At 39.6% G+C, this 121,896-nt stretch overlaps 3 protein-coding genes and 1 pseudogene across 5 annotated transcripts; 1 reads left to right on the top strand and 3 right to left on the bottom strand.

Annotated features, from left to right (window-relative positions):
* Positions 1 to 23,538: 23,538 nt before the first annotated feature.
* On the bottom strand, positions 23,539 to 50,095 carry THSD1 (thrombospondin type 1 domain containing 1). Of its 2 annotated transcripts, XM_047079130.1 has the most exons (4): positions 48,963 to 50,095; positions 43,705 to 44,670; positions 32,360 to 32,518; positions 23,539 to 25,165 (listed from the first exon to the last, which is right to left on the bottom strand). In XM_047079130.1, exons 1-4 carry the CDS (start codon positions 49,018 to 49,020, stop codon positions 23,796 to 23,798), a joined length of 2,553 nt encoding a protein of 850 aa, XP_046935086.1. In that variant the 5' UTR covers positions 49,021 to 50,095; the 3' UTR covers positions 23,539 to 23,795. The 2 variants fall into 2 exon arrangements, with proteins under 2 accessions (XP_046935086.1, XP_046935092.1); XM_047079136.1 differs by lacking the exon at positions 32,360 to 32,518.
* On the bottom strand, positions 25,686 to 25,786 carry LOC124523288 (uncharacterized; annotated as a pseudogene).
* A 4,831-nt stretch (positions 50,096 to 54,926) lies between the features above and the next one.
* Positions 54,927 to 85,793, bottom strand: VPS36 (vacuolar protein sorting 36 homolog). Its single transcript, XM_047079146.1, has 14 exons — positions 85,678 to 85,793; positions 79,185 to 79,253; positions 77,036 to 77,106; positions 74,197 to 74,311; positions 73,040 to 73,129; positions 72,233 to 72,319; positions 64,431 to 64,463; positions 64,232 to 64,309; positions 63,467 to 63,601; positions 61,791 to 61,856; positions 60,334 to 60,398; positions 59,635 to 59,719; positions 58,409 to 58,485; positions 54,927 to 58,325 (listed from the first exon to the last, which is right to left on the bottom strand). The coding sequence occupies exons 1-14, from the start codon at positions 85,771 to 85,773 to the stop codon at positions 58,232 to 58,234; spliced, it is 1,161 nt and encodes a 386-aa protein (XP_046935102.1). The 5' UTR covers positions 85,774 to 85,793; the 3' UTR covers positions 54,927 to 58,231.
* A 17,664-nt stretch (positions 85,794 to 103,457) lies between these two features.
* On the top strand, positions 103,458 to 120,818 carry CKAP2 (cytoskeleton associated protein 2). Of its 2 annotated transcripts, none has more exons than XM_047079157.1 (9): positions 103,458 to 103,554; positions 104,498 to 104,579; positions 111,348 to 111,426; positions 111,538 to 112,400; positions 112,851 to 113,055; positions 114,325 to 114,495; positions 116,943 to 117,012; positions 118,526 to 118,778; positions 119,272 to 120,818. In XM_047079157.1, exons 1-9 carry the CDS (start codon positions 103,485 to 103,487, stop codon positions 119,525 to 119,527), a joined length of 2,049 nt encoding a protein of 682 aa, XP_046935113.1. In that variant the 5' UTR covers positions 103,458 to 103,484; the 3' UTR covers positions 119,528 to 120,818. The 2 variants fall into 2 exon arrangements, with proteins under 2 accessions (XP_046935113.1, XP_046935122.1); XM_047079166.1 differs by having other exon boundaries at positions 111,351 to 111,426; positions 119,272 to 120,817.
* Positions 120,819 to 121,896: the final 1,078 nt, after the last annotated feature.

Below are 121,896 nucleotides of genomic sequence, written 5' to 3' on the forward strand. Positions count from 1 at the left end.
AGCTTGGAGCAGAATACAGCTTGAGGAGACAAAATTGGTAGGTAGGGCAGGATTAATTAATACTTGGGTAGTTATGGCAAAGGCATAGCACACTCAGGCTATCTGACATCCATAAAATCCACTTTGTCTGTTTGTTTAATTGAGGTAAAATTGACATATTAGTTTCAGGTATACAACATAATAATTTGATATTTGTATAAACTACAAGGTGATCACCACAATAAGTCTGGTTATCATTCACCACCATAAGACTGACCCCTTCACACCTTTTGTCCACATTCCAACCCCTTTCCCTTCTGATAACCACCAATCTGTTCTCTGTATCTGTGAGTTTTGTCTTGTTTGTTCTTTTATTTTGTTTTTTAGGTTACACATGTAAGTGAAATCATAAAGTATTTGTCTTTATCTGTTTAACTTATTTTACTTAGCACAGTACCCTTTAGGCCATCCATGTTGTCACAAATGATAAGATTTCTTCTTTTTTGTGGCTGAGTAGTATTCTGTGTGTATATATGCCACACCTTTATCCATTCATCCATCGATGAGCACTTAGATTGTGTCTATGGCTTTGCTATTATAAATAATGTTGCAGTGAACATATGGAGTGCATATATCTTTTCAAATTAGTGTGTTCCTATTCTGCAGATAAATACCCAGAATTGGAATTGTTGGATCATATGGTATTTCCATGTTTAATTTTTTGAGGACCCTCCATGTGGCTTTACATTCTGGCTGCACTAATTCACAATCCCACCAACAATGTAGGAGGGTTCTCTCCTCTCCACAACCTCTCCAACACTTGTTATTTCTTGTCTTTTTGTTAATAGCTATTCTGACAGGTATGAAATGATATCTCATTGTGGTTTTGATCTGCATTTCCCTGATGATTAGTGACGTTGAGCATCTTTTCATGTGCCTCTTATCCATTTATATGTCTTCTTTGAAAAAAATCTATTCAGATCATCTTCCCACTTTTTCATCAGATTGTTTTGTTATTAATTTGCATAAATTCTTCATATATTTTGGATATTAGCTCTTTGTCAGATATATTTTCTCCCATTCAGTAGGTTCTCTTTTTATTTATTTATTTATTTATTTATTTATTTATTTATTTATTTTTTAATGATATCCCTCACTGTGTAGAAGCTTTTTAGTTTGATGTAGTCACACTTATTTATTTTTGTTTTTGTTGCCACTGCCTTTGGAGTCAGATGCAAAAAAAAAAAATGTTGCCAAGACCAATGTCAAAGAGCTTAATGTCTTTGTTTTCTTCAAGGAGTTTTGTAGTTTATGTTCTTATTTTAAGTCTTTAATCAATTTTGAGTTAATTTTTATGTGTAATGTGAGATAGCCATTTAGTTTCATTCTTTTGCATGTAGCTGTCCAGTTTTCCCAACACCATTAAATTGAAGAAATTGCCCTTTCTCCATTGCATATTCTTGCCTTTTTTGCCATAAATTAATTGACCATATACGCATGGGTTTATTTCTGGGTTGTATTCCATTCTAATGGTCTATGTGTCTGTTTTCATGCCAATACTATATCGTTTTGAACACTACAGCTTTGTAGTATAGTTTGAAATCAGGGAGCATGATATGTCCAGCTTTATTCTTATTTCCCAAGATTGTTTTGGCTATTGAGGTCCCATGCAAATTTTAGACTTATTTGTTCTACTTCTGTAAAAAAAAATGCCATTGGAATTTTTACAGGGTTTGCATTGGGTAGTATGGACCTTTTAACAGTATTAATTCTTTCAACCTATGAGCATGGAATATCTTTCCATTTATTTGTGCCTTCTTCAATTTCTTTCATCGACGTCTTAGAGTTTTCAGTGTACAGGTCTTTTACTTCTCTGTCTAATTGTATCTAAGTGCTTATTCTTTCTGATGCTACTGGAAGCAAGATTGTTTTCTTAACTTCTCTTCCTGATAGTTTATTATTAGTGTATAGAAACAACCAATTTTTGTATATTTATTTTGTGTCCTGCAACTTCTACTGAATTCATTTATTATTCTAACAAATTTTTGGTGAAGTTTTTAGAATTTGTCATCTGCAAACAGTGGCAGTTTTACTTCTTCCTTTCCTATTTGGATGCCTTTTATTTCTTCTTGCCTAATTCTCTGGCTAGGATTTCCAAAGCTATGTTGAATAAAAGTGGTGAGAATGAGCATCCATGTCTTCTTCCTCATCTTAGAGGAAAAACTTTCAGCTTTTCACTGTTGGGTATGACGTTTGCTGTGGGTTTGTCATATACGACCTCTATTATGCTGAGGTATGTTCCCTCTATATTCACCTTGTTGAGAGTTTTTATTATAATGTTAAATTTTGTCAAAAAAATTTTTGCATACATTGAGATGATCATATGCTTTTTATCCTTCATTTTGTTAATGTAGTGTATCACATTGATTGATTTGCAAATGGTGAACCATCTCTGCATTCCTAGAGTAAATCTCACTTGACCATGATGTATGATTCTTTTAATGTATTGGGGAATTAGGTATGCTAATAGTTTGTTGAGGATGTTTACATCTATATTCATCAGGAATATTGAACTGTAATTTTATTTTCTTGTAGTGTCCTTGTTTGGGTATCATGGTAATGCTGGTCTCATAAAATGAGTATAGAACCATTCCATCCTCTTCAATTTTTTGGAAAATTTTGAAGATAGCTATTAAATGTTTCTGAATGTTTGATAGTATTCATCAGTGAAGCTATCTATTCCTGAGCTGTTGTTTGTTGGGAGGTTTTTGTTTATTGATTCAATCCCTTTACTAGTAATTAGCCTATTCATATTTTTTATTTCTTCATGATTCAGTCTTGGAAGATTGTATGTTTCTAGGCATTTATTCAGTTCTTCTAAGTTGTCCAGTTTGTTGGCATATAACTGTTCAAGTAGTGTCTCATTATCTGTTGTATTTCTGTGGTATCAATTGTAACTCCTCTTTATTCTCTGACTTATTTGAGCCTTTATTTTCTTCTGAGATTTTATTTAAATTCAAATTGGTTAATATATAGTGTAGTATTGGTTTCAGGAGTAGAACCTAGTGATTCATTGCTTACATATAACACCCAGTGCTCATCCCAACAAGTGCCCTCCTCAATGTCCATCACCCATTTTCCCCGCCCTCCCAGCCCCCCACCTCCATCAACCCTCAGTTTGTTCTCTGTATTTAAGAGTCTCTTATGGTTTGCCTCCCTCTCTGTTTGTATCTTGTTTTATCTTTCCTTCCCTTCCCCTATGTTCATTTGTTTTGTTTCTTAAATTCCACATATGAGTGAAATCACATGCTATTTTTCTTTCTCTAAATGACTTATGGCTTCCCAGGGGAATTCTACAAATGTTTAAAGAAGAATTAATACCTATTCTGAAACTGTTCCAAAAAAATAGAAATGGAAGGAAAACTTCCAAATTCATTCTATGAGGCCAGCACTACCTTGATTCCAAAACCAGACAAAGACCCCACTAAAAAGGAGAATTACTGACCAATACCTCTGATGAACATTGATGCAAAAATTCTCAACAAGATACTAGCAAATTGAATCCAACAGTACATTAAAAGAAGTATTCGCCACGATCAAGTGAGATTCATTCCTGTGCTATACAGGTGGTTCAATATCCACAAATCAATCAATGTGATATACCACATTAATAAAAGAAAGGATAAGAACCATATGCTTCTCTCAATAGATGCAGAAAAGGCATTTAACAAAATACGGCATCCTTTCTTGATAAAAACCCTTAAGAAAGTAGAGATGGAAGGAACATATCTCAATATCATAAAGGCCATGTATGAAAGACCCACAGCTAATATCATCCTCAATGGGGAAAAACTGAGAGCTTTTCCCCAAAGGTTAGGAACAACAGGGATGTCCACTGTCATCACTGTTGTTCAACATAGTACTGGAAGTCCTGACCTTGGCAATCAGACAAAAACAAAAAATAAAAAATAAAAGACATCCAAATCGGCAAGGAAGAAGTCAAACTTTCATTCTTCATGGATGATACTCTACATGGAAAACCTTGAAGGCTCCACCAAAAATGTGCTAGAACTGATACATGAATTCAGCAAAGTTGCAAGATGTAAAATCAACATACAGACATCTGTTGCATTTCTATATGCTAATAATGAAGCAGCAGAAAGAGAATCAAGGAATCAATCCTATTTACAATTGCACCAAAAACACATCTAGGAATAAACCTAACCAAAGAGGTAAAAGATCTGTACTCCAAAAACTATAAATACTTATGAAAGAAATTGAAGAAGACACAAAGAAATGGTAAAACATTCCATGCTCATGGATTGGAAGAACAAACATTGTTAAACTGTCTATACTACCCAAAGCAATCTACACATTCAATGCAATCCCTATTAAAATACTACCAGAATTTTTTCACAGAGATAGAACAAATACTCCCAAAATGTGTATGGAACCAGAAAAGACCCCAAATAGCCAAAGTAATGTTGAAAACGAAAAACAAAGTGGAAGGCATCACAACTGCACACTTTGAGCTGTATTAGGAAGCTATAATAATCAAGACAAGATGGTACTACCACAGAAACAGACACAGAGATCAATAGAACAGAATAGAGAACCCAGAAATGGACCCACAACTGTATGGTGAACTCAATTTTGACAAAGCATGAAAGACTATCCAATGGAAAAAAGACAGTTTCTTCAACAAATGGTGTTGGGAAAACTGGACAGTGACATGCAGAAGAATGAAACCAGACCCCTTTCGTACACCATACACAAAAATAAATTCAAAATGGATGAAAGACCTAAATGTGAGACAGGAAAGCTTCAAAGTCCTAGAGAACAACACAGGCAGCAACCTCTTTGAGCGCAGCCACACTAACCTCTTACTAGACACATCTCCAGATGCAAGGGAAATAAAAGCAAAAATGAACTATTGGGACCTCATCAAGATAAAAAGCTTCTCCACAGCAAAGGAAACAATCAACAAAACTAAAAGGTAGCCTACAGAATGAAAGAAGATATTTACAAATGGCATATCTGATAAAAGGCTAGTATCCAAAATCTATAAAACACTCATGAAACTCAACACCCAAAAAATAAACAATCCAGTTAAGAAATGGGCAGAAGACATGAATAGATACTTTTCCAAAGAAGACATCCAGATGGCAAACAGATTCATGAAAAGATGCTCAACATCACTCATCATCAGAGAAATACAAATCAAAACCACAATGAGATGCCACCTCACACCTGTCAGAATGGATACAATTAACAACTCAGGAAACAACAGATATTGGCAAGGATGTGGAGAAAGGGGAACCCTCTTACACAGTTGGCAGGAATGCAAACTGGTGCAGTCACTCTGGAAAACAGTGTGGAGGTTCCTCAAAAACTTAAAGATGGAGGGGCTCCTGGGTGGCTCAGTCGGTTAAATGTAGGATTCTTGGTTTCAGCCCAGGTGATGATCTCACAGTTTCTGAGTTTGAGCCCCCACTCAGGCTCTATGCTGACAGTGCAGCACCTGCTTGGGATTCTCTTTCTCTCCCTCTCTCTGCCCTTCTCCTGCTCATGCCATCTCTGTCTCTCTCAAAATAAATAATTGAACTTAAAAAAAAAAAGTTAAAGATAGAAATACCTACGATCCATTATTTGTACCACTACGTATTTATCCAAAGGATAAAAAATACTGATTCGAACAGGGCACATGCACCCCAATGTTTATAGCAGCACTATCAACAATAGTCAAATTATGGAAAGAGCCCAAGTGTCTATTGACTGATGAATGGATAAAAAAGATGTGGTATATATCTACATATAGATATATACACACACATATCCATACAATGGAATATTACTCAAGCCATCAAAAAGAGTGAAATCTTTTCACATTCTGAAAACTCTACATTTCTTCCTATTTTATGTTTTGATGTCACATTTTACATCTTTTTATTTTGTGTATCCCTTAAGTAATTATTGTAGTTATAGGTAGTTTTACTGCTCTTGTCTTTTAATTTTTATACTAGCTTTATAAGTGGTTAATTCACTAACCTTGCTATATTTTTGCGTTTACCAGTGAGATTTCTACTTTCATATGTTTTCTTGTTACTTAGTGCACTTTATTTTCTGCTAAAGAAGACACTTTAACATTTTTTGTAAGACCAGTTTAGTGGTGATGACTTTTTGCTTTCACTTGTCTGCAAAACTCTTTATCTCATATTCAATTCTGAACAATAACCTTGCCAGGTAAAGTATTCTTGGTTGTAAATTTTTTTTGCTTTTAGCACTTTGAATATATTGTGCCACTCTATTCTGGCCTGAGAAACTTCTGATGAAATATCAGCTGGTTATCTTATACATAATAAGTTGTTATTCTCTTGCCATTTAAAAAATTATTTCTTTAAATTTAATATTTTAATTATAATGCGCCTGGTGTGGATCTCTTTGGGTTCGTCTTATTTGGAATTTTGTACATCTTCGACATGAATATCTGTTTCCTTCCACAAGTTAGGGAACATTTCAACCACTATTTCTTCAAGTAAATTTTCTGCTCCTTTCTTCCTCCCTTCTCCCTCTAAGATCCTATATTGCAAATGCTATTCTGCTTGATGTTGTCTCACATTTCCCTTAAGTTATATTCACATTTTAAATTTCCTTTTTCTTTTTGTTGCTCTTTTTTGGATGTTCCACTGACCTATCTTCCAGTCACTGATTTGTTCTACTTCATTAGTCTGCTGTTAAACCCCTCTAGTGCATTTTTCAGTTCAGTTATTGTACTTTTTAGCTCTATGAATTGTCTAGTATCTTCACTTAAAAAAATCAAGTATAATTAACTTACAGTGTTATAGTACTTTCAGGTGTACATTCAATTTGATGATTCAACAATTCTGTACATTGCTCAATGCTCATCAGGATAAGTGTACTTTAATGCCCTTTATTATTTCACCAGTTTCCCCACCCACCTCTCTCTGGCAACCACCAGTTTGCTCTCTGTATTTAATAGTATGCTTTTCTGTTTGTCTCTTTTTCTCTTTGCTCATTTATTTTTTCTTAAATTCCACATATGAGTGAAATCATATGGTTATTTGTTTTTCCCTGACTGACTCAATTCACTTAGCATTATAATCTCCAGGTCCATCCATATAGCTGCAAATGACAAGATTTCATTTTTTAAATAGCTGAATAATATTCCATTGTATATATATGCCACCTATTCTTTAGCCATTCATCTTTAATGGATACGTGGGTTGTTTCCATATTTCGGTATTGTAAATAATGCTACAATAAACATAGGGGTGCAGATATCTTTTAAAATTAGTGTTTGTGTTTTCTTTGGGTAAGTACCCAGTTGTGGAATTACTGGATCATATGGTAAAACTATTTTTAATTTTTTGAGAGACCTCCAGACTGTTTTCCACAGTGGCTTCACCAATTTGCATTATGACTAGCAGTGCATGAAGGTTTTTTTTCCCTCCACATCCTCACCAACACTTGTTATTTCTTGTCTTCTTGATTTTAGGCATTCTGACAAGTGTAAAGTAATATCTCATTGCTTTCATTACATTTCCCTCACGATTAGTGATGAAGAGTATCTTTTTGTGTGTCTGTTGGCCATCTGTATGTATTTTTTGGGAAAATGTCTATTCAGGTCCTCTTCCCATTTTTCATTGGATTATTATGGGTGGAGAAGGGTTAGTGTTGATTTGTAGAAGTTCTTTATATATTTGGAATATTAACCCCCTATCAGATATGTCATTTGCAGATATCTTCTCTAATTTAGTAGGTTGCCTTTTTGTTTTGTTGATGGTTTCCTTCACTGTGCAAAATGTTTCGGTGTACTCCCAAGAGTTTAATTTTGCTTTTGTTTCCCTTGCCAGAGATGTATCTAGTAAAATGTTTCTCCAACCAATGTCAAAGAAATTACTGCCTGTGTTTTCATCTAGGAATTTTATGGTTTCAGGTCTCACATTAGGTCTTCAGTCCATTGTGATTTTATTTGTGTGTAAGGTAAGAAAGTGGTCTAGTACCATTCTTTTGCATGTAGCTGTCCATTTTTCCCAGCATTTGTTGAAAAGACTATCTTTTTCCCATTGGATATTCATGCCTCCTTTATTGTAGACTAATTGACCATACAAGTATAGGTTTATTCCTGAACTCTTTATTTTGTTCCATTGATCTATGTGTTCATTTTTGTTCCTATACCATACAATTTTGATTAGTGCGAATTTGAGGTATGTCTCAAATTCTGGGATAGTGATAACTCCAGCTTTATTCTTCTTTCTCCAGATTGCTTTGGCTGTTTGAAGTCTTTTGTGGTTCCATACAAATTTTAGGAATATCTGTTCTAGTTCTGTGAAAACTGCTGTTGGGTATTGCATTTAATCTGTTGATTGTTTGGGATACTATGGACTTTTTCACAAGATTAGTTCTTCCAATTCATGAGCATGTTATATCTTCCCATCTGTGTGATCTTCAATTTCTGATCAGTGTTTTATAATTTTTGAGTAGAAGTCTTTCACCTCTTTGGATAAGTTTAGTCTTTTGTAGTTTTTATTTTTGGTACAATTGTAAATGGGACTATTTTCTTAATTTCTCTGATACTTCATCATTTTTATGTATTTTTATAAAACAAAATAAATATTTTTATTAAAATAAATATTAAAATATTTAATTATTAAAAATTATTTATTATTAAAAACAAATGTTTTTATTAAAATGTTTTTATTTATTAGTTTTTATTATTGTGCAGAAGTAAGACAGATTTCTGTATATTAATTTTGTAGCCTGCAACATTGCTGAATTTATTTATCAGTTCTAGTAATTTTTTTAAGTAGGCTTCATTCCCAGCATGGGGTTTGAACTCACAACCCTGAGATTAAGAGTTTGCATGCTCTATCAAATGAGCCAGCCAGGCCTCCCCAGTTCTAGTAATTTTTTGGAGGGGTCCTAGGGGATTTATATATATAATATTATGGCCTTGAAAGTTTTACTTCTGCCTTGAAAATTTGGATGCCAAGGGTGAGTCAAGGTGGCAGAGAAGTAGGGGGATCAGAAGTTCCCTCCTCCCTCAAATGCAGCAGTATTGAGGTCAGAACACTTGGAATACCAGGAATCCCAGATACAGGGTGACAGAAAAATATCCACAGATGGAAAAAATTTGGCGGGACAGAGGTGTGTGTGTTTGCAAATTGGGAGAAATAAAACGGGTGGCATAGGCACTGGAGGGGGATCTTTTTTGGTGGAGAAGCAAAGGGAAAAGAGAGGCTGTGGAAGTGTGGGATTGTAGTTGGACAAGAGAAAAACCTCTCTAGACTATGGATTGGGGGAAAAATATGGACAGAGCCAGTTCCTACTTTGCAAATAGCCTTAGGAGTGAAGATCGGAGTTTTCAGGGTTGCACAACTTTCTCCCACCAGAGCAGCTGGCCGTGTGCATGCCCCTGGCGGAAGGGGAGCCAGCCCGGGGCTCAGAATCAATTTCCTGCAGTGCACTGGGAAACAGCAGTCCCCTCCCTTGAATACTGTGGGAAGAGGATATATTGCCCCTCCAAGGACAAAAGACTTGCAGGCGCCAGCCAGAGGCCCTTTGTCACCTGGGCAGAGTGGCACTATTCCAGAATCGGGTCCATAGGGAACAGGATTCTTTAAGACATCGGGTTTTAAATCCCAGCTGAGCACCTAGGAGGTGTGGGAGACTGGAACAGGACAAGTCAGCCGGCCAGTGTTACTCAGTGAGGGCTGCCTGGACTGCATGATTTGAGACACCAGGTGGGGAGAGGAGAGATTGGGGTGTCACCATTGTTCTCCCCATCACCAGCACGGTGGGACTTCAGGGAACAGGACAGAGGTCCCCAGTGGAGGCAGGACTGCTTACACCAAACCCAGCCCCTCCCGTGCCTTGTAAATGCTTATGTATGAGAGTGAGATTGACACTGACTGAACCAGACGGCCTCTCCTCCAGAACAGCACAGCCACGGGTCCCAAGCACCAAGAGACAACTGTCCTGCAGTTTTGCATGTTAGTCTGGGGTTTTTTGTTTGTTTGTTTCTTCTTGTCTTTCTTTCCCTGTTCTGGATGTTTCTTTGTTTAATCAAGCATTTTTACTCCATTCTTTTTATACCTTTCCTGTATCTCCTTTATTTTCCTTTCTCTCCCTCTCTCTGGATTAAGCCTTATAGTTTCTTTGATTCTCTGCCTGGTCTCATTTTTTCCTGCCCCTGTCATTTCTGTCTTTGTATAGGATAAGACTTCTTCCCTCCCCTCACCCCTTTTTTCCCAGGGTTACTTCAATGAACAAATCAAAACACACCTGGTCCAATCCAACACTACAACCAGTGAGATAAAGCAACCAAAGACACAACAGAGTGTACCAACACACTCCAAAAACACTTCTTGAATTGCCAGGTCCTGGACAGTGTATGATCCCCTTTTAATATAGTAGTACTCTCAGGGTCAGGACACATAACAAGCTATTAAAATACATAAAAGACAGAAAACTAGCCAAAGTGTTCAAAAGGAAGAATTCTGCTCAAAAGAAATTCTAGGAAGAAATAACAGCCAGCAAATTGCTCAAAAACAGATATAAACAATATATCTGATCATGAATTTAGAATAATAGTCATAAGACTAATAGCTGGGCTTGAAAAAAGCATAGAATACAGCAGAGAATCTATTGCTGCATAGATCAAGGACCTAAGAAATAGTCACGACAAATTAAGAAATGCTGTAATTGAGATGCAAATGCACAATAAGCTAGATGCAGTGACAGCAAGGATGGAAGAAGCAGAGGTGAGAATAGGTGAAATAGAAGATAAAATTATGGAAAATGATGAAACCGAGAAAAAGAGGGATAGCAAATTACTAGACCACAGGGGAGAATTAGAGACCTATGTGATTCAACAAAATGAAGTAATGTCCATATCATAGGAGTTCCAGAAGAAGAAGAGAGAGAGAAAGGACCAGAAGGCTTATTTGAACAATTTACAGCTGAGAACTTTCCTGATCTGGGGAAGGAAGCAGACATCCAAGTCCAGGAAGCACAGAGAACTCTCTTCAAAATCAACAAAAACAGGTAACACCAAGACATATCATAGTGAAACTGGCAAAATACAAAGATAAAGAGAGAATTCTGAAAGCAGCTCAGGACAAATGGGCCTTAACCTACAAGGGTAAATACAGAAGGGTGGTAGCAGACCTGTCCACTGAAACTTGGCAGGCCAGAAGGAAATATTTAATGTGCTGAATAGGAAAAATACGCAGCCAAGAATCTATCCAGCAAGACTGTCATTCAGAATAAAGTCTTTCCCAGACAAACAAAAAACTAAAGGAGTTCATGACTACTAAACCAACCCAGCAAGAGATCCTAAAGGGGACTCTATGAGTGGAAAGCAGCAAAAACTAAAAAGTACCAGAGACATCACCACAACCATGAAACCTACAGATAACACAATGACACTAAATTCATATCTTTCAATAATAACTCTGAATGTAAATGGACTAAATGCCCCAATCAAAAGACACAGGATATCAGGTTGGATTAAAAAACAAACAAACAAACAAACAAAAAAAACAAGATCCATATATATGCTGCCTACAAGAGACTCATTTTAGACCTAAAAACATCTGCAGGTTGAAAGTGAGGGGATGGAGAACCATCTATCATGCTACTAGATGTCAAAAGAAAGCTGGAGCAGCCATACTTATATCAGACAGACTAGATTTTAAACCAAAACTGTAACAAGAGATGAAGAAGGGCATTATATCAAAATTAAGGGGTCGATCCATCAAGAAGAGGTAATAATTGTAAATATTTATGCCCCAAATGTGAGAAACCCAAATATATAAATCAATTAATCACAAACATAAGCAAACTTATTGATAATTATACTGTATAATTCTACTGTAATTGTAAGTGACTTTAATACTCCACGTATTGCAATGAAAAGATCATCTACACAGAAAATCAATAAGGAAACAATGGCCTTGAATGATACACTGGACCAGATGGACTTGACAGGTATATTCAAAACTTTTCATCCCAAAGCAGCAGAATACACATTCTTCTTGAGTGCACATCGAACTTTCTCCAAAATAGATCACATATGGGGTCACACAGCAGCCCTCAAAAAATATAAAAGAATTGAGGTCATACCATGCATATTTTCAGATCACAATGTTATAAAACTTGAAATCAACCAAAAGAAAAAATTTAGAAAGCCTCTAAATACATGGAGGTTAAAGAACATTCTACTAAAGAATAAATGGGTCAACCAGGAAATTAAAGAAGAAATAAAAAAATATATGGAAGCAAATGAAAATGAAAACATGGCAGTCCAAACCCTTTGGGATGCAGCAAAGGCAGTCCTAAGAGGAAAATACATTGCAATCCCAGCCTATCTCATGAAACAAGAAAGATCCCAACAACAGAACCTAATCTCACACCTAAAGGAACTAGAAACAGAGCAGCAAAGAAAGCCCAAAGCCAGCAGAAGATGAGAAATAATAAAAATTAGAACAGAAATAAACAATATAGAATGCCCAAAAAACAGCAAACAGATCAATGAATCTAAGAGCTGGTTTCTTGAAAGAATAGGGGCACCTGGGTGGCGCAGTCGGTTAGGCGTCCGACTTCAGCCAGGTCACGATCTCGCGGTCCGTGAGTTCGAGCCCCGCGTCAGGCTCTGGGCTGATGGCTCAGAGCCTGGAGCCTGTTTCCGATTCTGTGTCTCCCTCTCTCTCTGCCCCTCCCCCGTTCATGCTCTGTCTCTCTCTGTCCCAAAAATAAATAAAAAACGTTGAAAAAAAATTAAAAAAAAAAAAGAATACACAAAATTAATAACCCCCTAGCCAGACTTCTTAAAAAGAAAAGAGAGAGGACCCAAATAGACAAAATCATGAATGAAAGAGGAGAGATCACAACCAATACCACAGAAATACAAACAATTATCAGAGAATACAATGAAAAATTATACTCCAACAAACTGGACAATCTAGAAGAAATGGACAAATTCTTATATACCCACACACTACCAACCCAAATGGGAAGAAGTATAAAATTTGAACAGACCAATAACCAGCAAAGAAATGGAATCAGTTATCAAAAATCTCCCAACAAATAAGAGTCCTGGGTCAGATAGCTTCCCAGGAGGATTCTATCAGATATTTAAAGCAGAGTTAATACCTATCCTTCTCAAGCTGTTCCAAAAAAATAGAAATGGAAGGAAAGCTTCCAGACTAATTCTATGAAGCCAGCATTACCTTGATTCCCAAACCAGAGACCCCACTAAAAAGCAGGCCAATATCCCTGATGAATATAGATGCAAAAATTCTCAACAAGATACTAGCAAATCAAATTCAACAGTATATTAAAATAATTATTCACCATGATCAAGTGAGATTCATTCCTGGGCTGCAGGGCTGGTTCAATATTTCTTCAAATCAATCAATGTGATCATCACATTAATAGAAGAAAAGATAAGAACCATATGATCTTGTCAATGGATGCAGAGAAAGCATTTGACAAAATACAACATTGTTTCTTAATAAAAACCCTCAAGAAAGTCGGGATAGAAGGAACATACTTTAATATCATAAAAGCCATATATGAAAGGCCCACAACTAATATCATCCTCAATGGGAAAAAACTGAGTTTTCCCTCTGAGATCAGGAACATGACAGGGATGTCTACTTTCTCCACTGTTGTTTAATATAGTATTGGAAGTCCTAGCCTCAGCAATCAGACAATAAAACAAAAGGCATCCAAATTGGCAAAGAAGTAGTCAAACTTTCACTTTTCATGGATGACATTATACTGTAGATGGAAAACCCAAAAGACTCCACCAAAAGACTGCTAGAACTGATACATGAATTCAGCAAAGTTGCAGGATATAAAATCAATGTACAGAAATCGGTTGCATTTCTATACACCAATAATGAAGCAACAGAAAAAGAAATAAAGGAATAGATCCCATTTATAGTTCCACCAAGAACCATAAAATACCTAGGAATAAACCTAATCAAAGAGGTGAAAGATCTGTACACTGAAAACTATAGAAAGCTTATGAAAGAAATTGAAGAAGACACAAAGAAATGGTAAAACATTCCATGCTCATGGATTGGAAGAACAAATATTGTTAAAATGTCAATTATTACCCAAAGCAATCTACACATTCAATGCAGTCCCAATCAAAATAGCACCGATACTCTTCACAGAGCTAGAACAAACAATCCTAAAATTTGTATTGAACCACAAAAAAACCCAAATAGCCAAAGTAATGTTGAAAAAGAAAACCACAGCTGGAGGCATCATAATCCCAGACTTCAAGCTGTATTACAAAACTGTAATCATCAAGACAGTATGGTACTGGCACAAAAACAGACACATAGACCAATGGAATAGAATAGAGAACCCAGAAATGGACCCACAAATACATGTCCAACTGATCTTTGACAAAGCAGGAAACAGTATCCAATGGGGAAAAAAAAAGTCTTTTTAGCAAATGGTTCTTGGAGAACTGAACAGCAACATGCAGAAGAATCAAACTGGACCACTTTCTTACACCAAACACAAAAATAAATTCAAAATGGATAAAAGACCTGAATGTGAGACAGGAAACCATCAAAATCCTAGAGGAGAAAACCTCTTTGACCTCAGCCTCAGCAACTTCTTTTTTTTTTAATTTTTTAAAAAATTTATTTTTATTTAATATAAAATATAAAATTATATTTTATTATATAATTGTTTATTATATATGTAAATATATAATAAATATAACTATAAATATAAATATATTTATTATATAATAAAAATATAAATTTTTTATTTAATATAAAATAATAAATTTTAAAAATTTATTTATTTTTGAAAGAAAGAGCGCAACCTGGGAAGGGGCAAAGAGAGACAGAGACAGAGACAGAGACAGAGACAGAGACAGAGGAAGACACGGAATCTGAAACAAGCTCCAGGCTCTGAGCTGTCAGCACAGAGCCCAACGTGGGGCTAGAACTCATGAACCATGAGATCATGAGCTGAGCCGAAGTTGGACACTTAACCAACTGAGCCACCCAGGCACCCCTACTGCAGCAACTTCTTACTTGACATGTCTCTAAAAGGAAGGGAAATAAAGGCAAAAGTGAACTATTGGGACCTCATCAAGATAAAAAGATTCTGCACAGCAAAGGGAATAATCAACAAAACTAAAAGGCAACCAACAGAATGGGAAAAGATATTTGTAAATGACATATTGGATAAAGTGTTAGTATCCAAAATATAAAGAATTTACCAAACCGAACACCTGAAAAACAAATAATCCAGTGAATAAATAGGCAGAAGGCATGATTAGACACTTTTCCAAAGAAGACATCTAGATGGCCAACAGACACCTGAAAAGATGCTCAACATCATTCACCATCAGGGAAATACAAATTGAAACCACATTGAGATATCACCTGACACCAGTCAGAATGGCTAAAATGAACAACTCAGGAAACAACAGATGTTGGCAAGGATGTGGACAAAGGGGAACCCTCTTGCACTGTTGGTGGGAATGCAAACAAGTGCAGCCACTCTGGAAAACAGTATGGAGGTTCCTCAAAAAATTAAAAATTGAACTAACTTATGACCCAGCAATTTCACTACTAGGAATTTATCCAAAGGATATAGGAGTACTGAATCATAGGGGCACACGTACCACAATGTTTATAGCAGTGTTATCAACAATATCCAAATTATGGAAAAAGCCCAAATGCCCATCAACTGATGAATGGATAAAGAAGATATAGTGTGTGTGTGTGTGTGTGTGTGTACCTTGTATACACACACACACACACACACACACAATAGCATACTGCTCAGTGATGAAAACGAATGAAATCTTACCATTTGCAACAACGTGGATGGAACTGGAGGGTATTATGCTAAGTGAAATAAATCAGTCAGAAAAAAAGACAGATACCATATGTTTTCATTCATATGCGGAATTTGAAAAACTTAACAGAATACCATAGGGAAAGGGAAGGAAAAATGTTATAAACAGAGAGGGAGGCAAACCATAAGAGACCCTTAAATACAGAGAACAAACTGAGGGTTGATGGAGGTGGGGGGATGGGAGGGTGGAGAAAATGGGTGATGGACATTGAGGAGGGTACTTGTTGGGATGAGCACTGGGTGTTGTATGTAAGTGATGAATCATGGGAATCCACTCCCAAACCAAGACTATGCTGTATACACTGTATGTTAGCTAAATTGACAATCAATTATTAAAAGAAGAAAAGAAATACAAGATGTCTTGTATTTCTTTTTCTTGCCTGAGTGCTGTGGCTAGGACTTTCAATATTATTTTGTATAAATGTGGTCAGAGTAGACATCTTTGTTTTGTTCCTGATCTTAGAGGAAAACCTCTCATTTTTTCACCAATGAGTAAGAAGTTAGTTGTGGATTTATCCATAAATGGATCATATATGGCCATTATTATGTTGAGGTATGTTCCCTCTAAACCTACTTTGTTGAGAGTTTTTATCATGAATGAATGTTTTACTTTGTCAAATGTTTTTTCTGCATCTATTGAGATGGTCATATAGTTTTTATCCTTTCTCTTATTAAGGTGATATACCATACTGATGGATTTATGAATATTGAACTATCCTTGCATCCCTGGAATAAATCCCACTTGATCATCGTTAGTGAATTTTTTAATGTATTATTGGATTTGACTTACGAATATTTTGTTGAGGCTTTTTGCATCTGAGTTTATCAGAGCTATTGGCTATAGTTCTCTTTTATGCAGTGTCTTTATCTAGTTTTGGTATCAGGGTAATGGTGGTCTTGTAGAATGAATTTGGATGCTTCCTTTTTTCTATTTTTTTTTTTTTTTTGGAATAGATTGAGAAGAATAGGGATTAACTCTTCTTTAAATGTTTGGGAGAATTCACCTGTGAATCCTTCGGGTCCTAGACTTCTGTATTTTTGGAATTTTTTTGATTACTGATTGAATTTTGCTGCTAGTAATCAATCTGTTCAAATTTCCCATTTTTTCCTAATTCAGTTTTGGGAGGTTGTTTCCAGGTGTTTATCCATTTTTCTAGGTTGTCCAACTTGTTGGCATATAATTTTTCATAATATTCTTTAAAAACCTTTGTATTTCTGTGGTATCTGTTATTTCTCCTCCTTCATTTCTGATTTTATTTATTTCTCACTCTTCTTTTTTTGATGTGTTTGCCTAAAGGTTTATGAATTCTATTGATCTTTTCCAAGAAGCAGCTGCTGGTCTCATTGATCTGTTCTATTGTTTTTGTTTGTTCATTTCTGTTTTATTTTGTTTTGGTTGTTAGTCTCTATTTCATTTATTTTTGCTCTTTGTTATTTCCTTCCTTCTTCTGGCTTTGGCCTTTGTTTTTCTTTTCTAGCGCCTTTAGATATGAGGTTAGGTTGTTTATTTGCAATTTTTCTTGCATCTTGAAGTAGGCCCTTGTTGGTATAATCTTTCCTCTTACAACAGTTTTGCTGCATCCCAAAGATGTTGGACCCTTGTGTTCACATTTTCATTTGTCTCCACTTTTTAAAATTTCCTCTTTGATTTCTTGTCTGATCCATTCATTTTCTAGTAGCATGTTATTTAACCTCCATGTATTTGTGTGTTTCCAGATCTTTTCTTGTGATTGATAACTAGTTTCAAACCATTGTGGTCAGAAAAGACACATGATATGATTCAAATTTTTTAAATTTATTGAGTCTTGTTTTGTGGCCTAACATATGAACTATTCTGGAGAATTTTTCATGTGCCCTTGAGAAGATTATGTATTCTGCTGTTTTTTGATGGAATGTTCTGAAGATATCTCTTAGGTCCATCTGGTCTAATGTGTTATTCAAAGCCACTATTTTGTTGTTGATTCTCTATCCAGATGATCTATCTATTGATGTAAGTGGGTGCTAAAGTCCCCTACTATTATTGTATTGGTGTCAATTTCTTCCCTTATATCTGTTAATAGCTGCTTTATGTATTTAGGTTGTTTCCAGGTTGGGTTCATAAATATTTACAATTGTTATATCTTCTTGTTGGATTGTTCTCTTTATCACTATGTAGCATCCATTGTCTTATTATAGTCTTTTAAAAAAAAGTCTATTTTCTCCAATATGAGTATTGCTACCCCTGTTAACCTTTTCACTTCCATTTGCATGGTAAATGTTTTTTTCTCTCTTCACTTTTGGTGTGTATTTAGGCCTGGCAGTAGTCTCTTGTAGGCAGCATAGAGATTGGTCTTGCTTTTTTTCCATTCCATCATTCTATATATTTTGAATCAAGTGTTTAATTCATTTACATCCAAAGTAATTAATGATAGGGATGTACTTACTGCCATTTTGTTATTGGATTCATGGTTGTTTTTATAGTTTTTCTCTGTTCATTTCTTCTCTTTCTCTCTTCCCCTGTGGTTTGGTGGCTTATTTAATGGTATGCTTAGATTCTTTTTTCCTTATTTTTTGCATATGTATTACAGGTTTTTGATTTGTGGTTACCAGTATGTTCATGTATAACATTTTATGTATACAGCAGTCTACATATTAAGTTGATGGTCACTTAAATTTGAACCCTTTCTAGAAACACTACTCTTTTTTCAACTCCCACCATTTTATGTATATGATGTCATACTTTACATCCTTTTATTTTGTGAAATCCTTGACTAATTTTTATAGGTTTAATTGACTTTACTGCTTTTGTGCTTTAACCTCTGTACTGGCTTTATAAGTGTCAATCTACTACTTTTATTATGTTTGTATTTGCCTGTGGAATTTTTTTCCTTTCATAATTCTCTTATTCTTGATAATGGCCTTTTATTTTTGCTTAAAGAACTCTCTTAATGTTTCTTGTAAGTCTGGTTCACTTTTGTTTGTCTGGGAGACTCTTGATGTCTCCTTTTTTGAATGACAGCCTTGGTGGGTAGAATATTCTCGATTGCAGCCTTAGTAATTTCAGCACTTAGAATATATCATTCTACTCCCTTCTGCCTGAAGAGTTTCTTCTGAAAAATCAGCTGATAGCCTTATGGGGTTTCCCTTGTACATGACTGTTTTCTTTTGCTGCTTTTAAATTTTTGTCTTTATGACTACATTTTGTAATTTTAGTTACTATGTGTCTTGGTATGGACCTTCTTGGGTTGATTTTGTTGGGGCCTTTTGTGCTTTCTGGATCTGGATGTCTGTTTCCATCTCCAGTTTCAGGAAGTTTTCAGCTATTATTTTTTCAAGTAAGTTTTCTGCCCCCTTTTCTCTCTCTTGTCCTTCTGGGATTCCTGTAATGCAAATGTTATTTTGCATGATGATGTCACAGAATTCCCATAACCTATTCTTTTTTTATTATTCTTTTTACCTGTTGCTGTTCAGTTTGGTTGTTTTCTATTACTCTTTCAGCTCACTGATCCATTCTTCTGCCTTCTTTAATCTGCTATTGATTCCCTTTAGTTTATTTTTCATGTCAGTTATTCATTTCTTCACCTCTGATTGGTTCTTTTTAATATTTTATATCTCTTTCTTGAAGGTCCCCCTGAGGTCCTCCACACTTTTCTCAAGTCCAGTAAGTATATTTATGACCATTATTTTGAATTCTGTATCAGGAATATTGCTTGTCTTTCATTTAGCTCTTTTGTTGTGGTTTTGTCCTAGTCTTTCATTTGGGACACAGTTCTCAGTCTCATTTTATCTAACTCATTGTGTTTATGTATTATAAAAGTCAGCTATGTCTCTTTATCTTCAAAGTAGTAACCTTATGAAAGAGAAGTCCCATGGTGCCCTGTAGTGCAACGTCCCATTTACCAGAACCAGGCACTTCTGGTTTCCTGTATGGGTTGTGTGCACCTTATTGTCATGGCTGAGCCTGGTTTGCCTTCAGTCTAGTCATCTGCAATGGCCCATTTTGTTGTAGGCAGGGTTTGGACCCTGTACTGTTAAGGAGCCAGTTTGGAGTTGCTATGGGCTTCTAGTTAGGCGGTGTCAGTAGCCAGACCAGATGCCTGCCTTCAGCCCATTTGCTGTCCCTGCTGTCACTCCAAACTGCAGGGCATTCTCCCCACCTTGTCCCCTGAGAAGCTTTCATTGGTGATGGGGCCTGCAGTCAAACCGGATGCCTGTCCGCTGTCTGTCTTTTGGGGTTACGGTAGCGCCAACCTGTGGGGTGTTCTGTCTCTTCCCCAAGAGGATTTTGTTGGTGGATGGGGCCAGCAGTTAGACCAGATGCCTGTCCCCAATCTACCAGGGCTGCAGCCTCCCAAACTGCAGGGCTTTCCCTGTGTACTGCACCTTGAGAGGTTTTTGCTGGTGGGTGGGGCCAGCAGTCAGATCAGACGCCTGTCCCCAGTCCACCTGCTGGGGCTACAGACACACTGATTGGCAGGGCACTCTCTCTGCACTGCCAGTTATAGGGTTTGGCTGCTGGCACTGCAAGTGTAGTGGTGTGTGTGTTTATCTTTCCCTCTCCCCAAGGCAGGAGCCACTTTAGAGTGGCACCAATTCCTGCCAGAGCTGCTTGCAGGATGAGAGGAGGCAGGAGGAACTTTGGAGGAACCTCTGATGAGTGGGGCAGGTTAGAGGGATCCTCAGGAGAAGGTGGGGATGGGGCACGTGGTGTTAGCAAGGTAGGTGGAGTGTCCATGCTGGAATCCGCAGGTGTCCAGGTATCTACGCTGGGAGGGCAGAGGAGAGAAATGGTTCTCTACTAGATATTTGTTCTTGGAGAGGTTGCCTAAAGATCCCTGCTCTCCAGCACACACTCTGAGATTAGTAAATAAATCTCCTTCAGAAAAATCCCAGACACTTTTGAACGGCTGCTTCTATGCTTATCTTGGTGGGATTGTCATTCTGTTTCTTCAAGGGTAGGGACTCAGTTTCTGATTGTCCTCTTGCTCTCAAAGAGCTAAGCCTGCTGGTTTTTGAAGAACTTGGAATTAAGCTCCACAGTTTAAAAGGTCAGTAAGTTAAGCCCAGCTGTTTTTCAAAGCCAAATGTTATGGGGATTCATCTTCCCAGTGCAGGTCTGCTGTGCCTGTGGTGCCTGTTGTGGGGTCTGCTCCTCTCTCTTCTTCCTCCCATTTGTGGTAAGTCTCACTGGGAGTGTGGTTCTTGACCACATCTCCACCTCTCCCACTCTTTTCAGTGTGGTCTCCTCCCTATGATTAACTGTGGAAAGTCTGTTCTGCCAGACTTTGGGTTGTTTTCAGGGTTAGTTGCACTGATGGGGCTGTTACCTAGGTGTGCCTGTGGGATGAGGTAAACTCAGAATCCTCATACTCCTCCTTCTACACCATCTGCCCAGAAGTCTGGTTGGTATTTTCTTATGTTTTCTATCTACTTAAGTTCTCACTGTTTCTATCTACTTAAGTTCTATCTACTTAAGTTCGCTCCATTTTTGTTCCATTTTCAGTTAGCACCTTTATGACTATTACTTTGAACTCTTTATCACGTAACTACTTATACCCGTTTCATTAAGGTCTTTTTCTGAGGTTTTATCTTATTCTTTCACTTGGAACATATTCTTCTATAGGAGATTATTTCTGATGAAGTTTATCACTTATCCGCCAAAGACAAATATCTACTTTTCTCTTTCTCCGAGACAAGGGCCAAATTAGCTTAACTTTGAATGGTAAAGTTGGCTTTTGACTAAAGCCACAGAAAACTGTCCTAGGTAGATGGTGAACAGGTTACACACTGATATTATTTCACTGTTACATTAATTTAGATGCATGATATATTGGGAAAGAACATCACTGGAATGCAAATCTTTCTGTTCATAGTGTTTTTCTCTAATTTTCACCTTCTTTTTGTCTGTTTCGGTTTTAGTCTGACACTGTAGGGAAATTCACCGTGAAGTAAGGAACAAGTGAGCATGTGCCCTCTGTCCTCAAAAGTTGGCATGCAAGCCTGAGAACCTGGAAAGAGAACAAAGCTTTCTAACATGGTAAACCAAGAAAATGTAGATTAAGAAGCCTGGTTTCCTCTTCTTTGCATCAGCACATAACAGCTGTCAGATACCACTGAATAATCTACTCCTCCTGTTCCTGAAAGGTAGATGTCATTATGAAAGCATTTCCAAAAGGAAGTATGTTTTAATTTGGGACAATGGCACAAATGAAGTGGTAATGCAACAATAAAAGAGAAAATTTAAAAAGTACAGTATTTGCATTTGTGATTTTTTTTTTTTTTTGTCCCACCTCATTCCATTCTCTCCGGTGGTCCTTGAACCTTCACCAGCAGGCTGATATCCTGATAAACTCTACAAGGAAGAAGTAAAACAATGTAAAAGGCAAGGTGGGTGTGGCCGCGAAAGAGGTCATGGTGAGCCAGAAGTGCAGCTACTCAAATGTATGCAGATAAGGCATTAGGTTCTAGGGCTGAAAGGAAGTACACCAGATTGAAGACTGCCCACATGATACCTGATGACAGACTTCCAGGGAAAGAGCCCAACCTTTAGGTTTTTCTGCTTAGCCCTCGATTCCAAACAAAGCAAGCTGCAAGACCAGTCGTAACATCAAGCAGTAGAAAGTTTTCCTTCCTTTGGGAAAAGCTAGTAAAAGCATCTCTCTATGCCCTCTTCTTGCCGAAAGGTCCAGCTTTCTCCTGAGGTCCCTGCTGTCAGAGAAGAGTTGCAAAGGCTGTGATGGCATCGTGCATAATGGCCATTAGAATAAAAATAGGAGTCTCTGTCCATCTAATCCTGCAAGAGTTAATTCCCTTCCCTGAGCCTCCCATTCTTCACCTGAAAAGGGTGGTAGGCAGATTGAACCAGAAAACAAAAGATTTATTTCTAAAAGACTTATTTTTTCTACTTCCTTTACTTCGTTCTTCCAATTAAAAAACTTAAGCACTAAAAACAGTCTAGTCTACCTGCTTTCCATATACCTGAGATTAATTCACATACTTTCTGAGTAACATGATAAAGTCATCTTTAGAAACATACACACACTGGTTTCAGAACGACACCCTCTGGGGTCTTGGCTGCCAGTCTGGTCCAGGCACACACGGTCAGAACCTTAATGCCAGTCAGCGTCCTTATCAGCATTCACTACCCATGTTCTAGATGATACTCTCTCAGGAGACAATACTTTCCTTTCTAAAATGTATACTCTTTGCTCCGAACAACGAGTATATGAATAGGTCTTCATTTGACTACCTGAACAATCAGCTTCTTATATTATTTATCCAGAGCAGAATCAACTCACCTAATTTGTGTCAAGTCACCAGGACTCTTTGTTGCATAAAAAACATTAAGATATCACCCAACTCTAGCATGAAAGGTTCTTCTGAAATCTCTTGTGGCATCAGCATTTTCTAGGTAGTCTAGTACATACCAGTCAAAATTGACTTGATCTGCCAAACATGAAACTCATTCAGTACTGCCCCTGTAGGAGTCAAATTCTTATTTACAACTTAATAAACAAAGTTAGCTTTGTTCCAGCCCTTATTATAGTTGAGACTTCCAAATTTACTTCATGTCCGACACTGCCAACAAAGTGTTCAAAGCACTTAATACTTACAAGTCACATCTTGTCCTTTCACATCCACATGAGAGACCAAACCCTATTTCACTCTTGTTTAAATTTTATTATTGTGGTTATTAGTAATAAACCAATAGAACTAGGATAACAAAGGGAAACGTTCAAGATAAGTAACTTCTTCCTTATGAATTAAAACACATGCACACACTTGAGTTACTCCCTCCCCACCCAATCCTGATGTACAGACAGCTATACAAAACAGTCCATAGAGCTCTGTGAGCAACTGATACCAGGAGCTGGGCAAAGGACCCCAGCTGTATGAAGTCTCAGGCTGATGTGGGTCTAGATGACTAACTTCTCCACACTGAGAGTACTTGTGGTTTCATCCTCTTCATTTGACCCAAAATAGCCCGGGAGGTCCAGCATCCTCTGCTCAGCCTCAGTGAGGCCAAATGACGTATTATCATAGAAGGCAAACTCAGGGTGGGCTGGGAAACTCTGACACTTGTCTTTTCTACCCTGAGAAGGGCTCAGGGGGCTGACCCTCTGGTAGCTGTCTTTGGGGGCAGTGGGGGAAGGCTGCTTCCTTGAGACACTCCTGTGACTGGGGGACGGTCCCCTCCGAGATCTGTGAGGCTCTGTTCTCTCACCTCCTACCACGAAGCTTGCCTGGCTGTCCCCCAGGTCTGGTTTCCTCACGGGCTGCCCCAGTGTGTAGGACTTAGGGGCAGGGCTCAATGGACCTCTGGTTGCACCCGCCCCTTCCGGTTTCTCGGGAAACGGGGCGGCGCCTCGACTGTGAGGCCGAAATCTGTCTTCCGCCTGGTCCCAGGTCCGCGTCCTAGAACTGTAGGCCGGGGCCTGGCGTGGAGTCAGGGTGGACATGCTCCTCTCCCGGAACGGCCGGGCCTGCTTGGCTTCGTGAAAACTAGCGGTCCTCCTGAAGTGGGAGCCCCTGGGGTGGCTCCTCTCCGGCAGCGCCCCTCTGCCGCCCACGTGCCTCATGGCTGACTTGCGGATCACCGTCTGGCTGGGGCTGACGGCGCAACTGGCCTGACACGCCGGGTGGTCGGGCCTGGAGGGGGGCCTGGCCGCGGCCCCGCCCGCCGGCTGCTCCAGAAACGGGGATTTGATCCGGAACTTGTTTGCCGCGGCTTCGTCTGGGCTTTCCACGTCTAAGGGGGGCACGGCGGCGGCGTCGATGGCCGTGTCTGTCAGGGGACTCTGAGAAACGTGGTACACCTTGGTGGTTTCCGTCAGGCCCTTCTTCTTCATCTCCTTCAGCTGCTGCTGGGCCAGGCGGTAGCTGAACAGCGGGGGGATGATCTTCTGGGCGTTGGACTGCACGCTCTCGCTGCCAGAGGCGTCGTCCTCGGGAGCCGCGGGCACACTGCGCCTGTAGGTCAGGGGGATGCCCGCGTCCCCCGGGCCCCCCGCGGGCCCGTCGCCCCCGTCCGAGAAGCTGCCGCGCTGCTCGCTCAGCTCGCAGATGTTCTCCTCGTCCGAGTTCTTCCGGAAGCTGGGGGAGTGGATGGAGTTGTGTCGAGCCGGCGTGCGGCACTTCGGGGTGCGGCCGAACTTCCGCCACAGCGTGATGAGGACGGTGGCGAGGATGATGAACAAGCACAGGGAAATCCCAGTGACAGTCACGATGTTGTTGGACTTCACCGGACCCTGGGGCTGAAGAGGGGATGCACTGGATGGCTGGAAAGCTACAAGACAAGGGAGAGCAAATGTATTCTCTGGTATTGATTCTCTGCGTGGTTTTAAGGTTCTGATTATCTAGCAGTTCTAGAAAAAAACGTAAAATAAACAAGGACTGGGATTTCGGGTCTTAACACACGTATCTCTGCTGGCAGCTTAAACAAAACAAAACAAAAAACCCCAAAAACAGAAACAACAACGACAACAACAACAACAAAACAAACAAAAAACACCAAGGCACACGGAAATGAGGTGAGCAGATAAACCACAATCAGGGGTGACTTCGGGGCTCACTGGCTCCTGCTAACACGTGTCTCAAATGTTCCACATAGAAAGCAGCAGCATAAGGAAAGTGTCAGGGTAAGATCAACATACGGTGAACACGGGATATCTATAGTTAAATGTACCTTTGAGATGCACATCAGAAAATTCCTATCAAGTATTAAAACCTGACATGCAGAATGATTCAGGTAGGTTGTATCTCAGTTCGCATATCTGAAGAAATTAATAGGTGAAAATAAGTCTTTAGGCAATAGCGAACGCTCCACGAATGTGTGTCATCCTTGCATAGGGGCCATGCTAATCTCTGTATGGTTCCAATTTAGTACATGTGCTGCGGAGACAAGCACAAGTCTTTAGGTAATGTAATGCAACTCAAGTTTCCCTTCTAATGTCAAAGAACTTGCTTTCCTGGTTGAAGCCTCTTCTGCTCACTCTTCTCTTTCCAGCTGTCCTCTCCTCTTGCCTCCTTCCGTGGGGTGTTGATTTGTCTTTTTCTTCCCTGCTGTCTCCAACTGCTTTGTCCCATGGTCATCAAAATGCTTCACCAAGCTTCAGACACCAGCTGGGGCCTCAGCCTGTACTGCCACTGAAATACCCAGGAAACTGAGACCACCTAATGCCACCAGGCCTCCCCTCTCTTACCTCTTTGTCACTGACCACCCTTCAGGGGCTTCCAGTCACCTGTCCTGTCCCATTGCCCCCTAAGTCTTACCGCTACCAGCTCTGTGTGTCATGTCCATAACCCACTTTCCCACTGCTTCCCTGTCTTTTCTGCTCCCCCCCGCCACCAATGGGATAACCAAACTCCTCGGCATCCAGAACCTTTCCCTTTGCCTCCTTCCTTGCCTTACCTGAGGGGACTGGATCTCCTGAGGGGCACGGCTTCCCCTGCCCACCCTTTTGTGTGGAAGCTGTGATGCACACTTGTTTATAAGCAAACAAGACCAGCAGCACGGAGTGTTCCTCACTCTTCTCATTCCTGATTGCCATTTTCAACTGTTTCACCTCCGGATCAAAATTCTACTTAAAAAAAAAAAAAATTCTCTATGCTGTACTTTTCACTTCCATGACTTATTTATTTTATAACTGTAAAGTCTGTACCTCTTAATCTTCTTTATTTTGCCCATCTGCCCCACTCACCTCCTTTAGGCAACAAGCAGTCTGTTCTCTGTTTAAGAATTAATTTTTTTGTTTTGTTTTTTAGATTCTACAAATAAATGATAGCAGGTGGTATTTGTCTCACTTATCTTAATACCTCTCCTTTATCCATTCCATCTACTGATGAGCACTTGGGTTGCTTCCATATTTTGCCTATTGTAAATGCTGCTGCAATAAACATAGGGTGCATGTATCTTTTAGAATTAGTGTTCAGGGGCGCCTGGGTGGCGCAGTCGGTTAAGCGTCCGACTTCAGCCAGGTCACGATCTCGCGGTCCGTGAGTTCGAGCCCCGCGTCGGGCTCTGGGCTGATGGCTCAGAGCCTGGAGCCTGTTTCCGATTCTGTGTCTCCCTCTCTCTCTGCCCCTCCCCCGTTCATGCTCTGTCTCTCTCTGTCCCAAAAATAAATAAACGTTGAAAAAAAAATTAGAATTAGTGTTCATTTTCTTTGGGTAAATACTCAGTAGTGGAACTACTAGATCATATCATATTTCTATTTTTTTAATTTTTGAAGATCCTTCCTAGTATTTCTGCAGTAGCTGCATCAATTTACATTCCTACCAACAGTGCACAAGATGCTCTCTTTTCTCCATATCCTCACCAACACTTACTATTTCTTGTCTTTTGCGTACTAGCCATTCTGTCTGCTGTGAGGTGATATCTCATTGTGGTTTTTATTTGTATTTCCCTGATGATGAGTGATCTTGACCATCTCCTCATGGGTCTGTTGGCCATCTGTACGTCTTCTTTGTAAAACTGTCTATTCATGTCCTCTGCCCTTTTTGAATTGGATTCTTTGTTGTTGTTTTTTGTTTTTGTCTTTTCTTTTTTTTTTGGTGTTGAGTTTTGTCAGTTCTTTATATTTTTTGGATATTCACCCCTTATCAGATATATGCAAATATCTTCTATTCAGTAGGTTGCCCTTTTGTGTTGTTGATGGTTTCCTCTGTTGTGCAGTAAAAGCTTTTTATTTGTAGTCCCAATTGTTTATTTTTGCTTTTGTTTCCCTTGTCTGAGGATAAATATCCATAAATATGTTACTAAGGGTGATATCCAAGGTGTCTTCTACTCTTCTGATGCCCATGCCATCTACCCAGACCATCCGCCTAATGCCCCCTCAACATTGCCATCCTCCAACCTTGTGGCAGCCATCAGTCACTAGCACCTGGGTCTCAGTCTTCCTTACCATCCTACAGGTAGGCCCAACTGGGCAATGTCAGTGCCCATCCAACATATAAAGCCTTACCATTGTTTGCAGCTGCTCCTCTTCTGAAATACTCAATTTCATAGCCTATTTTCAAGCTATTTTATGAATATTCAATTTCATAGCCTATTTTCTTCTCCTCTCACTCGGCCAATATTATTACACTGGTTTCTCAACCTCACTGCAATTTCTGATTCCCCAACTCATCCATTTATTTTCTCCCCATATGCCAGCCAACTCCTGGCCTCACTTCTCTCCCTACACTTATGACCCATTACATAAACCATTCTCTTACCAATAACCTCTCTCTGACCTTTAGTACTGAGCCATACTCCTTTCCCCGATCTACAGCAAAAGTCCATCCCTAGGTAAACCAAAACGTGAATTACCAGCTGCTGCACCAAGGTGCGGAGCACTGGTGGAGAAAATAATGCACCTGTGTGGGTCAGTGCCTCTGCATACCGACAGCCCCCAACCTCAGCTGCCCACAGCATGGGCAGCATGGGCTCCTAAGCAACTCAATTCTTTCATTCCCTACAAGTTTCACCACTTTTCTCAAGTCCCCTACCAACCCTCCTCCTCAGAATGCCACTGATTCACACAAAAATAGAAGCTATCTGGAAAGTACACCCCCAGCTTCTTTTGCCATTTTCTTCTCCCATGCAGACTTGGGAGCAGCCACACTTCTATTTACTTCTTTCTCTATGGAGTGGAAGAAGTATCTTCCTAGAAAGGTGGGTCCACCACGTGCGCTCGGTCACCCTTCTCCAGGGGGATCAACCCTCTGTACCAGTTCTCTCCAGCTTCTCCCCTATGCAGCTCCGTGCAAACATGCTTAAGCTCTCACTTTAAAAAGACCTTTCTAGAACCCTCTCACTACTGCCACAACCATATCTTATTCCTTGTCCTCCCAGCAAAGCTTAAATAAAGAAGAGTCTATATTTGCTGACTTACTCCTTCCACATCATCACCTCTGAGTCTTGCAACCTGCCTCCAGAATTAGTTTCAGTGAAATAGTTTCTGCTGAGGTCATTAATGATTTAGTAGCTAAATTCAAAAAAATTTAGTCCTGATATTCCTTGACTGCAGTATTGGCTACTTCCCAACACTTCCTGAAACTTTTTCTCTTCTTGGCTTCAACGATAGTACTCACTTAATTTGGAGCAAAGAACATCGACTTTGGAGCAAGGAGATCTAGATCCTATCCTGGCTCCATTAGCTCTACTCTCTCCACCAATGCCCCATCAACACCTTCACTTTCACATGCCCAAGACTCATCCTCTTTCCCCCAGAACCTGGGTCTCATCCAATATATCCAATCTCAAGGAAATGGCTGTCCATGAAGTTGCCAGTACTAGAATCCTGGTTTTAATCCTTGATACTTCCCTCTCCATCACTCTCCACATCCAGAGTCTTTGACCCCTTCCCTCCTCTGCCTTTCCACTGTCATCATTTCATTTTTCACCTGAGTTTTCACCTGAAAAACACTTAACAGGCCTTGCTGATGCCATTCCTACCCCTTCCAATGTATTCTCCATACTATAGCTAAGAGATCCCTCTGAAATACAGGCCAAACCTTGAAAGTCCCTTAGAATCTGGCTCCTACCTACCTGTCTGGGTTCATTTTTACCACTCCGTCTGGTACACTATGCTCTAGATACATTAAACTATTTTCAGTTCTTTGGCTCTCTTAATGTGCCATCTTCTTTCATGTTTTCATCCATTGTTCCCCTTGCTAAATTCCCTTTCTCACTTGGTTCACCTCAGTGACACCTACTCAACTCTCAAACTTTAGCTTAGATATCACCACCTCCAACAAAGAAGTTATTCCCAGCATGGATTTTTACCCCGGAAAGCTTCCATAGTAAGCTGTGGATACTTTTTTCATTGTAGGCTCTACACTGTGCTGTATATTATTCCTGTGTGTCTGCTGAGCTACTATATCCTAAGTGCCTTCCAGATAGGAACAATGCCTTATCTTCATACAGTAAAACCTTGGTTTGCGAGCATAATTCATTCCAGAAACATGCTGGTAATCCAAGGCACTTGTATATCAAAGCAAATTTCAAGGACCATTGGCTCAATTGTGATCATGTGGCATTTGGCATCATGTACTACTCGTACTGCAAGACATTGCTTGTTTATCAAGTTAAAATTTATTAGAAATGTTTGCTCGTCTTGTGGAACACTCATAGACGAGTTACTCGCAATCTAAGATTTTACTATATTCCCAACCCCAGTCATAGTAACTTACACATAGCTGGTATCCAATAAATGTTTGATTAATTCATTATTAAAAAGGTAACAGCAAAATGATCAATATCCCACCTGACAGAATGTGGACATATGGCAGTGGATCCTCCCATTCTCAAGTTTGAACGAGATGGTCAAATTAACATAGAACTTGACCAAAAAACATCCTTCAAAGCCAAATAAAACTAAACTCTTAACCAAGTGAACCTGGCTGAATGATGAAAGCCTTGTTTCCTGACATCACTTCATTCAAGTACAGTGGCTGCTTACCTCCATGGGGAGCAGCAATTCAATTGCACATCATGGTCGCTTTATTTAGCTGTTATCTTTGACTGTGCTGGCTCCCTTCAAAACCATGGCTGGAGAAAAGCCCAAGAGCTGCTGACCTCACCCCTCTCTGCCTCATCTACTTCCCTCTTTCACTTGAAGTGAAGATTTCCAGATGCTAAGCAGCCTACGAACAGATCTTTACATTTCCAAGGAGTGTGAAATAGATTGAATATGAAGATGAACACTTGGAAGAAATTATCATCTTTATCCACATAAGCATGTATCTGAGGACCTTTTTGCTAATTTATAATTTCTAGTTCCCAAGTTTTCCAAAAATCTAGTACAAATTTCTAGTTCCCACCCAATATTAAAGAGTTAAGACAAAAGAACATGAAATAATTCCATATATCCTCAAAATTAATTGCTAATTCCAGGTTGTTGATGCTTCCAGAAAGCTAGACTGGTGCAGAAAGGCAAGGTATTCAAGATAGGTAGCTTAGAAGGGTCAGATCTAATCCTCTGCTTTCTAGCTTTATGGTCTTGGGCAGGTCAGTTATCCTCTCTATGCTACAGAGTCCCAATTAAGTGTGATAATGTATTTAAAGTGCTGGCACATAGCAAATGGTCAACAAACCATTTATATCTTGTCACTTCTAAGGTACAGAAGCCAGTGACAATTGATTTGAAATTCAATTGAGTTCATCCATTCATTCACTCATTTATTCCTTCATTATGGAACTCTAGATAGAATATCTTAACACAACATGCCATCCCAGAATTGAGAGGAACAGATATATTTGAAGCTGTGAGCTGTGAGAAAGGAGCTGTGAAAGTGAAGGGGACTTATAAAGAAAGAGTAGACAGAGAATAGAGCCTAGAAAATAATACAAAATATAACTGGAGATAGAACAGATTCAGAGTGGGGTCAAGGGCTTATGAAAGAAGAGGGGCAGGCTAAGGGCTAGCAGAAGAGCTTAAGTCTGAGGAAAATCAGAAGAAAGAACATCCTCAGGATGCTGGAATAAAGGGAACAAGTCTGGCTGGAAAAATGAGACAGCAAAAATGAATTTGTAAGATCACATGTGGGGGACACTGGCCAAGGTGTTGCCACGTGCCTGTGGTTTTTGCTTAAAGATGCTCTGAGATCCAAACACAGAAAAAAATCTAACTCCCCCAGATCTTAAGGGACAAAGAACTAGGGATGGTTTTCTAACCTGGAATTGGAGAGTGGAAGAAGTCAGGACTTGACAGAAGGACTTTATCTAAGGGTCAGGACCAAAGCAAAGGCTGTCAAATTAAATGGGGGGGGCTGTTTGTAGATCAGTAGGTGAGATGGTGTGTGGAAAGAACAAGGATTAGTATTACTGTAACCTGTAGCAAATGAATGGAATTCAACTCCATAAGCTGAAGCACACCTAACCGAGCTTGTCAGCATTACATCTATAAACCATTCATATCAAAACTCACTGAACACCCACGAGTGCCTTCAAGATGCTGAGAGGATGACAGAAAGGCCAGTCTCTAGATGATGACAAGAAGAAATCTCCCCACCTTCTCCTCCTGAATAGGGGTAATAAAGAGGAAATGTAAGGCCATTCAGGGATAAGACAGGGTGACTTGACCCATTTTGACAAATAACCGTCTATATGGTCCCCTCGAGCTTCTCTGAGATGATGAGAAAAAGCATTTTTTACATGTTCTTCCACAATTTTAGCAGGAAGAAGTAAAGGATAGATAAGAACACAAAAGCACAACCAAAAATACCTCAGGAAGAAAAGATCATCCCTCCTATTTTTGTATTTTTAAAAATGATTTCCTTGTCATTTCCCTGTCTTCCATAGTGTGAAATCCCCCGCCATCTCACTGGCCAGCTACTCCCAGTCATAGAAAAACTACTGAGTATAGCCTTAGTAAAGCCAGCAGCAATAACAGAGTGTCAATGAGTCCACCTCTGAACTCAGGTTGGTGATTTTCAGGCAGGTCTAGGTTCAACAGTCCCTCTGTGGAGAGATTCCCGAAGAAAGAAGAATACCTACCAGCACACTCCTCCAGGGAACACAGGGAGGTCTCCGAGGACATTCCAGGGCAGCCAGGTCTGGAGGGGAAGGAAGTCAGGCACACGCGGCGTCGCTCTCTGACACCATCCCCACACGTGGCACTACACTGGCTCCACGGCTGCCACAGTCCCCAAGTTTCTGCAAGGACATTAGCCATGCTTTTAATGCTAGTTCATTTGAGAATCAGAATTTAACTGTACCCAAATGAAGCAGCAAACTCAAATCTCAGGCCTTGAAAAGTCAGTAAATAAAAATATCCCCAAAGATGCGGAAAGCTGGAAAGAGTGTGTAACCACCCTTAAAACAAAGGAAAGCTGTATAATTTACAAAATATTAACCTTTTTGGAACTCATCAGAGAGCAAAGGTCACAGGACAACCAAATGGCCTGAAGGAAACACAGCCTCCTCTAAGGCAAGACAGGATGCAAACCTTGCTTCCTGAGATAGATACCAGGCCTCATAAAAGCTAGTGGAAAGAAGTCATCTGAAAACATATGAACTGCTAGAAGCCTAGTGTGGGCTAGCATGAGAATATAGAATCCCTGGGAGCCACATATCCTGTGGGAATTTGTACCCACTTGCAGGTTCTTCATGGATCTCATCAAATGCTCACAAGAAGGACTGAGGGTAAGTGCAAGGCCAGAGAGGGCCTTCCTTTTAGTTCAGGCCTGAGGATAGAAGGAGTGGCACTGTGGGAAAGACAAACCTCATGTGGATTCTCCTCCCCATCTGCTCTACCAACAAAAGCCTCAACCACTGGGGGGAAAGCAGCAGCCCTGTCACTTTAAGGGCACCAGTTGAGACACAATACTGCTAAGGAATGCAAAAAGAAGGAAATCCTTCACCCCTGAAGAGGAGCAGAAAATATACTGAGTCCAGACTATTAGAGAGCTTCCACCACTGAAGAGAGGCAAGATCAAGAAGGCCCCATCCCTGAGACTCAGGGGCACAGCATTTATCTAAGACTGAGGATGAAATGGAACAAGAAAAAGCTCTCCAGCTCCCATCACCCAAGCCCTACCCTGCACCATGCTAGCAATTTCCAAGTATCACTAATAACAACCCACTGCTAGAGCAGGGGCAAGAGCGACAGATGACAACCTCTCTTGTGTGCAGGCTCAAGCCTAAAGCTGAGGGTGGAGAAGCCTGGCAAGCCAACTCCTACCCTAACTGCAAAGTAACATTAGAAAATTCTGAACTCTATCATGTACTGAGGATGGCCATAGCAACAGCACAAACCCAAACACAGCTTAATTCCTTAGTGCACTGACCCAATCCCCACACTAATGGCCTAGCAAAAATAGGGTATGCCCATTTCCCCACATAAGTACTATTTATTGTTGTCTACAGTTCTAAATAAGATGTGCAACTTTCAACCAAAAATTATGAGACACACAAGCAGCAAGAAAAAAACTACCAATAAATAAAGTAATCAAGAGAACCAGACCCAAATGTGATCCAGGTATTAGAACTATCAGAGAGAGAAGTTAAAATACTATGATTAACATGAAAGACTTTAGTGGAAAGGTAAACAAGATGAATAGATAAAAATTTTCATTAGAGAGTTATAAACTAAGAAGAGGTGAATGGAATGCTAGAAATGAAAAACACAGAACAAAGATGAAGAATGCCTTCTAGAATGCTCATAAGTAGACTTACTGAGGAAAGAAACAGTAAATTTAATATAGGTCAATAGAAATCACTCAAACTGAGAAACAAAGATTAAAAAGAGAGAGTGGGGGTGCCCGGGTGGCTCAGTTGCTTGAGTGTCTGACCTTGGCTCAGGTCATGATCTCATGGTTCGTGGGTTTGAGCCCCATGTCAGGCTGTGTGCAGACATGCTCAGCCTGCTTCAGATTCTGTGTCTCCCTCTGTCTCTGCCCTCCCCTGCTTGCGCTCTGTCTCTGTCTCTCTTGAAAATAAAACATTTTTAAAAAATAAAAAAATTAAATTAAAAAAATAAAAAATAAAAAGAGAGAGTGAATAAAACAGAATGGAATATCCAAGATCTGGGGGACAATATCAAATAATCTCTTGCTCATGTTATTAGAATCCCAGAAGAGAAAAAGAGAATCAAAAAATGACCAAGAATTTTCCAAAATTAATGAAATATACTAAGCTCTATCCAAGATGCTCAGAAAACATCAGGCAGAATAAACACAAAAAAGCAAATAAACAAAAAGAAGTTAGACACACTATATTTAAACTGATAAAAACAAACAAACAAACAAAAAAAAACTTTTAAGGCTGTGGGAGGAGGGAAGGTGGAAGGAGCAAACACATTGTATATGGAAGAATAAAGATGAGAAATTGAGCAGACTTCTTGTCGTGTAATCTAAGGATAGTGGAGTAGTATCTCTAAAGTAATGAAAGAAAAAAAAAGACCAATCCAAAATTCTTCCAAAAATTAAGGAGAAATAAAGATTTAGACAAACAAAAATCAACAAAATTAATTACCAGCAGACCCTCACTATAAGAAATGTTAATAGAAAATCCTTCAGGCAGAAGGAATATGATACCAGAAAAAAAATTGTGTCTGTACAAAGAACTGAAAAGTGCTGGAAATGGCATTTATAAAGGTAAAAATAAAACTCATTTTTTCTTATTTTTAAATGCTCTAAACTATAACTGCTAAAGAATACTAGTACTATGTATTCAGAGCATATATAAAGTAAAATGTATGACAATAATCACACAAAGAATGGGAGTAATGAATTGGGAGTGTACTATTAATAAGGTCCTTATACTACATGTGAAGCAAAACATTATTACTCAAAGGTAGATCAAGAATAATTAAAGATATATATTGTAAACTCCAGGACAACCACAAAAAACATTTTAAGGTATAAACAATAAACCAACAGTGTGGTTAAACTAACTCATAAAAAATATTCAATTAACACAAAAGAAGGCAGAAATGAGGAAAAAGAAACAAAGAACAGAAGAAACAGAAAACTACCAAGATGACAGATCTTAATCTAACCAAATAATGGTTACACTAAATATAAATAATCTAAACACACCTCTTAAAAGATAGAGATTGTGAGATTGGGTAAAAAAGCATGACCTAATTATATGTTACTTAAAACACTAATTCAAAAAGATATATGCATTCCAATGTTTACTGCAGCATTATTTACAATACCCAAGATATGGAAGTAACCAAAGTGTCCATTGATAGATGAATGGATAAAAAAGATGTAAGGTAGGTACACACACACACACACACACACTGGAATAATACTCATCCACAAAAAAGGATGAGATCTATAGGGCAAAAAAGGATGGACCTATAGGGCATTATGCTAAGTGAAATAAGTCAGACTGGGAAAAATAAACACTATATGATTTCACTCATATGTGGAATCTAAAAAACAAATGAATAAACAAACAAAAAGCAGAACTAGATGTATAAATACAGAAACAACCTGATGGTTGCCAGAAGGAAGGGGGTGATGAGATGGGAAAAATGGATGAAGGGAAGTGAGAAATACAGGCTTCCAGTGAAGAAATGAGTAAGTCATAGGAATAAAAGGCACAACACAGAGAAAATAGTCAAAGACATTGTAATAGCATCATATGGTGACAAATGGTAGTCACACTTGTGTTGAGCTAAGCATAACATATAGAGAAGTTGAATCACTATGTTGTACACCTGAAACTAGGTAACATTGTGTGTCAACTATACTCAGTTAAAAATTTTTTCACTAAAAAACTTACTTTAAATATTAAATACATAAATAGGTTAAATATTAACAGTTGGGAGAAGTTAAACCCATGAACATTCATTAACAGAAAACTGGAGTAACGATATTAGCATCAGACAAGGTAGACTGCAGAACAAGGGATACTACCAGGAATAAGAGGGACATTATTACATAATGATAAAAGGGTTAATCTAGAAAGGAGTCTTAACAATCTTAAATGGGGGTGCACCTACCACCAGAGCTTCAAATTCATACCAAATATTCCCAGAACAGTTTAATGACTGACACATGCAAGCATCTCTTCCAAGCATCTATGTAATCACTGCCAGATAGAATAATTAAGTAGTCTCCCACAAGAAATTGTTCTAAGACCCTTCTCTATCAGTACCCATCCAACCTCAAGACCCAGGTCATACCAACCCTGGGCACCAAAACACCCTCTGTATAAAAGTCTTTCTTCATCATTTATGGACAAAAGTTCAATACATTCACAGGTATATAAAGCACTAGGAAAACATAAGAACACATAGGGCAGATACATTCTCAGGTAATCCAAGTGGTGCAATCTTTGAAATGAGTCATGGAGTATGAGCTCTTTAAAGCAATTAAAAGTCTCTGGGATTTTCACAAGAGTGGGAGCATTACAAACCACAACCCTGGACCAACATCAACTGAGGTGTGGTAATTATGTTCCATCCAGAGGTCCAACTGAACACAATATTGGTTCTGTGTCTCCAGATTACACTGCAGCTCCTCAAATGGAAGAACAATAAGCCAGCTTTGTCCTTAAGCTACAGAGCTATTCAGACACTAAGCCCCTCGTGCCTGCAAAGCTTTGGGACTCTCATATTAAAATCTCTTGAATTAAAGTATGGTGATTTATTTTTGAAAAATCAACTGGGAATTCCACTACTGAGAAATCTAAACTGAAAATTAAGTCAGTGCATAGTTTATCCTTCTCTTATGCTCATATTTAAGACCACAAAAGGTAGAATTACAAATGCTAATAATCTTTTGTAAACTCTCATTTACTTTACATGCATATAATTTATTTAATATATAAAGTTATTTGTCAAACTAAAAACAAAAATTCCACTAGTAGTGGCCAGGAAAAAAAAAATCAAAGTTTTAATAAAAGCATGAATATTATTGTCAAAAATTTCATGTTTATAGGAGCACTTTCAACAATAGCCAAATTATGGAAAGAGCCTAAATGTCTCTCCATCAATTGACAAATGGATAAAGAACATGTGGTTTATATATACAATGGAATACTACTTGGCAATGAGAAAGAATGAAATCTGGCCATTTGCAGCAACATGGATGGAACTGGAGGGTATTATGTTAAGTGAAATTAGCCAGACAGAGAAAGACAAATACCATATGTTTTCACTTCACTCATCTGTGGATCTTGAGAAACTTAATGGAAGACCATGGGGGAGGGGAAGAGGGAAAAAAAAAGGCAAATCACAAGAGAGGGAGGGAGGCAAACCACAAGAAACTCTTGGATACTGAGAACTGAGGGATGATGGGGGTGGGGGAGAGGGGAAAGTGGGTGATGGGCATTGAGGAAGGCACTTGTTGGGATGAGCACTGGGTGTTGTATGGAAACCAATTTGACAATAAATTATATAAAAACAATCTTCATTTTGAAATGTTGTGTCTTTTTCCCTTGGAAGTAAAATCATGGTTTGTAGGACAATCAACAAAAAGTAAACATTTAGGCTACATCTTATGTCCTTTTTAAGCCACAGTAATCAAACAGGAACATAGGAAATCAATCAAAGCAATTAACAAATTTAATCAGGCAAAAATTTTTAATGCTTTAAGTAATTCTGTCTGTTCCCTGAAGATTTCTACCAATAACTTTGAGGGAAATACTAGGCTAAATGAAAAGCCATTAGATAAATGTAGTTCGTGTTTTAGAAATAAAGAGCAAGATGATCAATATTTCGAATACTTTTCATGAATGAAAGCTGTTTTGTTTTGTCCTGGTTAGATGTCCATACATGCACTCACACTACATAACAAACCTGTTTGGCTAGCATAAATACCTTTCAGGCTACTACAGAGGATATTAATTCTGAATGAGCAAAATTTGTCTGGAATAGGAAAAGGGAAATTTGTTTCCACCCCTCAAGACTATCTGAAAGAATACAGCTCATGAAATATTCACAACTGGAAGACATTTTGCTCAAGAAACTAAAGCAACTAAACAAAACACGCTTACAAAAAAAGTTCTTTAGGGGCGCCTGGGTGGCTCAGTCAGTTGAGCGTCTGACTCTTGGTTTCAGCTCAGGTCATGATCTCACAGTTTGTGGGCTCAAGCCCCACAATGGGCTCACATCAGGCTCTGCGATGACAGTGCAAAGCCTTCTTGGGATTTTCTTTCTCCCTCTTTCTCTGCCCCTCTCCCACTTGTGCTCTCTCTCTCTCTTTGATAAATTTAAAAAATAAACATTAAAAAAAAGACATTAGCTTTAAGAAGAAAGAAAGAAAGAAAGAAAGAAAGAAAGAAAGAAAGAAAGAAAAGAAAGTTCTCTAGACAAGAGTAACTAAAAGCAACAGATGGAGCAAAGGCACCTGGATAAGCAGTTCAGACTTTCTGTGCACAGAACAAGGCTCATTTATATTGGCCAAATCATGCTTGTGGGTTCCAAAGTGGGTTATGTGTGTTTCAAGAGGGGTGGACAGCACAAGACAAACCAGTGAGATGAGAAAATAGTATAACTTTTTTCAATTTAAACATTTTACATTATTTAATACATGAATTGACAGTATTATATGGGAGGCAGTGAAGAATAATGGTAAAAGCCAGTCAACCATTAGTAGTGGTTAAGACACTTAACCACCAATTGAGCTCAGGCAAGTTACTTATTTTGTGCTTCTATTTCTTCATCTATAAAACTGACAAAATTATAAGCCTAACTAATAGGGTTGTTATGAAGATTAAACAGGTTAATATTTATAAATCACTCAGAACAGTGCCTGGTTACAAAGTAATCACTATATAAACATTAGCTTTATTATGTCAGATGATCGCACACAGGATGTCAGATATCCTACAGGATATTCCTAAGGAATCCCAAAAGAAGAGTTTATTCTTGGAAGGATTTACATATTCATTCACTTTCAAAGAATATGGAGTAATGCAGCATCTAGGGGTCTACTTACATGAATTTTTACAACTGTATTTTCTAGCTTTAGGTAAACTAACTCCCAAAGTGGACAAGTAGCTTAAAGAAGATTCTGGCGGAGAATTAAAGATAATGCACAACGTGCAAACAGGAAGGAACTGACAGGGTTGATAGTTCTGTCCTTGGTAAAAAGCTCTTGTTCAGTCATTATGAAAGAAAAACCATACCATTTAATCACAGAAACAAGAAGATGACCTAAAAATTAAATTATCAAGGAAACTATAAATATATACACTTTTTATTTACCAAAAAAAAAAAACTAAGTTAAAAAAAGTTATGTGACTATGACTTCATATCCTCTATCATTCATTATCAACTTTTACCCTAAATTTATATACTCCCGTCTGAAACGGGATGTTGGGCAGATGTGCTCAAAATTTAGGATTTCTCAACTTATTTTTGTAAGTTATTACAGTGCTATGCCAAGATTACTAACACTCCCCTACCAGGATCTCAGGCAGCATCCCATAGCCAAACACATTAACATTTCTGCAGAGAAAAATATGAACATTCACATCAAGTAGGATTAATGAAGATCATGAATAATTTTTGGTTAAATGCAGCACATCTATTTTGCATTTCCTGTAAACTGTTATTTACTTACTATCTTCAGGTCTGAAGATATATTTGGAAAAAGAGACAGACATGTCAAACACATTACTCCATTGTCCAAAGGAACTAGTAAGAAATTCAGTGGAGGCAGCAGCTCACACAAGTCATGGTGGGTTCAATGGGGTCCCTAAATGATACCATTTACCAAAAGAAAAAAAAAAAGTCAGCTGCCAATTTAAGTGGAAAATGAAAAGAAGAGAACTCGATTCAGTCATACATTTTTTACACTAAAACCAGGGAAGGCACTGAGGTCCCCATTACTAGCATAAATGTCAGTGATTAGCCGGAGTCTCCTTCCTTCTGCCCCTCTCCAGTGTCTTCTCCCTGCTGCTGTGGGGAAAACTCAGTCTTTAAACGAGCAGCAGAATCAGCGGGAACCCCAACAGCTGGGAGAACCACAAGGTAGACCTCCTGCTCCCAGTGTTTTTAATCAAATGGCTCAAATGTCTTTATATCCCTTGGTTTGTTTCCACTAAATTCAATTAGACTTTTTTTTCTCTTAACTTCTTTTGAAAAGGCAAGTGTAGCTTGAATGATTAAATTAGCTTAATATAATTTTTCTTTGCTAATATCTGGACCGGCCACATTTGCATTCAATTTTCACTTGAATAAAACATGTATTGAACAGCTATTAAAGTGCCAGGCCTACTAAGTGGGCCAAATAAATATCATAAATAGCTTCATGGCAGTGCAAGTTGGCTTTTCCCACCAAATGAGCTTCCCCCATGAGAGTGAGGGTGGGCATAAGGCTGAGAGCGGGGGGAGAAAGACACTGAACAAACCACGACAGAAATGATCAATGCCATGAAAGAGGAATGAAGGATGCCGTGCCAGCTTACGGCAAGGGAATTTAGCGAGTTTGGGGTCAAGGAAGAGTGACCCAAGTGAGGACTTGGGAGACAGGTTAACGTCAACCAGGTGAAGGCGGGAGGAGGCTCCCGCCCAGGGATGGTGACTGTGGGTTGGGCAGCCCGGCCACAGAGGGCCCTGCGGATTCTCATCCTCATATCCAGTGAGGTGACTGACAGTTTGATTTTAAGCGGGGGAACAACCTCAGCAGACCTGAGTTTTACATAATCTCTCTGGCTGCGGTGAGAGAACGAAGTGGACAGCGGAGGGAGCTGGAATCGATTAGGAATCTGTTGCAATAGGTTAGCTAAGGGATGACAGAGGTTTAAACCAAGTGGTATCCGCAGAATTGGGGAGACGTGGAGAGATTCAGACACCGAGGAGACAAAACTCATAGGACTTGGTGATTTATTACTTATAGGAGGTGAAGGAGAAGCGGAAGACTCCTGGGCTTCCGGTCTGAACAATGAAAGGGGTGGTGGAGGCCTTACCAAGGATCAGGTTTAGGGGGTAAGATGATGAGTCGAATTCTAGGTATGTGGCTTTTGAGAGAGATGGGAGACCCGTGAGGGGTGACAGCTGTGCAGCAGCACTTAGATGCAGGGCAGGGATGCCAGTCTGGAGTCACTGGCATCAGGATGGTAATCACCTAGTGGGTGTGTAAATAGTATAAGGCGCAGAAGTCCAGGGGCGCCTGGGTGGCTCAGTCAGTTAAGTGTCCGACTTTGGCTCGGGTCATGATCTCATGGTTTGTGAGTTTGAGCCCCCCATCGGATTCTCTCCTGACAGCTCAGAGTGGAGCCTCCTTCGGATTCTGTGTGTCTCTCTCTCTGCCCCTCCCCCACTCACGCTCTGTCTCTCAAAAATAAACACTAAAAAAAAAAAAAAAAGGCGAGGAAGTCCAATAGTTAACGGATGAGACCAGGTGGCAGAACTGGCAGGCGAAGGAGACCATGAAGGAACAGCCAGGCAGGTGGGAGGTAAGCGAGGCGAGTGTGAGGTCACGGAACCAAGGTCAATGAAGACACAGGCTGCAAAGCGCCCCTGGGTTTTGGGACCTTGGAAGTCATGCACTGGCTGCTTTAGTGAGAGCATTTTCAGGGGAGGAGTGTGGCTTAGACGTGGGCTGAAAAGTGCACGTGAGGTGAGGAAATACACCGCAGTGTATAGGTGACTTTTTCAAGAACCTGGGCTATAAAAGGAAGGAGAGAGAAAGACGGTATTATGTGGGGGAGAACCAGGGGATGAGGGGTGGTGTTGGCTGTATTTTTAGATAAGAGAATTAAGCATATTTCAAAGCTGTTGGGGAGAAGCCCATCAAGGGACAGTTAGAGACAGAAGAGGGAGAGGGGATCAGGATTAACAGAGGATTCCTGATATGAGCAAAGACACTGGGGTCCACAGCAGAGGGCAAGGTTGACCTCGCACTGGAGGAGTGACACTTCTTCCATGGTGGTGACAAAGGAGGACGGATGGCTGCAGGCACACAGATATTTTAGTGGGAGGGTGAGGTGGCTCGTACCAGATGGCTGCCAGCTGCCCTGCGTGGCAGGAGACAAACTCAGCTCTGAGAGTCAGCCATGGGGCAGGGGTTGAGGTCTGAGGGGGCGGTGTTCTAGAGAACGGGAGCAGCGCTGGCCAGGGTAGCATGGTGGGCCCGGCTGAGGAGGGAGGTGCAACCCACTCCCAGTGCCCCTGTCTCCCGGGTGTGACCTTCTCGTCCAGCCTCCATGCAGTGCGCAGGCAGCTGGATTCGTGCATCAGAAGGATAACAGGGCACAGGAGTTTAGGGTATTGGTAGGAGAGAGATGAAACGGGCATAGAATCTAGGCTGGACAGAGAGGTAAGTGCAAGCAGAGAAGTGACCACAGGGTGCAGAAAAAGTCAAAGGAAATGAGCTTCCAAGGAGAGAAAGTGGGTGAATTTGGAGCAAGAAACACTTGGGGTTCCAAAGCCAGACGCTTGGGCCCTCAGGGTGCATGGAGCTTAGCGGGGATGAAGACGTAAGCAAACGGGACAATCCCTGCCGCGTGATTCTCTCGCCAAGACCAGGCCTGCACCCAGGAAAAGGAAAAGAAATGCAAAGAGGAGCATGGGGCATGGATGGAATGGTAATAACCCCACTTCTTTGTGATTAGGTAGGGCATTATGCAAAGAATTTAGAATCTGAACTTTTGGGAAATCTTGCTTTGAAATCTCACTTCTAAAGAAACTCATTCCTGTAAATGAAAGATGTAACAGGAAAGAGACATGATCCGCTAGAGGAAGCCAGAAGTTAACTACATACAATTTGAGATTTAGCTTTGAATTCTGCTCTTACCTGCCATGGATTTGCCATATGATGTAATAATAGAACTTTTTTTAACTATAATGCACAGCAGCTAAGGTTTATTGGAAGCACCTGGTCCCTATATGCCAGGCACAATGCGGACAACCGTGCACATGTATTTCACTGAATTCTCACAACTCTGAGGCAGAAACCATTATTATCCCCGTTTTACTAATGGGGAAACTGAGACCTAGAGAGGTAAGCAGGTAAGAGGTAAGAGAGGGTCTGCTTATCATTACTCCTAGTTTTTCAGATAAGGATGGACAATGCCATTTGCGACATTATGAGAAGGGAACCATAACAACAATGGTACAGCTCACCTAAATTCAAAATAATAATTTTCACTGCATGAATGCACCAGTTTGGTTAAAAATTTTTTGAAATCTCAATACCAACCCGGGGGTCTAGGCGGCCCTTTCGGTTAAGCAACGGACTTCAGCTCAGGTCATGATCTTGTGGTTTGTGAGTTCAAGCCCCACATCAGGCTCCGTGCTGACAGTGCAGAGCCTGCTTGGAACTCTCTGTCTCTCTCTCTCTCTCTCTCTGTCCCCCTGCCCCTCCGCACCTTGCATGCGCGTGCTCTCTCTCAAAATAAATAAATAAACTTAAAAACAAAATCTCAATACGAACCTATGTTTCTCTGGATTAGCATGCACTCCCTCTCCTTTGTGGAAAAATGGCTTCTGCTTGAAACGCCAAAGTCAAAGCAGTATTTATTCCTCCCCATGTCAAACAAAGTGCAGTTGAATACTGTTCTCCTCTCTCCCAAGGTCAGGCTGTTTTCAGCCAGCCGAATGGTCCCTTCCCCAGGGCGTCTGGGGGCCTCCTTGAAGACCCCGATCACTCCTTGGACGAAGACGCACGGGGGAGGCAGCACCATCACCTCCACTGCCGACTCACACGTGAGTTCCGGCACCGTCACCAGTTTGTATCCAAATTTCTGGGCCAGGTCAATGGGTCCCGTGGAGGTAATGACCGAGTCTTGGCCAAGCAGCTTCAGCACCACAGTGACGTAGGCTTCCGGCCCCACGGGTGCACAGCCAAACTCAACCCACTGACCTTGAGAGAGTTGTGTCCTCTTGCTGGTTCTTATCTCCAGCGGCTGTCCTGGACTCGTTCTTGCCTCAGGAAGACTGTTGGTAAAGATGACATCCACCAAGATGTCAGGTTGGTCCGCAGGGAATGAGCACAGTGGTTGACTGGTAAAAAGGCCCACCTGGAAGGTGCCTTCTGCTGCCCTGGATGTCCTATTCAGGTCAACATGAAAGACAGGCCATTCCACCTTGAGAAAGGCACTTTGCTCCCACAGGTGGACTGGAGTGCTGTTGTCTGCCGCTTCTGGAGTCATGGTGAACCAGTAGTCCCCCGCCTCCTTGAAGTAGAAGCATTCGAACTCCAGTGTTCCCCGGGACTGGTTGGTCAGGAGGTATTTGGTGGTAACAGTCTGATTGGTGTTGGCCTCCAACAACAGGATAGATACATTCCTCAGCGTCCCATTAGCCCCACTGACATACTGGAAACCCACCGATACTGTATTGTTGCTTAGTGCTACATGGCCGGGCTTTCCCAAGAGGAGGTATTCAGCTTCTGCAAGAACTGAAATGAAATGGTGAGAATTGGTTTTACAAAGGGATCTCTGAGCAGCACTGTTGGAGACATCAAAGAAAGCAGCACTTTAAACATAAGAGAAGCGTGAAACTCAGCCAAAGGGTGCGTGAGTGATGCTGAGTGCGGATTCTGTTAGTTGGGCACCTGCACTGTTTTCATTCTAAAGTGGCTCTGCACGTTCATCCTCTTTCATGGTTATGCTTAAAACAAGGAATTAGAGATAAATACCCTGAATTCACCGCATTCAGCAAAGCAACACATCTGCAATGAAAAGCTATAAAGCGAGAGTAACAATTGATCATTCTCAAGATGTAAATCCAATACCTTACTTTTCTCATTTTAATCTGTTAAAAAGAAAAGGGGGGGAAAAAGCCCTACATGGAGACATTTGCCCCCCAGGACGGCAAACCCAGACTTCATAGTTTCAACCTACCTGGGAATAAGATATTTTCACAATCTGAAATTTCTTGCACTAGAGAGGTTATCTCCATGATAAAAAATACCTGCTAAAGACACCCAACTCCACCCCCCCGCGCCCCCCCCCCCCGGCAAAAAAAGACATCTTGGCCTGAAAATAATCCCTTCTGTTCTTTTGCTAATAACTTCTTTCCCCACCCTCCTTCCCATAAAAACCTTCCATTTTGTGCAACTTTTAGGACCATCACTACTTGCTAGATGGGACGCTGCCTGATTCAGGAATTGCTTCATAAAGCCAATTAGATCTTCAAATTCACTCAGTTGAGTTTTGTTGTGTTTTGTTTTGATAAATCATAGTCTGGTGTCTAGGTATTTGGGGGAAATGGATAAACAGTAAAGTGAGAAAACTTGATTTACATGATGCAATACAGACGGCTGTAGATGACTTAAAATGGAAGACATAAATATGCTTCCAAGTTATTTTCTGATATTCAAGCCAAGTACTTAAGCATTTCTACCAGTAAAGGAACCAGTGCCCTTGGTTCGTATGAAACAGAAATTTTTAGATGAATAAGAATTGCTGACACTTTCTTCTGCACAGGTCATCCAAGGGATAGAGTGAATGTTTATGAAATAGCCAGGCTTCTCGGCAATTTTAGTGACATCACAGTAACCATTGCTAGCCTCGATGTGATAGATGACTGCTAGCCCACAACTATCACTCAGTTAAGATCAATCATATCTTTTTAAAAAAGAAACCCATCAGAGCAGCTCAAGTAGAGAGTGGAAAAAACACAGACACACAGGAATCCTTGTTTCTATTTTGAATCCTATCCAAATACATATCAAAGGAGACAGCATTTGGCAGGGCAACAATCAGCGGGTCCATGGCTAGGGTAAGAAACAATTCTAGATTTAAGGCACTCCAGGGTTCTTTTGGCTTGAAAAATAACATGTGTGAGCATGAATTTATTATTCTTATTGTGATTATCTTATACATACATAATATACACATATCATGGCATACATGTCATATATGTCCAAAGGCCATCAAAGTGTTATCTGGGCTGGTGGTCTTTAAATATACCCTTACGTGTATTCGGTTAATGATCATTAGAATCAGTACGTGAATATATTGGCACATAGAGGTTTTTTTGTTTTTTGTGTTTTTTTGAACGTTTATTTATTTATTTTTGTGAAAGAGAGAGACAGAGACAGAGCATGAGCAGGGTACTGGCACAGAGAGAGGGAGACACAGAATCTAAGCAGGCTCCAGGCTCTGAGCTGTCAGCACAGAGACTGGATGCGAGTCTCAAACCGCATCTCACGAACATGAGCCGTGAGATCGGGACCTGAATCAATGTCGGACGCTTAACGACTGAGCCCCCCACATGCCCCTGTTTTTCCTTTTTAAACAGCTCAGTGCTTTACACATTTCTTATCTGAAATGAGATGAAATCAAATATATAAAACTTGGATAGACTGGAATGCTTGATCAACACTTGCTTGAAAACCATAATAGAATGAAAGTTTTGTTGTTGTTTTTTTTTTCCTTCAGTTAAAATGGAAGTTGAGAGATACTCTCTTTTGGAGAGAGAGAAGTCAAAGTTGAGGAAGGGTGCTGATTCTGACACAGTTGTGCCTGGTTCAGAGGCCACCCAGCACCTATTTGTAAACAGGTGCCTAAAGAGGAGTTAAGACGGAGGAAGGAGTTAAGACTGAGAACAAAGATCAGATTGACTTGAATCTCATGGGGCAGGACAGTTTTTAATGCATTTTAAGATTGAGACCACACACAACTTAGGATAACTAACAAACATGATAGAGATTGTCAACCAGGCAAATAAGACTCTGATTTGATGGGCATCCAATAAATTGAAAAGACACACAGGCCCAGTCAGTAATGGAGAAAAAAGATACAGTTGATGGGTTCCAGCAGCCCAGAGAGCAGGTGTACTGAGGAGTACTGAGGAGAGAACTTGCTTTACTATAGAACACTTATTTTCATAGACAAGAATACATCCTCATTTAGAAAACTACAATTGAATTGTACCACATTCTGGCTACCACAGTGTAGTTTTCTCCATTCTTTTAGTTCGCCTCTCCCCATTCCTTTATTATATTTAAAGTAATTGGTGTCTCAATATAAGCATGTTGCATTAAAAACAACAACTGTTAATGGTATATTTTGATCAATATCAAATGGAGAGGGAAAAAACCCAGGTCTAGGAAAATACTTCCTTTTCCATTAGCAGCATGTGCACTCAACTTCTATGTTATTTTATGCTCATTGAACTTTTATTCTCATATTCCAGTAAGATATTTACTCTCAATGACAAACATCCTTGCACACTGTGTACAAATGGAAAATTCTGATGTCTTTATCATTACAAAACCAAGGACACTTTTGTAATTTTTTGTATGAGGCTGTTGTTACACATGGAATGATAGGGATTTTAAGTAGGGATGAATAACATGAAGATAATTGAATCCCAGGCTCATTTTCAACAAATCAAGCATCTTCTTATTTTATTTTATTTTTTTAATTTTTTTTAACGTTTATTTATTTTTGAGATAGAGAGAGACAGAGCATGAATGGGGGAGGGTCAGAGAGAGGGAGACACAGAATCCGAAACAGGCTCCAGGCTCTGAGCTGTCAGCACAGAGCCCGACGGGGGGCTCGAACTCATGGACCGCGAGATCATGACCTGAGCCGAAGTCGGCCGCCCAACCGACTGAGCCACCCAGGCGCCCCAAGCATCTTCTTGTTTAAATAAAGTTCTTCAAACGAAAAGGCTGAGGAAGGCGATTCAATGGACAAAATGAACAGTCCACACTCTGGTCCAGTTATGTGGATGTGTCACTGATATCACACAAGCCATGATCCCTTGGATCATGTTTCTTCAATTTGAAAACAATTTCCACTCTTATACCATGAACTGCTTAGATGTCTATGAAATATTTGGAAATCATCAAAAGAAAAGTAGTATATTGTTGAATCTGTTAAGGTTCAGTAGTTGCATAAAACTCTCTCAGTAACGAACTCAATTTTCAGTTGAAACAAAGTGAATAAAGAAAAGTAACAGTAATCACCTACTCTAGGCTCAGACAAGGTGTTTTCCCTTTCCTATTTTATCATCACAACAGCGCTGTGATGTCAACAAGAAACTTGTCCAAGGCAAACAACTGGCAAGGACAGAAATTTGGACTGGTTCCAAAGATATTTTAACAGCAAAACTCTCCTGTAAAGTGAAATCAAATGGAGAATCCCAATTTTAAAAAAACAAACAAACAAACAACCAAACATTCATGTGTGTCTGAGAGTTTCAATGTATAATACTGAATTACTAGGACATCAGTCAAAGAAAATTCAACATAACATGCTTGTCTCCAGTTTGCTTAAATGAAAATGAGGGGCACTTGGGTGGCTCAGGTTATGATCTCATGGTTCATGGGTTCAAGCCCCACATCAGGCTCTGTGCTGACAGCTCAGAGCCTGGAGCCTGCTTCGGATTCTGTCTCTCTCTTTCTCTGCCTGTATCCCCATGCATGCTCTGTCTGTCTGTCTGTCTCTCTCAAAAATAAATAAACATTAAAATTTTTCAAAAAATTAATAAATGAAATGCCTTTTTTAAAATTCTCTTTTTAAAGGCTTAAAAATATATTTGAAGGGAATTTTGCATCAATATATATAGAACCTTAAGAGAACCCAGGGTTGCAAGGATTCCAGTTTAAAAGGTACTGCACTATAGACGTGCCCTGCCTCCTTCATGCAGGGTCATCAACATCCATGCATTTATAAACCCCACGTTTATGTTTCTTCATTGACACTGACAGCGTGATGTATACTTAATAATACTCACCATAGTCACAAAGTACCACCAAGAGTAGATTTGAAAAGTCTTTCAACATTTGTTTCATTCTGATCAGCAAAATCCCAGGTCTTTGGTCTCCTCATGTCCTTTCTCACATCCAAACTGTGTTTTTTTGTGTTGTTTTTTTTCAAAAACACCTGAAATTAGAATCTCAAAAAATGATGCCTCTGTTCAACGTGATTCACAAAATTGTAATCATGAAATGCCAAAACCATTCTGAGAAGTCAAACTTCATGGGTGCCACTGGAAATAGGGAGGACATTAACTTTCCCCAGGGAAATGATTTGTGCTTGTACATCCCTTTGGTTCCATTACAGCTCACCTGTTAAGCACATTCAGGTGTGTCCAACACCAAGCTTATTTTTGCAAAACACCAAGTCTCTCACCTTTGTAACGCGTGCTTAAGTGGAGAGTTTATGCGCTGAATTTCATCAAAGTTAAGAGCCAGTCTGGATAATACACTTTCACCTATTTATCGGTTTGGCATTTCACGCCAACCAATTTGCTAAAATTTTGCCAAATTTTCATTTTGCACTGTGCTGCATGGACCGGGCTCGCTTCTACAAATGGACTTACAACCACTGTCTTTCCTGCATGTTATCTGGATTGCTTCATTTCTTAATGCCTAGGAGCTATATCAAAACTATCAAGCCTTTTAAAAAGATACTCAGAGTGTTGCATTTAAATGTGAACTCCCTGTGACACTGACTTCCATTGTTTAGGGTACTCTCAAGAGAAAACAGATAAATAACAATTATCATCCTTCTGTCAGTTTCCCAATACTTGTTGCTGTCAGTAATGCATCAGGAGGCAGATGATTTCATGCAGCAGTCTTGCCAGACCACCTAGGAGGGTAGGAAATACCTTGCTGGCCTGTGCTTCAGAACGATTGGTGGGAGGGGGCACTTACTTTGTCTATAAATAGACTAGTCTATAAATAGACTAGACTGTAGAATAAGATTCAGGGCCCTTGTCAATTTTTTTCAATTGAAATCTACTAAACTATGGGCTAGTAAGCATAATCAACCAGGTCTTTTCTTAATGTTTACATTTCCCCATTATCCACAGTCTATTTTAATAATATACTATCTTCCAAATATATATGTACATCTCTTCAGAAAAGACAGAAATTAATGGAATTAAAAGGCCTGTTGAAATAAAAAAAAAAATCAACGGGGGGGGGGGACTGATTTGTCTCTATTAACTTTCTTTCAGTAGGAGTTGGTTGAACAAAGGAAACACTGTACTTCCTCAAAGGGAAGCAGAGATTTGAAGTGTAATTAGGCAGATGATTAAGGGTCACTCCCCTCCCCAACATAAAAAGAAAATTCCACTTTGCTGGAATTAGGCATAGATTTGACCCAATCTTTTCCTTGAACCTGGACTGGGAAACATGGTCGAAGACAGCAGGTGAACATCACCGTATCCCCCAGGCAAGTTTGGGCACTTACTGCAATAAAATGCTTCCTTTTGAATTACTGATACTCAAGTAACCAGAGTAAGGAGGGGCAAGGATCCCTGGCTCCCAAAAGTTGAATGGGCTCCTCCCAAATTGCTTGATTTTCCATGATAACCATTTTTTAAAGAAGCTCCTAATCGCAACTGATGTTGTGATTGTAACACATTTTCCTTCTTATAAAAATGATGAGTAAAACACAGAATAGTGTGATAATCTGTATTTAGAACTGAATGGAAATGGAAAAATAAGCCTACCTAAAAATCATAAGGATTTTTAAAATGTTCTTAAGCTTTTGAAAATAAATGCTTAAGTTTTACTAGCCCACTCACTAATTTGAAGACCTTAAGAGAGCACCCCACAATGGAATGGAACGCTGGGTAAAAAGCACATTTTTTTTTTTTTTTTTTAGTAAGATTCCTTCCTTCCTCTCTCTCTTTTTACTTTGTTTGCTTATTGTCTTCCAACATGTTGTTCCCAATACCAAGACTATCTACTTTTACAATGTTTGGCTTGAGAATCATTTTGAGAAAATAAAAACTTACGTCTATTTTACACACATTTAAAAACACTTCTATATAGCATTCAGACATAAACATTTACAGAAAACTTCCAAATGCATCAGCTAGAGGGTAGGGAGAAGTAGTGAATATTTTCAGTGGCTAATGGCATCACGCCAAGCTCAGATCCCCTGTTTTTGCTGAAACCAGTTAAGATTGATTCCTACGGTGTCTTCATTGCTGCGGAAAAAGAAAAGGAATTAACCTAAACTCTACTAGGACCAGTGATTTATCAAAGAATTAAAGGGAAAAGAAAATGAAGCAAAGTGACTCTATCCCTTCTGACAAACAGGCACACGCTCGTGTGCATCCATCTAATAATATTTATTAACCGGAAATCACTAGTTCCAAAGCAGCCTGTGTAAACAGGCATTATTTATACACTCAGTGCAGCGGGCTCTGCCCTGGTCCCACGGACTGGACGCAGCTTCCCTAGGAGGCTATGCGCTCCCCACACCTACAGTTTCCCAAAGGCCCGCAAGTCAAGTTCATGCCTGAAAATCTAGCCCTGCCCAAGCTGTCAGCACAGAGCTCCATTAAAATGAGGACCGTTCTGAAATGCTGAAATCTCATACAGTGTGTACCCCAGAAAAGATTTCTTTCTGGAAATAGGCAAACTTGTTCCGAAACGCGGAGCACCCCCCAAGACGCTATCTCTCAAGGGTCCCAACCCATCGGACTCAACACCAGTCTGCAGCCAGCCTGGGTCTCTCGCCAACACCTGTGCCAAGAGAGCCGGGACTCCGAGACGTGCCCACTTTCTACAGAGTATCCCCTGGGGCGGAGGCTGAGCACCCAGCGGCTGAGGGAGCGGCCACAGCACCTCCACCTGCGCTCAGAGCGGGCGGGGAGGGCGGGGCGGGTAGGGTCCAAGGGGTATTGCCCGACCCCCCACCCCCACCCCCCGGAGCCGCCGGGGACTCCGGCAGCACAGCAGCGCCCACGGGGGCTGGGGGACAGCAGGGTCTTCCTACCTCTCGGGACCGGCGGGCGCAGCGGCCAGAGCTGGGGCGAGCGAGGCGGGCGGCGGGCGGCGGGCTGGTGGCCTCAGGGGCCGCGAGGAAACGCGCAGAGCATCCCGCGTCCCGGGACTGCCCGCCTGAGCCCGCTGGCGCTCGGCTCCGCTGCCCCGCCCAGGCCCGCCCCCGACGGACGGCGCAGGGAGGGCGGCACCGGAGGGCGGGGGGCCGGGCAGCGGGCGAAGTCAACCCCGCCCGCTCTGGGCTGCGCATCCTCCCAAGCGCGCGCGGCCGGCGGAGCCTCGGGGAGCCGGGCAGAGCCCCGACGCGCCCTCGCCCGCGGCCCGGGGCCAAGGGCGAGCCGCGGTCTCCCCTCGTTCCGATTCAGTCACTTCTCCCCCGGTGTCATTTTCTTCTGGGGGACCACAAAAGTAGGTCATCCAAGTGGCCTAACTGGTGGGCAGTAAACTTTGGCTTCCCAAGTGTTCTTGGGGATTGTCAAAAGAGAATCAGGTCAAGTGCATCTCAGTTTCGATTTTTCTCTCTCAGGAGCCAGAGTTGGTTCAATTAAAAACATAAAAAGTGACATTTAATAAACTCTTAATTCTCAAGTGTTAAAGTTGTCTTTTGAAAAGAATGCTAGAGGATAGAGTTGCACCTTAACAGCTGTGCTTGGTTTTCAGTACACGGCAAAAAAATGTGAATAGTTTCCCATTTGCTTTTCTTTTACGCAAAACATACCATTTTACAGACAAAAGTAGTGTGTGGTAATAGAAATCAGAACATAGTGGTGGCCTCTAGGGAGCAGGTGACTGGAAAGAGGCACCAGGGAACTTTGGGGATGTCAGATATGTTCTGTTGGCTGGGGTGTGAGTTACATGATCTGTTACGCATTTGTTAAAATGCGTCCATCTTAAGATCTGTGCATTTCACTGAAATTTTACCTCAATTTTTAAAACAAAAATACAGCATTTGCAGGTGCTTGAATCCGTCACTTAATCTTTGAAAAGATAGCACAATTCCTTGATTATCAGAGTTATCAGAGGTTGTCCGAGGTACCAAATTTGCTAAGTACTTATCTTGTCCAATAATTAATCCTATCAGTACCAACTCAATCCATCCAAGCTTTCACTGACAGAATCATCTAGTCCAACATTCATTCATCAGCTCAAGTTGGGATGTTTTTTCAAATACATGCCACAGTCCTTGGCGTTTTTGAAAGTAAAAGCTCAACATAAAGAATGGGCTTTGGAGTTATAGAAAGCTTCGTTCCAGCCCTACCTCAGTAACCTTGGCAAACACTTAATCCCTCCTCTCCCCCAGCATAAAAGGCATAGGTGTACAGACGTAGTGTGGTGACGAAGTGGAATATATATATAGAAAGCAACTTGCTCTGCATTAATCTTGCAGACACACACTCTCCCTACAAATCCACCCTTGGAATTTAGGAGGACCTAAATCCAGGTACAAGTGACTGGATCAGTGCACTTGGACACTTTTTAAGTGACAGCTGTATTGAGATGCTTGGTCACTTTTGTCTTAATCAGAATTCTTGCCAGACTGTATTTCTCTTTGTTGCACACGTAAGGGTGTAATTTTTGGTAAAGGAATGCCGCATAGGCATGTAGGGAAAAAAAGCTTCCAAAAGAACAGTGATATGGTCTTGCTGGGATTAATTAAAACAAGCTGCTGTCAAGGTACCTTTAATTCTCTTTCAGGGTCAGTGACTGGTCTAGTAATTTTGTGCAAATTGTGTAAAACGCATTCACAATCTCAACAGTGTCCTTTATACACATGGAGAGATCTTTTACTTCCTCAGATAATGCTCTGAGAGAAAAGCTTTAACTGACTCATGATTATCAGGACTCAAGGAAGAACACAAATGACCCAATTTTCACACTGTAATAACAAGATCTTACACGTGTGTTAACCTGATTTCTGGCGTGCTTCCCACATCATGGATATGCCCCATGTCATGTAAGACACAGTATCTCAGACGGGCTGAGTCCTGACAAGTCTGGTTGAGAAACCTCTTGGGGATATGGTAAAGGACACAGACTTAGGTTTGCGAGTAAATTCATGACACATCATAATTCAAAAATCATTCAAGTATTCAGCTAATACTTAACTAGGAACCTACCATGTACAAACACTGACCTAAACCAGAAAAGATTTAAAAGATTCAATTATATGAATCTTTGAGCTTTATTTATTTTTAATGTTCTTATTTATTTTTGAAGGAGAGAGAGAGCATGAGCGGGGGAAGAGCAGAGAGAGAAGGAGACACAGAATCCAAAGCAGGCTCCAGGCTCTGAGCTGTCAGCACAAAGCCCGATGCGGGGCTCGAACTCATGAACTGTGAGATATGACCTGAGCTGAAGTCAGCTGTTTAACCGACTGAGCCACCGAGGCGCCCCTTGAATCTTTGAACTTTAAAGAAACCCAATTCCTCTATTTTTTTATGGCTCCAAGACAAAAATATAGTCATGTACACAGGACAGATAATAACTATTATGGAATTTAGAAATAGAGTCATATACTGAAAACACATTTTTCTAAAGCAGGTAGGAATGAGCACAGTATGATAATTGGGGTGGAGATGGAGAAGTGAATGGGGAAACAGTTAAGAAAGGGAAGTCTGCAGAGTCAAAGGAAGTATGCCCCAGGAATGGGAAGGGGCATACCTCATGCTGTTCCTCTAACCCAACAGCCTCCACTTACTGACGATCTCTTGGTCCTTGTGAGCCTAGTTTATGAGGCTCTTCCTCTCCCACAAGAACTAAAGGATCCTCCTTCTGTCTTGCACAGCATGTACCTGTGCCCCTTCCATGACACGTACTTCATTCGATCTTCAGGTAAGGTTGTTTACATGTCTATTTCCCTAACGGCGCCACCCTTTTAAAGGCAGGGACTGTATCTTATTCATTTTGTTTCCACCCCCCACCGGCGGCCCACGTAATTCCTCACACAGTCAATATGGATTTTTAACAAAAAATTTTTTTATTGAATTGAATGGGAGATAAAGTAGGATAAATGGAGCCAGGTTATAAATAGGTATATACATGAGAGTTCATTCATTCAGTTAATATTTATTGAATGCTTATTATGTGCCAGGTTCTGTTCTAGGCTCTGAGGATAGATCCACAAACACACCAGACAAAAAGCTCTCCCCTTACGGAGCTTATACTCTAGATCTGTCTTAATAAGGGATGGGATTAGCAAATAAATTCACAGAAATTCAACCATAACTCTTGGCCAAAAAACAAAAACAAGACACACATTTAAATAGTTTAATTATTGGTGTTATAAATGTCTACCGTTGCTATGTAGTTTTTATTGTATATTGTACTTACTATATTCATAATATATTCATACCCATGTGTCACTCTATAGGGATTCTACCTGTAAGACAATATAAAGAACTTCACTGGCAATTTAAGAGTTTCAGGGATCATTTTAAGCATGCTTGATTTCATTCCAAGGCACAGTCTTTAAAAATCTAACCAGCTTATAGGTGTGACTCTACTGTACCAAAATGAAAACGCTGATATTGTTGGGCAGAACATGAGAATGACCACCTGATGAATCCACGTCTGGCCAGGCGAGTCTGGTTATAGGGAACCAATACTTGGAGAGACAGTACATTCACGCGAATGCACAAGGTTAGTCAACCATGAAATTCACATCAAAAATTAAAAAAAAAAAAGTTCATGAGCCATTTCCCATTCTTTTAGAACAACTAAAACAGTAAGATCTTGAGGTCAAAAATAAAGAAAAAATGTTTAACGTACTGGCTTATTCTGATTAAAAGTTTATCATTTTCATATGTTTTTCAAAGAGTATTTTAAAAAGAACACCAAGGTAAGAAAAATCATTTACAAGTTTTCCAGTAATTTTACTCTATATACATTAATTCCAATCATTTAATCCTGAAAACAACCTTCACTTGTACAGTGTAAAAAAATCTTTGATAGTGACTAGAAAAATCCCATTATCATAAAGCTACAAATTTATGCTCCTAAGAGCAAAGTTAGTAAAGCAAAAATAATAATTATACCAGTGATAAGCACCGAGATGAATTTTTTTGCATTTAGGGCCTGATTGGTTGTATTTAAACATAACTTCTACCAATAGAAGACCAAAATAACATCTTATTTGGCAAAAAAAAAAAAAAAAAAAAAAAGGAGGGGGAGGGAATGGGTGGGTGGGTGGAATCAAAAATATACGTATATAAGTCTAGAAACAGTGAAGAATGCCCACTTTAACAGTAAAATCAATCATACTTGTTTTCTAATTAAAGTGACATGTGCAAAATATAGTCACGTCACTTTTCTTCCTCCTAGTTCACTTTATACAATTTAGACTGCTCCATTTCTGTTAATGTGTTGTCACACTAATGTAAATAAATATGTTGAACCGTGGGAGTTTGCTGTAATGAATCCAAATCATAAGAGCTAGATCCAGTAGCTCAAACAATCTCAATTGCAATTCATTCCAACTGCTGAAACAGATTATTATTTACCTTTGCAATTTCTGAAAAACCTTAGCCAGATGAGACATCATGTGTGTAAGTGTGTGTGCAAGTGCATATGAACATGCGTGTACAAGTCTGCCAGAGCAGTGTGAGTGTGACCCAGAAACAGGAGTGCCACACAAACAAGTCTACACGATGGCCTGAAAGACATGGGGCCATTGTTTGGCTAGACACTGAATTCCCCCAAAACAAACCTGAGGCTGAACAATGAAGACATTAGGGGCTATCTGTCATCACAAGACAGAATGAGCGACAAGTTTGGAAAATGAAGACATTCCCGTAACGCTGGAGGATGTGAAGCAGCAACAGCCACTTTTGCAGGCGGGGATCAGAGACTGACTCTGGCTGCAGTGGGAGGGATTCCCTGGGTCTACAGCTGAGGATCCCTGCAACTCCCCAAAGGGCATCTGCAGGGGGCCCTCCACCTCACTCAGTGACACCTTAGGGATCCCAGAGCTTAAGCCTGGGTATCCCCACCTGCTGGTCACCATGGGTCTCTCAGTGCAGACACTATCCCTTCTGGAGGCTTGGCCGAAAACCATCCCTGCTTCCCACTTTCGACGCAGTCTTAGAAGGGGAGCTCTTTGCGTCCCTGTGGGGTCCCTGAGTTTGAGGTAATGCCAACACACCGACATATGAAGTCAGGCGGTCCATTTTAGAACTCACACAATCGAAATTCAGGAGTAGCCAGTTTTTGTTATCTTGGTAATACTTGTTAGTGACATAGTTTCTCAACACAGCTTCTAATATATGGGGTAAAGAAAAAAAATATTGCTGGGATATGAAATATTTTTTTAAAGTGCAGTGTTGAAACTCCTTAAGAGTAGGAAAAGGAGACCAATTACTTGTCCCCTTTCAATGTTCCTGTCCTTGGCTTTCCAGGTCAAAGAGCACCAAGGTTCCTGTTTAAGCGACCTAAAGGTTCTCCCGGCCCCTCCCCCACACAACCCTAGGGAATTCCTGAACCCTCTAAGTTCCAAATTTGTAATCACATCTCTGGGCGTGTCTATACAGCTCATTAATTCAGTTTCAAAACCCACAGCATTTTTAAAACAAAATGACATAGTTGCATTCTTTAAATGCCAGCTATGAAATCATTACTTGGAAAAAAAAAAAACTAGTCAGACTATACATACGTAAGTCAAATACAGCTCTCTCCTTTTTTAAGGTGTCTGTTGAAGACATGCTTATAACTGCTTCTAAAGAAAAGCCCTTACTTAGGAGAAGCCTCATGTGGCGTTCTGTGGTTTCACGTCCTGTTCAGTGTTGTCAGTTAAGCTACACTGTACGTATGACTTGCTTCATGAACCCTCTCCCATAATGCGCACATTAGATGCAGAGGAAAAACTCTGTTTATAATTCAGTGAATTTTAGTCACACCAGAAAAATGATCTAACCTGTCCAAACACTCAACTTCTTCCCCCATTAGTAACTAAATTCCCTTCTTTAAAAAAACAGATTTGAGGATCAAGTTAAAATTCACCATATTTCAAGTTAAACCCTGAGGGCTCTATACAACTGTAGCATGATTTCCAACTCACTGTGGCATTCAGTTTTCTGTATTTTCCTATATTTATCCTAAGTAAACTTCCTGGACCATGATATTTAGGGAGAAATTAAAAGGGTTTTATATTATAGTGTAAAGTTCCAGAAATTCTCAGTTCATCAAGGTTTACTCTGAGCTCAATGTCATACAACCTCTACATGATACAAGTGTATGGACAAGAAGTATTTTAAATCCAAAACCCTTAGCTCTGTGTCATAAATAAATTTGGGTAAAACCGCAAGCCTTCCACTGAATCATCTCGGCAAAGATGGCCCATCTTCTCTGCCAGAAGCAACCTAGGAGTCAAGGGGAAAACTACAATCATCTGTCCATTCAGAAACACAAACACAGTTGTAATGAAGACCAAGGACTCGCTTACCTTTCCTTAGCCAGGAGAACAGACATTCCCACCAGCTTAGCAAACTCTTCTGATGTCAGGGATCCCTTTTCTGAAACCTAACAGAAACACAGCAGGAAAAAAATATGATAATTTGGCCACCTAGGTACTAACCTAGGGAGAATGTCTACCATTATGCTCAGGAAATAATATATTGAATTTCCTAATAAAACTCAAGAATATTCAATACTGAACTAAATCTTCTTCACTAATGCTCAATTCTACAAATGCGGAAGGGCCCAGAATGAATATAGCAGAGCCTAAAACATCACAAAGCCCTCTACAAAGTTACAAAGGCACTGTACTAAACCCCCAAAATAACCCTTGATATTCTGAAAAGGAACATATAATAAATTCTAATGGAGTACATACTGCATATCCCACATATAGGGTCCTTATATATAGGTTTAGCTTAAAATATACAGTAGAAATATCTATAGTCTTGAGGTTTTCCTCTAATTTATAATAAATGTAATAAATATTTAAATTAGGCAGGCTCGCCACAGAGGCTATGAAGGCAGTAATGTTTCAAGTCTCCTAATGAGTAACAGCAGCAGTTTGGCTGGTAAAATCCATCTAAACTACAGTTCCTTTTCGTGTTTTTTTGAAGCAATTATTTCATAAAACAACTTGTGATGTTTTATAAGACTGTTTATGTAGGTGGTACTGAAAGAAAAAGTTCAGTCAAGGGTAACATTCTGATGAACAAAGTTAAAAACCTGTCCACAAGACTGAGTTTCAAACAAAAAGATAACACCTCAGGAATTCTAATTCTCCTTGGCAAGTCTCAAAAAGCTTTAAAAGTATCATTTTGATTAGTATTCACTCATGTTAATAGGTGTTTTTAATTGGGTCTACAAACATTACTTTTTAGAAAAATTAAATTCAAAAGGAAAGCCTGGGGGCGCCTGGGTGGCGCAGTCGGTTAAGCGTCCGACTTCAGCCAGGTCACGATCTCGCGGTCCGTGAGTTCGAGCCCCGCGTCGGGCTCTGGGCTGATGGCTCGGAGCCTGGAGCCTGTTTCCGATTCTGTGTCTCCCTCTCTCTCTGCCCCTCCCCCGTTCATGCTCTGTCTCTCTCTGTCCCAAAAATAAATAAATGTTGAAAAAAAAAATTTAAAAAAAAAAAAAAAAAGGAAAGCCTGTTTCTCAAGTTGCTATGGAGTCACGTCTTGGTGGGCAGACTAATGAGGAAACTAGTTCACATACGGTCTCCAAGGCTGAGGCCACCATTTCCTCTTCCTTGTGGGACTGAAGCTCAATTACCATGACGCCACTGTCAAAAACTCGGAGCCTGAAAACCGCAGATGGGAAAACCAAGCTGTGAGTATCTAGGATCTTCAACCACTAAGGAGGTACAAATATCCTGTACTTTCTTTTATGCTGGGCATGAGGGCAATATTAACACAAAACAGCATCTAAAACATAACAACCACAGGCAATTACAGCATAACTAGGAACTCACGAATAAATACAGTTAATAACATTATGAACTATAATCCACAGGCTAAATAAAATATGTCTGGCACTTTTTTTTTTTTTTTTAATCTGAAGGGAGGAAAATACAATTCACAGCTGAACATCTGTAGTTTTAAATCTCCAGAAACAAGCACGAAACCTCTAGCAGAGGGGCTGGTTATTCTGACCTCATAGGACAGCCCACATTCTTCTTTCATTGCCCCAAATCAACAAGAGTTGGCCCACTAGCCCCTCAGGCCATGTACAGCCCGGATAAGGAGGGAAGCTAGGAGAACAAGTGAATTCTGCTCACACGGTATAATTCCCAGAGGGGCGATGTGTTGGTTTGCCACGCACAGACCTGTGTGGGCAGACCTGGCAGGGTTTTCCTGTCTACTGTGTGAGGAACAGTGGCTCAAGTTGGCACGCTTCCTGCAGAGGTTCTTTTACCTGAGAGGTAACTGTAGTGCTTCCAGCATCTTGCATGCATTCACTAGATCTTCTGGTGAGAGCAACTAATAGGAAAGAAAACCCAGTTTATACTACAAATTAATAGAGTGATGCTCGTGTGTTCAAGGCCCATGGTGGGTGTGGAGTCTATTTTTTTTTTTTATTTAAAATAAATAAATAAATAAATAATCATTTAGCAAGGCTTTCATGTTGCCTTAATCACCACAAGGAAAAAAGGATTAACAAAGAAGCAAAGCAGTGCTATCCGACAGAAAGCAATGCAAGCCGTATATGTAACTCTAAGTTTTCTAGTAGTCATATTAATAAAATAAAAAGAAACAGGTGAAATTAATTTTAAAACATGTATTTTATTTAAGCCAATAAATCTAAAACATCAACATATAATCAATATAAAAATTATCAATGAGATATTTAACATTTCTTTCTTCTGTACCGAGTCTTCTAAATCTGGTGTGTAATTTACACTTACAGCATATCTCAGTTTGGATTAGGTGCATTTCAAGTTCACAGTTGTCACATGTAGCTAGCTAGTGGCCACCCTTCCAGACCCATGCAACCTTAAAGAATCAGCCCACTGTGGCATTTGACAAATACAGCTTTGAGTCATAGGCCCAGCCTGGGTCCAAATGCCTGTCAAACCTCTATTTCCAGGTGCAGCTTTGGTCAAATAATTTAATCTCTGGAAGCCTCGAGTTCCTCATCCTCATATTATCCCCAAGACGGGGACAGTAAAAGTAGCTGCCTCACTGAGGTGCTGGGAGGCCTGGTCAGTAGGAGGTACTCACTGACGGCAGTCTTGAGGACTATTCAAATGAAAACAGAGCAGAGGCTTTGCTCGTGAACCTGGGGTGGGCGCTTGAAAGATGTAGGAGTTCTCTGCACAGAGGTGACTGCTGACACCGCAAAACTGTTTGACTGAAGGGCACAAAGAGTGCACGGACCATACACATGTGGGTGTGAAGGGGCAATGAGAGCTGAAGAGCAGCCACTGCTGATTCACGGCCAAAGGCAGAGGGCAGCTTTCCCTCTGTTTCTCTCCAGGCCATCTGTGTCCAACCCAGTTAGTCCAAACACTGAACTGTCACAGGGAAAAGGCCTCATACACAACCTTACTAATCACAATACAAACACAGAATATTAAAGCCAGAAGGTATCAATCAGTCCAAATTCTTGTTTTAGACGTAGGACAACCAAGTCTCAGTGAAGTTAAGTAAGCTACTCAAGGTCAATCAGCATGTCACTGGTAAAACCAGGAAGAGCGTCTACCTCCTAGATCCCCAGGGCAGGACAGCATTCTTGTCACTGCACCACACTGCTTCTCAGATGGTTTTGATATTCTCAACCCTTCCTCAAATTGTATTCACTGTAGGGGAACTTGTATTATGTTAAGAAAGTCTATATTTAGTTAAAAGAATATCTAAATGTTCTATTCTTACCTCCATTCCTCGAGCTCGGTTTACTAAACAGTATACCTCCGTAAGTGACATTATTCCCCCTCGTTCCTGTTAAAATACGAAATTTAAAAAGTATTATGTTATAGTTCACACAAGTTAGCATTCCTTAACAGAAATCATAAGCAGAGTGAAATCAGGATTCATAAAATTTCCTAAGAAGCCTTTTAAAAACTAAATTTGCACACAGGAAAACCTAGCCAGATACGTGAAGCATTTCAAATTCAATATTTGGACTTTAACATCATTATTACTGTTTCAACATTTCCATAAATGAAAAGAGGGCCTCTACACCAAGTTTCAAAAAGTGTATTTAAATGTTTTGAGTTATTACAACTAATAAATGAAAAAATTATAGAATTAAATGGCAATATCACCATTGTAATCTTTAATGAAGTAACAGATCTAGACATTGAGTGTTAGTAGCTGCTAACATCACACAAAAAAAAAGACATTCTGTACCTGCTGACGGAAATGCACAGCACCCTCTATGAAATATCCAGCAGGGAAAAAAAAAAAAAAAAGAACTTCTAGATATAACTACCAGTCTACAGGGAATACATAAGGCAGGGAAGTATGTTAACATACAAATCAGCAAAATCCAGACTCTGAGACACTCTATAAGAAAAACCACTAGTTTCTTCAATAAATAAATTTTATAGGAGAGAAAAAAAGAGGAGAGGGAAACCCACAGAATTAAAAAACAAAAACAAAAAAAAACAAAACACCTGGGTGGCAAATCAACCAATTGCAAAGTATCCTGATTTGAACAAACTAACTATAAGAAAAAATGTGAACACTAAGTAGGTATTTGATTATATTGAAAATAATTTTTAATTTGTGAAATGGGATTACAATTACATTATAGGCATCTTTATCATTGTAATTACGTACTGAAAAATTTACAGATAAAGTAATGTGATGTCTTAATTTGCTTTAAAATATTTTTTAAATCTTTATTTATTCGCTTTGAGAGAGTGCGTGAGTATGGGCCTGCGAGTCGGGGAGGGGCAGAGAGGAAGAGAGACAATCCAAGCAGGCTCTGCACTGTCAGTGCAGAGCCCTACACGGGGCTCAAACACACCAACTGTGAGATCATCACCTGAACTGAAATCAAGAGTCAGGACACTTACCAACTAAACCACCTAGGTGCCCCTGCTTTAAAATAATTTCGAGTGGACAATGTTTACAGATAAACCTGGATGATGGGCATGCAGGGATTCATTATATTTTTCTTATTTTGTCATGTTGGAAATACTTCTTAATATGAGTGCTTTAATAAGTAAAGTTTTGATTGCCTGAGTCATGTTAGAAGATATATCTGTTATCAAATTATAACAGTACACTATATATTCAGACTAGATATATAGAAATATATGTAAACATCTAGAGATCATATGTTTCCTTTTGAAAACAGGAGAGAAGAAAAACTTTATATCAAATAGATTTAGGAAGTTACAGATATCTGAAATGGGAATTGAAAACAACTTAGATTTTGACAAAAAAAAAAAAACCCACTAATTTAATATTCCTGAACAAAAAATAACGTGTTGGTTAAATAGTAACCATACTGTGAAAGGAGTTAAACTCTTGTTAAGATTTCTGATGACACGGAGATAATTTAACACAACCGAAAGAGACCACTCAGGTTTTGTTTTTACCTCCAGCGGCGCCTGCAGTATCCCAGCCAGCTGTTTGGCCAGCTGCATGTGGTACTGTGTGCCCGAGCCGCAGGTCTCCCTGGTAACTGGGTTAGCTATTCCCATGCTCAGCAAATAGGATTTAAACCTGATGGTCTATAATAAGAGGAGAAAATGCACAAAAAGACTAAAAAGCAGAATTAGTCTTTCCACCCCAACATTGAAAATCTTTCTATCATAAATTCAATTCTACTCAATTATATCTGTATCTACCCATTTCTTCTACTGTGTTTTGATAGTGTGAATTCTAAGAAAGTGGATTTCCAGTAGTTCCCTGTGTGAAGCTAATTCTTCTTTTTTCTATCTTGATATCTCATACTCCACTGAACTCATGAGTTTGGTGTGAGAAGCGGTTAGGGAGCAACTATGCCGTATTTAATGCCAACCAAATGATAGAGCCAAAAACTTAGAAAGGAAAATGGCTGTGACCAGATTGTACTGAAATTTACTGAAACAAGTATCAAATTTATGGATATGTATAAAACAACCACTCCTTCCACATTTCAATATCTCTCTTTTCCACATTCTAAGAGAATGTACAGAAGTATCCTTTAATCCTACTAGAACCAGCAAAGTTTTTATGGTTGACTTTTTCGTTAGCACTTTCATATACTCGCAAGTCCTAAAAGAAAACACTACATTAAGAAAGAAACTGCTAAACCACTGAAACATCACTGTTATTTGTGTAACCTGGTTTCTAATGCCTTAAAAAAGCAATCTATTTACCTCATCTTCTGTGATGTCACCTTGCTTGTCTTTAATCTTATTAGCAATTGATTTTGATAACTCCACCATTTCCTTAGCCTGTGAAGAGAACAGCAAAAGACTGAAAAAAAAAAGTCCCCAAAGTGCCTTGCTAACAAAACACAAGTTCAAAACTTACATCATAATTGGTAAGAATTTAATAGGTATAAATTACATATACCTTGACCATTAGCTTGCTGAGGTCTTCAAAGGCCTGAAATGAGAAATGAGTTTTTGTTGGAATCTAAAGATTGAAGATGTTTTTAAGTAATGAAGCACTCTGTTTTCTTCCCTTTGACAAAAATTTATGAAAACTTCTTACAAATATCTATTTATATAAATATTTACATAAGTAATAAGCCTATCTTATTCTAAGGATTCAGTTTAGCTAAGAAACCATAAATTTTCCAACACAAACTGCAAAAAACAACTTTTCAAATCTTCAAAGAAAAAGGTTATGATTGATTAAACAAACAAAAGGTGACATAAGTAATAAATCGTTCAGAAAATATTGTTTACTGTTCTTTCACATAAGTAAGAGAATTTGTCACTGGTTCTTGCCAAAACCATTTCCCGATGGGAGGTCAAGAATCAAAGGCATTGTAAAGCTTTCCTGGTTGAAAATGGCAATGTGCAGCTGCCAGAATACTTCTTTGGGCACAACAATTTTGGCTTTAATAGCAGGTGTGACTTAACTGAAACTGTAAACCTCAGCCTCTAAATACTGAAGAGTTTATACTTGTAGCTTGGGATGTAGTGGATATCACAAAAGAAAAACATTCAAATACCACCAAAATATACCTAAATAAAACCCATTAATTGTTTGATTTACTACAATGAGTATCCACTTCAAAGGCCTCTTCAAACTTTAATCAGACATATTTATAGTAAATTTATTTCATATCGCCAAAAACATACTTCCAATGAAGAACATCTGCCAAATGATGTGCACAAATGTTATTTTTTAAGCCAATTAAGCAACTTCGCATTAACTGAAGAATCTTTTGGTCGATACAGAATAATGGTCAGCAGATTCTGATAAGCCCATGCCCATCTTAATCACATACAGAAAAGTATCCCCCATCTGCAAAAGGATTTTGCTAAAAGAATAGAGTGTTGTGTAAGATTCTTATGGCCAGACTTACTAAGGCTAATACTGAGAACAAAGGGGAATGTGCACACACCTAACAGGAATTTCCTCAGATAAACAAAAGGCTTAAACACTGGATTCTTATCAGCAACAGCCAGCAGATGCAGGAAACCTTTTGTGGGAAACTCGGGGCACCAGCTCTGAAACTAAGTCAACTCTAACATTTAAATGGAGGGCAAATCACAAACCAACCTAGTTTTCAAAAATAAAAGACACAAACACTTTACACACTTAGATTTTTACTTTGAATATACAAAATATTTACAGATTTCTTTTACCGGGGTAGGGAACACTAGTAAGACAACACTTTAAAAATTTTATATGGTAAATCACTTTATTTACTAGGTTACATTTCCATAGAAAAAATATGCTAAAAGTAATAGTGAGTCCACACAGAATACATCAATTAGCCCTCTTGCTTACAGTCTGTAAAAGACAAATACAAATATTTTAGTGTCTTAGAAGAATTATCTATATTTTAAGTAATCATAAAACACAAATGAAAGCTTCTTCACATCTATCCATATTATTATTCTAAAATAAGGAATTAGCCAATTATCCAAAAAAAGAGGTAGAGAAACTACCTACAATAAAAGCAACACATGTGCAAATGCAAAACAGATGCATTTGCCCATTCTGCTATTTTATCTGCCAGTTTATAGAACTTTCTAACCCTCTACCAAGTCCACAGTCAAATTTCTACTCCAATTAAAGAAAACAATGACATCTGCTTTAAAAGTACCCTCATATGCTGATTTATAGCATTATTTCTTGTTTCCAGTCATTAATTTGGTTATCAGCTTTAGTAACTATTAATATATTCTTGAATATTCTGTTTTGGTTTTCTTGATTTTGTACCTTTACATATTCTGTTCCCTCTACCTGGATCCTCTTATCTCTACTAGTCTTCTGTTAGTGCCTGCTAAACTTTCAGGCCTTGACTTCCATTACTTTTGCTAACAAGACTTCCCTGAACCCCAAGGAAGTTAGAGGACATATAATGTGTTCCTGCTGCAGCCGCCATTTTCTCTAATGCAGCATTTCTCCTGCTGTAGAGAATGCCTGTTTGCTTGCCTGTCTGGTGCATCATCACAATATCTAAAACATCAACCTGATGCAGGGCTTGCACAAAGTGGAGAGCAAGGACCACCTGCTGAATAAATCACTGACCTGCATGAACGAGCACGATGACTGTACTGAATCATTTGAGCTATGCAACTCCACGGAAATTAGATTGAAACACAGCAGCATTTCATAAATTAAGAAAAACATTATTTTGGGTTTTTTTAATTAAAAAAAATTTTTAAGTTTATTTATTTAGAGAGAGACAGAATGAGTGGGGCAGGGACAGAGACAGAGAATCCCAAGCAGGCTCTGCACCATCCGCGCAGAGCCTGACATGGGGCTCGAACTCACAAAACCGTGAGATCATGACCTGAGCGGAAGTTCAATGCTTAACCGACTAAGCCACCCAGGCGCCCCAAGAAAAACATTATTTTGAATACCAAATTAGTATGGCACAATTCAGAAAAATACTAATTCAAAATTAGTTCACTGCTCCGTGCCATCTCCAAAAGTGTCACACAAAAGGATGACAGTAAATGTCACTGAAAGAGGGCAGTGATAGTACCTTTTGAACGATAAAGAGAGTAGCTATGATGCAGTCGACTACACTTGTCTGCAAATCAGAAGACTGAGTTCTCATAACCCTGGTTCTGAATCTAGTCACTAGCTCTGAGATGATTACTTCTCTGGATAGAAAAAACCCCTTTAATGCCAAAATGCTGGAATTTTATGAATTTAAAGATTCTGGAAAGATGGTGGCTATGGCAGCATAGTTTTTTAATCTCTCTAAATCTTAACATGAAACAAGACAGCGCAACTAGATCTCAAAACCAAAAACCCATAGGCACCATATACTATAAAACTAAATGACAAAATAGCTATAATAACCTCAAGATAGGGGTGCCTGGGTGGCTTAGTCGGTTAAGGGACTGACTCGATTTCAGCTCAGGTCATGGTCTCGCAGTGTGTGGGATGGAGCCCCAAGTGGGGCTCTGTGCTGTCGGCACAGAGCCTACTTAGGATTCTCTCTCTCCCTTTCTCTCTGCCCCACCCTTGCTCTTGCACGCTCTCTTTCTCAAAATAAATAAATAAACTTAAAAAAAAAAAAAAAAGGAGAGAGGAAGGGGGGAAAAAAGGTCCAGATAAAAAACAGAGGAAGGGAATAGGGCCAGGAAACCAGAAAGCAGGCCACCACCGTTTTTAATAATGCATCAACACAGAAGAAAAGTGGGCCCTGTGGAATAAGACCAGCTACCCTACACTAGGCCTTCCTCTGAAAGGGCAGCAAAACTAATTTAACGTAAAAAATAGTACAGCAGGGGCGCCTGGATGGCTCCTGACTGGATGGCATCTGACTTCGGCTCAGGTCGTAATCTCATGGTTTCTGAATCAAGCCCCGTATCAGGCTCTGCACTGACAGTGCGGAGCCTGCTTGGGATTCTCTCTCCCGAGATCTCTCCCTGCCCCTTCCCTGCTCACACTCTCTCTAAATGAGTAATAAGCTTTAAAAATAAAAAGAGCCGTTTCAAAAAAAAAAAAAGAAAAGAAAAATAGCAACAGCCAAGCATCAAGGTCAAATGCCACACAAAGTTATTATGAGAAAAAAGAAAATAAGGAGAGTAACATTACAGACAATAAAAGCAAGCCAGACTGACATGCTCATAGATCGGATCAAATAACCTTTTATTTCAACATGAGCCAAAAGACGTTAATAAAATGACACAAGCCATGAGTAGACAAAATAAGTCAGAAATGAGGTGATAGGATTCATGAAAGAATTTTTAAAAAATCAATTCAGAAATAATGACTATATTAGACAGAACGCAAAAGTGAATAAACACAACAGATAGTATATTAAGAGAAACAAAAGTTTAACAAGAGGGAAATCTTCTAAATGAAACAGAAATGAAAGAGATAAAAAGCGTCTGAAAGAAACTTGCGAGCAGTAAAGCTAGGCAGTAGAGCTCCAGCATACAGCTAACAGGAGTCACCGAAGAAAAATTAAAAGCAATTATTAAAAACTGTAAAATTGAAAAAAAAAAACTCCCTGAAATTAAAAGAAACAGTTTCTGGAACCGAATTCTGAAAGCGTCCCGTGTACCTGAAAATAACAACCCAGAATGACTAACACATTGACACATTCTGCTAAAACTACTGGGCTTTCTAAAAAAAGGGGGAAAAAGCCTTTGGGCATCTAGGAAAAATACTGACTTTTAAGGTGGTGAAGAATTAGATTAGCCTCCCTCTTCGACAGCAAAACTTCATGCCAGACACAAAACTGAAAGCAACCGATTAAAGGCACTCAAGGAAAGAACACGTGAGCCAAGGATTTTAAATCCACCAAATGACTTCATGTACAAGGGATACAAACATGCCAGAACTCAGGGAATACTGTTCCCGTGAGCACTTCTGAAAAATCTACTGGAGGGAGGTCCACATCAGGACTGGTGGTGTCACACATAGTTACCTGTACAACTAGGACTCACTGAGAGCCAGAGCGGAGAGAGTGCACCCAGTGGCTGAATCTTCAGATACTGCACATCTATGTTTAAAATTGGGAATAATGGGGAGTTCACATACACACACACACACACACACACACACACACAATCTTTTTAACTGTTTTAGTAATTATTTGGTAGTGGTATCCTGACTTTGAACAGGAAGTATCACTATGACCTTATGAGGCACTTGTACTCAAACAAATAAACAAACAAACACCTAGCTCTTTCCATTAAAAAGGACTAGAAATAAATAAAGATCAGCCCAGCAGAGATAGAGTCCTAGCAGGCATTCTTAGGTAATGATTGATTCCAGATCTGGGGCAGGAAACATACAAGATGGTTCTGGAACTTTTGTCACATCAAATAGTAAGGAAGCTATCAAAGTCCACCAGGTCACATCAAAAATACTAAGGGGCCAACCTGAAGAGGCTCCCACTGGCCAAAGATGGGACAATGTGGGCTTTAAACAGGATAATAATTGTAATTGATTGAAACCCACCAAATATGTTACAATTTATGAGTTCACAATAATATGTAAAAAACTCCAATGAGTTGCCATTGGAGGATAAGGAACCAATTCATTATGCTGATGATAAAGAAAAAGTCATTTATCTTGCCCCGTATGAGTAGTCAAATAGATGAAGGGAAGCAGCTCTTCAAAAAGGATTTCAACTAATAAATAAAAAGTAAATCCTAAAATATTGCCATTTGTAACCACCAAAGAACCAAAAGATCTATGCACCGAACATGAACAGCTGCTGACAACATCAACAAAGACGTGATGTGCCTCCTGAGGAAAGAATACAGTATCACCACTAATCTTATCAAAGGGATCAAGGAGAAGTCGGATGAAGCCTCTGGATCCAGCTGCCAATTTGCAGGAAATACATAGAGCGGAGGAACACGTGCAACTTTACCATAAATGTGAGATCAGCAAAACCTAGACCACGGGCACTTACTAGGCCAAATGACCTTGGTTTCTCAATGATAATCTATATTTTCAATTTAGTGGGCCAAGAATTGGTACTACGATGGTTAATTTTACATGCCGACTTGATCAGAGGATGAGGTTCCCAGGTTTTGATGTTATTGATGTGTCTGTGAGGATGTTTCTAGATGAGGTCAGCATTTGAAATGGTAGACTTAAGCACAACTGCCCTCCTCACTGTGGGCGGGCATCACCCAATCCACTGAGAGTCTGAAGGAACAAAAGGTTGAAAGGAGAACTCACGTTTTCTTTCTCTGCCTGACTGCTTAAGCCAAGACAGCAGTCTTACCCTGCCCTTGGACTAGACCTAAACCGTCAGTGCTCCTGGTTCGCAGGCCTTCGGACTCAGATTAGAATTTATATCACCAACTTTCCTGGGTCACCAGCTTGCAGTTGGCAGATTGTGGGATTTCTCAATCCCACAATCAAACAAGCCAATTCCTTATATTAAATGTCTTTGGGGGCACCTGGGTAGCTCAGTCAGTTAAATGTCCAACTTCAGCTCAGGTCATGATCTCACAGTCCATGAGTTCCAGCTCTGTGCTGACAGCTCAGAGCCTGCAGCCTGCTTCCGATTCTATGTCTCCTTCTCTCTCTGCCCCTACCCTCCCTCTCAAAAGTAAATAAACATTAAAAGAAAATTTAAACGTCTGTGTGTGTGTCTGTGTATGGAAAGATAGATGTATATAAAGGTATATACTGATATCTACATCTATATATCTCCTATTGTTTTTTTCCCTCTGGAGAATCTTTTATTTTTTTTATTTTTTTAATTTACATCCAAGTTAGTTAGCGAATAGTGCAACAATGATTTCAGTAGATTCCTTAATGCCCCTTACCCATTTAGCCCATCCCCCCTCCCACAACCCTTCCCATAACCCTCTGTTTGTTCTCCGTATTTAAGAGTCTCTTATGTTTTGTCCCCCTCCCTGTTTTTATGTTATTTTTGCTTCCCTTCCCTTGTGTTCATCTGTTCTGTGTCTTGAAGTCCTCATATGAGTGAAGTCATATGATTCCTGTCTTTCTCTAATTTCGCTTAGCATAATACCCTCTAGTTCCATCCACATAGTTGCAAATGGCAAGATTTCATTCTTTTTGATTGCTGACTAATACTCCATTGTGTGTGTGTGTGTGTGTGTGCACATACACACACACACACACACACACACACACACACACACACACCTTCTTTAGCCATTCATCCATCGATGGACATTTGGGCTCTTTCCATACTTTGGCTATTGTTGATAGTGCTGCTATAAACATGGGGGTGCATGTGCCCCTTCGAAACAGCACACCTGTATCCCTTGGATAAATACCTAGTAGTGCCATTGCTGGGTCACAGGGTAGTTCTATTTTTAATTTTTTGAGGAACCTCCATACTGTTTTCCAGAGTGGCTGCACCAGTTTGCATTCCCACCAGCAGTGCAAAAGAGATCCTCTCTCTCTGGAGAATCTTGATTAATACAGGTATTCAATAACTATTTGCAGTTTAGACTTTATGTGACTAATACACATCCTTGAAATTCTATGAACAGCACTAGTCAATGGGATTTAACTTATAAACTATTATTAAAAACTAAAGAATTACTTCATAGAGTAATTTCATAAAAATCCAAGACCATCTTTATATAAACACAGGAAAACAAATGGTATGTTCAGATGTATTAACTAACCACAGAGTCTAATATGCATAACTGGTTTCCTTAATTAGAATTCTTCCCCTTTCACTTGAACTTCCTCATATATGATGAAGGTTCAAAAACACTGTTATGCACATGCTCAGCGTTGTTCTTCCTAGTGGAAATAACGGACTGGTTTCAGCCATTCTTACTATCTCTGTGTCTGGTCCCCGAGTGGTCATCAGCATAAAGCTGTGTGGTATCTAACCAGGCTAACAGCCACAGAACAGCATTTTTCCCTCAACTAAGTTAACCAAACAGCCAAAATAATTATACAGAGGACCCTGAATTCATTAGCAGTATTATCCAATCAATTCCATCTATACTTTAAAACTTACACAACAACACACCATGTTTTCTAACATCAGAGAAAACAAATTTGCACTGTTTTTATTTCTTTTTGGAAAAGGCTTTTTAAAACATGGTTTGGCTAAATTATGCCAACCAGAAGAAGATCTGGAATAAGAGACTGTGGCTTCAGGCAAACTAAATATATTCCAATATACAGAACGGAATTAGTCACCAGCTACATACAAAAGAATAAACACAAATGGCTGAAAAAGACAGCTGACCGGAACTTATGTTAAGAGTTACCTCAGAAATGTTTTTGTCAGTTTCTTTCCTTTTTTCTTCCAACTTCCTTTCAATGCCTACAATTCCCACAGCCCTTATTCTTCCTGGCTGAGAAACAAAAGTAGAAAATAAAACATACAAAATAGGAAGGACACAATCTTTTGCAACCCACCACAATGTGTTTTCAATGGTGGAAAAGGACCCACAAAGAACCAAAGAAAAACAGCATACAATTACATCTAGTTTCCTTTCAAAATATTTGTCAGTTTCTTGTCATACATAGTGATCTTCAAATCAATATTAAAAAAAAACTGTATATACAATAACTGGCATATTTTACTCTGTATTTTAGATAGAAATTAAATTCATTTTTGTTCTTTGGTAAACTATTATATACGTATCATATTTAATAGGGTCTCAAACATCCAAGAAATTATGGTTAAAAATTATGGTATTTGACAGTTATTACACAAAGTACTTTCACACATTTGAGTGTCTGTCCACAGTTGGTGGTTAATTTAGACTGGTCTGAAAAACATCACCTAGAGGCACTGTCTGTTCTCTGATGCCAGACTGATTACGAAGAACAGAATGTAGTGAATGGAATCTAACTGTGACCACCCCAAGAGTTACTCTGGTAAGTAGTCATTTGTTTTTGCTAAGTATCTACCGTATGCAGAGCACTAAACTAGGTTCTCTGAAAATAAAGGTTTTATCAGAGTACCATTTTGTTTCTCACAAGTTCTGTAATCATAGAAATATTTTCCCTTAATGAAGATGCAAGTACAGAATTGAAAACATTGGGTTAAGAAATAGTTTCAACAATACCTGGGGTCCTCTATTTGTCGGTAAAGCTTGGGAAACTGGCATATTCTCCCATCTTCTCTGTGTCATTTCCTCAGACAAACGCCTATAAAACTGTTGCGCACATACATACACTTTAAATGAGTCAGTCAGGTTATAGTATCCTTATACAAATTATTACTTAACATTTCTTTAGTTGAAAGGTCTGTTCAGTCATTGCAAAAAGCCTAGAATTCTCAGAGACATCAAAAGAAACCAAAGGAAGTTCTCTTCTTGGATCAGCTTCAGAAAGCACAAAGGAAAAAAAAAAAAAAGAAAGAAAGAAACTGACCTTCTATTTAAGTGAGCTATTCTCAACAAAGAGATGAGTGACAATGAATAAATAGACTTACTTTAAACAATCCTGCATATGTGGATTGTTTTCAATCTATAGTGAAACAGACAGAGTGCCAAGAAAAATATACAACCATTATCCATGAAGGAAGCGGAGAATAATTTGTCTAGTTAAAATGTGAAGCCAGAAATGAGAGCCAAAACATCACTACACTCACAGAAAATCAACTATATTTTTTACCGACAGTGAGCATGACTGCAATTAGTCACTTATATTTGCTTAGTGCCTACTGTGTGAGGAACACTCGGTGAGGGGTTATAGAAAAAAAAAACACATAAATAATTTAGGATATCAATGGGGGAGATAAACATACCCTTGTAAATGTCTGAGGAATACTTATATAGTCACTTACTAATCAGAACCTGTAAACTATCATATCATGGAGTAAGTAGGTAAGTGATTAGATCTATATGGAGTCAGTAAAGAAAGACTGCCCGATTTAAGGCTGATGAGCTATCAGATACCAAGATAGTTTAACATTTCACTGCATTATACTCTGCCTCCTTAACCAAACCACTGAAAAGTTTACTAGTGGCCTAATAGCATGACTTAGCATATTGCCAGCTTCTGGGTTTTCCTTGTGACCACACCCTCCTGCTTCCTGTTCTCACTGGAACCTAAACTTCATTTTTCTACTGATAAGGCTTAATCTATTAGAAAAATTTTGTTGTAAAAATATGGTGAAAACTGGTATGTTGTACAATACGGATTTCCATCGTATTAACAAACAATAAAAATACACACAAGTACACATTTCTAGTCCAATTTTATGCATAAAAAAGCTCACCTCAATCTGGCCATGTTCCTTGAAGGAGAGTTTGATGTAGGAGTTCTTACTACTCTGGAAAGGACCAGGTTCTTTGTTAGGTGGAGCAGGGTGAAGATGAACCACTATTTTGGCACTAAGGAATAAATGTAATGAATTTAATCACCTTTAAGCATCACTAATTCTATTTTCATAACCTTTAATATATTTCAGTTCACTTTTAAAATTCATGTAGAAACAAGGGACATCTTGAAAGGAATTCTTCTATATTTTTTATTACATCAGTATTAATGAACCTTTCAAAAATACCTCTACTTATAATTTATAAGCTACGAACCAAGACATTCAAGTTACTAGTACTATAGATTAATTCAGAAGGTGGTTTCAAAAATAAGTTCAAAATAAGTTTGTAAATTTGGGATAGTTCATTACGTTGGCTTATGATTAGGGTTTTCCATGGACAGAATCATCCCCAGAGGTTACCAGGGGGGCCTCTAATTTCTGCCAAAGCATACTACCTTACTCACTTGAAAACAAAATGTGAAAACTTATCTGTATAAAACCGGCCAGCTGACATTTTGTTAAAACTCTGTCCAAAACTAACATTCTACAGTATAATTTTTGGAAAATGCCACTCAATCAACAGCATGATCTAGAAGATAATCCAAGAGCAAAAACAATTCTCAAAATGTTGCTGCTCTAGAAACACAAACTACCATAATCTTTATGACTACCATTATGTTCTATGCTAATAAAAATATCACTATATTTGTTCAATTTTATAAGCCTTTTTTCCTCTTTTCCCCCCAGCCCGCTCAATAAACAATCTTCTTCCGAAAATTAACAAAACCAAAGCACTCAGTCAAAGTATCTTGGATACCTAGCTTAGAGCCTTTTGTCAAATGAAGGTTAAAAATCCCAAAGTCAGCATAAAATATTAGGCCAGTTTTTAAGTATATTCATTTCACAGGTCATTCAGTTGCCATATTTCAAGTCACCAAATCAAAGAAGCATCTTGGGTTATGAGATGTTTGGTGTTTTGGTGTGTTTTTTTTTTTTAAGAGATAGCACCATGTGTGTGGGAGGGTCAGAGGGAGAGAGAAGAGAGAGAGAGACAGAGGAGAATGAATCTTAAGCAGACTCCATGCTTAGCACGGAGCCTGACACAAGGCTCAATCCCACTACCGTGGGATCATGACCTGAGCTGAAATCAAGAATCGGACGCTCAACTGACTGAGCCACCTACACGCCCCAGGTTATGAGATGTTAAAAGGTGAAACGATAAATATATGTGTGTGTGTGTGTGTGTGTGTGTATCTTTGAATCAATGAAATATGGTAATTGCTTGGGAGGGAAGAGATGAGAACTAAAGAGAATGTTTGAGAAAAGTTAACCTGGCATATTATTAAATTCTTACTCACTGGACATGGTTAAAAATAAGACACTAATGGGAAAGTAAATATTTTAAATATTTTTGTTACAGTTTAGATTCCCTTGGAAGACAGCAGAGGAAAATTCAAATGATCTGGAACACCTTAAAGTTTTACTTTGTAGAACTTAAGAAAAGTAATACATACAAATATTGAATCATTATGTTGTACACCTAAAAGTCATACAATGCTATATGTAATTATACCTCCATTTGAAAAAAAAAGAACTTAAAGAGATGGAGACAAATGACGAGGGGAAAAACAGAAATTAGAGAAATAGCCTACTCTAAAAATCTATGCCTTTATTAATCTTTTTGAAATGTTGGTCAATTTCTTTTATGTCAAATAAGCAATCTTTCATGCTAGCTACATTATAATTAAGGGACACATTGCATTTCTAGTGGAGTTCAACATCCATTTAACCTCTACTGAAGTTAACTATACTAATGCTCAAGATGGGCCCACATGGAAAAAAAAAGTTATCAGCAATATTTGTTCATAACTGCCCTTAATTACATGTACTGAAAAAATAAACCCAGAATTTTTTATGTACTTGATTAAACAGAAACATTTGAACGTGTGACTTTAAACCAGGGTGATCACATGTCCTGGTTTGCCTAAAACAGTACCCATTTTATGCTTCCTTGGTCCAATTATAAACAGCACCCCTTATTACTTTTACAAATGTCCCATTTTTGACAATAACTATTATGATACTTCTATTCTGTGATACTATTATGATACTTCTATGATACTTTCTATATGTGAAAAAGTCAAAGTGGAGAAACTTAATGATCAACTAGCAATGGGAGTAAGGGGCGCTTGGGTGGCTCAGTTGGTTAAGTGTCCAACTCTGGCCTAGGTCATGATCTCGCTGCTCCCGAGTTTGAGCCCCGCATGGGGCTCTGTACTGACAGCTCAGAGCCTGGAGCCTGTTTTGGATTCTATGTCTCCCTCTCTTTCTCTCTCTGCCCCTCCCCCACTCTGGCTCTCTGTCTCTCTCAAAAATCAATAAACATTAAAAAAAATTTTTTTAAAAGAAAGTGAAGTAAAGTCATTTTTCTCAGATGAGTCCTTTCTGATTTTAAGTACTACATACACAGAGGTGCAAAAGCAAATGTTTGTGGAAATACATGCAGTGACAGCTGGCTGACATTGATTTATTTTGATCCAAGGATATTATATAGCAAACCTTGGTACTTGATTTGTGCTTTAAGAATGACTTCCATTTACCCATGAGTTTAATGTAGGAAAACACCTTCTTAGGGGAGCTCCTGACCAATGACCACTATTTACAAAGCCCCAAACCACAATCATTAGGTTCACTCCCACATATGAAGTCATGGCACAGCAATATATCTACCAGGCTAATAATAATAGCTTGACTGGAATGTTTTTTGTGAAAAAGACTGCAGTATGTAACACCTCACCTTTTCCCAATTCCAGCTGCCTGTTCTTCAATGAACACAATCTGGGAAAGAGGAATGGCCATGCAGCACTCCTAGGAGGAAATCATCAGAAAATATGACTCTTCAGACTCATCAGAGGGGGTACCTGGATGGCTCAGTCGGTTAAGCGTCCAACTTTGGCTCAGGTCACAATCTCACGTTTGTGAGTTTGAGCACCGGGTCAGGCTCTCTGCTGACAGTTCAGAGCCTAGAGCCTGCTTCGGATTCTGTGTCTCCCTCTCTCTCCCTGTCCCTCCTTCACTTGCACTCTCTCTCTCTCTCTCTCTCTCTCTCTCTCAAGAATAAACATTACAAAAAAAAAGACTCATCAGAAATCCTTGTTTTATAGCATTTAATACAGCATCATATACCTTTAAGGTACTTAATAATAAAAACAATTTTAAAAATTATAGTATGAATTTAGTCCTTAAGTAAACTGAAGAAAAACTGAATGAAACAGTACTGTGGTGGCATTTTGCTGCATAGAAGAACACAAGAGGTTGAAGAGAAACTGTTTTCCCTCTCTCTCTGCCCTTCCCTGACTCACGCTCTGTCTCTCTCTGTCTCAAAAATAAATAAACATTAAAAAAAAATTTTTTTAAATGGGGCGCCTGGGTGGCTCAGTTGGTTAAACATCCAACTTCGGCTCAGGTCATGATCTCACAGCTTGTGGGTTTGAGCCCCGCATCGGGCTCTGTGCTGAGGGCTCAGAGCCTGGAGCCTGCTTCAGATTCTGTGTCTCCCTCTCTCTCTGCCCTTCCCCTACTCACACTCTGTCTGTCTCTCTGTCAAAAATAAATAAACATAAAAAAGTTTTTTTTTTAAAGAAACTATATCTACCTTTGTTTTTACAGTAGGTACATCTTTTTAAAAGCACTACTTATATGAAAACTTTTTATATATATTCTTATAGGGAAGACAAAAAAAACCCAGAACAGGTAAATCAAAACCTGGAGTGTTCTATACGGGTGATTCTGTGGTTCTATATGGGTGATTCTATATGGGTGAGACACCTGTTCTGTGTCTCCCTCTCTCTCTCCCTCCCCACTCATGCTCTGTCTCTCTCTCAAAAATAAACATTAAAAAAAATTTTTTTTAATAAATAAATAAAAAGTAAAAGAATTAGACAACATTAACAGTTCTAGGTTGTGCCTTACCAAAAAGGTCAATATCCCCATGAAAGGAGATTGATTCTTGGGGCTAAAAAGAGTCAGATTTTACAATAGTTAGTGGCCTTTAAAGAGCCTCAGTACAGTATATACTTTGCCTATAAAATAAAAATGTCATGGTGGGGGGGGGGCAGCAATTATGAAAATAACACAGATTGCTTATTTACTGGCAACACTGAAATTTGCACATACACACACACACACTTTCAAGTTAAAGCTCTTTGGAATAAAAATAGCTTTATACATGGAACTTGTTTTCTCTTCCTAGAAATGAAAAAACAGGGAGGTTTCTCCTCTTGCTGAATGACTTTGAGGCCATTCTTCCCAGTATCTAGGTTAAAGTATCTACTTCCCAGCAGACCCATACTCCAGATTCTCAGTCAGGAAGTTTGTTTGGAGGACCTCTGACAACAGGTGGGAGAAATACTGCCGTTACACACGGAACATTCAGGTATGCAGTAGGCTGACTGGTGTTTAAAAATGGAGTGACCATGAGTCTCTCTCTGTTTAGCAACTATAGACTTTTCTGAGCTGAATGAAGGACAGCCTCTAACTCCTCTATCTGCACTCCATTCAGAGATCAAATGATACACTTCTTGACATCGTGAAAATAGAAATTTAAAAAAAAATTTTAATGTTTTATTATTTATTTTAGAGAAAAAGAGAGCGAGAGCAAGCAGGGGAGGGGCAGAGAGAGTGGGAGACACAGAATCCGAAGCAGAACCCAGGCTCTGAGATGTCAGCAGAGAGCCTGATGCAGGGCTGCAACTCATGAGCCGTGAGATCATGACCTGAGCCAAAGTCGGACACTTAACCAACTGAGCCACCCAGGCACCCCGTGAAAATGGAAATTTATTGCATCTGTTTAATTCTGACAGACATACAGACAGACAGACAGAAAGAGACTTCAGGGATTTAAAACCTACAACAGATTAAAAAAACCCAAAAAACCTTTATCTTACATGATTTTTCTGATCTCTCCAAATTAGTCGGTGTGTACTAAGAAGGAGGGTCCCAGCATCAAATTTTATCTAGAAAGACAAGATCATCACAAAATATTAATGATGTATCACTTAATGCAGTCCAGATTTTCTTCCTCATAAATTACACACAAAAAAAGTTAATCATATAAATACACATTTGAGAATTAGGCTTACCACAAATTAAAGAGAAGCAATGCTATATGCTTCATAAGCTGTATATATACATATATATACAGTATGTATATATACATATATGTATATATACAGTATGTATATATACATATATGTATATATATGTATATACACAGCCCTGATAAAATTAGGAAAAAATTGCAAACAACCAAATGAGTAACAATAGGGTAGTAGTTAAATCAAGTACGATACACTCATACTGTGGAATCCAAGCAGAGGTTAGGAAGAATGAGATATAGCTCTATGGACTGTCACAGAACTATACAACAGAGTTAGTGGGGAAAGAAAGCAATTTACAGCCTATTACACATAATGTAATCAGACAGAAATAGAGATAACCTCCGTATCTCAAACTTCATGTGAGATATATGCATGTGTCTACACACACATACATACACACATACACACCGCCCCCCCACACACACGTAGTATAAAAAGATATAAATGGAATACTCAGTGATCTGTTAACAATGATTATCTCAAAAAAGTGTGAGGAAATGGGAAGAAGAGAAGCAAAGGCCCCCTTTTTTAAACTATCCATTTCACTACTGATTGAATTTTTTACCATGAGATTGAATTTGTTATATAATACTCATATAATTTTTTAAAATAATTTTTAAATAATAAGAAAATAGACATAAACCTACAAAAATAAGTGTGGCTAGAGATTCAATCAATGACACTGGGACAACTGGGTTCTCCAGTAGAGAAAAATAATAATAATAATAATGACAATGTTGGATTTATACCTAATATACTTTACCAAATTAAATTCTAGATCAAATATTAGAGTTAAAAAAAATTATAAAAGCACTAGAAAAAATGAGAGAATTTAAAAAAAATTTTTTTTAACGTTTATTCATTTTTGAGAGACAGAGAATGAGCGGGGAAGGGGCAGAGAGAAAGGGAGACACAGAATCCAAAACAGGCTCCAGGCTCTGAGCTGTCAGCACAGAGCCCGACACAGGGCTCAAACTCACGAACTGCAATATCATGACCTAAGCCGAAGTCAGGTGCTCAACCGACTGAGCCACCCAGGCGCCCCGAGAATTTTTTACATAATGTAAGAGAAGGTTTTTCTAAGAAAAACACTAAGCTCATTAGCATTAGAGGCAAAGATTTATAAAGTGAACTCCACACACACATGCACACAAATTCCTTGTACCAAAAAAACACCAAGGCGAAGATGGCAGACTGGGGAAAATAACTGAAACTCACATCAGAGACAAAGGGCTAATTTCTGTAACGTATAAAGTACTCTTACAAATCACTTTTAAAAAATAGCCTGTAATCCATCAGAGAAATGGGCAAAGACTATTAACAGAAAGTTCACATAAAAGGAACTACAATGACTCTTAAGCACATTAATAGATGCCCAACCTTGCAGATAACAAGAAAAAAGCCAATTAAGAGAACATGAGGGCAGTCCATCCAGGAGATTGGCAGAGGTCCAAAAGCTTGGTAACACCGTGCAAGTGAAATGTTAGCGAAATAAGCACTTGCACACCTTGTTGGGAGGGACAACCTCCACTGAGGGCAATAGATTAATCTATCAAAAATACAAATACACATATCCTTTGATCCAATTTATCTACAGATGAATCCACACATGTGCATAATCATACACTACTATGTTATTCATTGCTGTTTGTGAAAAGCAAAATATAGGAAATAAGTTAAATGCCCATCAACAGAGAAATATACATCCACACAATGAACTAGTACTCAGTGATTACAAAGAAATCAGGAGGCTCTATCATAGTAAAGTATTTGATAAAATCTAAGATGCCACTGATTATGAAATGCATCCTGATTCTGGTTGTTAAAATGTGTGTGTGGGGGGGGGCGGGGAAATGGACATTTAGAATTGATGAAATATGGTAAATTCTCCACACAGATGAAGTGAAAAAAGCGAGATGCAACACTCTGTATGCATAGCATATTACAAATTTACATCTTAAAAAAGGAAACACAATTTATACAAATACCTATGCATGATACATATGCACAGCTCTCCAGAATGATGCACTGGTTAGCCTCTGAGGGGGAACTGAGTCACAAAGAGACAAAGGTGAAAGGGAGACTTTTAACTTTATACTTTTTGTGGTTTTTGAATTTTTGTCATGGGATTGTATCACCTACCCAAAATATAAATGTAAAAAATGTTTTTAAAAACTGTAATACAGGGGCACCTGGGTGGCTCAGTCAGTTAAGCATCTGACTCATGATTTTGGCTCAGGTCATGCCTGAGCTATTACTGAGTTCGAGCCCCGAGTCGGGCTTGCTGCTGTCAGGGCAGAGCCCACTTCGGACCCTCTGCCTCTCCTCTCTCTCGCTCGCTCACTCAAAAATAAATACACATAAAAAAGAGATTTTTAAAACTTCTTTTTTGTCAATGAGTAAGATTTCCCTTTTCCAAAAGCAAGTATTTTATCAACTTGAGTGCCTGGTGCTACGTTACAGCACAACAGTTCTGATTAAGCAGATGCACTTTCTCGCACTGAAATTCAAGCATAAGGATGTAAGTTAAAGCTGAAGGCAGAGTATATTCCATTACTGTGTCAATTAACAATGTGCGCATGTAATGCTGATGCTCCAAGTGAAGATATTGTGTAATAGTTCCTTCCCTTCAGGGATTCCAAGGGATTATGAGCTAAACCTGATAGACAAGTTTAGGCTGGTTTGCTCCAGCCACTCAGAGCTAGAACAATTTTAACTACTTCAAAGTTGATGTAACTTAGGCTTTTGCTGGACAAGCTCTTACCCTGTTTTGTTTTGTTTTTAGTTAACATTTTTCTTTTATAAAAGTAATACAGTGTAGAAAATTTGAAAAAAAAAATGGAAGTCTAAAAAAGAAAATGAAATCACTCATAATCATACCAGCCAGAGTGTATGTGTGTGTGTATATGTGTGTGCATGTGTAAATAATCTTTAAATAAAATGAAGCCATTATATTTGTAGTTTTATAAGTAGCTTTTTTCAGTTAGCAGCCTCTCATTAGTAATTCCTCATGCTGATTAAGGCATATCCCATTTAATTAACAAAACCCTACGGTGGTCACTGAGATTGCTTCCAATTTTCCCTATATGTAATAATATATAATATATATAATAGTGCTGAGATGAGCATCCTCATTCATTAAATGTTTATGCATCTCTGATTACTTCCCAAGGGTAAATCCCTAAAAGTCAAACAGCTAGCTGGAAGAAAATAAACATTTTCTAAGTCTCCCAGTACATGCTGCCAACTTGCCACTTTATACACTACTAACCTGCTTTCATTATTATTTAAATTAGCTGAGGCTATAGAAGCTTTTGTGAATTTAAACAAATGACCTGTCTACGCTACTTAAGAAAACATACTGTGTGGTCATAACGGGTCCATGAAAACTGTGCCTGTAGAAACAAGCAGGTGCTCATTTATTCACAAGAGACGCTTGGGCGGTGGGAAGAGCCCAGTCTACTCTAAATGTGTCACCTCAGATGGGTCACAGTTTTCTCAACTGTCAACTGAGTGTCCTCATCTTTGGGAGGATTCACTATATTAAGCATTACATAAAGAGTCTGGCACTGGTGACTGCTACATTTGTGAAAGCATTGTAGCACAGTCAATTAAGCAGAGCCTTTGGGAGTCTGATCAACAGAAATTTAACTCCTGTCTCTCCTGATAACCAACTTTGTGGGCAAGTCACTTTCTAAGAGTTATTTTCTCATCCATAAAATACTCACCTCATATGCCCAGTAATAGGATTAAATGAGATTGTACGTAAAGCTCCTGGCACATAGTAGGTACTCCTATTATTTAGGTCTCTTTTTTTTCACGTATTTCACACCCACAATGAGCCAAAAGATACAAGGATGAGTAAGGCACACTTTCTGCCCTCCAGGAGCGTCCACCTGGCCTATGAGACAGCCACGTGCATGCCTGCCTGAGGAACGTGTTGGGACGCAAAGCTATGAAGGCTAAGCAGTCTGGACTGGAGTGTCCTAGACCAAGGGAGCCAGGGAAAGACACTGAAAGGGAACTTGACCAGATCTGGAGGCTGATAAGGAGCTTCCTAGAGTCTTCAGACTGCATGAGGTCTGGAAGCTTTCCAGCAGATGGAGGAAGCCAGGACATGGGACTTCCCCCTAGGAATCAGTCTAGCCCTCAGTCACACCGGGGACAGCTCAGCAAGTGACTCATTAGATGCAGCTCAGGGACCACAGCGGTGAGCAAGCTTGTCTTAGAGCTCTGCTTCCATTTCAGGACACCTACATTCCTCCCTCACTACCCTCAGCCTTTAAAAAAAATTTTTTTTTCAACGTTTATTTATTTTGGGGACAGAGAGAGAGACAGAGCATGAACGGGCGAGGGGCAGAGAGAGAGGGAGACACAGAATCGGAAACAGGCTCCAGGCTCTGAGCCATCAGCCCAGAGCCCGACGCGGGGCTCGAACTCACGGACCGCGAGATCGTGACCTGGCTGAAGTCGGACGCTTAACCGACTGCGCCACCCAGGCGCCCCTACCCTCAGCCTTTAGAACAGTTAAGAATTCTCCACGAGATCAAAGGATCTTAACTAAATTCTTCCCAGTACTTTTTTGTTAATCCTCTGATAACTATATCTACTTGTCCATTAAAATAGGCAAAAAAACCAAAACCAAAACCAAAACCAAAAACAAAAAAAACAAAAAAAAAAACCTTAAAGGAAACACTAGAATTCACTGATTGAGCAATGGTTTTGCATATACAGGTCCTAATGGTTTTGACTTGTTATGGTCTTAAACGGACGTAGTTGTATTATGTGCCAGCCAAGATGCTCCTAATTTGCATACTGGAGTTACATACAACAACAGAGGGTGGTGTTCTGCAAAAGTGTGACTTCCAGCATGGACTGTCTTTAGGGGAGTTTCTGAAGACCAATCTATCATCGTCAGCATTCAGTTCTGAATGCTGAAGTTGATCATGCTTCCTATTTAAAACAGTTCCAAGGGTGTAACCTTCATTCAAAAACCATTTAGCTTGTCACTCGGACCAAGAGATGCAAACCCAATTGCGATCAAGTTAACCAAAGTGCTGAGGCAGGAAATGGAGTAAAACCAAGCAAGTTATTTAAGAAAAAGACCCTGCCTTGATAAGAGAGGAAACAGTACGTGGAAAATGCCCTCAGGGAGGCAGAGCACCTGGGTCCGGTGTCACGTCAGCTGCGCCTGTAGACAGCTGGGTAACCCCTGCCCTCCATGACCTAGGAGGAAGGAAGCCTCGAGCTTCTGCAAGCACCGACCAGGAAAAGCTATGGGTCAAGGAACAAATGCAAAAGTACGGAAGGAAGTTTCATCAATAACACCACAAAGAAGATGAGAGAGCAGGTGAAAAATTCTGGAAACTAAAAATCCTGGTTAGAATAAGCGGGTTTCGAACATTTTTCTGATCAGGACCAAACTTCCCCAGAAGATACGGCCTGACTGCATTGGCAAACAGCTGCGGCTGAGGCCAGCAAGTCTGTTCAGGGTCACGTCCACCTGGGACAAAGCCAGGGCACCTGCTTCTCCTGCACGGAGCACCCCTCCCTCTCCCCTACTCGCCCCCCACCCCCGCCCCTTTAAATCCTTCTGGTTTCGCCGGGACGGGGAGGATAGGCTTCGGGATGTGAGTCCACAGTCTTCCCAGGCCGCCTGCCTCCTGAGTAAAGCAGCCTATTCCCCAGCGCTCGTGTCTGGAGTACGGATCTTCCCGCGGGGCGCCGCCCGGGCTGAGCCGAGCCGGTTCCCCGGGAGGTAACAGTCGGACGGAAGTCTCCACCAGACGCTCACGCCGGGCTAGTAACACTTGTCTCCATTCGCAAGCGCCTCTCCCAAGGTTTGCGCCCGGGTGACAAGGCATGGCCTACCACATCACTTCACTAAACAAACGCTCAAGACTCCTTCCTTAAGTCATTCCAGGAAAAAAAAAGGGGGGGGGGGGCGGAAAGGCGATCAGTGAGACCCGGACACGCTTCTCAGAAACCCCTGCGGGGCACTGTCCGCCGCTCGCTGGGGCAGACCGCACGCCCGCCGGCCGCACCCGGCTCGGCGAGGCACCCCGGCCAGCGAGCCGGACAAAGGAGGCACCGTCCCGGCGCGGCCCGCCGTCACCGCGCCGGATCCGGGCCCGAGGAGCAGGCACCCGGCCAAGCCGTCTGCCGTCCCCGCGGCTCCCTGAGCGCGGCCGCCCAAGCGCCGTGGCGTGCGGACCCGGCACCCGGGCGGAGGCCCCTCAGGCTGGCCAGACCGCGCACCCGTCCCCGAGGCCGCCTCTACCTTCTCCTCGCCGTCGTAGATGCGCACGCCGCGCTGCTGGATCACCAGCGTCTCGTTGATCTCCAAGAGGCCGCTGGTCCACACGAAGCGGTCCATGGCCGCCGGCAGGCCGGCCTCCGCCGCTCGCCCGCGCCGGCGCTCCGGGGACGGGAGCCCAGCGCTGAATAGTCTGCGGCGCCCCCTGGCGGCGGGCGGGGCGGAGGCGGGCAGGGAGGGAGCGTGCCCGGGAAACCTGGGGTCGTGCGTAGAGCGCCCCCTGGCGGTCAGTCGGCCGGTGGCCCGGCGGGGTCGTCCACCCCATCCTTTGTCCAGTTCGGGCACAAACCCGGAGCTTGCAAGGGACTTCAAGGGAGGCCAGGACGCAGCTTGGACTTCCTTATTGTGCATTATCCCTTGTATTTGTGCCGTTTTCTTGTCACTGCCCAGCATGTTGTCACGTTGTAAATAATACTGGAACTTTTCTTTCCAAATGAAGATTTATGGCCTGAACTGTTCTCTACACAGCTGCAATCAGTATGGAAGTACTACCTTGGTCCCCGCCCCCCTCCTTTTTCCCCATTAAAACCATTTTCATTTAGGGGTGCCTGGCTAGCTCCGTTGGGAGAGCATGTGACTCTTGATCTCAGGGTGGTAAGTTCAAGTCCCACACTGGAGTGGAGCCTGCTTTAAAAAAAAATCATTTTCATTTAAACATTTTCAGTATCATGAGTTTACTCTAGACGATATTTTAATGTGTACATCTTCCATAATTTATCTGTGCGTTGGTACCCACAAACCCTGGCAGCTCCCACCTGCAGGGCTTCTGTTGCTACCCCTTTCCTTTTATTTATACACTTTGCATTATTTGTAGTGCTACAATTGATATATTTTGGGGCTTTTAGGATTATTTTCTTAGTGTGTCTTTCCAAAATAGAATTATTGCTTTAAAGAGTTTGCACAAATTTTAGCTTGCTACATATTGGGTACTTATTTAACCAGGATGCAGTGCCACCAGCAAATTGGTCTTTTTCCCAGGCTAAGTAGCTCTGTCTATATTAGATGTTATCACTTTTGTTATGTTTGCTACTTGATAATGATTTTATTCTTTTATTTTTCATTTACTGATGAGGCTATTTCTCAATGCCTTTTAATCGAAAGAAAATCCTTGTCCTGAAGAATGGCTAACACCATATGAAGTTGGACAGCCTCCACTTAAGAGGATAGGATTATTAATTTAGACCAAATTAAACTGGCCAGGAGAAGAAGAGGCACAGAAAAGCAGATGGAGAAGGAGCTGCTGGTGAGGTAGGAATTCAACCAGGAGAGCGTGGTGTCCTGGAAGCCAAATAAAGACAGACTGTTAAGGAGAAGGAAAGAGCCTGTGTAAAAATCTGCTCACGGGTCAAGACCATGGGAGTGAGGATTCCTCACTGCTTTGACTTATTGGTGGAGTTATTGGTGGCCTTGACAAGAGTGAGTGCAATGGAGGGGCGGAAGAACAAGTCCTAATGGAGCGGTCTTAAATGAGAAAAAGAGGAGAGGAATTGTAGATAGGGAATAGAGACCACTCCTTTGAGGACTTTGCTGCAAAGGAGAGCAAAGAAATGGGTTGGTAACAGGAAGGCGGAGTGAGGCTGAGAAGTTTGGATTGTTTGTTAATTTGTTTTCCAGGTAGAAAAAAATAATCGTATGTCTGAATGCTGAGAGCAGTGATTGAAGGCAAAGCACTGGTAGGCGGTGACAGAGGGGGATGTGCTTGGGTGATGTCCTTGAGAAGATGAGAAGGCACAAGAGAGGGTCAGAGACGTTTCTGTCATCAGAGGAGAGCAGGGTATGTGAGGCGGGGAGATTTTGCGGTGGGAGTCTGCAAAAATTCCCTGGACTGATTTTCTCGGAGGAGGAAGCAAGACTGGAAGAGGGGGGAGAGGCGTGAGGAGGTATGAGCGCATACCTAAGGATACTATGATTGCCTGGCCTGCTCGAAGTTTGCTAACACGCAGAGTGAAGCCAGAGGAGCACTACTCCAGCCCCATTCAGGGGCAAAACCTAATGGGAGAGTAGGAAAGACGTGGATTTGATTTGGCATGTGGTTTTGCCACACCATGGCTTGAAAGAGGCAATGAAGTATAAGCAAGCCCAGTACTAGATTACTTCGTTCTCTGTAAGTGATCCGTTCTATCTGGAACCTGTTTAAGAGTTTCTCATTACCCCTGAGGTCCAGAAATTTCACCAGGTCAGAGATTGTGGGCCTGTATCCTTCTCCATTGTCCTGCCTGTGAGATGATGGTCCTTTTAAATTTGAAGGCTCAAGTTTCTGTCCCCTTCAAGAAAGTGTTCCTCTGTTATTTCTTTGATTATTACTTCTGGTCTATGTGTTCTTTTTTGCCCCTTTAGGACCTTTGATTACTTGTGTGTTTTAGGTCCATCGTAGCTGTTTCCCATGACCCCTACCTTTCACCCTATCGTGTTCATTTCTATATATTTTGGGGCTAAATTTGTGTTAACAGTGACCACTCATTTTTCCAATTCTTCTGTTGAATTTTTTAATTGGGACTTTTTGAAGTTCTCAAATATTTTCTAGTTCCAGAAACACTAGAATGTTCTGATTATATCTACACAGAATTCTCACCGCATTTTTAATAACATTTTCTTCTATGACATCCCTGAATTCACACTCCACAGTAGCCTCCTATTCTAATTCATCTTGTTCCTTCTTAAAGCTGCTGTTTCCTTAAGCGTCTTATGATCACTTTTGCTTTTCTATATCTGTGAGATCTCCCGGTGCCTATGCAAGGCACCCTACTGGGATCTCACATGGCAAGGACTGACAGGTGGTTTTTCCCAGGGAACCATAGGCAAGTAGGTCAGTAAGTTGAGAACATCTCTTTGGAGCTATTTAAAGACAGGCTTCTCTGACTTCAACCTACTCACTCATTAAACCACTATTGAAAAACTACTCATTAAATACCCGCTATGTGTCAGGCACTGTTCAACTCCTTTCCAGTGCTGCTGGCAAGAGAAGCCGCTGATTTCTCCCAAGCTGAGCAGGCCTGGCACTCGGGCGAGGGGAGGGAGACACTCCTCACAGGTGCAAAACTTGAGGAGGTGCCAAAAAAATTCAGTAATCGAGAAAAATGATATGTTAAAGAAATGTTTGGTGTTTTTTTTTAATTCTTTTTTCTTAATTAACTATATTCCCCATGCTGTACGTGGTATCCCCATGACCTATTCATTCCATCCCCTCACCCATTTTGCCCTTCCTCCCATCCCCTTCCCCTCTGGCAACCATCAACTTGTTCTCTGTATTTATGGGCCTCTTTCTGCTTTTTGTGTATTCACTTATTTTGTTTTCTAGATTCCACATATGGGTGAAACCATGTGGTATTTGTCTTTCTCTGTCTGACTTATGTCACTTAGCGTCATGCCTTCTATATCCATCCATGTTGCCACAAATGGTAAGATCTCATCCTTTTTATGGCTGAGTAATACTCCTTGTATATATATACCACCTCTTTATCCATTGGTCTATTGATGGACAGTTGGGCTGCCTCCATACCTTGGCTATTATAATCAATACTGCAATAGACATAGAGATGCAGATATCTTTTTGAATTAGCGTTTTCACTTTCTTTGGGTAAATACCCAGTAGTGGAGTTACTGGGTCATAAGGTAGTTCTATTTTTAGTTTTTTGATGAACCTCCATACTGTTTTCCACAGTGGCTGCATGAATTTGCACTCCCACCAAAGTGCATGAGGGTTCCTTTTTCTCCACATCCTCACCATGTTATTTCTTGTCATTTTGAATGTAGCCATTCTGAAAGGTGTAAGGTGACATCTCATTGTGGTTTTAGTTTGCATTTTCCCAGTGGTTAGTGATGTTGAATGTCTTTTCATGTGTGTGTTGGCCATCTGTATATCTTCTTTGGAAAAATGTCTATTTGGGTCCCCTGCCCATTTTAGTTGGCTTATTTGTTTTTGAGGGGGTTCAGTTGTATAAGGTCTTTATATATTTTGGATATTAACCCCTTATCAGATGTATCATTTGCAAATAACTTCTCCCATTCAGTAGGTTGCTTTTTTGTGTTGTTGATGCTATCCTTTGCTGTCCAAAAGCTTTTTATTTGGGTGTAGTAAAGCAATGTGTTTTTTTTTAACAAGATGAATTCAAAAAAATCTATGATAAGCAAAATATTAATTTTAAAGGCAAAATCAACAGTCCAGGACTACAGCAAGGAGAGTGAAGTCAGGCCATGCATGTGAGGGCACTTACTTGCCTTACCCTGGTCTGTCCTTCAAGTCCCAAAGCTGCATGCCAGCCCATGTGACCGAGGGGTGGAGGAAAGACTCCCTCTCTTTTCCCATGGCTCTGCATTTCTCCTAATCATGGAGTCACTGATCTGTAGCAGAGTTTTTATAAGAAAGGTAAGACTCTTTCCAACATACAGAAACCATCTTTTCTCCACTGAATTAAGTCACCACCGATATCATGTTCTAAAATTCTGTGTATGTTCTGGTCTATTTATGACTCTTTTCTTCTGTCTTTTCATACTTTTCATTTTATATCATGACTGTATCCCAAAGCACTAAACATTGACATTTTATTTTTTATTTTCATTTTAGAGAGAAAGAGCATGCAAGCAAGGGAGAGGGGCAGAGGGAGAGAGAAAGAATCCACACTGAGTGTGGAGCAATCCTGGGATCATGACCCGAGCCAAAATCAAGAGTTGGATGCTCAAATGACTGAGCCACCCAGGCACTCCTATTTGACATTTTAAACATGGTAATATGCCATCATTACCTGTAACCATTTACTGTCATTTCCTGATTTTTTACCGTTAGATTATTTATATCTTTTTGCCTTTTCTCCTATTAAAAGTGGCATCATGTAAGCTAAGTGTCCTAGTCTGATGTGGAATTGTGCAGTTTCTCCTGGATTTTGCAATGATCAAAATGCTGGGTAGTATGGACATGAAAACAAGGTATGCATTCTACCCTACCCTTGAGGGGCATACACTTCACAGTAAACAAATGTGCCTGACACATGACAGCTGCTGGGATAGACACCTGTACAAGGGTTTTCTCTTTCTAGGCTGGAGCAAGGAGAAATGTCATGTGTCTCAGACATGTTAAGAGATAAGAATGGAGTAGGCCAGAGTACCTGCCTGGTAGTTCATCCAAGAATGAGAACAGGGCATCTGTATTAGTCAGAGTTCTCCAGAGAAAGAGATGGAATAAAGAATTAATGCATATGGTTATGGACGCTGGCATGTCCAAAATCTACAGTAAGGGCAGGCAGGCTGGAGACTCAGGAGAACTAAAGGTACAGTACAAGTCCAAAGGCCATCATGGCCATCAATTTGGAGAACTAAAAAGACCAGATGTTCCAGTTTGAATCTGAAGGCCATCTGTTGCAGAAGTTTTCTTGCTGGGAATGGGGAGAGTCAGACTTTTATTGTGTCCAGGCCTTCAGCTGATTAGACGAGGCCCACCACATTATGAAGGGCAATCTGCTTTACTCAGAGTCTGCCAATTTAACTGTCAATCTCACCCAAAAACACCCTCACAGAAACACTCAAAATAATATTTAACCAGGGGTGCCTGGGTGGCTCAGTTGGTTAAGCATCCGACTTCGGCTCAGGTCGTGATCTCGTGGTCCCTGAGTTTGAGCCCCACATCAGGCTCTGTGCTGACAGCTCAGAGCCTGGAGCCTGCTTCACATCCTGTGTCTCCCTCTCTCTCTGCCCCTCCCCTGCTCATGCTCTGTCTCTCTCTGTCTCAAAAATAAATAAAAACATTAAAAAAAATAATATTTGACCAAATATCAGGGCACCCTGTGGCCTAGCCAAGTTGATATAAAATTAACCATCATAGCAACTAACTGAAAGCAGAAAGTGGTTGAAATCCAATGCACAGGGCTGTCAGTATTCCCAGGGCTGACTTGGGAGAAGTGCTCAAACATCAGAGCCAGGGAGAAGGAAAGCTGAGAAGCCAGCAGGGACAGGAAAAAGACCCTCTTTTCCTCAGGATGCAACAGTCAAGATTAAAATTGTTCAACACAGCTCCCTAAAAAGAAGAGAGATAATAAAAGTGTACACAGTTGAGTTCTGTGATCTGAGGGTTCCACTCCATGTATGGAAAATGGTACAGGACCCCTGTGTCTTGTGAGCTGTGGGAGAGAAAGCCCTAGAATGCAATCTCATGACCAAAGCTACACTCCCCGCCCACTCCCCCCCCCCGCCACACACCACAGGTTATACATGTTTTAAGTATCTTCATAGCTCATAAAACTTGAGACCAAAACCAGGTCAAAAATATGAGAAGAAAGCTAGAGATAGTAGAAGAACTTAATTTTTGACTTTTGTTTTTCTGTGGACATTATGTTCCCCTTCTAAAATATAATTTTTTAATTACGATATTCCTCTGTAATAGTGGTAGAGTGTTTAAAACAACTGGTACATGTATTGCTACTATCACTACTTAAAATTATTCTACATTATGATTTTCTTGAAGTACGTAATGGGAAGATTTTTGTTGTTATAAGACTATATAGATTATCATTGGAGCACTTGGGTGGCTCAGTAGGTTAGGCATCTTTCGGCTCAGATCATGATCTCACGGTTCGTGAGTTCAGACCCTGCTCTGCGCTGGCAGTGTGGAACCTGCTAGGGATTCTCTCTCCCTCTGTTTCTGCCCCTACCCACCGCCCCCCCCCCCGCCGTCTGTCTGTCTCTCTCTCTCTCTCTCTCTCAAAAATAAACACTTTTTAAAAAGGACTATATAGATCATCATAGTTGCTATATTATTTGGAACTCTAGTTCTTAACTAAAAGCAGGATGTGTTTGTTTTTTGATTGAGGTAAAATTGGTATGTATAATTTGACCTCTCCATTCATTATAAAGTGATCGCCTCTGAAAGTCTAGCTATCATCCATCACCATACATTTGACCTCCTTTGCCCATTTGATCCACCCCTACCCCCTCCCCTCTGGTAACCACCAATCAGCTCTTTGTGTCTATAAGTTTTTCTTTTGTTTGCTCATTTGTTTTGTTTTCTTTTATTTTTAGATTCCACATAGGAGTGAAATCCTATGTTTTCTTATCTTTCTCCCTCTGACTTATTTCACTAAACATAACACCCTCAAATCCATCCATGTCATTGCAGATGGCAAGATTGCAAACCTTTTTATGACTAATATTCCACTGTCAATGTGTGTGTGTGTGTGTGTGTGTGTGTGTGTGTGTGTATGCACACCACCACCTCTTTATCCATTCAGCCATCGATGGACACTTAGGTTGCTTCCATATCTTGACTATCGTAAATGATGCTGCAGTAAACATAGGGGTGATATATATTTTTGAATTAGTGTTTTCATACTCTGGATAAATACCCAGAAGCGGAGTAACTGGGTCATATGGTAGTACTATTCTTTTTTTTTTTAATATTTATTTTTTTTTGAGACAGAGAGAGACAGAGCATGAACGGGGGAGGGTCAGAGAGAGGGAGACACAGAATCGGAAGCAGGCTCCAGGCTCTGAGCTGTCAGCACAGAGCCTGACGCGGGGCTCAAACTCACGGACTGTGAGATCATGACCTGAGGCAAAGTCGGATGCTTAACCGACTGAGCCACCTAGGTACCCCATGGTAGTACTATTCTTAAAGTTTTGAGAAGTAAACATATTTCTGAACCAATTTACATTCCCACCAACAGTGTACAAGGGTTTCCTTTTCTCCACATCTTTGCCAATACTTGGGTTGTTTGTTTTCTTTTTCAATGATAGTCAATCTAAGCAGTGTGAGGTGATATCTCATTGTAGTTTTGATTTGCACTTCCCTAATAAATAGTGATGCTGAACAAGCATGATGTGTTTTGCCTCCAGGGAGCATGGCCATTCTCATTCATAAAGAAAGGAGTCTCCGGGCACCTACATGGCTCAGTTGGTAGAGCATCCAATTCTTGATTTTAGGTCTTGATCTCAGAGTCATTAGTTCAAGTCCCACATTGGGTGTGGAGCCTACTTTAAAAAAAGCAGGGTGGGGGGAGTCTCATCATCACTAATTCTCTTTTTCTAAGAGAAGAGATCATGAAAAATGACATTAGAAATTGCTCATCTTGATAGCTATAAAGTGAGACTAATGGAACAAAGTATTCTCAGGTAAAAGTTTTACTTGAGTAGTTTGGGGACTAAAAACAATTTACAGATGACATGATACTATATATAGAAAGTCCTAAAGGCTCCAACCAAAAACTACTAGAATAAATGAATCCTGTAAAGTTGCAGATTACAAAAGTAAAGCACAGCAATCGGTTGCATTTCTATACACTTATAATGAAGTAGCAGAAAGAGAAATTTAAAAAACAATTCCACTTGTAATTGCACCAAAAAGAATACAATACCTAGGAATAAACTTAACTAGGGAGGCGAAAGCCCTATACTCTGAAAACTATAAAACATTGACGAGAGAAATTGAGGACAACACAAACAAATGGAAAGACATTCCATGCTCATGGATTGGAAGAATTAATCTTGTTAGAATATCTATACTACCACTACCCAAAGCAATCTACCCTTTCAATGCAATCCCTATCAAAATAGCACAACATTCTTCACAGAACTAGAACAAACAATTCTAAAATTTGTATGGAACCAGAAAAGACCCCAAATAGCCAAAGTAATGTTGAAAAAGAAAACCAAAGCTGGAGGCATCACAGTTCTGGACTTCAAGGTATATTACAAAGCTGTAATCATCAAGACAGTATGGTACTGGCACAAAAATAGACAGACAGATCAATGGAACAGAATAGAGAACTCAGAAATGGACCCACAAATGTACAACCAACTATTCGTTGACAAAGCAGGAAAGAATATCCAATAGAAAAAAAGACAGTCTCTTCAACAAATGGTGCTGGGAAAACTGGACAGCAACATGCAAAAGAATGAAAATAGACCACTTTCTTATACTATACAGAGAAATAAATTCAAAATGTGTGAAAAACCTAAATGTAAGACATGAAACCATCAAAATCCTAGAGGAGAACACAGGCAGCAACCTTTTTGAACTTGGCCACAGCAACTTTCTACTAAACATATCTCTGGAGGCAGGGAAAACAAAAGCAAACATGAACAATTGGGATCTCATCAAGATATAAAGCTTCTGCTCAGTAAAGGAAACAATCAACAAAACTAAAAGGCAACTGGGAGAAGATATTTGTAAGTGACACATCTGGTAAACAGATAGTATAGAGAATCTATAGATTCTACAGAATTATAGAGAACTTATCAAACTCAACGCCCAAAAAACAAGCAATATAATTAAGAAATGGGCAGAAGACATGAATAGACATTTTTCCAAAGAAGACATCCAGATGGCTAACAGACACATGAAAAGATGCTCCACATCACTCATCATCAGGGAAATACAAATCAAAGCCACAATGAGCTACCACCTCACACCTGTCAGAACAGCTACAATTAACAACTCAAGAAACAATAATTTTGCTGAGGATGCAGAGAAAGGGGAACCCTCTTACACTGTTGGTGGTTATGCAAACTGGTGCAGCCACTCTGGAAAACAATATGGAGGTTACTCAAAAAATTAGAAACAGAGCTACCCTACCATCCAGCAATTGCACTACTGGGTATTTATCCAAAGGATACAAAAACGCTGATTCGAAGGGGCACATACACCCCAATGTTTATAGCAGCACTATCAACAATAGCCAAATTATGGAAAGGACCCAAATGTCCATCGACTGATGAATGGATAAAGATGTGGTATACATACACACACACACACACACACACACACACACACACACACGTATATACACACAATTGAATATTACTTGGCCATCAAAAAGAATGAAATCTTGCCATTTGCAACAACATGGATGGAACTAGAGTATGTTATGCTAAGCAAAATACTCAAATTTGGTATTTAAGAAACAAAACAGATGGACATAAGGGAAGGGAAGCAAAAATAATACAAAAACAGAGAGGGAGACAAACCATAAGAGACTCTTAAATACAGAGAACAAACAGGGTTTCTGGAGAGGCAGTGGGTGAGGGGTGGTCTAAATGAGTGATGGGCATTAAAGAGGGCACCAGATGGGATGAGCACTTGATGTTATATGTAAATGATGAATCATTAAATTCTAGTCCTGAAACCCATATTACACTATATGTTAACATGAATTTAAATTAAAAAAAAAAAGAATATCCATACTACCCAAAGCATTATGCAGATTGAATGCAATCTCTATCAAAATACCAATAGCATTTTTTACATAACTAGAACAAATAATGCGAAATTTTGTATGGAACCACAAAAGACCTTGACTAGTCAAAGCAATCTTGAGAAAGAACAACAAAGCTGGAGGTATCACAATCCCACATTTCAAGATACACTACAAAGCTGTAGTAATCAAAATAATATGGTTTTGGCACAAAACTAGACACATAGACAAATAGAAAAGAATACAGAGCCCAGAAATAAACCCATGATTATATGGTCAATTAATCTATGAAAAAGGAGGCAAGAATGGGAAGACAGTCTCTTCAATAAATGGTGCTGGGAAAACTGGATAGCTACGTGCAAAAGAATGAAACTGGACCACGTTCTTACACCATACCCAAAAATAAAATCAAAATGGAATAAAGGCCTAGATGTGAGACCTGAAACAATAAAACTCCTAGAAGAAAACATAGAGAATAATTTCTTTCATATTGGGCATAGCAACATTTTTCTAGATATGTCTCTTCAGGTAAAGAAAATAAAAGTAAAAATAAACAATTGGGACTACACCAAAATAAAATGTTATTGCATAGCAAAGGAAACCATCAACAATACAAAAAGGCAACCTACTAAATGAGAGAAGATATTTGTAAGTGGTATCTGATAAAGGATTATATAAAGAACTTATATACCTTTACACACACACACACATACACACACACACACACACACACACCCCAAAAAACAGTCCCATTAAAAATGGACAGAGGACCTGAATAGACATTTTTCTAAAGAATACATACAGATGGCCAACAGACCCATGAAAACTTGCTCATTACTAATTATCAGGGAAATGCAAATCAAAACCACAATGAGATATCACCTTATACCTGTCAGAATGGCTAGAATCAAAAAGACAAGAAACAAGCGTTGGTGAGGATGTGGAGAAAAAGGAAACCTTGTGCGCTGTTGATGGGAATGTAAATTGGTGTAGTCATCATGGAAAACATTATGGAGTTTCCTCAAAAAAACAAAAATAGCACTACTATCCAATCTAGTAATTCTACCACTGGGTATTTGCCCAAAGGAAATGAAAACACTAATTCAAAAAGATATATGCACCTCTATATTTATTGTAGCATTAATCATAACAGCCAAAGTATGGAGACAACCCAAGTGTCCACTGATAGATTAACAAAGAAGAGGTGGCATGAAATCTTGCCATTTGTGACAACATGGATGGATATAGAAGGCATTATGCTAAGTGAGACAAGTCAGATAAAGACAAATACCATATGATTTCACTCATGTACAATCTATGTCTTTTCTAGAATTTCATGTAAATGAAATCACAAGGTATGTAGTCCTTTGTATCTGGCTTCTTAAATGTAATGGCATATTTTTGAGTCTCACTCATAGTGAGATAATAGAAAATATGTATTGGTCTCTGCCCCTGGTTCCTGGCATAGAGCTTCTAAAACCCATGTAATTTCCTAAGTGATAAGGGCACTAGGAGCACCTTTCACTCTCTTGAGGAAACTCTTGGTGGGATTCTGGATGGGGGCTGGTCACCAGGAAGATCAAACCCTGATAAGAAGCTTGGAATCTTCAGGTCCTTCCGTGGCCTCCCACTTCTCCAGAGAATGGAGAGAGAGTGGAAACAGAGTTAATAATCGATCATGCTTACATGAGAAAGTCTTCATAAAATCCCAATAGTTTGGGGTTTGGAGAGCTTCCAGTTTGGTGAACTCATCCACACCAGGAGAGTAACACACCCCAACTCCACAGGGAGCAGAAGAAGCTCCTACACTCGGGACCCTTCCAGACCTTGCTCTATGTATCTCTTCATCTGGCTGTTCATCTGTATCCTTTATCTTTAAAAAATTAATAAACATACGAAAATACTTCTGAGGTTTATGAGCTGCTCTAGCAAATTTTAGCAAACCCCAAAGAAGGGTTCAGCAAATTTTAGCAAACCCCAAAAAGGGGTTCAGTCAGAAGCACAAGTGATAACCTAGGTTTCCACTGTCATCTGAAGTTGAAGGGCAGGAGTCTTGTAGGACTGAGTCCTTGGCCTGTGGGAGCTAACACTCTCCATGTCATGTTAGAATTGAATTAAATTGTAGGGTACCCAGTTGGTGTCACAAGTTGCTTGTTGTGGAGAAAGAACCTCCACACCTTTGGTGACCAGAGATGTCAGAAATGAAACATTCTATGTAACAGCTAAGACATGCTGGAAATAAAATCAGGGAGAGCTGAATGTTTCCCTGTACAGGAAGGAAAAAACTGAGTTTTTTCATTTTATCCATGTTGTCTTATTCAGTATTTTGTTCCTTCTTATTGCTAAGTAATTGTCAATTGTATGGCTATGTCACAATTTTTTTATCCACTCATTGGCTGATGGAGATTTCACTAATTTGCTGCTTAGGGCTATTATGAATAAAGATAGTATAAACATATGCGTACATGCTTTCATTTCTCCTGGGTAAATACTTAGAAGAGTAATTGCGGGGTCATATGGTGAGTGCATGGTTAACTTTATAAGAAACTGTCAAACTGTTTTCTTAAGTAGCTGTATCATTTTGTATCAGTACCAGTGGTGTATGAGAGTTCAAGTTCCTTGCCAAACTTCAGTATTGTCTATCTTTTAAGTATTAGCCATTTTAGTGGATGCATAGTGAGTGGTATTTCATTGATAGTAATTGCATTTTCCTGATGACTAAGAATGTTAGGTATCTTTCCATGTGCTTATTTTTGTCCCTATATGTTCTTTGGTGAAGTGCATTTTTTTTTTTTTTGCACATTGAAAAAATTGAGTTGTCAGAAGGCTTACATATCTTGGTATAAGTTATTAATATGCTTTGTAAATATTTTCTCCTACTCTGTAGTTTGTCTTTTAGTTTTCTAAAGTGTCTTTTGAAGAGCAAAAGTTTTCATTTTGATGAAATCCAGTGTACTGTTTCTTTTAGTTTGTGTTGTCTCCTATTTAAGAAAACTTTGCCTATCTAATCTTTGACAAAGCAGAAAAGAGTATCCAATGGAAAAAACACAGTCTGTTTAATAAATGTTGCTGGGAGAACTGGACAGCAACATGCAGAAGAATGAAACTAGACCACTTTCTTACACTACACACAAAAATAAACTCGAAATGGATGAAAGACCGGAATGTGAGACAGGAAACCATCAAAATCGTAGAGGAGAAAGCTGGCAACAACCTCTTTGACCTCAGCCACAGCAATTTCTTGCTCAACACATCTCCAAAGGCAAGGGAATCAAAAGCAAAAATGAACTATTGTGACATCATCAAGATAAAAAGCTTCTGCATTGCGAAGGAAACAATCAACAAAACTAAAAGGCAACCAACAGAATGGGAAAAGATATTTGCAAATGACCTATTGGATAAAGGGCTAGTATCCAAAATCTATAAAGAACTTACCAAACTCTACACCCAAAAAATAAATAATCCAGTGAAGAAATGGACAGAAGACATGAACAGCCACTTTTCCAAAGAAGACATCCAGATGGCCAACAGACACATGAAACAATGCTCAACTTCACTCATCATCAGGGAAATACAAATCAAAGCCACACTGAGATACCACCTCATACCAGTCAAGTGGCTGAACTGAACAAATCAGGAGACTATAGATGCTGGCGAGGATGTGAAGAAACAGGAACCCTCTTGCACTGTTGGTGGGAATGCAAACTGGTGCAGCTGCTCTGGAAAACAGTGTGGAGGTTCCTCAAAAAATTAAAAATAGAACTACCCTATGACCCAGCAATAGCACTGCTAGGACTTTACCCAAGGGGTAGAGGAGTGCTGATGCATAGAGGCACTTGTACCCCAATGTTGATAGCAGCACTTTCAACAATAGCCAAATTATGGAAAGAGCCTAAATGTCCATCAATGGATGAATGCATAAAGAAGATGTAGTTTATATATACAATGGAATACTACTTGACAATGAGAAAGAATGAAATCTGGCCATTTGTGGCAACATGGCTGGAACTGGAGGGTATTATGCTAAGTGAAATAAGTCAGAAAAAGGTACCATATGTTTTCACTCATATGTGGATCTTAAGAAACTTAACAGAAGACCATGGGGGAAGGGAAGGGGGTAAAAGTTACAGAGAGGGAGGCAGGCAAACCATAAGAGACTCTTAAATACAGAGAACAAACTCAAAATACAGAGAGTTGACGGGAAAGGGGAAGTGGGTGATGGGCATTGAGGAGGGCACTTGTTGGGATGAGCACTGGGTGTTGTATGGAAGCCAATTTGACAATAAATTGTATTTAAAATAGAAAGAAAACTTTGCCTAACACAAATCACTGATTTTTCTCCTAGGTTTTCTTCTTTTTTTTTTTTTTAATGTTTATTTATTTTTGAGAGAGACAGAGACAGAATGTGAGTGGGTTAGGGGCAGAGAGAGAGGGAGACACAGAATCCGAAGCAGGCTCCAGGCTCTGAGCTGTCAGCACAGAGCCCGATGCAGGGCTCGAACTCATCAGCTGTGAGATCATGACCTGAGCTGAAGTCGGACGCTCAACCCACTGAGCCACCCAGGTGTCCCCCCACCCCTGCTATGTTTTCTTCTAGAGGTTTTATTGTTTGAGTTCTTACATTTACGTCTACATTCCATTCTGAGGTTTGTTTGTTGTCGTGACCGGCGCGACAAACACCGAGGTCAGGGTCCTGAGGGTAGGGGAATGCAAGAAAAAAGAGAGAAGAGAAAGTTTGGGAACAGGAGGTTCCCCTGGGCTGATGGCCCAAGTGACGGCTTTATTGTTGCTGTACACAATCTTTTATAATATAAGACTCTTATGGATCAGGTCATTCTAAGAATAAACAGGTTTCACATGATCACTGCCAGCCAAAACATTTAGTTCTGTATACCTTGTGAACCTTGTGAACGGGTCACAAGACCTTGTTGATAGATTGCTAGCAAAACACAGTTCCCATGTTTGTGTCTATCTGACTCGGGGTAGAAAAAGGGAGGTAGCATTACTGCCAACACCTGCAGACCACAGGCTTCAGGAATTAACTCTCTCAGCCTTGACAAGGCTTTCGTATGCCCTTGAAAGTGGGGGAATGGGAGGGGGAACCACCGGGTTGGCATGAGTCAACAGGGAATGTTGCTCGACCCGGTCTCAGCCTGGCGCCGGGGCCCGGCCCCCCACAGTTTGTACAAGAGGTACGTTAAGGATCATGGTTGACACTTTCTCTGTGGATATCCAGTTGTCCCTGTACCTACCTGTATTAGTTGGAAAGATTATCCTTCTCTTCCATTGAGTTGTCTTGGAAACTGCAGAAAATCAAGTGACCATAGAGGTCTAAGTATATCTCTGGCATCTCTATTGAATTCCATTGATTTCTTTGTCTTTACACCAATGCCAGCTACACCGTCTTGGTTACTGTGGCTTTATAATACATTTTGAAATCAGGTAGTGTTAGTCCTCCGACTTTGTTGTTTCAAAATTGGTTTGCCTCTCTAGATCCTTTGCATTTCCATTTAACTTTCACAATCTGTCGATTTCTATAGAAAAATCTTCTAGGGTTTTTATTGGGATGGGATTGGATAGATCAACTTGGAGAGAATGGATATCTCAGCAACATAGGGTCTTGTGATGCGAAAACATTTTATCTGTCTCCATTTATTTAGGGTTTCTTTAATTTCTCTCAGCAATATTTTGTACTTGTCTGCAGAATGCTTTTGCCAGAACTTCCTAGCTTCTGAATCCAATGGTTCCTTTCAGTCTCAATCCTACTAGACCTCATCAGTGCCCAATGCTGGACTATTACGTCTTTCTTTAGCCACCTTCCTCCTTGGACTTTGTGTCCTAGCCCTGCCTTTGTCTTCCTTCTATCCTTTGGATGGTCCTATCCTGTTCTCCCACAGAGGCTCTCCTTGTTTCACAGGAGGGTGGTCAGAGATACTCCAGGTGGCTGCAGTTAAATGGTCAGCTGTGTTGTTGAAAAATTGTTCTGAAAGGACTTTTTCTCTTGGATCTTTTTAGAGAATGGTCTGCCTTTCCCCCAACAATTGTAGGATGATGATATTTTTAGAAAAGTGTCTTTAAAGAGATCCCATTCTTGGAGTGGGTAAGTCTGGAGACTGTGGGGAAAGTGCCATGTTGGAAAACCTAGCAGTTTTGCAGGATTTCCAACCCGCCATCTCAGCCTCTTGAGCTCTTCAGGGTTTTGTTTGGATCACTATTTTTAACCATGCCCCACACACATACACACACACTTTAGTTTACATAACATAAAATTACCATTTCAAAGGGAACAGCTCAGTGATCTCTCCCTATTCCCCCCTACCCCTAACCCCTGGCAACCACCAATCTGTCTCATTTCTCTATGAATTTATCTATTATGGATATTTCATATGGAATCATACCATATATGTGACCTTTTGCAGCTGGTTTTCACTTAGCATAATGGTTTAAAGGTTCTTGAGTCACTCTTTTTACTGTTGTATTTTGTTAAACTGTTCGCTGTCACTTAATCCCTGGCTACCCAGCCTGTCCCATGAAACTTTAGTACATAACTGACAATATTAACAGTAATATACAAACAGCAGTAATGTCTGAGGGATGGTGATGCGTGCTGTTTGGCTGTTAGTTCTTCCAGAACTGGCCTCAAGTGCAGGCAAAGTTACACAATGTTACACTTAACATTTCATCAAGAAAAAGCAGCAGCAGAATATAACATCCCAAACTTCATTAGCAAGATGCTAGCTACCATATGATGCTTTCAGAAAAAAAAGCAGAGAAAGACGGCAAGAACTGGCAGTTGAGAGCCAGCTCGGGAGCCTCTCAGACCCGCGCCAGGGATACAAAAATTGTATCCTCCAGTCTCTGTCTCCATGCTTAAAACCCGGCTGGAACAGCTACGTAGAGTGGCACCTTCTGTGGGCCTGTCAGCTCTACTACTTAGCTAAAGTGTCTCCTGTGCGCCACTTTCGTGACGATCAGAACGAGCCATCCTGCATTGTAGTCAGGGCATACATGAACCTTCAGGGGTCCTGGAACACGGATCCGGAGGGAAGTCATTGCAGGAGTATAAACAGGATGGACTGTCAGAGGAGTCCATGTTGTCAGCGGTCCTACAATCCCACTTCCCAGTCGTCCTATGGCAACGAAGTAATGTTTGGGAAAGGGAAATACACATGCTTTTGTACAGCAGTAGGTGCTTACAGCCTCCTCAGCAAACACGCCCTGGTTTAATAAGCGCAGCCTATAGACAATTTTCTAGTCTGCCTTCCTCCATGCACTATGGGCGTCCAAAGACAAGTCCCATCTGCCACACAGCAAGGACTTTGCAGGCCCCCCCCAGGTCGCAAGTCAAACACGGAAACAGCTGATCAGGTTTGTCAGCCCGGGGACTCAGCTGGGCAGCTCTAACTGAACCCAGCTGAGGCAAGACCCGCCCCAGCAACCGCGGCCCAGGCTCCGCCCCCTGCGCCCATTGGTTCATTTAATTCACGCCGCGCCTCCTGCAGCGGGGCAGGCGGCGTGCTCAGTTTGCCGCTGCCTTGGCTTGAGCAGTGCGGGACTGTTAGGGCTGAGACGCGTCCTCTGCCCGCAGCAGCCATGAGCACCCCAGCAGTGCCCCGGGAGCTACAACTGCCCCCGAGCCAGAGGGCCCAGCCCGAGTTCAGAGGTGAGGGCCGCGGTGGCGGGAGCGGTGCGACCCGCAGGAGCCCGGGTTTGTCCGAGAGGGTGGGGACGCGGACGACCGTGGGGGAGGGGGTGGCTCGGACTCAGCGGCCGAGGCCTCGGGTCCCCCGGCTTCAGTCCTGACCAGTTGTGTGAGAAGCCTGGACAGATCGCTCGGCCTCTCGCAGCCGCATCCTCGGCATTTTCGAAATGGACAAACCAGAGCGGTTCCCGGTCCGTGGTGTCACTGTGCGGGCTAAGCGCCTCCCGTGCGGTCGTTACTGGCCGGGCGTGACCCACTGGCTGCGAGGATGGGCCTGCAGTGAAGGCGTCCGTTTAGTGAGGGAGCGTGCGTGACACTCCAGTCGGCCCCTGCGTTCGAGACGCGGGACCGGCGGGGGCGGGGCCGCGCCCGGACCGAGAACCCACTGCGCTTGCGCAGGCCTCTCCCTCTTCCTGAGCGCGAGTATTTGGAGAGGTGGGGCTGCCTCATCTGATGCTTCAAATTAAAGACAATCAATCAACTTTGTGTAAATCCAGGGTTGGCTGGGTCTTCAGAAATAATGTTAATTCTTTGTCCTCCACATGGGAAAGTAGAGGAAAAAAACTCTCCCCCAACCCAGTACTGGTAAATTAGAGCTTAGAGTCTGGTGTCTCTTATCTGCTATTTAGTTTCTTAAAGCTTGGCTTTCAGTAACCGTGTATTGAAAATAATTTTCTCCAGATTTTTCACTTAAAGACAGAGGAAAAGGTGATTCTTGTGCAGTAGTTGTGGGCACCATTTACGGTAACAATTTCTTAGAAATGGGATTATTTCTGAATTGAGAAATTTTCTGTTGTATACAAGATGTGATCTCTAGTAGAACATTTTTTGAAGATCTGCATTTAGTGAATATTTGATGTTATCGTTGTAACCAATGTTGACTTGTCGCCTTTTTGTTATTTAGAACAAAGAAGACAGAAACTCAAGGAACATATGTTAAAAAGAAAAACGTTTTTTGCATACAAGGAGGAAAATCACATATCCAGGTGAGGTCAAATTTTCTGATTTCAGGTCTAAAATTAGAGCTGTCCAATAAATATGTAATGGGAGCCACAGTTGTACTGTAATTTAAAATTTTTTAGTAGCCACATTTTTTAAAGGTGAATTCTAATAACATTTAATCCAATATATCCCATGTTATAATTCCAACATGTAATTCTTAATTTTTTTTTTCAACGTTTATTTATTTTTGGGACAGAGAGAGACAGAGCATGAACGGGGGAGGGGCAGAGAGAGAGGGAGACACAGAATCGGAAACAGGCTCCAGGCTCTGAGCCATCAGCCCAGAGCCTGACGCGGGGCTTGAACTCCCGGACCGCGAGATCGTGACCTGGCTGAAGTCGGACGCTTAACCGACTGCGCCACCCAGGCGCCCCCCCAACATGTAATTCTTAAAGGTTATTAAGATATTTTGCATTCCTTTTTGGTAGTGAGTTTTCAAAATCTGGTGTGTATTTTACACTTTCACAAGTCAGTTTGGACTAGCCACTTTTCAAGTGCTCAGTAGCCATACCTTCTTGGATAGCACAGCATTAGGTCATCGCTTCCCGTGTAAATTAATTCACACTCTATGATGAAACAATTTTAAAGCAAAGTGTTTGTATATATCAAAATACTGACTGTGGTTTATACAGTGCTACAAAGGTCGGTCTTTCTTAATTTAGCAAAGTTTTTACTGTGTATGTGTCAGAGAGAGAGCATTCCCCCCAAATATTTGAAGAGCATTCATTATATTCTCAGTTCTCCATAGAAATATCTTGGTGTTATTTTGTTAAAATTTTAAAAATAGTACATGGTTGTGGCTAAAACAAAAACCCGTGAAAGTATATAAAGCAGAAAATCAAAAGGTCCCCTCCAGAGAGAACTGCCAGTAACATCCTTTAGGCTCTTTCTGTGCAATGTAAGAGCATTGGCTTTAGAGTGATTAGGACTGTAATCTGTAAGTCTGCCACTACAACTTTGTAACCTCTGGAGAGTTACCTGGCCTCTTTGAGTCTGTTTACTTTATTAAAATGGGATAGTAATATGTGTTTCTTGGGGATTAATTGAGCTAGTAAATGCACTGTACTATGCCTGGTATATAGCGAGAGTGCAATAAGTGATGGCTATTATTTCATGATCTCTCAGTGGCTTTCCACACAGAGGATTGGTTCATGAGTTATTCTATTCTCCTGATTTCTCTAGTTTCTTCCAACAGTTATTGATATATTTTGTCTCTGTGAATGCTTCATACCCTTCCTCATGGTTGAGTGGTCTGATTGTGTTTATATTTAGGAGGTAGAGATGACAGGACTTGGTGATGGAAGGGTATGAGATGTGAAAGAAAGAAAGGAGTTTAAGATGACTCTGAATGTTCCAGATTAAGAGATACCATTCAATCCAATACCTGACCTTTGTACCCTATTGTGAAAGGGGAAATGTTATAAAGGACATTATTATGTCAGTTTTCAGCTAGAATATAAATAGTAGATTAAGGGGTGTATCAAGTTGAATTTATTAACTTGATAACCGTGTTACAGTTATGTAAGAGAAAAATCACCACTTGTAGGAAATGAACATTGAAGCATTTAGGGGTAAAGAGCAATCGTGTATATATCTTAACTTGAAAGGTTCAGTTAGAAAACATTGTATATATTCCACACATACACATGTTCAGAAACAGTGCAAATTATAATACATATGGCATAAAAGGTTGTCACTAAACAAATCTGGGAAAACAGTATACGGATATTCTTTGAACTATTTATAATTTTGCAAGTTGATGTAAGTTTGGCATTAATTCCAAATTTTTAATAATCTTTTTAATTTTACATTAGTGTTACTTTAAATGTTTTACATTTACATGTAAATGGTTATACATTTTCTTTCACAAATTCCTCGTTTCTTCATTTAAGACAAAAAGATGATCCTAGATTTTTTATTTGAATAACTGAGTGGCTAGTGATACCATATATCGAGATGGGGAAGACTAAGGGAGGAATGGGGTAATCAGGAGCTCTGTTTTGGCCATGCTAAATCTGAGGCACCAACAAGACATCCAAGTGGAAAAGCCAAAGAGTTGCACATCTGAAGGGCTGGCTTGAGATTGGGATCAGAGATATAAACATGGGAATTGCCAGTTGGTAGGTGATATTTATTTAAAACCTTGAGGGGGAATAAGATTACTAGAGAGTAAGCAAAGAGAATATCAACTCAAGTAAGACAGAGCATGACTCTCAACTACTAACTTAAATAAGGAATCTAACTGGGTCGTGGGGTTTATAATACTCTTATACACAATGGGAAGAAAAGAAAATTCTGAAATTCTTCTGGCTTTACAAGAAATCTCACAAGTACTCTATTTATTCCTTTCAGAAAACAGATGTCAATTTAAATATTATTACTTGAGCAACAAATTGTTAAATAGCCAATCAGAGTTGCAGCTTTTCAAAATTAAATCATTCTATTTTACAATCTCCAGCGTGGGTACTTTAAGATTCCTATGTTTAGATAATGCTTGTGAGGACAGTTTTATCATCACAAGGTAGAATAGCATTATATATATATTATATATATATATATATATATAATATATATATATATAATATATATATATATTCAGATGTATTTTCATATAACTCCATACTGGACGGGTGAATAAGGTGGATTCTCCTTATCCTGATGTGTTGTGGTTTTTTTTAGCTAGCAGTTAAAAAGGCCAGCAATTTCAAGACCAAGCGCTAGGATTCTGTTAGCACAGACAGAAAAAGAGGAGTCCCTGAGAAGTATAAAACTAAAATAAACAGGCAAAAGAAAAGTTTAAAATTTGAGTGCAGCTTTGAGCCCCAGCGAGGTCAGGAAGAAGAGAGACAGACTTGAAAGAAGCGGACCACCGAGGTAGGAGGAAAAGGAGGAGTTGGTGATCCGGCAGCAGAGTGAAGAGAGTGTTGAAAGAAAGAATGACTACCTGTCAGGTGCTGTTGAAAGGTGCAGTAAGGTGAAAGCAGAATTGATCCCTGAGTTGTAGAAAGACAGAAGGAGATGACACTAGGAGCCTCCAGGAGAGTGGTGAGGGCACATTCCCAATGGATATGGGCTGGGGAGAGAATGTAATACGACAACATGGGGACAGTGTGTTTAGATACATACTTTTGAGGAGTTTTGCTATAAAGCTGAAAGGGAATGTGGGGTTTAAGGCTTTTAAGATGAGATATAATATACAGTGTTTATATGCGGATGGGAATGATGTAGCAGAGGGGTAATTAATGATGCAGAAGAATGAATAAATAATAAGAACAAAGATCCTCAGTGCTCAAGCGAGAGAGCACAAATGGAGAGTTTGCCCATGGGTCAGCATGGTGTCAGTTTATCTGCCAAGGAAGGCAGAATATATGGGTACAGAGGCACATACGCTGGCAGTCTTTGGTGGAGGAAAGAAGGGCTATTTCTTGTTAAGATTGCTTCTGATGTTCTCCATGAGATAACATCACAGTATACCGTAAGCCCAGAAGTAATTGGGGGTCTGATTAGTTAAGGTACCACATTGGGAGCACCTGACAGACTGACCTGAACATCATCTCCCACCCCGCACCGGGCTACAGGCCAGTGAATAACAAGAGGAGTATTTACCATCAGGCAGTGAATGCAGGGCTTTAAACTGGGGAGACAGTGCTCTGTTCACTGATGCATCTTGACTCTGCCATCATTCAAAATGTGTAGTACAAATGGAGTATTACTCGACAATCAAAAAGAATGAAATCTTGGCATTTGCAACTACTGGAGGGATGGATGGAACTGGAGGGTGTTATGCTAAATGAAATTAGTCAGAGAAAGACAAATACATGACTTCACTCATATGAGGAATTTAAGATACAAAACAGATGAACATAAGGGAAGGGAAGTAAAAATAATATAAAAACAGGGAGGGAGACAAAACATAAAAGACTTAAATATAGAGAACAAACAGAGGGTTGCTGGAGGGGACATGGTGGGGGGATGGTCTAAATGGGTAAGGGGCATTAAGGAATCTACTCCTGAAATCATTGTTGTACCATATGCGAACTAACTTGGATGTAAATTAAATAATAAATTTTTTTTTAAACGTTTTATTTATTTTTGAGACAGAGAGACAGAGCATGAATGGGGGAGGGGCAGAGAGAGAGGGAGACACAGAATCAGAAGCAGGCTCCAGGCTCTGAGCCATCAGCCCAGAGCCCGACGCGGGGCTCGAACTCACGGACCGCGAGATTGTGACCTGAGCTGAAGTCGGCTGCTTAACCGACTGAGCCACCTAGGCGCCCCAATAATAAATTTTTTAAAAATGTGTAGTACAAGCTATGTCAAAGTTCTGCCCCTTGTCCGAGCAGACTAAGCAAAAAGATGCGAGAGGCATCGTAACCCAAATTATCAACTACAGGGATAACAAGCTTTGTTGATTCTAAAATGTACCCTTTTTTTACATTTTAGCATCTCTGAACTTAGAATCAATGGGATGTCTAATTGATCCTCTTTTGTCTTTTCTTTATGGAATGCAAATTGTTATAATGACTTGCTAAGAGAATCTCATGGCCTGTACTAAACAGTCTGTATCTGTTAAAAGGAGTGTAGGTTAAATTCTTGAGGAAGCATTTGTTTTAGATACATATTCTAAATGCATTGCCATCTAGAAACTGAAGTCCATATTTATAATGAATTGGGCTGTGTGTGTATGGAAAATTTTGGATTTCTTTTGGGAGGGCTATTTTTTTTCTTTCCCTTTTTCTTTTCTTCTTTTTAATCAAAGTATAATTGACATATTAGTTTTAGGTATACATCATAGTGATTTGACAGTTGAATAAATTAAATGCTTACCGTGGAAAGTGTAGTTACTTTCTGTCACCATAAAAAGTTACTATAATATTATTGACTATATTTCCTATACTATACTTTTCATTCCAGTGACTTATTTACTTTATACCTATTTTCCCATATATATATATATATATATATATATATATATATACTTATTTACCCTTTGCCTATTTTCATCCATCTCCCACCACCCTCCTCTTAGGCAGTCTGTATTTGAGTCTGTTTCTATTTTTTGTTTGTTGTTTGTTTTTGTTTTGTATTTGTAGATTCCACATATAAGTGAAATCGTATGGTATTTGTCTTTCTCCAACTGCCTTATTTCACTTGGCAGAATACCCTCAAGGTCTATCCATTGTGTCACAAATGGCAAGATTTTCTTTTCTTTTCTTTTTAAATATTTATTTTTGAGAGAGAGAGACAGAGAGTGGGGGGGGGGGGGGCAGAGAGTGAGAGAAAGAGAGGGAGACACAGAATCTGAAGCAGGCTCCAGTCCCTGAACTGTCAGCACAGAGCCCGACGTGGGGCTCAAACTCACAAACTGCGAGATTATGACCTGAGCCGAACTTGGATGCTTAACTGATGGAGCCACCTAGGTACCCCAAGATTTTCTTTTTTATGGCTGAGTAATATTCCAGTGTATATACATGCCACATCTTCCTTGTCCATTCATTTATTGATGGACACTTAGGTTGCTTCTATATCAGGGATATTGTGAATAATGCTGCAGTAAACCCCGGGGGTGCATGTATCTTTTTGAACTAGTGTTTTCATATACTCTTCAGGTAAATACCCAGAAGTAGAATTACTGGATCATCTGGTATTTCTATTTATGAATTTTTTGAGGAAACTTCATGCTGTTTTCCATTGGCTGCACCAATTTATATTTTCATTGCACAGGGTCTCCCTTTTTTCCACATCCTTTCCAACACTTGTTATCTTTTGTCTTTTTGTTAGTAGCCATTCTGACAGGTGTGAAGTAATATCTCATTGTGGTTTTGATTTGCATTTCCCTGATGACGAGTGATGTTGAGCACCTTTTCATGGGTTTGTTGACCATCTGAATGTTTTTGGAAAAATGTCTGCTTGGGTCCTCTGTGCATTTTTTAATTGAGTTTTCTTCATGTTGAGCTGTAGGAGTTCTTTATAAATTTTGGAAATTAACCCCTGATTTATCAGATATATCCCATGTAAATAACTTCTCTCACTTAGTAGATTGCCTTTTTGTTTTGTTGATGGTTTGATACTGTGCAGAGGCTTTTAGTTTGATGAACTTTCCATTATTTTTACTTTTGTTTCCCTTGCCTGAGGGGACACAATACATCCCACAAAATATGGCTAAGGCCGGTGTCCAGGACTTTCCTACCTCTGTTTCCTTTTAGGAGCTTTATGGTTTCAGGTCTCACGTTTAGGTCTTTAATGCATTTTGAGTTCATCTTTGTGTATGGTGTAAGAAAGTGGTCTAGTTTCATTCTTTTGCATGTGGCTGTCCAGTTTTCCCAGCACCATTTATTTGAAGAAGGGCTATTTTTAATTTTTTTTTCAATGTAAATCAGTTACTAAGTACTGAAAACTAACCAAAGGAAGTGTTGCTTAATAAAGGTTTTGAGGATTTGTTTGAGTGACTAAGAAGAATGGTTTGGAATGAGGTTATCAAATGTGTTTACCTATTCTGTATGGAGAGGGTGTTAAGACTTTTAAGAAAATATCTAAATTCTCCAGCCATCTTGTTTATACTATTAAGTCACCCTATAATAAAGAAAGAAGAGTTTTGCTTCATAAATAAATCTCAGCTCAGTTCTTGCCTTAATTTAAAATTACAAAGTCAGATGATTGTTAATATCCTCCCATTCTTCCTGCCAAAAGACAAAACTCACTTGGTCTGTAGTTAAACTTTTTTTCCTTTTTTTTTTTTTTTTTTTTTAAAGTAGTAGAGACCAGAAAGTGATGACCTCTGAGGGCCAGGTCCATGAAGAGACAAAAGTTCTGAAATTTAAAACAAAAATGGTAAGATATAGACATAGCCCTCATAAACTGTCCCTTTTCCCCCTTTCCCTTTCCTAAACTCTTAAAGAGATGAATTCTGAAATACCAATTTGTCATAAATCACTCTTCTAGGCTGGTAAAGAAAATGTCAGTAGACCTCCCGGGAGCAAAAATAATGTAACAATGGAAAAAAATTGTATTCCTTTAAGGCCTTCTAATGAACTAACCAATTCAACTATAGCAATTGATACACCTAATTCTGAGGATAATAATCAAACTGGGCAGTTGGTACCAATTCAAGGTGACCCTCCAGGTCAACACATGACATTAAGCCAAGTGTTTCATCTTAAAAACAACAATAAAAAGAAACAAATAATGACGGAAAAACCAAAGCAAGATGCTAACATGTCCAAGAAGCTTGTGCTTGGATCTTACCGTGGCCAAATTGTTCAGTCTAAGATTAATTCATTTAGAAAGCCTCTACAAATCAGAGATGAGAGTTCTGCAGCAATAAAGAAACTTTCGACTACAGTCCCTAAAGCTACAGAGCCTCTGCGCACAAACAGCAGCAGTGTGACAGCGAAAAGCGATAGAGCTCCTAACGTGACGACTACCACTAAACTTGTGAGCACTACAATTCAGAACAGACAGCTTCTGCGACCTCCTATTAGAAGTCACCGCGACAATGCTCAGGACGCTGTGAGACCAGGCATCGGTAGAAGCTCGGCCAATGTTACGATGCGGAAAGGACCTCGAGAGAAAGAGTTAGTGCAATTAAACACAGTTTCATCTAGTGCCAAAACCGGTTCTCAGGATATAGAAAGAAAGAAGACACTAACAAGAAGCGTGAAGTCTGAAATTGTAGCCAGGCCTGTTTCGTCTTCAAACACCAAACTGATAGAAAAGTCGAAAAACGTTGACCCTCGCAGACATACAATAGCAAAAGCAACTATTGATAGATCAGCTCAGCCCAAAGAAACAGCAGAAGAGAGAAAGTAAGTAAATGTAATTTTATTAGCTTAATTTTCAGCAGAGTAGCTCTTGTGGTTTGGCTTATCATCTCCTTGAATGTATTAGAATTTGTGTGCAAGTGTAGATTCTCTTCTGTCGTGTGCAAATTTAAGCAAATTTATGTTGTGGAACAGCATGACCTAAGTTCTTGTGCTTGAGTGTCTTTCATTAGGTCTGATGTAATCTAAGTTATAATGCTTAATACAATTGGGAAATATTTTATAACCTCTCCATTTAAAAATGCGTTCTTAGGGTCTTTGAGCATATAATTAACATTGATATGTTCAATATTCCTCTTTCTTTGAACTTGTGAACTTATGTATGTGCCACTAGCATGGAGCTACTTCAAGACCTGAGTTATTTTTTAACTTCTCCTCTGAGAGAATTCTATCATCAATATCACGGTAATGCTTGTATCCTGCTTATAACTGTAGAGCTCGTCTGAGTGAGTGGAAAGCTGGCAAAAGGAAAGTCCTGAAAAGGCCTCCTAGCTCAGGAGTTACCCAGCCTGAGCCTGAAGGGCAACACGAAAACCCAGTTGGGTCCTTTTGGACTACCATGGTAGAAGAAGATGAACAAAGATTATTTACCGAAAAAGTGAACAAGACATTTTCTGAATGCCTAAACCTGATTAGTGAGGTACAGTCCTTATATTCGTATAGTAGTTTATAGTTTATAGTTATATTCATATAGTAGTTTATAGTTTGTAAATTATCTTATAAATGTTATCTCACTAAATTACCTTGTCACTCTTTGACCGTGTAATGTGTTAGTGGTGTTATGTAGATTTAATGTTAATTATGAGATTGTTTATCTTTAGCCTTTAATGGACTGCATTTTCATTGAGTTCATATAAATAGATCAAAGGGATAATTAGGTTTTTACTGGATTTTTTTTTTTTTACTTATAAATATTATGTTTCTGTAAGATGTTAATATAAAATGGGCTGAGGTTGGATATTCACTCTGATACTTCTGTTTTTTCCATTCCTTCAGCATGTTTTCGTATTATTTTTTCCACTCATTACATATTTTACCAAAGACTAGCTACATAAATTAGTCATTATCTCACATGAAATCCAAGTTAGCTAAAATATTTCAAACAAAATTCCATTAATCTAAACCAACATCATCATGGTCTTGAACTTATTGTAGAGTTTCACTATTTGGACCAAAATCCTAGAGTATAATAACTCTAGAATGTTTCCTTTATTTCCTGAATACTTTTTAATCTTGCTTTGGTTACCCACAGTGTCCAAGATCCACAGCAAGACTAAATCTATGAGTATGATTTCAAACCTTACTCTGGTCTTCATGAGCATTTTTAGACTTTTTGTGATTCTGAGGACCCGTGAAAATTAGACTCGGAGTTTCCCTGATTATATTCTTAATTCTGCTTAGCTGGGGTTTGTCATTGAAACTGTGGAGTTTTTCTGCCCTACTATCTGTGTATAGCCCTTAAGTACATATACCGTAACAGATTCATTTTAGCCTTAATATCAAGACCTGATAAAGACAATTTTTAAAACCAGAAGCTGTTCTCCCCCATAAACATTTCGTAGATGCAAAAATTCCAACTCAAATATTGAATGGAATCCCACAATATGTAAAAGGATAAGGATAAGGAAAAGGATCAAGACCATGTAGAGTGTTGGTCTTTTTTGACTTAATGTTTTTCTCAACTTATATTTCATTTTTTCCCTGCTTTGTATTCATGACTAATATTCTTCTTGTTAGCCATTCAGAATAAGTTTGGAGTAAGGAAGAGAACAGTGAATATTCTTATGAATAATTTTCTATCCGTTTTTTTCTCTCATTATCATGGATCTTGATTATAGATCAAGCTTACTTAATTGTTCATAGTTTGAAGGCTAAATGAGATCACTCACTTCACTTCTTGCTATTTTAGGGATGCCCAAAAGAAGAAATATTGGTCATACTGAATGACCTGATTAAAAATATTCCGGATGCCAAAAAGCTTGTTAAATATTGGATATGCCTTGCACGTATTGAACCACTCACAAGTCCTATTGAAAACATTATCACAATCTATGAGAAAGCCATTCTGGCGGGCGCTCAGGTAAGATTAAAACTTAATAATCTTTATTATTACAGTGCAAAAGATTCAGAGTTATTTTGGAGCACATTACAACATAACTTGATAAAAGTGTGGTTATATATGTAGTAGTAATGAATGTTTAAAGGCCACAATGATTGCATATTATAAAAGCTGTTTCTTTTTTTTTTTTATTTTTAAAAAAAAATTTTTTTTTTCAACGTTTATTTATTTTTGGGACAGAGAGAGACAGAGCATGAACGGGGGAGGGGCAGAGAGAGAGGGAGACACAGAATGGGAAACAGGCTCCAGGCTCTGAGCCATCAGGCCAGAGCCTGACGCGGGGCTCGAACCCACGGACCGCGAGATCATGACCTGGCTGAAGTCGGACGCTTAACCGACTGCGCCACCCAGGCGCCCCTAAAAGCTGTTTCTTAACCTTCGAAAACTTGCTTGTGAACTAGTGATAATCGGACTTAGAAGATGAATATAAGCTGAAATGTAAATTTCGTGAAAAATGCTGTGAGAAATATTTTAGTACAACATGTCATTTTACACATTTCCTAGTTAAGATATCTGGGATATTTAATTTTTAATATTAAAATGTATTTAACGAATATAAAGTAAGTAGAATTAACATCTAAATGTTAGCGGGTTCTGTGGCTTTGTGAGAGAACCCTATTGCTTTAAGAGCGTTTCTTAATGTACTTATATTTTTATGCCCTGTGTTTGGTCCTGCCCACGCATAGAAAATGGCAGTCAACTAGTTTCTCTGACATGTAACCACCATAGTGATTTGATACCATACCTCTCGCCCCTTCCTGGTCTATTGCTACAAAGGCCCTGGCTCTAGAATAAGTTGTATCTCCAGTTTTTTTATTTGACTTATTTTTATTTGACTTATATTTTATGGGCAAGTATTTCTAAAATGTATTTCCTTTTGACCAAGTTTCTCAGCATGCATTTTTAGAGATTATTTATAAAGAGAGTTTTTAAAAAATTTTTTTCTTCAGTCTTTCTTTAAGAAAGGTCTACTCACTTTATTCTCAGCAAAGCCAACGGATACTATTTGACCTTTCACCTGAATCAAAAATCAAATATTCAGCAGATATTCTCTCAATGGCTATTATGTATAAAGTGCTTTGCTGAAGGGAAATTGTATTTGACAGAATCCCACCTGGAAGGGAGTGTTAGGTTCCTACTGCGCTGAACCAGAAGGGGCATAACTTAAAGTGGCTTAAGGCAGATTAGCTAGGATGCATAACTGGGGCCAAAGGTTCACATAGAAAGCAGTGTGTAAAGGAAAGATGTGACACTGGAGCAGAAAGTGGAAAACAAGGATTAAAATTTGCAAAAGAAAAGTGAAAGCAGGATGAGTGAGTAGTTAAGGACTATGTGCTAGAACTAAGAATATGAGCCAGAACTTCCCTTTTATATAATGTCTTGAATATGTTGCATTAGCAGTCAGGGCAGTTCAAAGGAACATGGTAAGTACTTATATGTTCTAGAATATAATGGACACTTAGTGAACTGTTGAATTTGAATGAGTGAAATGTTAGGCTGATCAACCTTGAGCTCTTCAGAGATGCATTTAATAGCCTGTGAAAAAAATATATAACCATGGACATAGGAGAAAAGGTATAAATCTCATATTAAATTTACTGTATATTATTAGCTCTTTAATAGAGATTAGTGTTAGCTTGTTACTTATCCATGAATTTTTTTTATATCCAGACAAGCAGTTTTAAGAAAAATTGTGGGGAAAAGTTTTAATCTGATAATTCTATCCTTTAAATTGGAAAAGAGTTGGGGCGCCTCAGTGGCTCAGTCAGTTAAGCGTCCGACTTCAGCTCAGGTTATGATCTCGCGGTTCCTAAGTTGGAGCCCCATGTCAGGCTCTGTGCTGACAGCTCAGAGCCTGGAGCCTGTTTCAGATTCTGTGTCTCCCTCTCTCTCTGCACCTCCCCCACTCTCACTCTGTCTGTCTCTCTGAAAAATAAACATTAAAAAAAATTTTTTTTTAATTTTTTTTTTTTTTTAATTTTTTAAAGTTTATTTTTGACAGAGACAGAGTGCAAGCATGAGCTGAGGAGGGGCAGAGAGAGAGACAGGGAGACACAGAATCCAAAGCAGGCTCCAGGCTCTGAGCTGTCAGCACAGAGCCCAACATGAGGCCTGAACCCACGAACTGTGAGACCATGATCTGGGCCGAAGTCAGACGCTTAACTGACTGAGCCACCCAGGCGCCACCCCCCCCCAAAAAAAATTTTTTAAATGGCAAAGAGTCATTTTTAAAAACTTGAGTGGCCAAAACAAGTATTTTGAGAAAAGAGACATGGTCTAAGAACCATTGCTTTGTTTTATTAATTGAAGTGTGAAATGTAATCACTGTTTAAAATATTTTTGACTTGGACAATCTCGTTAATGTCTGAGAGTATAAAACTTTTATTTCCCTCACTAAAACAATTAAGCCTATTGAAGAGATGCGACATACCATAGCAGATATTCTGACAATGAAGAGTCAAGAAAAAGTTAAATATGGTAAGTTTTTTATTTTCTTCAAGTGAATTGTGATTTTATTAAACTTCATTGAATTATTTTTCTTTTATCTTTTTAAACTTGTTAAATTTGTCAGTTGTTTCTCTCCTCTTACATCTGTTGGCATACCTCCCTCCAAGATTCAGTGGCTTTATGTAGTGTAAAGAATTTTTAATTAGGAGATCTGGTTCAAAACTCAAATTTGTCATTGAGTGTCTGTGAAAGTTACCTTACCTCTCTAGGCCTCAGTTTCCTGTGTTAAAAGTGAGGCAATTTGATTAGAGCATCTCTAAAATTTTGCTTGTGAAATTCTGTCATCTGTTCTGTGCTCTAGAGAAGCTGTTCAAGAATTCTCTTTGCTAGGGATGGGAGATAGAAGTAAGAGATTCATTAGCTGTCAGGTTTATGAAATGTAAACATTTTCTAGATTCAGATGTATCATATAACTGAAACACCTCTTAGTAAAAATCTCTAATAATTTCCTACTAGTCAAATCTAGAGGTCTTCTCGGCTTGATGGATTTACCAGGACGTCTCCAGTGTTTCACATCTAGCATGTTTTATTTTGGACTCATTGTCGTCCCTCATTGCTTCCCCATACCATCATCTCTTCCTCCCAAAAAAGAAAATCCTCTGTGGTTAAAGAGGCCTACGCAAGATATTTTGGAAGAGATGCCCCCACTATACCTGCACACTCATTCAGACACACACATGCATCCATTTGTTAAGTCCTAACTTAGAAATAACTCTTAAATCGAGCCCTTCCTCCTCACTGCCTACCTCTCTGCCACCTTGCTTAAGACAACCATAGCTTTGTCTTCTTATCATCACAGATCATTCCTTTTCATTCCTTGCCATTCTAAACCATCTGTTTTAGTGATCAAACCTTATTGTATCTCTGTCGCTCCAGTAGAGATTTATTTTTACCAAACTTCTAGCATGTAAAGGTCATTACGGTCCAGCCCTTCATACCTATCTGAACTCATCACCTCTTCCCCACATTCCCACCTTGCTTCTTAACGTGTATTCTAAGCACACTGGCCCTTTAATGTTGTCTTAATAGGTCATTTTCTTTTAAGCTTCATACCAAGATTGTCTTCCTAGGTCTTGTCGAGTACTCTTTTCTCAAGCCCCAGCCTAAGTGTCACTTGAAAGCTTTCCATAGCCATCTCGCTGTCTCTCACTCAAAGGTAGTTATTCCGTTTCATGGGTTCCTATGACCCCTTATTCTTACCTCAGTTATATGGCATTTTTCTCATTTTATAATTATTTTCAACTTCTTAAAGGACAGGAATGGTTTCATTCTTATATTTGTATCTACAACCCCTGACCCACAGGCGCCAGTAAATATTTGTCAATAGTTCTCAGCAGTGTTAGCTTAGGAAACGAAATGGTTAGGAGATGGCAGTTTGTTTCGTTGATTTTGAAAATCTGACCAACTATGAATAACTTTAATGCCTTCTGATTTTGCTCTTTCAATTTGGCCCAAAGCTTAATCTATAAATGTATTTCTATAGGAGAAAATATTGAGGAGGCTTGTGCAACCAAGGAATACATCCATGAAGTCAGCACTGAAGATAGAGGGGTTAATCTAGAGTCAGGAAAACCAGAAATGGAAAAGAAAACTAGAAATGTGGTATTTCAAGATGATGAAAAAGAGCAAGATGACAAAACAAACGATTCAACCAATGATGTTAAAACCCCCAGTACAGAAACCAGGGGGAGTTGCTTAATTAAATATAATGTGTCTACTACACCATACCTACATAGGTAAGCTTTCAAAATGTACTGTGCTGTGATTTGCTTTTATGTTTAGGAATAATAAATATGGTATCTAAAAATATTTCACTTTTGATTAGAACTATCATTTATTAATAGGTAAAGGTTTCAAGCAAATCAATATCATTGGGACATTTCACCCTTTAAATACTGGATTTGCTTTGCTTTTCCCTAAGTATTGCCATTTTGTGAAAGAAAACTTTGATATTTTACTTTAATGGCTGTAAGCTATTGATAATAGTAGGTTTTGGAATTGAGCAAATAGCCAATTGTACAGATATTCAAGAATCTGCTGTATATGTGCTGTGACAACAAATACAGAAAGGAATAAGTTCCTAACTACAAGGAGCTTTGGTAACTCCTTTTCTGTAAGACAGCCAATCACATGGTTGTAACATACAAGTTATAGTAAGATAAATGGCATAAAAGAACAAGTAAAAATGTTAATGTTTTTTAACTCTGGGAATAATTTTTGTCTTTTTAGTGTAAAAAAGAAGATACAGTTTGACAATACAGATTCTACATTTAAAGAGCTAAAGTTTCTAACACCAGTGAGACGTTCTCGACGTATTCAAGAGAAGACTTCTAAATTGCCAGATATGTTAAAAGACCATTATCCTTGTGTGTCTTCATTGGAACAATTAACAGAGTTGGGAGGGGAAACCGATGCTTTCGTATGCCGTCCCAATTCAGCACTATGCCCGATGTTCTCAGAGCCTGGAACAGCAGAAGAGAAATAAAGTGATGATGAGAAATGGGGTTTTTATTGTTCCTGGGGTATTTTGTTTGCTTGTTGTGGCTTTGTGTGTCTCTTAGGAGTGGGCCAAGTACCTAAGTATTCATGGCAGTAAGCTCTCTTACTGATGTTCAATACCTTATAGCAGGTATTGCCTTCTGGGCAGCAGAGAGCTAATCCTACCTTTTCGATCTTAGCAGAGGGAGTTTCTAAGATGGTAAATTTGTCAAGTAGTTTACTATATTCCTTGGCTGTAAACAGGTTTCATCATAATGTTGACTTGTTCACTTTTAATCGTCTTAAGTTAGAGATAAATTTTTAGTCTTTAAACATAAGTACAGTAATGCTGCATCATCAGAAAAGGTGTTCTAGATAAAATTGATATATTTGCATAGGCTTGTTCTTGAAATGTATAATATACATGCCAGCCTTTAAACAGAATGCTGACTTTTCATCGCCTTTCCTTGATTCTATAGATCAGTCGAAAAGTCAGTAGTTGTAATGTGTAGAGTGACTCCCTTCAAATGTGAAGACATGGAAGATTTAGCTTGCTTTTCCACCCAGTTGTTGTTACCCAGACTGCTGTGGTCTATTGTGCTTTGGCTCTTCACTATCACTTTCCATCAGCGCTAGTGAGTCTGTGGTCTCTGTTGGCTTCTTTCTTTTTTATTGTAGCTGAGGTCACCAGGAAGGGTAATTAACTGAATACCCCATGTCTAAGAGCAGATACTTTGTACTAAGAAAGAAAAGGTGTCGAACTCAGTGGGTATTTGAAACTTTGAATCTGAGTTTCTTTCTTTAGTTGCTTTTGTAACTTGACTATCTAAAATGCTACAATTTTAAATTTTATCATTTCACTTGATATAGTTGGAATTAGAGCGGGAATATATAATGTTATTTTAATGTAGGTAGAATTTCTAAAATAACTAATAGTTTCTTATAAAAACTTTCCTGTTAAGTCATGTCCCTTGAAACGTGATAGTTATATGCGATAAACAGTTTCTTCTCCCCACACATAAATATCACCAATAAAATTGTTTTGTAAGTCTCTGAACTAATTCTTAAATACATCGCCTACCAATTCTACAGCTTCAAAGATATGTTAGTTTTAAAACTGTGTGTAATATAAATGTGCTTAAGAATCACATAGTCTTATGTTCACTCATTCCGTTTGTACAATAGCACCTATCTTTGTTCTATAATAGTTTTGTGTCCTAAAGAGGATTTTTAGTCTTTTATAAACTATGTACCTAATATTTATAAATAAATATATCTGTATTTCGATGTTTCAGTGACATTTATTTCAACAAATATGAAATGCAGTTTAACCACAGTGAATGTATTTAAATTTCGCTTTTGAAATACATTACAGTGAGATCTGACTTGGAGTTTTTAATATTTAAATATGTGTTTAATAGTGTTTTTCTTTTTGAAAAATTATCAGTCTATCTAAAGGTTTACCTAAATTTTTACCATATTTTTTTTTCATACTTTGTATGAATGGTGCAAAATACGCCGTTTTGAAATAAACTTCAAGCTGGCCTGTACTCCTAGCTTTATAATAAGCATACCATATGGTTCATTTAGCCATATAATATAGCTTCGGATACCTCAGTGATAGGGAGGTTGAGATAAGTTGTTCTATGTTTGGGCAAGTTTCATAGAGTGCTTTTTCCCTCCCTTTCCTCCCTTAACTGCAGGAAAATCTGTCTCTTTAAATAGTCCTGGTGCTAACCTTTCCAGACGTAAGTAATTGCTCCTTTTCAGGTGCTCAAGGACGGTTATCATGGCTGATCTCAGTTTGTTCCAAGATAAATATCTCCAAGCATATGATATATGGTGCATAAGCTTTAAAGTCCAATGGATCTACATTCAAAATCTCAGCTCCTACCTTCCCCTAAAAGTTATGTGATCATGGAGAAGTTACTCAGTTGAATCTCATCTTTCTAAGGGGTAAAGTGGAGATCATTCCCTTTGTCATTTTTGTGCTATGTATTATCTGGCTGTCCCCCTGGTTGATTAACCAGAATGGGTACCTGACCCAATCTGGACTGTCAGGTTCCTTTCCATAGGTATTTGGAATCAGGACTGAGAGTCGGTCTTTTCTATGTAGTTATACCTGAAATATGTAAATATGAGGCACTGAGTGACCAAATGAAGGTTGGGGAGCAAAGGTCACCAGTAAACAGAATGATTGAAGTAACTACAAAGCAGAGACTCCTTTTTTTTTTTTAATTTTTAAAAAATTTGTTTATTTTGAGAGAGACAGGGTGCACGCAGGGGAGGGGCAGAAAGAGGGAGACAAAGAATCCGAAGCAGGCCCCAGGCTCTGAGATGTCAGTGAAGAGCCTGATGCGGGACCCAAACTGAACC

This window comes from Lynx rufus, unplaced genomic scaffold (assembly GCF_022079265.1).
Source record: "Lynx rufus isolate CCGP_SWC_20201006 ecotype Redwood Valley unplaced genomic scaffold, mLynRuf1.p SCAF_1, whole genome shotgun sequence".
Taxonomy (NCBI): Eukaryota; Metazoa; Chordata; class Mammalia; order Carnivora; family Felidae; genus Lynx; species Lynx rufus.

Coding starts and splice junctions, on each gene's coding strand:
- CKAP2 (XM_047079157.1), top strand. CDS start 103,485: ATGAGCACCCCAGCAGTGCCCCGGGAGCTACAACTGCCCCCGAGCCAG. Junction 111,427..111,537: donor TGAAATTTAAAACAAAAATG/GTAAGATATAGA, acceptor TCACTCTTCTAG/GCTGGTAAAGAAAATGTCAG. Junction 114,496..116,942: donor CCATTCTGGCGGGCGCTCAG/GTAAGATTAAAA, acceptor AAAACAATTAAG/CCTATTGAAGAGATGCGACA.
- VPS36 (XM_047079146.1), bottom strand. CDS start 85,773: ATGGACCGCTTCGTGTGGACCAGCGGCCTCTTGGAGATCAACGAGACG. Junction 64,464..72,232: donor CTGACAAAAACATTTCTGAG/GTAACTCTTAAC, acceptor TTCTCATTTCAG/GCCTTTGAAGACCTCAGCAA. Junction 58,326..58,408: donor GTTCTCCTGGCTAAGGAAAG/GTAAGCGAGTCC, acceptor CTTGACTCCTAG/GTTGCTTCTGGCAGAGAAGA.
- THSD1 (XM_047079130.1), bottom strand. CDS start 49,020: ATGAAACAAATGTTGAAAGACTTTTCAAATCTACTCTTGGTGGTACTT. Junction 44,671..48,962: donor GGTGGTACTTTGTGACTATG/GTGAGTATTATT, acceptor ATTTCATTTCAG/TTCTTGCAGAAGCTGAATAC. Junction 32,519..43,704: donor GCTAATCCAGAGAAACATAG/GTTCGTATTGAG, acceptor ATGTCCTTGCAG/AAACTTGGGGACTGTGGCAG.